The sequence below is a fragment of the Hypomesus transpacificus genome, unplaced genomic scaffold (assembly GCF_021917145.1).
Source record: "Hypomesus transpacificus isolate Combined female unplaced genomic scaffold, fHypTra1 scaffold_155, whole genome shotgun sequence".
In the NCBI taxonomy this organism is placed as follows: Eukaryota; Metazoa; Chordata; class Actinopteri; order Osmeriformes; family Osmeridae; genus Hypomesus; species Hypomesus transpacificus.
The window spans coordinates 110261-232867 of record NW_025813722.1 but is presented as its reverse complement, the minus strand read 5'-3'; the positions used below and the strand labels follow the sequence as shown (position 1 = coordinate 232867).

The window sequence follows — 122607 nt, the reverse complement described above, 5'->3', positions numbered from 1 at the left end:
ATATCTATGGCTCAAATGCTCTGAAAATCGTCTCCTTGTGGCGTCACAAGGAGCCAGGCTACTGCCCTTCTCTCTGCTTTCCCCGCCCAGATAATCTGGCCCGGCCATGAAAAACTGAGCTACGATCGTGCAAAGGCAAGTGCGATATCCGTTTTTCCTGGAGCGACATCATGGCTAGCAAACGAACGAAGCATAACAGTTGCTCAGTGTTTGGATGTACAAATCAAAACAAAAGGTTTTTTTAGTTCCTTCATCCAAGCCTCTGCACAACCAGTATCTTAATTTTATTTTCGCTGGAAATGCGCCGACACAACTTCCCAAAGTTTTGTATGTCTGCGCCAAACATTTCAGCCACTACTGTCTGTTCAACTTGAGCCAATACAAAGCTGGCCCTGTTGAAATTACATTCTGGATCATTACTAACTCTCCTTGGTTAAGCTACAAACCTTGGACAAGTAAGTTAACTACAGGGGTAACACAGCAAACTCGTCACCTTTTGACGAATATTGCAGTTTTTTAATCAAAATAGGTCATTTGTGTGATTAGTGTATATCTGGGGCCGGTTGCACAAAACACCTTAAGTTTTTTCCTTAAGTATGACACTTGAAGCCCAATTTATACTTAGGTCGCAGACACTTTTGAAAAGGTCGCCGACAGAAATGGCGTCACGGTCGACACTTTTAATCGTTGCTTGAAAGTGTCGCCTACCAGGAGACATTTCTACTGGCGCTGATATCAAAATTAGCTACAGCCATTTTCTCCGATCGATCACCTAGGCTACAAAGTAGGGCTGTCCCCACTTTGTCGACTAGTCGATTTTCTGGTCGATATGCTCTTGGTCGACTTAGATTGTTTTAGTCGAGCTGCCATATGGCAGTGTGAGATCTGATTCCCGCTTGTGTCATCATTGCTGAATTAACGAAATGTTCAACAGAAATTGTAGATTATATTATTTAAGACAAATAAACCAACTCTAAAAATACATAATTTTAAAGAAAAGGTGTTACTGTTTTCCCTTTCGTTAATCTGCGCTTTGTTTTGGTTTGGTATTTTGCACACGGCACGAGCACAATTGGCTGCAGAACTACAAACTCTGCTATAGCCTATTTTGTCGGTGTTATTAGTCAAAATGGCAAAGACATCTGTGGTATGGCGGCATTTCATTTAAGTACATTTACTTTTACAAAGTACCGGGTGACTCGAAAAACGTTGGATGCAAACTCTGCCAACAACGGTTTATTTTTCATAGTTCGACGTCGAAAATGATGTAGCCTACCATCTGAAAAACGTAAGTTGGTCCAGCCCCTACTTCACTCATGCTAGTGCGCTGGGTTGTAAAAGGAAATGCCTACTATAAGCAGTGGCGGTTCTAGACAGATTTTACTGGGGGGGCCAAGGGGGGGCCAGTGTTTAATCAGCGGGGCACATTACAAACAAACACATGATATTTAAACATTAAATAATTTAATTTTGCTTTACATTAAAATCATACAAACGGCTCTTGCTCTCCCTCTTCCAGCTCTTCAGTTCTCTCAATACCTTGATATGTTTCTCTAACCTTTGTATTTACTGGGGGAAAAAAGGCTGCAATGTCCCTTCCTCATTTCATGATGACTACTAGAAGAAGTTTTTTTTTTCCCTTTTGTTTTTTACATTTTGTTTTGATTTTTCAGCTCAGGGGGGCCACAGGGGGGGCCAGGGACATGTAGGCCCCTGTGTAGAACCGCCCCGGACTATAAGAATCACATCCAAATCGAATGACATTATCTTCTTCGGCCAAGACAAAATCTTTCTCTGTTGCAACGTTCCCCGCTCAGCTTCTACGTAAGTTCGCATGCTGCAAGTTTTCATGCAGTGATAAGCGCGCTCTGATGATTTGCATGTTAAATAAACAATATTTGAAATTTGTAGTACATTGTAAGAGATACTAAATACCATCGGCACTCGGTTACAACAGGACTGGTGATATGAGTCTTATTATTAGTAGGCTATTAGTGGCTGAATCTGCAATGTCCAGAAGCCATTGAGTCAGATCGCGAAAATGTTTGTACGTTTATTTTTATTTTTTTAAGCGTTTCAAAGTTCGATTAGTCGATTTTCAGACGTTTTAGTCGAGTTTTGGTCGACCAAAGAAAATCTTAGTCGGGGACAGCCCTACTTCAAAGCGTTAACAATGTAACCGTGGCTATGAATGTAACGGTAAAATGATTCTGTTTCTGTCTCGCGAACCTTGAGCACAGGCGACTGTTTGCCGAAGTATAAATGCAGCAGCCTGAGCGACACTTTTTTCCCCGTTGGCAACCATTTTAAAAGTGTCGGCGACATAAGTATAAATTTGGCTTAAGGGTAAATTTCTCCTTAGCTAAGGGATTTACTTAAGGGGGTTGCACAGAATCCCTTAAATGATTTCCTTACCTAAGGTGAAACGTTCAGGGATTTACAACATTGAACGTGATTTCACAGCAGTAAAATTCGACTGTTTCCACGGAGACAGTGTTGTTTAGTTGTATCGCTAGTGCATCACCTTCGTAGCTAGAGCTAGCTAGTAGCTAGCTTAGATACCTACGAAAAGAAGGCAAGAAAACCAAATTGGTCAGAGGAGGAAAATATTGTGCTTCTACAGGAATACAAAAAAGAAAGCACATACTAAAACGTAAATTTGATCCACAAATAACTGCAAACAAAAAACAACGAATGTAGGACGAAATTGCATAAAAAATAAACCTCAGGAAATTTGGTGAAGCGGTCAATTCAAGAAATAAAAAATATATGCCAGAGCTAGCTATGATGACTTGACTGTTATGTCCAAATAAGAGATAAACAATTTCAGGAGGGAGTCCAATAAAACTGGTGATATCAACTTTAGTCATAGGTCTTGTTGCTACTCAGTACGTTTTATTTGTTGTAAATCCCTGAGCGCTAGCCTAGGCCTACTTCTTAGGTAACTAGGGGAGTCAGGTGGCTGAGCGGTGAGGGAATCGGGCTAGTAATCCGAAGGTTGCTGGATCGATTCCCCGCCGTGCAAAATGATGTTGTGTCCTTGGGCAAGGCACTTCACCCTACTTGCTCGGGGGGGAATGTCCCTGTATTTACTGTAAGTCGCTCTGGATAAGAGCGTCTGCTAAATGACTGAATGTAAATATAATGTAACTAGAACAAAATGAGATCAACAGTTAGGCTACACTGCATTTACCGGCGTGAGTCTAGGCTATATTATAGCTACTTTATTTACAGCAGTAGCCGACGCATTCATAGTATTCATGCAGCACAGTAACTTTACAGACGTAACTTTACTAGACGTAAACAGAATCAGTTTACTGTTAAATTCATAGCCGTGGTTACATTGTTAACGCTTTGTAGCCTAGGTGATCGATTGGAGATAATGGCTGTAGCTAATTTTGAGAGGCATTATAAAGTTGTGGATATGTTCTAACTTGCTCTGCCAATCTCTCCTTTATTCCTTCCATCTTAAACAGCTGTTGAGCGTTCACTGAAAATTCAAAACAATGCAGTCAACGACGTGTGCCGTCTATCTAGCCAATCACACTTGTGCGACACTATGTGACGACATCAGCGCCAGTAGAAATTTCTCCTGGTAGGCGACACTTTCAAGCAACGGTTAAAAGTGTCGACCGTGACGCCATTTCTGTCGGCCACCTTTTCAAAAGTGGATTGTAGGCCCGCCTGGTCTACAATCTACCCAGACGCTCCCATGTTACCCCGCTCCTCATCTCTCTCCACTGGCTACCCATCAACGCCCGTATCAGATTCAAGACCCTGGTACTGACCTTCCGAGCAATGAACGGGACTGCACCCACCTACATCAAGTCTCTCCTGCAACCTTACACCCCCACCCGTCACCTACGGTCTTCCTCAGACAACCGCCTGGTGGTCCCACCGCTCAAGACTGCCAGGTCCCAACACAAGCTCTTCTCCTGCCTGGCCCCCCAATGGTGGAACCAGCCCCCCACCTCCATCAGGGACACCGACTGTCTCCCCACCTTCAAGAAAAGGCTCAAGACACACTTGTTCCGGGAGTACAACGGCACTTAGGAATGCTTGGCTAGACCTGTTGCTAGTTTCCTCCAGGATCACAATGACTCTTATTGAGTGACTTGTTGCTCTTGTAGGTTAGTTATAACGAAGTTAAGTCTTGTACTCGCTGTGAAATATTTTACTATTGATTGTTCTTCCACAGGTACAGTCCTGCACTTTTTTGTGGTTCATGTTGTTTTAATTTGTAAACTTGTATAACTGCATGCTCTTACGGGTCTTCCCTTTTGGCACTTGTTTAGTTTTTCACAATGTATGCTTCATGTTTTGGCTGCTTGCAATGTTTGGGACTACCTCGTTGATAACTGCATGCTCTTACGGGTCTTCCCTTTTGGCACTTGTTTAGTTTTTCACAATGTATGCTTCATGTTTTGGCTGCTTGCAATGTTTGGGACTACCTCGTTGTTATGATCATTGACCTATGCTCTTCTGTAAAGCTCTCTCTTGGAAGTCGCTTTGGATAAAAGCGTCTGCTAAATGCATGAATGTAAATGTAAGTATAAATTGGGCTTAAAGTATACCAACATAAGGAGAGAACCTTAAATACTTAAGGGAACATTTAAGGAAACCTTAAGGAAAATACTTAAGGGTGCTTTGTGCAACCAATTATATTTTGAGGGAAACCTTCACTCTGACCTTAAGGAAAAAAAGGGGGGGGGGGGGGTCGTGGGTCCTCCAAGTAATCTGCAAACGCAAGCTGTCATTAATATTTTTTCACGCTTGTTCGTTTGGCCAACCAATTTCATAATGACACGCACACTTTTTATTTTGAGTCTCTGGGACTGTTACTTCCGTACAGACAGGTGGGACGCTGCAAGACCGTTGGCCTATCTAACGGATGACGTGCTAATGTCAAACTGTTGTCTGACAGACGCCTCGCTAATCACATCAACCATTTTTGCTGGTTACAATTCGCTAGGTCCAAGACTCTACTTCCGTTCTACTTCCGCTCCCTCGAGTGTGTGTATCTATACTTCTGGCAATATGGCAATGTTTTACACCACATGTCTTCAAGACCTGCCCAAGCTGACAATATCAGACGTCCATAGACTCGTCCGTAAGGTCCTTACTCCCCGGAGTAAGCGGGAAAAGGGGCACAAGATGTATCTTTCTAGTTTTATTGACAACTATGAAGGTAAGTTTGAAATTGACAGCAAAACACATTCACATTGAGGGATCGCTAATTAGCTAGCAGTAGCTATGTAGCTAACATTTAGATCAGTTGTTCTTTAGAGATTTTAGATTTGTAGAATTATTGATTGTTTTTAAACGCTAACTTTTCAGAACCAGATGAAACTATTCAATCGGGCGCAGCTGTCAAACGTTTTGAGACAGATGTCAATTTAGGATTAGTATGATATGTTGGAGGTGGGCCCACCGAATAGTGGTGTTTTGTCTAACGTTACATGAATGATGTTGAATTCCCAAAGTGTCAAACAAAGACCCTGCAGGGAGGGTGACCGTCAGAGCTGTATGTTATAGGTCCATGAGGAAGCATGAGAAGCCTCACGACCTCAGAGTAGGGGAGAAAACGTGTTTCACCAGTTCAAGTCAGATTCTGGGGTATTTGTGTGGCTATAGTTGGTGATGTGGATGTAGAATAACAATAAAACTGAAGTATAAGTTTATTTGACTTAAACCTGAACTATACTTTCATGGACACCCCAGAAACTAGTTGTTACTGCTCACATTCTTTGGAGCAGAAGTTAAAGTAGGCCTGTTCATGATGGGTACATTAGTCAGTGTGAGGTAAGACCTGATTTTGTACCCTCAATCTAGGCTATACTAACCTGTTAAACACTTTACTAACACTGTTCTTCTCACTGTATTATAATACCAAGAAAATCTAATGACTTGGTATATTGTAATACTAAAATCATGTTTTATTCATAGATTACTTTTGAGGACAGCTCGCCGATTCAAATTGCTGTGGCTGAGTGCTCCTGTGTGGCTGGAACTGCTCTTTGCAACCAAAGTGTTGCACTACTGTATCAGACTATGAAGTACTCTACGTTGCAACTGTACAATTGACTTGAGACCATACCTTTTCTACAGATTGAAATGATAGCCTGAGTGTAAATAGTGTGGATATTGGATCATTGAGTAAGTGTTCAATATTTCCTTATTAAATTCTACATGTTTAAATGTAATCTCTGATGCATTTTAATTTCAAGTAAGTAAAAAACCAAAGCTAATGTAATGATGATAATGACACAAATATTAGTTTTTAAGAAACAAGATAATGTTTAATTCATTGCTGAGTTGCCCATGCCTTCACTAACGGCCCATTCTGATAATTGACCAGGAAGCAGGCCACACTGAACAATTCATCAATGTTCCCGCATGTAGACAGTGGTATGTCCTTGTCGAACAGTTTGTTCTCTTTCACTCTCCTTATGCACCTTTCCACATGCACTCTCAGACGTGCAATTGACTGTGTCTGTATGACATCCTTTCGGCTCAATTGTCGTTTATTGCTGAGAAAGGCAGGCCGGTACACCTTACAAGGAGCAAGGTTGTCCACAACAAACCCTTTGTCCACCATGATCGCCATACCTGGCTTCAGCAGCTTGACAATCCCAGACAGCTTGAAGATCTCGCAATCACTCATAGAGCCTGCATATACAGTCCAGACACAAAGGTGACCCCACCGTGGGGTGCCATGACAATCATGGCCTTAAATGTAGTGTGCGATTTGTAGGTAGAGAAAACCTCACTCTGAAGGAGCAGAGAGGAAGGCGTCTGACAGAATATCTCTGTACAATCTGAGCTCTCACTATCTATGGAGGAATCCAAAGGCGCTGGTTTTCTAGCAGGCAGTACAGGAAATGAGTCCATGTGGAGATGATCTGACTTGTAGTAGTGCGGTGAATGCTGAACCTCTCTGCAAGGTCCCTGAGAGGAAAACCCACTGACAGGTACATCAGGAACCACAGAAACTCGTCAATGGGTCTCAGTTTTTGTTGAGATATAAAAACAAAAGCTTCTGTTTAGTTACATTGACATTGATATTACATAGTATACATTTAGGAAATAATGCCAACATCAGCTGGTTGGCTTTTACTTTTTAGTTAGATGTAGTAAACTCCACAAACCAACAGGGGCAATTACGAAATAAAACATTTTGTTTCTAATTTCAGATTTACATTAGGCCTACAACTCTATGCACGTCATGTTACTTACCGTTGTTTGGTGATGGACTGTGTTGATGCTGGCAGAGGCTGTCTTGGTGCTGGCTAGGGGCACCATCTTGTGGATCACAGCAGGTTCGATTAATCTCCAAAATGCCATGAAACTCCTGTAGGACGCAAACCTAGTATAAAAGCGCACGTCCTCGTCTGATGCAGACAGGCGCTCTATCCCAAAGCGCTGGCGAAGTTTGAGGACTTCCAACTGCTGCTGTAGCTCCCTAATCTGCCAACGTAGAGCTTCGTTCTCGTCAGCCAAATTACTAGCCCTCGCTCCTGTTTTAGAGACTACACAGTAGTCGTAATCTGGAGCCATTTGGGTCTCCGAGTCTGACTCTGGTGCGGGACTCTCGTCCCGCTGACACCGTTCCCAGACGCTCCGTCTGGGGGTAGGTAGTTTGTACCCATTCCATGAAAAGAAAACTGGTACGGCTCCCTTCTTCAGCCTCCTCAACCCCGCGGAAGACACGTTTATATCAGTCTGCTTAAAATGCCAACTACAGACCCGGGTGTTTTTGGTCGGGTTGAAGTCATCCCTCCGGATATTCTGCATCCACTTAGCCCGTACCGCTAGCCTGATGTTGTCATACTCATAATTCTAGTCAGAATATGAGTCTGAAAACTCTCCGTTGGGCTGTGACTACGGGGCGTGTTTCAACCGAACTCCCAAAACAAATGCCTCTTCGCTCAATTGGATAGACCTACAACCAATCAGAGCAACGTAATATGTTGTTTGTTGAAAACGAATTCAACCCAAGCGCTCTTTCGTGACGTTGTTGATTACGTTACTGTTGATCATCTGTCCATCATCGTATAAAGCCCGCCCTGGCACTTTCATTGGTCCGTCCCGATTCTGGTTTTCTGTAGTTGTCCCCAATACGAGACCCTCCAGAACCAACTTCCCGAACTAATTTTTTTGTGCGCGGGGAGAAGTTGGGCTGGCAGCCAGGCTACCGTACCGCAGCATCAATGGGGAATGCATGAAAGCTGACTACTTTGTTGAAACGAGACGAAACGGTACATAATGGCACACAGCAATGAAGTACTGAGGATGTCACTCTCTGAAAGGCAAGTCGCTTTTCTTTAATCTTAAAAACACTCATTGTGAAATAATGATCTCTGGTAATTTAACGTGTTCGCTGTTTCACACATTCAAGTTTGAACGTCAACCCGCCGCCATATTGTGCACGGAGCCTATAACGGTGGTCCCCGACAGGGCAAACAGCACCCTGACGCGCGTCGGGGTGCTGTTCGCCCTGTCGGGGCTTATTTTCCCGATATTTACATTATCCCTTACTTATTACACGGCTGTTCTTAATGCTGTAGAATGCTCCATTCACTTGAATGGGGCTTCCCAACGTTCTGTAGTCAATAACTTTTCGATATTTGACCGTTGCTATGTTTAATTGACCGCTGTCAAAGGAAGTGGCCTTTTTGCCTTGGATTCACATCTTTCGTATCACTCCACAAGTACTCCGGTAACTTTTCAACCCCCTCGTTGCTTAGCGAGGTCAGCTGATTTGACACTTCAGGGTGCTACACTCGTTATACGGTAAGCAATCTGTTTCTGAAGTAATTATGCAGGTGTTAAGGTTAACTTGTCAAGTTAGTTTTTTCTTTTAGCTTGCCAAGGTTGTTAGCTAGCCAAGTTTTTAAATGCCTTTTTACACCTTTACTGTTTTATAATATGCCTTTTTATTGCAACGTAAAGCACTTTTGCGTTGTCCCAAGAATGAAAGCCTAGCTAGCAAACTTACCACTCTCCCTCTTCAGTTTGTTTTCAGAATGAGAAATTTTGAGGAGGAGGATGCCATTACTGTGGCTCAAGTAGAGGCAGGAGTCAAGTGCAAATGGTCCTGGTCCTGGCTGAGGCTAGACTCTAAGAGCAATGTGAAGCGAGAAGAACATGTGTTCCCGCTGTCACAGTTTTTCCAAAAAATTGAGAAACCAGGCCATGCCCGATGCTGTCTCTGCTGCAAAGAGATCAATTATTCTAACAAGGGCTCCCATGCCCTTTTGGCACACTGTAAAACGGAAAAACATTCCCAAAAGGTGGTGGGTATAATGACCATACAGCACACAACAACTCAGAGCCAGTCACAGCAGGGACCATCAACTCATGGCCTATCACAGCAGAGCCCATCAATGCTTGGGCCTGAGCAGATGAGGGAAAGAGTGAAGGTGCCAGTACTACTCTTTGAAAGGGTAGCAAATGCAGAAGTGAGTGTTCAGCCAGTATGTGGTAGTTGTTATCATAGATCATTAAAGTATTAAGCCTAGATAAGCAGACAAGGAAATCTCAAGGAAATCGTTTTTTTTAAATAATTAAGTTTTAAATAAAATAAAACTAATACTTTTCAGGCACTTGTTCTTGGAACCATTGCAGAACGTTCCCTCCCCCTATCTGTAGCTCCTGTCATCATTGAGCTTGCCCAGACACTGGCTCGGGATAAACCAGCTTTGACGGGCATGAAGCTGTCCCGGACTGCTGCCTCATACAAGATGGTCTAGGGCCTGGGTTACACCTTCTCAGAGATGACGTTTGAGAGCATCAGGTCAACACCATTCTCAATGAACTTGGATGAGAACACATCAAACGCCAATAAGAAGGTGTTGTCCATTCTAGTAAGCTACTTCAATCAGGAGCTGAAGCATGTAGTAGTCGAACACCTTGGCTCCATTGAAGTCCTAAAGGGGACTCAATATTTGGAAACGGCCTTGATGACCTTTTTCGATGACCACAAAATTCCTTTTGCCACCATGATCAGTATGATGATGGACTCCTGTAATGTAATGCGTGGGAGCAAGTCTGGTATGGAGACCAGAATCAGAGGGACGCACTGCCAGAATCTCTTGGATGTTGATGGAGATTCTTCCCACCACATTCATAATGCCGCCAAACAGTTTGCTGCCACCTTCGGCCACTACCTCGAGCAGCTCTTCACTGACCTTCACACAGACCACCAGTGGGCTTCAGACCAGTTGAAATACCTGATGGAGATCTGTGAGTTTAGGGGCATTCAGGGAACAAACCCACAACGGTGGCTTTCGGCTTATGATTTGGGGATCAGCACTTGCCGAATGTTGCCTGCATACAAGGTGCTGTACTTTGGATTCCTCAGTCAGGCAGACCAGACCCTTTACGAAGACGTCCTACAGGAGATCTACAAGGACCATAGTGTTGGTGAGTGGGCAAAGGCCAGGATCCAGTATTTCCACCAGGACCTCTGCAAAAAAGGAATGACACAAGTTGGTAAGGACAGAAAAGAGAGGGTGGTGAAGAAACTCTGGTTCAAGAGTCGCAACACAAACCTCCAGCTGAGCGTTTACCTAGGCGTCCTTCCCATCCTCAAGGAGTATGTGATGGTGTTCCAGGGTAGCCAAACCCTTGTCCACAAACTGCATGACAAGCAGCTTGGAGTGGTCACCAATTTCATGGCATGCTTTATCAAGGTTGAGCATCTTCACACCACACCAAAGAAGCTCATGGAGATGGAGTTCAGGGACAAAATGCTGCCTCTCAGGGAGATTTATGTCGGACCGGTGGCTGAGAAACTGAGGGCAGAAAATTCAAGTCATCCGATTGTGCTGCAGTTTCTCGACACAGTGAAGACTGCATACATGTCAACAGCAGCCTACATGAAGAAAAAGCTGCCACTGAACAGCAAGACCCTACAAGCACTGCTGAATACTGCTGAAGCGGCTGTCAGGGCCAGGGATGATGGGCCACTTGTGCCACCCCAGTGTGACGTGCCACTGGAAGTGGTGAAGTTCAATGTGGATTCCACCCTTCCCCTCTACATCGATGGTGACAACATGGTTAACTAGTGGGCAAATGTGATGGACACTGGCAGATACCCAGGCCTAAACCATGTGGTTCGAGGGGCTCTCTCCATTTACTACGGACCCATGGTAGAGTCATCATTCAGTGCCATGGGAGACATCATTACCAACAAAAGCACTAAAATGAGCATGGCAACCTACAATGCTATCCAGACAACCAAATATGCCCTTAGGTCCAGGAGTCATACAGCCATCCAGATGTTCAAGAGAGATGATGTGAAGCTCTCCAGAGTCGATAAGGTCACATAAAACACACATAAAACGGTGGGACTCTAACCCTTTTTGTGGACTTTCACCTCAAGGACTCAAAACCCTTATGTTCAGAATATTGTTTGCTGTCAAGCCGATCAGAACAACTGCTAAAAGAGCAGGGCTCCTTGAGGCAGGAACTTAATTATTCGAATGCCAAGTCATTACAATCATCATCGACCGTGCTACACATGGGACTATCTTATTTTGATTATCGGAATGACAGGCAGTCACTGATCTACTGGTTTTACTATATTATTTCTCATGTAGGAGCATGTGAAAACATAACGTAAGCATTAGAGTAAGTTTAGCACGAAAATACGGGACAAATTGTATTGTTCAATACGGGACGGTCCCGTATTATACGGGACGGGTGGCAACTCCACTCAGGGGATTATTTTTCACAAGTAATATTTAACATTACAGAACTATTGGTTGCATTTAATGAATAGAATCTTACCAGTGTTGAGAAATTAGGAGCAAGAACCTTTGACATTAGTGTACTGAAATTGTAGCTAGCAAGCTAGCCTAGCCCGTTTACTGCACCGGCCGGTGTACACCCGGCTATGAACTGAGACTTGATTAGTCATATTCCATAACACTGACACGACAGACACAAGAATGCTTTTGTAGAAATAAAAATAATATTACTGGTATACATGGGCGTCGCCGCAATGTAACTTGGGGGGGTCACGTCCCCCTCACTTAGAAAAAAAAGTGGTTTGGACCCCCCCACATTTGCGATCAAAATATTAGTGCATGACTGGTCTACTAGTCCAGCGATCTTTCCATTGCTTCACAATCAAATCCGTTCCACTTTATCAGTAAGGAGAATATCCATAGCAATAATATTCCACTTCACGTTTTCTAGACAAACAGCATCATGCACGCAGATTCAACTCCCATACTCTTTGATCGACGAATGATAAGGCGTGTTCGCTGTGCTTTCTAATTGACATTGAGTGCGTGGGATGAGAGCTTGGAGTTCTGAAAGGCTAGCAACAAGTTCTTCTATTGTCTCCATCGATAATGCCTTTGAGTCTTCTTAAATTCACCAGTGATGAATCAATAGGCATCAATTGTGCGTGGCGTATGTTGCCTTGTTGGAAAGCTCTTTCTAATTCTTTACATTTTCGTTGAATTTTTCAATAATACGTGTGTGCCATTTCTGAAATCGGTTCACGTCGATATGTTCTCTGTAGTGCTGTCTTCTGTGAGGTGTGGTCTTTTTTTTTTGGTCAGTTAATTTGCATGTTAACTAGATATCTTCAGAAGCTAATTTGCATGTTAACTAGATATCTTCAGAAGCTAATTTGCATGTTAACTACATATCTTGTGGACAATAGTTACTAGTACTTAATGGTTTTGGGATATGTCGGAATAGTTACTAGTAATTAAAGAATAGTTACTAGCAAGGGCGTAGGTTTGGTCTCAGGCTTGGTGGGGACATCCACCCATCAACCCCCCCCCCCCCCCCCTCCCGGAGCGCAAATCGAGATGCCATTCTGTACTATCTCTAAAGAGCTAGTATAACTGTATAATCTAAAAAAGGCTCTCTCAGAAAAAAGATACTGTGATGATGAGACTGTAATGCAGAACAACAAAATGTTTTATTATCATAAACCTCACCTGAAGCCCTGATGCTGTTTCCTCAGCCTGCTCTACATTTGAAGTGTTTTCATGCTGTCTTTCCTGCATACAAAATGGTCATTCATTTTGTAGCCTATCTTTTGGCTTGCAAGTTTAACCCTCCTGCCATATTGTATAGTGTTATTTGGACATTAATAATCAAATAATGATACATTATATTTGAATAACCAACAGTGTTAACTTATTCAAATTGCCAACTGTTTTTTCCAGCACCTGTCTAGCAATGCAGTGACAGTCCATCAACTGTGAATTTGTCCTAGGCTAGACTCCTAACCTTGGTTGAAAGATTAGCTACAGAAGCTAGGTTTAGCTATAACAATATCCTGGATAACATATAATATCACCAGTTAATACTTTTTCCACTGTAGAATCTGCATTTGAAAGCCTGGTCACTACCACTGCTAGTGTGGATAGTTATTTAGCCTGACTTACACTGCTTTTTGAAAAAGCTTCGTATGTCCCCTTTCTTCTTCTTGGGTGGAGGCATATCTGATCTACAAAGCACAAAAAGGGGCTAACATGTACATGCTGAAGGGCAAAGGGATTATTAAAATGTGTTACTCTGGCCTTTTATGTATGTATTGTTGGCAGACAGCCCTGGTAATTTAGCTGTACCGTTGTTGCCGACACACCTGCTAGCTTGTCTGCGACTGCCAGTGCAAGCAAGCAAAGTAGCATGTGCTTCTTCCGTGCGTGTGGCGTGTCAGATAACCCTCCCCCTTTGGGTTTTCAGCCAATCAAATTATGGCGTTTCTTGTACTGTCGCGTCCTGGCCGTCGGAGTCGATCCAAATAGCAGCACAATTCGCTAAAATATTGGTGGGGACAATTTTGTAATTTTCAAATGTTGGTGGGGACAAGCACCTAGCGTCCACCCCTAAATCTACGCCCATGGTTACTAGTATCAAATGAAAAGTTACTAGTAAAACGGGAATAGATACTAGTAACTATTGGATTAGTTACTAGTAACTAAAGAATATTTACTAGTATCTAATGAAAGTTACTAGTAAAATGGGAATAGATACTATTAACTATTGGATTAGTTACTAGTAATTAAAGAATAGTTACCAGTATCTAATGAAAGTTACTAGTAAAACAGGAATAGATACTAGTAACTATTGGATTAGTTACTAGTAACTAAATAATAAATACTACTAACTTTAAAATAGTGACTAGTATGTTTATAGAAATAAATGTTAAAACGGCTTACCATACATGGTGTCATGTCTAGTGTATTTTTGTGTTGTGACAATTAGTTTTTGAGTTAAGTTTACAATGTGTGATTTTGAGCATGAAATTAACAGTTTTGCCATTTGTGTGTGGTAGGTGTGTTGGTGCGTTAAGAGTTTAGAAAACTTGTTTAAGGTATTGAAAAAACTGTCATAGCGATTGTAAAAAATTGTAATTTAAGAACTCGGAAATCTAAACAAACATCCATGCACTAAAACCTTATAAAGAATATAATTTCTGAAGAGGGGTTATTTCAGGTTTCAAATAAATTGTATTTGTAAAGAAATGACGCTGTGTAAAATGAAAATATAAACAGAATGCAATGATTTGATTGATCCCATAAACTCATAAGTCATTCACAATAGATAATTTAAAACATATCAAATGTTTAAACTTAGGAACTGTACAGTTTTAAGAAAAAAATAAAGTAATTTGGAATTTGATGGCTGCAACGTCTCAAAAAAGTTGAGATGGGGAATACAAATTTGGAAAAAGAAACATACTCAGCTGGAGGACTTTGCAACAAACTAAGTAAAATACAAACAGGTCAGTAACATGATTGGGTATAAAAAGAATATCTTAGAGAGTCTCGGAAAAGTAAAGATAAGCAGATGTTCACCAATCTGCGAAAACTTGCATCTACATATTGTGGAACCATTTCAGAATAATGTTACTCAACGTAAAATTGTAAAGTCTTTGAATATCTCATCATCTACAGTACATAATGTAAAATAATCCAGAGAATCTGGAGAAATCTCTATGTAAGGGACAAGGGGGAAAATAAATACTGCATTCCTGTTATCTTCAGGCACTGCATAAAAAACAGGCATGATTCTGTAATGGAAATCATTGCATGGGCTCAGAAACACCTCCAGAACTCATTGTCTGCGCTTGCACATCTGGAAAGGCACAATCGATGCTGAAATGTATATTTTTAGGTTTTAGAGCAACATTTGCTTGCATCCAGGCAACATGTTTTTCAGGGAAGGCCTTGCATATTTTAGGAAGACAAAGTTAAACCACATCCTGTATCTGTTATTACTGCATGGCTTCGTAGTAGAAGAGTCCGGGTGCTAAACTGGCCTACCTGCAGTCCAGACCTTTCACCAGTAAAAACATTTGGTGGATCATGAAACAAAATATAACAAAGAAGACCCAGAACCGTTGAGCACCAAGAATACTGTATCAGACACAAAAGGGACAACATTCTTCTCCCACAACTCCAGCAACTGGTCTCCTCAGTTCCCAGACAGATACAGACTGTATCTGAGGGGAAAAGAAGAGGGGACGCTACACAGTGGTGAACATAACCTTGTCCTAACCTTTTTGAGATGTGTTGCTGCCATCAAATTCAAAACTACCTTATTTTTTTCTTAAAATGGTACATTTCATCTGTTTAAACATTTTACATGTTTTATATGTTCTATTGTGAATAACATAATGGGTTTACGAGATTTGTAAATCATTGTATTCAGTATTTTATTTTATTTCAGACAACGTCCCAACATCTTTGGAATTGGGGTTGTAGATCAGCTGGGTGACTAGTGAACCTGAGATGGGAAAGAGAAGGCAGAAGGCAGGTCTGTGGATGAACATGTGAATTTGATGAAAGTACATTTGAATACAGTGAACATTATATTATGTACAATTGAGAAATGCATTAAAAGACAGTTTGAAATTGATGTGGTTGCAAGTGAAGATCTTCTCAGAACAACACTGTGTGACTACCAGTTCTATGCAGTTGGAGTCAAATGGTTTGGATCCTAGTCATTCCAAAATGGCTGTAACCCCACCAACTCCAACACTACTGTTTTGTCTTTGAAAGTAATGGTGTCCCAATACTCTTTGGAGCTAGGGGAAGGGCTAAGACTAAGGGGTATACACCCCTTAAAACCAAGTACGATCGGGAGCTTACTTGAAACCTAGGGCTATGTATGCAACAATGGCAACCAAATCATCCAGAGAGTCCGATAAATGTAATATTTTCGGCTTAATTAATTGATAAAAAAATTATGACAGTCTTGTTTTGTGTTACATACAGTCATGAACATATATATTTGTAACCATTTTCCTAATTAAAACGTTTCTAAAAATCGCTAGTTTGGTACACTAATGTTACAGTTCTGAATTGCACAACAGTCCCGCATTTCTTTGACTAGCATGTCTACAGTTCTAAGTAAACTCCATTAGTAACGAATTTCGTTTAATATCAGTGCATAACACTACTTGCTTTGGAGATATCTATTCGTGCTAGATGACGTACCTGTAACCAAGTGGCGTCCCATTTCCTAGGGCTATGTAGCCCTTACCCCTTACTTTCGAGGGCCAAGGGCTAGGGGTAAGTTAAGGGGTAAGAGGGAGTATTGGGATTCGGCCTTAGCCCTTCTTAATTATACAGTCTCATTAGTTGGTGTATAGCAGAGAGGCTAGAGTGACTGACTTGTTACCTTATGCTCATGAGTTCAAATCCCCGTTCAGCCTATTGCCTATGGCCAAACATTAAGTCGTTTTGCTCTCTTGTTGTCCTAGTCTCGATCTTCTACAGCAGGGGTGTCGAACTCCGGTCCTCGAGGGCCGCTGTCCTGCATGTTTTAGATGTTTCCCTGATCCAGCTCACCTGATTTGAATGAAGGGTCGTTATAACAAACCATTTAATTGAATCAGGTGTGTTGGAGCAGGGAAAAATCTAAAACATGCAGGACAGCGGCCCTCGAGGACCGGAGTTTGACACCCCTGTTCTACAGTGTACATGTTTATAATATCACTACCCATAGTTCGTGACCATAGGTGAGGGTAGGAACGTAGATGACTGGTAAATAGAGAGCTTCGCCTTTAGACTCAGCTCCTTCTTCACCACGACGGACCGATGCAGAGCCCGCATCACTGCGGACGCCGCACCGATCCGCCTGTCGACCTCGCGCTCCATTCTTCCCTCACTCGTGAACAAGACCCCGAGATACTTGAACTCCTTGGTTCAGGATCTCCTCCCCGACCCGGAGATGGCACTCCACCCTTTTCCGGTCGATTACCATGGCCTCAGATTTGGAGGCGCTGATTCGCATCCCAGCCGCTTCACATTCGGTTGCAAACCGCTCCAGTGAGAGCTGAAGGTCACGGCCCGATGAAGCCAACAGGACCACATCATCCGCAAAAAGCAGCGACCCGATCCTGAGGTCACCAAACCGGACCCCCTCAACACCCTGGCTGCGCCTAGAAATTCTGTCCATATAGGTAATGAACAGAATTGGTGACATAGGGCAGCCCTGGCGGAGTCCAACCCTCACCGGAAACAAGTTTGACTTACTACCGGCAATGCGGACCAAACTCTGGCACCGGTCGTACAGGGACCGGACAGCCCCGATCAGGAAATCCGGTACCCCGTACTCTCGGAGCACCCCCCACATGAGCCCCCGAGGGACAAGGTCGAACGCCTTTTCCAAATCCACAAAACATGTGTAGACTGGTTGGGCGAACTCCCATGTACCCTCCAGGACTCCGCGGAGGGTATAAAGCTGGTCCACTGTTCAGGACGAAAACCACATTGCTCCTCCTGAATCCGAGGTTCGACAATCCAACGGACCCTCCTCTCCAGGACCCCTGAATAGACTTTCCCAGGGAGGCTGAGGAGTGTGATCCCCCTAAAGTTGGAGCACACCCTCCGGTCCCCCTTTTTAAAGAGGGGAACCACCACCCCGGTCTGCCAGTCCAGAGGCACTGTCCCCGATGTCCACGCGATGTTGCAGAGTCGTGTCAACCAAGACAGTCCTACAACATCCAGAGCCTTAAGGAACTCCGGGCGGACCTCATCCACCCCAGGGGCCCTGCCACTGCGGAGCTTTTCAACCACCTCGGCGACCTCAGCCCCAGAGATAGAAGGGCCCCCCCCGATGTCCCCAGACTCTGCCTCCACGTCGGAAAGCGTGTTGGTGGAATTAAGGAGGTCTTCGAAGTATTCCTTCCAGTCTTTGTGGTTTCTCAATTAAAATAAAATAAAAAACTAAAATAAAGTAAAATTATAATAATAATAATAAAAACTACAGAATAACAAAATACAATAACTCAACAGAATTGATCAAATGTAACACATAAGCAATAGTGCAAGTCAAACACAAGCCGCAATCTTTGCGGGAATACAAAGCAAATCTATAAAAACAATAATATAACTACTACCAGTTGTTAGGCCCTTCTGAGATAAAAATGTGTTAAATGCTTTGGTAAAAAGGTAGGTTTTAAGCTGTCTTTTAAAAATGTCTTGTGTATTTGCTTCTCTGATATTTATGGGTAATTTGTTCCATAGTTTTGGGGCGTAATTGGCAAAGGCAGCATCACCAATCTTCTTATGGCTGCTTCCGGCGACCTCTAATAGGCCTGCATTTGATGATCGCAGTGTTCTAGCTGGTGTGTAGTTTATAAGAGAGTTAGCAATGTAGCTAGGTCCTTGTCCGTGTAGAGCTTTGTATGTGAGGAATAGGACCTTAAAGTCAATTCTGAAGGTAACAGAGAGCCAGTGTAAAGTAGCTAGGACAGGACTAATGTGTTCTCTCTTAATAATCTAGCTGCAGAATTTTGAATGAGCTGTAGTCTTTCAGGTTTTTTTTGGGAAGACCAGCGAAAAGTGCGTTACAGTAGTCCAGCTGGCTGGATATAAAAGCATGAATTAACTTCTCTGCATCATTTTGGTTTATGAATGGTCGTACCTTTGCTATATTCCTCAGGTGAAAGAAAGCAGTTTTGGTCACTTTATTAATGTGGGAGTTGAAATTCAAATCTGAGTCCAGGATTACACCGAGACTTGTCACCTCTGGTTTAAGCCAGGGGGTTAAACTTCCTAGATTCTTAGTAAGCATCTCTCTTTTGGATTCGGGGCCACATAGTAGGACTTCAATTTTGTCTTCATTTAATTTAAAAAAGTTATCATTCATCCATTTGTTTATTGCCAACAGGCAGCTGGTAATGGAATTGATGGCCGTTGCATCGTTGGGTTCAGTGGATATATATAGTTGTGTGTCGCCCGCATAGCTATGGAAATTCATGTTATGTTCTCTGATTATGTCACCGAGTGGTAACATATAAGGAGAAAAAAGTTATGGACCTAGGCAGCTTCCTTGAGACTTGAAAGAAGACTTACAATATCCTATAAAAAGATAATACTCTGCCCTTTCTATTCATAACATTTCAACAGTTGGTGTGTAGCAGAGAAGATAGAAAGACTGACTTGTAACCTTATACTCGTGAGTTCAAATCCCCATTCAGCCTATTGTTGTTGGCCAAACATTAAGTAGTTTTGCTCTCTTGTTGTCCAACTCTTGACCTTCAACAATGGACATTTTTATAATATTTTGCCATTTTGCGGAGGAGCCCGCATCGCTGCTTGCAGCTATATTTACATATTGGAATAGACACAGGTAAAAAGTCATTCAGTAAACTGGCTATGTGTCTCTGAAACAACAAAATAAAGAAACTGCACATTGCCATTTTGACATCGCCATGTAGAGGGCACCATTTAGTAAGCATCATCAATAAAATGCAGTATGTTTTTTACTGTTTTCAGTTTTAACTAATGTTCCTCAACCCTTCACACTCAGAGTATGATGTCTTTCCTACAACTTATCTCAAATTGATGGCTAAATCCCTGCACTTGCCCAACAAATGTATAGACCTTACAGAGAACTACGAACTTTAGGTATATAGGGTGGGCTCTTAATGTTCTCTTAAGGGCAGGACATCAATACATCAATTTCATGTACTTCATGAGACTTCATTTTCCAAATCTCATCAATTTTCTACCGCTGTATTTTACGTGAGTGTTACGAGCAATAGATGAGAGTCATACAATGTAGTATTAGATTACACATGCAAATGTAAACACATCAAAAGATTACATTTCATTTAGGACTTTGGCCGGTTAATTAAGGCAGAGGACGTTCTCAAAATGTCCTTTTTATGATTTACATATCCTGTATTCGTCTAACAATAACTAGCTACTTGCATTCGCCAACAGAAGTTAGCATGTTGGACTGACTGGCTTCTAATGACACTTTAAGCGCGCACAAGGTTTATTTACATCCAAAGCTCGCAGTAATAAAATGTGTCTTTACCATGGGGGTATTCCAGGTAGCGGGTTTAACAAACTCTGAGATTAACCCTGAACTATGAGTTGAGTTACTCTAACATGGGAAACTCCAAAAATTCGGTTCCACAAAAGCTGATATGAATTTGTTAACTCAACTCGGAGTACGGCAACTCCGAATTAAGCGCGTGCATGAATACTACCAAAAGTAGGGTGACCAGACGTCCTCTTTTACCCGGACATGTCCTCTTTTTGAGACCTAAAAAATGCGTCAGGCAGGGATTCAAAAATCGTCCGGGATTTTGCCTCGTCGGATATTTGTGTTTCTCTGGGTCTTTCACAAACTAATTATTACGCCCGGCCTATACATTTTGGAAGTGTATCTCCCTTACGTTCCACCTTCTTGCGCGAGCTCTGACCGTAGAGAGAACAGTCATTGTTCAACCGCCTTTTCAGTGTTGCCAGATGCACGATAATTATCCTCCAAATACGATGATTTTGAGCCTTTGGTATGATACCATTTCCAATCTGGCAACGATGTGAGCACCGCCTTTGTTGAATATATGAGGAGTACTGAACAGTGTCTTATATTTCTTATGTTAATATGTGACCATAAACAATTTATTATTTAGAATGTTGTATTTGTTATCATTATTGCTTTAATATATGGATAAGACACATTAAAGACAATTAACAACCACTGAAAGCCACAGAAGCACTGGACTGAATGCCCCCAAAATTGCCCCCCCCCCCACCCCACCGCCGCGCGCGACGAAGTGTCCTCTTTTTCACAAACTCTCTGGTCACCCTACCAAAAGCGAACATCTATGGAGCTCCGATACTAGGATTCACCATGGCAACCGACGACAAAAAACGTTGTCATACTTCACCACACTTTAGATATACGTTTTATTTCGTGTTCAGGGTCAATCTGAGCACATATTCCGGAAAAAAAGCAACACGGCTGTAGCAGCGTAGCCTTTAGCTACAATTGGCGTGGGAAACAGTTGCTGCCGACTGCCGAGTCAATGCATTTACTATTTGAATGCAATAGCCAGTCCATACATTGAACATTTAACCCCACTGTCTGTTAATATTACAGGACAAAAAGTGTTGGACTTAATAAAATAGCATCTTCAATGTTATATTAGGCTACATATAAAAACATACTACGAACAGGTAATGCATATTTTGCTTATAGGCTACGCTTGTAATTGTAGCCTCGACGTCACCATGGTTTTAATCATATTCGACATGATACAAAGTTTAAATATCAATTGGTGCCTATTTCAACTTGTAGTAGCAGTTTCCCTCAACAGAATGCTTTTTATCAAAGGATGATGATGATGATTAAGATGACGAAGAGACCTAATGACTGCTGCCGCAGAAATGGATGCAGAGAATTACTATGTATGGTAGCTACTGGTCGTTCTCTCGCCATGTACTTTTATTTACATTCTTTTTTTGTAATTGTCAGTTACACTGACATTATGAGAATAATGAATATAAAAACGATTTGCACATTCTCCCAACAGGGCATGCTGTAAACAGTGAGATGTTCATTTAATGGCAGGTGAATTTTGCATGTGGAACAGTGAAATGTAGCTAATGTAATCTCATGTTAGAAGTAAATTAGTTGTACAAACTGCACCTCGTGAAGAAAGTGCTAAAAACTGACCAAGAGATGGTGTAGGCCTACTTATGATAGAATAATAAAGGCTAATCTCGAAAAAGATTTACTGGAACACCAGTTACGAGAGGATGCATGGTCACAGGTGATGTTAGTAGTAGGAACAATAACCTATATGAATATTAATAGTTGCATTTTCTGAATTTCCATTTTGACCAAGAAATGGTGTACTTAAGGCAGAAGAATAAAGGCTGATCTTGTAAGGCTATCCACCTGCCCCCACCTCTCATATGGTAAAATATGGAGTTACTGGATGGAGTCTCAACTTGATGGCTCTCACATCTCATTGTGTAACTTACTGTAGCATTGCTAGTCATGTTGATAAGTAAGGGTCAAGATTCTGGGGTGATTGTAGTTGTTCTTAAGGAATTGTGAAGCATTGTTCTGTGGATTATTGATCTCCTGAGACGTTCTCCTCAGCTCTAGCTGGTCCTACTCCTTCTTCCTCACTCTTGCTTTCTATCTCTGGTTTACAATAATCATGGTAGAGTAGGCATAAGAGTTAACCTTCATTGATATCATTCATTTGCAATATGATAACAATTATTCAACCTTAATTTGACGATTCTTGCTCTGATTTAACTCAAAAATCAAAATAGTTAAATAACTGTAATTCCATTGGTATTGGCATAATTTGGTTAATGCTAATACACTGTTCAGTTTCCCATCTTCCTTCAAACCATAGGGGAATTACTTTCGGTTGTTTGGCCAATATTAACCACCTACAATGTTGAAATAGATTTGCTGAAACACCAGTTTCAGGATGGTACATCATGTAAATTGTAGGAATTATATGAATCATGTAAATTGTAGGAACAATAGCCGATAGAAATAGGTTGGGCTACTCATTGTGATTTCTATTTGTAGGCAATGAAGAAGACCAAATACAATTTCAATTATTTGTATTTATTTCAGTGCCCAAAAGCATTTGGTCAATTCTGAGTGCATGTCCACGGCATGTAACACTAGCTATGAAGGCCCAAGGGCTGAGAATGTTGCTAAGATAAATTACAGATTGTGACGGGAAACGGTAACGTTAACTTAGGTATTCATCAGGGAATTAAAGCACGTCAAATCGCAATCTTAAAATCGTCTCCCAGCGTATAATTAAGCAAATTACATTTAGTTCGAGATTGCTCGGCTGAACCAGGAAATGATATGCCGTGTCTGCCAAAGTTATCGGGCTCATAAAGTGGGAGGGGATCGGTAGAAACGCAGAGTTTGGCATGGAAAACCTGCTAGCGAGCAGATTAGTTTCACGGAGTAAGTTACCATGGAAACTTACCAAAAGGTTTCGTTACCTCTCCTTCTGGAACGTGGAACTCGGAGTATGCCTCTTTTCAGGGTTAAACAACTCAAAGTTTTCACTAAACCCGCTACCTGGAATACCCCCCTGGCCCCCTTTTATATTCATTCTTTGTGTTTGTTATGGGAGATACTGATACATTTTGGGTGTTTTACCTTACCTTAGTTGTATATTGTCAGTATTAGGTTGCTAGTTTGATTTTTGTTACATTTGAATAAAAGGACATAACTTGAACATAAGTATTTATATAAATGTACATTTGAGTCACCAGTTGCCACTGGTATCTACTGTTGTCTAGTCACATCATCACAACCAAGTGTCATGTCTTCATATCAGCAGTCAAATCTTTGAATATAAAGAATCACCAAGAAGTTGTGTTGTTTTTTTGCAGTCCGTACTGACGCCTCAGAGGATTTGCAGCGGAGGTTGAGGGCGGTGTCACAAACCACATCCTGCCCTTACCAGCCAACTGTGTCACGTTGCAGTCAAACTTCTTCCTCATCCGAACCGTGATATGCGGCTGGTTGTTCAAGATATTCCATGAAGCAAGAGGGGGTTGTGCCAATAACATTAAAGAGGAAATCAATTGGGAAAGAAGAATACGCAGTGAGATGACAATATTGGGCCAATAGGTATGTTTTTTATTTTGTTTATTGTGAAGATTTGTTATCAGTGTAGTGTTCTTTTGTAATGTTATGGATACATTCTTACAACAATACAAACAGTCAAACAGTAAATGCTTGACTTCTAAATGGACAATTGTACATTTGACATTATCAGTAAAAACATTTTTTTGAGGATTTAGATAATGTCCGTTTGTTTTGTGTTCTAACTTTTGATTTCTCTCTTCCTCTGCCTTTCCATTTCCCTTTAAAAGACAGATAATGAGAATGTTTCAGAATGTTCTGCTGCTGTGCCTTCCACACCTCCTTGCCACTCTTAATCTCTTCTCGGAAACCCCCAATAAGACAGAAGCCACACAATCATCAGAACTTGGGAGCTATGCTTACACAGAACAACATCAGCCCTCATCCCAGTCAACTGCTGACTACTTAAATAACCAGAGGGACATGTTCAGTACTCAAGAGAGGTTTACCATCAGTTTAGCAACTGACAAAAATGTAGACGACACAACTCATGAAGACATTGGAGGAACCGAAACCAATGCTTCTTCAACTGTTCTAGCAAGCAATGAACGCACACCTTTAAAGGAAAATAAATCAGATGTTGAAACAAACTTTTTTCCAACAGGAGTAGCCCATCACACCCCTGCAGACTTAGGAAGTATGCCTGTGGTGGATAGTATCCCAGAGGATACCAACTGGACACAGATCAAGACAAAAACTTCAACAAACATAGAGACAGGTCCGAACAAAGACACAGATATTGGGTTAAGCAACAATATGGAGGGGGTCTCACCCTCCAGTATAGTGACAGTTACAGACACTTTAGATGTAATGACAGGAGCAGAAAGAACAACTATCAAATTACAATACCCCAAGGACCATGTTAAAGTAAGTGCTCATGTGAATGGGTTACGGTTAGATGGTGCAGTAAAGCACCTAAACAAAGATAATGACCCTGACACCCATACAGATGCACTGCTACATAGCAGAATTGTCACACATTCTAATCAGGATTCATTTAATTTAAGTAACCATCCTCAGCCACGCTCACAAATAAAATGCACATTTCTGGACATATTGTCGAGAACACACACACGGAAACACTTAGTAGGGGTTTCAGATGAGAACAGAAGAGCTGACAACATGACTTTGCTTCTGATAGCCAAAAATGCAATGGGCATCCTACCCCCTCAAAGTACTGTACCTCATTGCAAAGATGTAAACAGGACATCCTCACCTCTTCGATCCTCTAGGCTGATCTGTTTTATTGTTCTGTGGGCCCTCGGAGTGACCGCTGCTGTCTTTCTCGGTCTGACTATCTTTCTGCGGGTGTGCTTGTCTGTCCAGAAGGAGAGGGGTCGGAGGGGAAGTGGTAGACTAAGAGAAACTGCTAAAGGTTTGGATATGCAGAGTTTGTGGGTGGCCCAGAAGTCATCGGTGGAGGAGAGAGTGGAATTTTGGTATGCCAATGGAGCAACAATGGAATTTGACAACAGGGGGAAAGATAGTGAGAAGGGAAGACTAAAATGGGAGAGGGGGGAGGGCTTTTGGGCTCAGCCTAAAGTGACACTGGATGACATTACAGAATTTTGGTATGTGAATGGGAGAGCATTAACTGAGACACAGATATAGACTCACTGTGAAAATGAAGAAGACTGCATTACTGTGCTGTGTCTGCACGGACAATGAAAGAGTAGAGTTCAGATTTCTTGTGAATTCTTGTGGTATGCTACTTCATTGAAACCAGATATTACCAAAGGCATCTTGTAAATATTATTCGAAGTTTTATTTTTGGATGTTTTGTACTGGAACACCATGTGAGGAGTACTGTTTGATATTCAGCTGGGAATAAACTAATCTAACTCCAACTGTGAAATGTGTATTTACAAGTACCTGTAATAAAGTATACAAAACTGACCCCCAGATGCTAGGCATAGAGTGGCATGCCCATTGCATTGCAAGTAGTGACTCAGAGACTTGGATGATGATCAGTTGATAGCCCAGTTTATTTTTGCTCATTGTATCATTACCAAAGTGTGTGTAAAACACGTACAAAGAGAACCAGTAACGTGTAACCATCTAATCGTAAAATAACCAATTTGTAATAAGAATTAAATACAAATCATTGCAAAACATAACTTATTTTTAGCCAAACATAAAGGCAGTCGCAGTCAAATTAAATGGCATACGTATGGTGTTCATGGGAGCTTGTATAGTGAACATAACGCCAAAGTCCAGATGCGTAGACAGTCTATGTCTAGACTGCAGGAGTAAAGTCTAGTGTTTGCTCTATGAAACTTTGAAAGTGCCATCTTAGTCTTAATTTAAACATAGTTCTTTCAATACCATTCAATTTTTGGCATCTAGCTATTAAATGTCATTAAGCTGATAAAGCTGAAATAATGTCAAGATCTCTTAAGACATACTGCTATACATGTTAGGCTTAACATAACATTTTAAAGTCAATTCAACTGGATAACAAACTCGTGTGAGTTTTTAAAATTGTTCTGTACTTTGCTGAAGCAAATCCAGACACAACCTAACAAACCTATGCTTAGAAATTGTGGCTGAGGAATTATATTGATCTCCAGTCAAAGTTTACCTACTAAACCATGAAGTAGTTTCTATTAAACACGTTATTTCTTGCAATTATGATTTGTCTGAACTAGGCATTTATGGATATGCCATTGATCCTGAATGTTTATTTTTACAATTTTCCATTGTCATAGGTTTGCTGCTACAAAGTGCACCTATGGTCTTGACTTGGAGTAGAAATCGATCAGAAATTAGATGTACAGTGCGGATTAGTGCCGTAAAGGCACATTGGATGTGACAAGTATAACATTCTGACTAACTGGTGACTGGCTACAAACGCATTGGCAAAGTGTGATGGATAATAAACTGCCATGTGACATTTAAGGACTTCCTTCTCACTCTCTCATTCTCACACTTTCAAATGGCCTCCGCCCTTTGTAGCAATAACAGACACACAAACACACACACACACACAGATACATACAAGTACAGACAAACACATTTAGAAAAGCACACATACTCATACAACGTATATTCATGTGCTTAGCTTGCATGAAACATGCATCCCACTAATTCAATTTGACAGCTTCCCACAAAAAATTATATCTTCTCCTTTTCTTGAGAAATAAGCACAAACGTATTTAGGCACACAGTTACTTGGCACCTCTCCAACCACACCTATCTTGGTATTGCAGTTACAAAAACAGGACTGAGAAGATAGACGACTTACAAAAAACGGGGACAGATACCGAGAAGAGAGACAAAAAAGTGATATATTTTTAAAAAAAAAATGGGCATAACATGCCCATAAGGTTATCGTGGCTTTTCAGCACGTTTGCAACTTTAACTGTTCGTCTTTTGAAGACACTGGTAAGTGAATTGTGTGAACAGTCTTTCAGCTTTGCAGAGACTATAAATAATTGAATATGAATGCTTATGGCTTTGATGGATGGATGTGGATATTCAATATCATAGTAAGAAAAGTGAAGAAAGCTGGATTGCTGTTTTAAAACATTTGGGTAGCGCCATGAGTACGATTTTCACTTCACGTGGTCTTCCACTGCCTTCATTCTTAAATAATCAGTATGTTAAGGCCATACCTTAAGACTTAAGTAATTGAAGGTTTTGTGTTCCATTTTAATGTTTCTAGTAAACATCTAAGGTAATTGTAAGTAATAGGCACTAGTAGTGACTTCCTTAAATTTGTGGTGAAAATGAGCATTTAGCATCTGTACAACAACACAGATAGTTTAAAGAGGCCAGCCAGTGACAAAGGTGAGATGATTGATTAACCTTTCATGTCTCCCTCTCCTCTTCATCCTGTTCTCTTTCAGTCATGAAACACATTCCTGTTTGAACAACTTATACTGCAATCACTTGCTCGGCACAGTGTGGGATGACAACAGAACAAGGGTGGGTAAAGAGGAAGCAAAGGGTTGCAGTTTTCTAGCCTAAAGAATCTGCTCACAAATACATCACAACTTGAACGAAACTGAGCTGAGAAGAAAATAAGGGGTTTACACTGAAGTTCCCTTGTGTTCAGGCACAGTGAAAACATATTTTCACCAACAATACCTCTCTTATACTTCCTAAAGGAAGAGAGGGAGAGTTTTGTATTCTGAGAATACGAAAGAAAAAATCATAACTTCAAAGGAACTTTATGCACTCTGACCTTTTGTGAACCCTTCCTGTCCTGGTGCATTATGGCATTGATGAAGAAAGATGAGTTCATTCTTTTCCCAGTCATTATTTTCCTCATTTTACCTGGTCACCCTGCCCAAGACATTGAAAGCACCACAGTTGTGGGTGCCACCATGACAGCTCCCATAACTGTAGACTCTTCGGTCAAGATCATCAGGAAAACATTTACACCGTTAGATGTTACCTCAGCAATGGTACCTACTGAACCCCCTCTGATGACATCACCTGCATCTACAATATCAACTACAGCAGCATCTACTCCTGAGAAGACCACCACAGTGCCAACTGAGAAAATTGACAAAACTAATTGGGAAGCAACCACCACCCATGTGTTTATCCCAGTGAGCTCAATTGATGCTAAAAGCACCACAATTTTGCTGCCAGTCTCTAAAGTGTCCACAACCTTTTCAGTGAAAATTACAACGGAAGTTTCCCACATTGCAACAGAGGGCCCTGCATTGGACACAACCACTCCACTTGAACCCACTACGCTCCAAGACGTTTTGCCAACTGTGGTTTCCCTACTGCCAAACACTTATCAGAAGCTGTTGACTAATGACCTCACTGCATGGTCTTTTCAAACCACCACTCCTTCCACAGAGGGCTCCCCCACACTGTTAACAGAATCAACTACCCCCATTGTGATGCGTATGCATACAGGCAGGTTCTCTAACCCCAGCACCACAGACACCTCTAGATCATCGCTGGATTCAGTCCTAATTGAAGATCCCTTAAAACCAAGCTTATTATGGTCAATTATTGTCACCACTCTGGTTGGTGTGATAGTTGTGGCTGGAGTTATGTGTCTCTACTTGTTTGTTAACTTAAAAAGACCCAAACGGACCAAGCACTTTGGCTCCAACCTACGGAATGGGCATGGGTCCAAGCGCAAGAAAATGGCAGAGGAGGATGCATGGGCAGGACCAGTGAACCTGGGGAACGGAGAAGGAGAGGAATGCGATGGTGTGGAGGAGGGGGGAACCTGGAGGACAATCACAAGGAGGCCAACGGGACAGAGGTGGTTCTCAGCACGTTTATCGCTAATGAGACTGACGGAGGGAGGGGAGGGCCTGATAGTGGGGTAGGAGGACCTGGGTCAGTAGAGGCCCAACGATGGGAGGAGGAGGCACCACTTTTGTACATCGATGAAAATGTGAAGAGGGAGACAGGGGCTACTCAGAAAGAGGAGGCTGCTCTCTTGCCCTCTAAAACTAACTCTGAATATGAGAAAGAACAGAACAATGGTGAAGACATGAAGGTGGGCGGGACAGAGAAAGTAACTGAGGATGGAAAGAGTGAGAGAGAAGGGTTGAATGGAGGAGCAGCATTCTGCATAACCACCGCAGTTTAACAAACCTAACAGTTTGTATATAAAACATTTAAAATGAAGGTTGTATTGTACATTCATTGTTATTCTTTACAAATGTATTGACATTTGTAAAAAAAAAAAAAGAGTTTTTTTTATATATAATTAAACTGCCTATGTTATGGTTTAGTCAATTTCTCCTGTTGGAGAGCATTCTTTCACATGGGACAGAGGAGGCTTTCTTGCACAAACACTTCAGTGCCAGCTGGTACTGTATAAGTGGGGGTACACAGATTTGGTTTGAGCCAATAGTGAAGTGGATTTTCCCATTTCACTTCACACAGGTGTCCTGTCACCATACAGGAGGGTAACTTTATAAACATAGACTCAAACCTTTATATTTGCCTAATATTTAGCCTTTTGTTGCAATTTTGTTTTAGATATGTTTTAGCTATTTATGCCACTGCAGCTGTTGCTTGTGTAGTTACTGGACGGAGGACAGAGAGAGGAGAGCAGGAATTAGAGAATGCAAGGAGAACAAACAGTTACAATGATATTAAGAATGAGGTCCCCACCGGTCAAGTGTGGACTAGTGCAGCAATTTAGCAGACCAAAAAGGGTATTTGATGCAGCCCTAGACACTAAGACAGCTCCAGCCCCCCTCGGTTGAAACATGAAATAACCCGAAGAATAACCCGTCCCCCGCCCGTCCCCCGTCGTCTCCAACTAGAAACTGGTTAACTTTTTTTTATAAATTCAAGTAATATGATACCTATATCATATTATAGACATATAGACAGGGGCGGTTTTAGTCACGGGCAGACGGGTTGCCATGAGGAGAGGGGTGGCATTTTTCTTTTTTTTGTGTGTTTGGCGCCCTCTGCAGACATAAAAAAGTAGTGCGTTTGCGGTATTGCACAACCATTGTCGTTCGCTTGTTTGGGGCGGCGGCCGGGGGGCGGGTTCAGGGGAAAACCTGCACCCGGGGTGCCAAATGTGCTAGGACAGCCACTGCATATTGATTCTTTATTTGTAATTTAAAAGTTAGATATGATACATATACACAGATACATACATATACTCGCTCTGATACATATACCCGCTCTGGATAAGAGCATTTGCTAAATGACTAAATATACAGACAAACACACACTCCAGGTTTGCAGTAAAAGTACACACACACTTTGGCAGCCGTAGAACTGACTAAACAAAAAGGTTTTTAACCTAACTTTGAATGTCCAAACGGTATCAGCCTCCTTAATTGAGACAGGTAATCTGTTCCAGAGAAGGGGTGCTCTATATGAGAACGCCCTGCCTCCAGCAGTTTTTTTAAATACATTTTGGGAACCACCAGATAGCTGGCATCTTGGGATCTTAGTGTCCTTATGAGGTGATAGGGTGCAAGGATACCAGAGAGGTATGGTGGTGCTAATCCATGGAGAGATTAAATCATCTTCTACTGCTCTCCTCATACTTTCTCTCTCTGATTTACAATAATCATGGCAGAGTAGGTACGATTTAAAAACTTCATGTTTGCCTTGTACACATGGAGTGAAATACAGTGAACACTCACTGCCAGTGAAACAGAGGAAAAAGCTAGAGCTTTTTTTTCACATGGTTCCGGTAGTTTGCTGTAGTTCCTAAAACCCCACTGCTGTCCCCTGTTTGAATGGTTTTTGACAGGACAGACAGCAGCACCATCTTGATTCACTGAAATTGTTGGTACATTACAGTTTTTGGGGTGTGCTTGCCTTCGGCGAGCACAAACCATTGTTATCTCACATATTTATTAATATTATTATTATTATTTTTTTTGCCCCCCTAAAACGTTGTCAATATTTGGACTACATAGACAACCTAGGTGTCAAACGTTTCGTCTTGGTAGCGATTGAGTTGCTTGTATTTGGATTTACGTTCTGTTGCACAGTTTAGGAGGTTGCAACGTTTTTGTGGGGACAAAGTGCCTTTTGTCGACGAAGGGTAATCTGTGCTAGCCACGTCAACACACGTTAGCAACGACGCATGGATACAACGTGATAGAAATTCTAGCTCGCAAATTGGAGCTTGGATTACGAGTGAAAAATACCACCCCCAAAAAATCACAACCATTTGGCTTTTTAGAGAAAGCGATTTCGAGTGGAACTGCAATCTCGCATTTTTTATTTAGGTTGTGACAGTCTTTCAAATTTGAGCTAGTGCAGGTCGCCCGTGAGACCGCCTCTTGCAACGACGCATGGATACAACGTGATAGACTTTCTAGCTCGCAAATTGGAGCTTGGTTTGCGAGTGAAAAATACCACCCCCAAAAAATCACAACCATTTGGCTTTGTAGAGAAAGCGATTTCGAGTGGAACTGCAATCTTGCATTTTTGATTTAGGTCGTGACAGTCTTTGGAATTTTAGCGAGTGCAGGTCGCCCGTGAGACCGCCTCGTCTTTTAGGCAGCAGCCATGCTAGAAAGCGTCATAGTAGTATTTTTTGTAGCTAATTTTATAGTTCAATTTTACACGAAAAAACAAAGAGGGAAATTTCTATGACGATATGACTATTGTGAAAACAGCCAGGTGGTGAGATTTTAATATAGGTTGCTGTAAAAACGTTGATTTGTTTGCTTAGTGAGAGCCATAAATGGAGCCTGTCAGCCTCCATTTATGATTGCGGAAGCAATGTTGTCAACAGTGTTGACACTCAGTCAACTGTCGATCTGCGTCTGGTGAGTACTTTCTTAATTTCGTACCAGGGTCAATTCTACATATAAATGGACAGCAGTGTTTTAAAGATATGGCGATTGCGAAGACAACCAGCGGGTCAGCATAGTTTGTTATTTGTGTAAAACTTGGAATTTGAGTGAGACTGCGTCTTGTTTTGACGTTAGCCACAGTCACAGACTCGGCTCGCCCACTGGCAGTGTAGTAGGATACAGTGCTGTCTTCAATGCCACAGCTATGGCTAAACTTTATTGTCTTATTACACGGCTGTTCTTATTACTGTAGAATGCTCCATTCACTTGAATGGGGCTTCCCAACGTTCTGCGGTGAACAATTTTCTCATATTTGACCGTTGCTATGCACAGGGCTGCCAACTTTTCCAAAAACCTTGGCGTGAGATTTGGTAGCCCCCCCCGGGTGAGCTTTTGCGAGCTTCACTCCCCACAAAGGCGAGTTTACATGGCTGCATAGCCGCGGGAACATATTTTATCAGGGAGGTGCTGGCGGAGGCTTAATGTTGCGGGGCGGCAGGGAGGAACTGAGAGTAAAAATCGGCCCTGGACTTTGATCCAGATCGGCCCACCAGAACTGGCCCCCATATACGCCACCACAGCTGCCCTGCTAATACAAGCATAGTCTGTGTTCAATGGGATGCGAGTTAGGGAGTTCAATCCTTAAAGCGAGCGCGCACAGCGCGCAAGCCGAACATTTGGGCCTTTATTTGAGCGCAAAATAGTTGAGCTTCATGTAAAATAAACAGCCGTTTTTCAATTGGTAAAACCTTGTCTAGTGAAGATGATTTCTTTGTCTCTTAATTTTTCAGCCCCACCCTACGTTTCTTACCCTGGTTTTCCATAGTTATTCTTTTCCCGGTGCTCCCGAATGCCAGTCCGCTTCTGCGGAGCTGTGCCACGGTGGTGGATTTTTAAGTCATATAATTTTAAATTCTCATAATGTCAGGGGGTGCTGCAGCACCCTTGAGCACCCCTAGCACTCGGTTAACCTGCTCGTCGTCCGTTAATGTTTACAACAGTTTGGCTACGTTGATACATTAAGATGCTTTTATGAATCAATATGTCCTACCAATTGAGAAACACTGTCCTACACATAATTAGACAAATGCAATATTAGACGTCCCATAGCCTACAACCTCTTAACCAGGTGCAACAGGTGTCTCGAGGATTAAGGAGTTGAAGAAGCAGATGCTGTGTCTTCCTCTTGTTGAACAACCAACAAGTTGTTTATATCTGAATACAATTTACTAAGTTACCTACTGAGCGATACCATCTGAGTGATACATGTCATTTTTACAAAATTAATATCAAGGGAACACAATGGTCAGAACTGCAGTCATACACTTAAATGCTTTTTAAAATATGTAAACACCAGGAGACTATGGGTAGCTGGGGCAGCCGCAAGCACACCCTCACAATTTCCCCAGAAATTGTACCCTCTCTAGTTCTCCATTGGTTTTGCATTTCATTTCATCTTGAAACAGAAATTACATTCTGAAAACATGGACAAACCTCCAAACCACTTGGCAATTGCTCACAACAGAATAGAATTTCTCATTCATTTCATCAAAATTGCAAATAATTAGTACAGTTAACCTACATTTAGCACAATTTCCAAGTGAATAGATCTTGTTGATCTAAACTGATTGTTGATTAATTGTTAACGAAAGAGGAGTTTCACACAACTCAGATGACCAATCAAACAGTATGTTTAGTTCCCCAACAGGTGCTGTCCATGACTGTAAATGCTGCCAACATGTATTTAAAGAGCTTGACCATACAGCACCAGTACAATTTCTGAACATGGAGGCACTTGGCCAAATAAATCAACAAAGGCAACTGCCTGCTTGAGGAAGAAGAGGAGGAGTAATAGTAAGGGAGTGTGGTGGTGGAATAGGGGGAAGAGGCTGAGGAGCACGAAGACACCAGGCTGTCCCGGATGAAATTCGGGCCACAATTATAGACCATATAACTATCCATGGTCTCACAATGGCGGAGGCAGGTCGCCGAGTGCAGCCCAATGTGCTTCGCTCTCGGTCTCCTCCATCATCCAAACCTTTCACAGGGAAAACAGGTATGTAGTCAGTCAATGATGAAATTATATGTAGTAGGACAGGACACTGTGCATAGCGCAATAAATATATTTACTTACACATTTACCTCTTCATTTAGTGTTTGTGTGTGTGTGTGTGTGATAGGCCTACAGTAATATCTTACCTCAATGGGATGTTATGATACCAAAAAATTTACAGAAAAACATTGTAGAAAATAAACTATGGAAGTATGGCAGTAGCATTTCAGTCACTGTGCAGTGATGCATTAGAATTGTGATAAAGTTACTATAGGTAAAACAACAATACAATTACATAGGTTACTCATTCTGGTATACAGAAGGTATATATTACGAATTGAGTGTTTCCTTTGAATTATATGTCTAGGATTGAACGACAACCTTGCAGGGGTGGCAGAGGAAAACGTCTGAATGAGCAACAAGAGATCTGTAACATGGTGATGGCAAATAATGCCATCACATTGAGACAGATCCGCGCTGCAATCTTAGAAGACAATGTCATATTCCAAAGTGTCAACTCTATATGCATCTCTACAATAGACCAGACATTGTAGAAGCATCAGATGACAATCAAGCCAATTAACAGGGTATCACTCTAATAGAGTGAAAGAGCTGCGGTACCAGTATGTACATGTAAGTCAGTTACTGGTTGTCCATCATTATAACCTTTTTACAATCAAGCATAGGGTACCAACGTTTTTGGCTTCAGTACCCACTTTAGCTGATTTGTGTATCCAGGTAATCCAGGTATGAAAGTATTTAATTTATCTGACTTCAACATTTCACTTAAAAACTGCAGCATACTGCATGATGCAATTATCATTATAATCCTTATTTTACAAAGAATATAACATACAATAAGAAAATGGGTCAAAGAGCTACAGTTAGTGCCTCCCATGTAAATGTATCTGATACTGTGGGGTTAATTGTAACATTTCAGTAAATCTTGTAATTGATGATATTCCCTTTCCCTTTTCTTCACATGTACCCCAGGTTTGGAACCAGGCAGGGCAATCGGGCAGCGCGCGTCAGTCATTGTGGATGTAAGGCGTCTTACTCCATCTTCCTTTCCTCCGCCCACTACCACACCCAGGTTAGCAGCGCATATCCATTGGGCCACGGCCAAGAAGGCGTCTTTAAAAGACGCGCGGATACGCACACACTCACCCCGGTTGTTGTATGATCAGTGCTGCTGCCACCCTCCACCTTCCCCTTCTCCCATGCTGTCTGTATGTTGTTTTCACCGGGGGGATTATATCTCTATTGCTCCCTGCCTCATATGTCAAGTATGGATGTGTTGCATCAAGGAGGCAGGAAGCGCTTCCTTTTGATCATCCACTCCGCCAAAGTTAAATCTACATGTCCATTTCATGTAACAATAAATGCTCAAATCTAATACGCGATTGTCTTGACTGAACTGGAATACTGGCCAGTAGTATATTGAACATGTGGAAAACATAGAACAGTCCTATGTAATTGTCTATAACTGTTTTATATTATGTGTATCTCTTTTGTATGACTGATTTGATGTTTCCTTGTTTACGCTATTGTAGAGAATAATGGCATTGGAAGGAAATGAGACCCATCAAATCCTTGTGTTTGTGGATGAAGCTGGCTTCAACCTGGGGTGCGTTTCCCGAAAGCATCGTAAGCCTAAGTTGATCGTAGAGTCCATCATACGATGGATCTTAGTTGTACGGGCCGTTTCCCGAAACCATCGTAGCTAAAGAGGCACTTGAAAATCGTCGTAGATCAACGAGAGCTCCAGACCAGTCGTAGATCGCTAAGTGCATCGTAGCACAGAGACTCAGTGGAGACACGCGTAGGCCGACCATGAAAACTACATTAAACTCATGCTGAAAGTTAATTCCGATGGAAAATAAGATTTTGTTGGTCCTCTTTTTACACCAGTTACGCTGGAACTGGGATATTTCTTAGTGAACCATACAAGTTTAACTGCCGAAAAAATATCAGAATCCGGTTTATCCTCAAGTAAATTTAGGTTACACAAAATAATTTGATTTAGTGGGTTTGGCGCATGCAATGAAGGTATTTAAAAAACAAATGTCAGTCTTATTCAAAATACTATAACATTGAAATATGGCTGTTGTAATGTGCAATAGAAACTAGAAATGCATTAACGTAACGCTTTTACGAGTACAATAACACAACAACAATTGAACATTGAAGATGTTTATTAGAATTATAGGGCTGGTAGCACGTCAAGCCCGGCGGATGAAGAGGCTGGTGGCAGAGCCGAGCCTGATGTTAGGAGATGGTGGCGCCCAGGAAATGGAAAGACTCCACAGGGTTGACTAGGAAGTCACACAGGGTGAAGGGGCTGGGAGGGAGTGAAAACTCGTACGAAAATCATAAAAGCCATTGAAGATAGCCTAAGTCCTGCACTGCAGACTTGTCCCCTCTGATATGGGGAATTGGATGTGGTCTGAGATGTGGCAAAGTAATGCAGTTGTGACAGCCTGCACAGATCTTGACACTGAGGCCTTGGCGAGCCCATGTCCATCTCCAATAACCTCCAGAAAACTGCCAATGGCATAGAACCTTAACACTGCCAGTAGTTGGGTTACAGGGGTCAGTGCAAAGGACCTCCTTGTTAGCCTCTGCAGGTCTGCTTCTATGTGGTTCAGGAGCATCATGATATCATGATGTCATCTGACATATCTTACACTCATAATGAGTATAATTGATCAACCATCAATTAAAGTAGAGTTGATTATTCATGTCAGAAACAATGATTCCATGTTGAAGACATGGGGTATTCATTACTTATGTGTTTGTCATTTGTCACAATGTCATTTGTGGCCAATATGTGATAATTATGAGATTGCAAACATGGTCTTGGGGAGCTGTTGGCCTATGCAAGATTGTAGATATAGTCAGCACTAGAAAATAAGACAGTAAATATGTTGGATTGAGATGCTTGTATTTGTACATTGAATTGTTTAGAATGCTAGCTGGGACATGCCATGTGTGATACAATTCATATGCATGGTTTTTAACCTTGTAGTTCAATCAAGTAGTAAATATAGGACTCATATATATATGCCTATGGAAAGTGCAGTACCAAGAAGAGTTAAAAACCAAGGCACAAGTAATTTGAGAAATAGTTGTTTTATGGGAGTTTGTTCTCCCTGCTCCTGCTCCTCACATGGATCTATAAGGTAAACATGTAAGGATTGGACAGGCAACACTGAATATATGATACAATACACAATTCAGCCTTTACTTAATTTAAATAAACATTGTATACTTTAGGCTATAAGGTAACCTAAATGTAACACTACCTTGTTGATTGGGCAGAAGAATAGGCACAGAAATGGAGGGCCTTGTGAACTTCATCTCTTCAAACAAAAGCTTCCTCACCTCAATTTGGAGACGAGCCCACTTAATTTCCAAGACCTCCTATTGGTATTTAGCATCCTGTGTCGCTGATTGCAAGGTCCTAACACCGGTGTAAAACTCAGATGCAGCATAGTTTGCACGTTCACCTTATTGTCTTTACCTTCATGTAGCATCACATTGAAAAGTACTCAAATAAGTAGCCTGTAATAAATGTAAAGTTTTCTGTAGCTACAGAAAATAGTTTTTTGTGTACCGTAATTCGTCAAATATTTTGGTTAACGTTTTAACTTTAAAGTCTTCAAGTTGCGTCAGAAGAATCACATTTCAGTACAATGGACAGCGTCTTGTTAAGTGCAACTTAAGAGATACGTACGATGGTTCTCCTTACGAGCATGTTCGGGAAACGCACGTAAGAAATAACGATGGATCGTTATTTTCATCGTAGAGAACCCTCGTAACAGCTACGATCCATCGTTATCGGGAAACGCACCCCTGGCCAATAACAAGACGTGGCCGTAATGTTATTGGCCACAGGGCAACGGTGGATGTCCCAGGCTAGCGAGGGGGATGAGGAGAAGCTCCTCATCTTCTTGGACCACCTTCATTTAGATTTGCTACCTGAAAATGAGAGAGGTCTTGTAGAGCCTTACCTACCCCAATACGTAATTGTATGGGACAATGTGAATTTCCACCGTGGCCCGCTCATAAGGGCATGGTTCACTACCCACCCAAGGATGGTCATGGTGTTCCCTATACCTTACTCTCCTTTCCTTTATCCAATTGAGGAGTTTTTCTCCGCTTGTAGGTTGAGAGTACATGAGGATTGGTCCCTGCTCCATGCAATGGATGCTGCATGTGAGGACATAACTTGAGATCAGTGTAGGGGATGGTTGCGACATGCACGCGCCGTTTCTTCCCTCGTCGTATCGCGAGGGAGAATATACGGTGTGATGTGGACAAGAACCTATGGCCTGACAGGCACCAGCATGTGAATGGCCAGGAGGGTGAGGACGGTGGCCACGAGAGGGAGGGTGAAAACAGCAACCAGTAAAGAATTGTTAGCACTATTTACAGCACTGTAGGCTGCATATCATTTTCATAGTTTTTTATATGTGCGTTTATATTGTGCTGTATACATTTTATTTTTACTCTGATGAATGGAAGTTACTTTATGTGTGTGAATAAAAACTGTTACAATTTCCTTGGCAGTTAAGTGCAATGTGTGATGTCAAACCTTGGAGGACACTCTACCCTAAAATCCTATTTCTTTATTTCAGTTTTATACACAACTTTATTATTTTTGTCTGCTCGACAAAAACAGTACAGTAACCATTGTCAATGAAGAACTGGGCTAAGACTGAAAGGTGGACAAGCGGGATATTTCAACAGTCCTCTGCCATAGTGACAAAACATCTAAACATTTTGATGTTTTGATGCTTAAACAATGCCAAAGGGACGGGTATTTTGGGGGCACTGACTGTTTTAATGAGAAGGAAATTAATAAACTGTTTTGGGAGAGGTATAAGCTTTTGCAGGTGAACCATGGTGCTGTGTAGCCTGGCTCTGCCCTCCTACGTACTTCCGCTAAATTTGGTTTTGCTTCTGTACTAGGTCTGGGAGTTTGTCTTTGAAGTCGGTTTTCCCCCCCCAAAAAATTGTAGGTCTAATCAGTGAACAGAGGGAGTGGCTGAGATGACGCTAATGTTGTGCACTAGTTTGAGTTGTAGTTCAGTAATGGCGGCGGAGAAAGATGCAAGCTAAGCTATTCTGCGGTTGTGGCAACGCTGCCAAATATCCATAAGTTAAAGGAGACATGAAATGCTGTTTTTGGATGCTTTTATATATGCCTTAGTGGTCCCCTAATACTGTATCTGAAGTCTCTTTCCCGAATTTCAGCCATGGTGCAGAATTATAGCCACTACGAGCCAGATGATCTGGGCGGGAAAAGCAGAGAGAGGGGAGGTAACCTTGCTCCTATCTATGTCACTAGGAGGAGATTTTCAAACAGAGCAATTGAGCCTTCATTTTGTCAAAGGCGGAGAAGAACACGCAGGGCTTGGTTTACACTTATCGAAATTTCTAGTCACTGGGGGACCAAAGGCAGGCTAGGGGAACTCATATTGATGTTAAATAACCTCATAAATGAAGTTTTCATGTCATGTCTCCTTTAAGGCCGGAGAAAGAACATTCCTTGCTAAGTATGTTGGTGGCCATGATGTCTTGGCCCTCCACCCCACGGGGTTCGGGAAAAGTTTGATTTTCTAGCTACGGCATCTAGCTCCGTTACAGTAGTGGTGAAGGGGTTGGCTAAGGCGAACGCTAGCGATTGGTTATGGCAGATCAGAGTGGCTCTGGACAGATCCAATAGTTTTAAACTTCAACAGAGTACCCGCCTGCAAGGAAGTTAACGCTTGTCAATGCAGCGATCCCAGACCCTCTGTACAAATGAAATGTACGAGGGTCTGGTTAGGACCAGGCTAGGTGCTGTGCCCAACCATCCACGTTATTTTGGCAAAAGCACCAAGAGTGTTAAGAATGTATGGTTTGTTTCGAGAAATGAGCCAAGGCAGTTGAGAAGGATCTTTGCCGTTTTTCGGGCACTGACTCTTTATATGGGAAGGGAATTTATTTTTGAAGGATGAGTGAACAGTTTTGGGAGAGTTATCATCTTTTTGCTGGTGAGCTATAGTGCTGAACTATAAGACAAATGATCTTACAGTTTTGAGAATGTAATTTTTGTTTCAAGAAATGAGCCAAACCAATGGAGAAAAACTGTAACACATAATATCAATTGGTTACTGGTGTGTTGTATCACGTATATGTCTAAAACTTTACTAACATTTATGTATATTACATTAACTTATAATACATAACGCAATATTGTGAAGCAGAGCTAAAAATGGCTATGCTAGCTACCTACTGTACCAACTGTACATACCAAACATTAGCCTAATGAGGACTATTGTTCCACTTACTGTTTAACCTTTGACTGTTGAAGCAAATGGGACTTATTAAACGTTTTTTATTCATCAGCCCACTTACAATTTACCACATTAACAACACTTATATTTGTAGTAATTGATGCAAGTTGAATCTAACTATTATCCAGGGCTGCCAACTTTTTCCAAAACCTTGGCGTGAGATATGGTGCGAGGGGCGAGCTTCACCACAACCCCTTACCCCTTCCCCTTAGTTTTGAGCATTCCCGTGAAAGCTAGTGGTGTCCCAATACTCTTTTTGAGCTAGGGGTAAGGCTAAGACTAAGGGGTATACACCCCTTAAAACCAAGTAAGATCAGGAGCTTACTTGAAACCTAAGGCTAAGGCGGCCAGATCATCCAGAGAGTCCGATAAATGTAATATTTTCGGCTTAATTTATTTATTTAAAAATTATGACAGTCTTGTTTTGTGTTATATACAGTCATGAACATATATATTTGCAACCATTTTCCTAATTGAAACGTTTCTAAAAATCGCTAGTTTGGTATGCTAATGTTACAGTGCTGAATTGCACAACAGTCCCGCATTTCTTTGACTAGCATGTCTACAGTTTTAAGTAAACTCCATTAGCAGTCTTTAATACAGTGTTTCTCCTACGTTGATTTTGTCGTGGCGGCCCGCCACGGCTAAATTTCTGCCACCACGGTATCAGAAATAGGGCTGTACAAGATTATAGGCCGTTGATCAGCAGTGATTGTTAGAGTGCATGTCGGAGAATAGCACGGAATTGCGCTTCACAGCGCGTGTGTGCGTCCTTGAGAACTGTAAGTCGTATAACTTATGTTTTCAGTTCATTAAAGCCTGTTATTGTATTAGTCTACAGTTATTGCAAATTTAAGTTAACTGGTGATTTTCGTTGTTTGTAGCCTATTCTTAGCTTGGTCCTAACCAGACCTTTGTACATTTCATTTGTACAGAGGGTCTGGGATGTCTCGATTGACAAACGTTAACTTCCTTGAAGGCGGGTCCTCTGTTGAAGTTTAAAACTATTGGATCCGCCCAGAGCCACTCTGATTTGCCATAACCAATCGCAAGCGTTCGCCTTAGACAACTCCTTCACCACTACTGTAACGGAGCTAGCTGCCGTAGCTGGAAAATCAAACTTTTCCCGAACCCCGTGGGGAGGAGGGCCACAACATCATGGCCACCAACAAAACTCAGCAAGGAATGTTCTTGCTCCGGCTTTAACCTATATTCGGCAGCGTTGCCACAACCGCCGAATAGTTTCGCTCGCATCTTTCTCGCCGCCGTTACTGAACTACTCAAACAAGTGCACGACATTAACGTCATCGTTCTCAGCCACTTCCTCTGTTCGCTGATTGGACCTACAAAAAATTTGTTTCTGGAAATCGACATCAGAACCGACATCCCAGACCTAGTACAGAAGCAAAATCCAAATTGAGCGGAAGTACGTAGGAGGGCAGAGCCAGGCTAGCCTGTTCTTCCCCTGCTAGCATAATTGCATGTCTGTTGATTCGATAGCGATTGCTGCGCTTGCTCACGTTTGTATTTTAGGTGCATTATTATGCTGAAGTAGTTTTTATTAATAGTAGGTATATTGTTATTATTTGCTACAGAATGCTTAGCCTATCAAGATCAAATGAAGTCGACAGTGTAGGCTACATGCTTTCGAGTACCTTGATCGATAGGCTAGGCTAGGGGAGAGCGGGGGCGAAAGTAACACGGGACGAAAGTAACAAAGCGATTTTCTCAGAGCCCTGACTTCATTTGCTTTCCAAGTTATGACAGCACCTTCAGCATGCAACCATTGATGGAACTGCCCAATTTCACGTGATGTCGTCATCGTTTGCCGCGGTTAGGTGCGGAAAGCACTTTTCGAGTGCGCAAAGTAAATTACTGAGGTGGTCCTTTTTTGCTAATTAGGATTCCTCCGTGAGGAGGAAACCTATTGTTATTGGTGGTTTTATTATTGTTATTGGTGGTTTTATTGGTGGCCAAGCCGCGAAGCGGCGAAGCCACATAAGTGATTCTACCTTTTCTTATTATTATTATTGGTGGCCAAGCCGCGAAGCGGCGAAGCCACATAAGTGATTCTACCTTTTCTTATTATTATTATTGGTGGCCAAGCCGCGAAGCGGCGAAGCCACATAAGTGATTCTACCTTTTCTTATTATTATTGGTGGCCAAGCTGCGAAGCGGCGAAGCCACATAAGTGATTCTACCTTTTCTTATTGGTGGCCAAGCCGCGAGGCGGCGAAGCCACATAAATGATTCTACCTTTTCTTATTATTATTATTATTACACTTCTTCTGTCATTGGAGTCTATGGCAGCCCCTAGAACCGTATGGTAAAAAGTTGTGAAATTTGGCACACTCATTAAGCACAGTCCCCTCTTTATATTCACCAAGTTTCATGTCTCCCATTGGAGCACTCTAGCGCCACCAACTGGTCAAAGTTGGACTTGTGTTTACACACGTAACTTTTGAACCGTATGACCGATTTTCAAAAATGAGGTACCGTTGGATTCCCTGGATTGAGACGAGTTCAACGCACACCGTGGCGTCAATTTCCGGTTATATAGATTTACTGCCATTTTGAATTTTGTAAAAAAACGTTTTTTTGCTTCTCCTCCCTCAATTTTGGTCAAATCTTCCCCAGATTTGGCACACATCATCATCAGACCAACCCTCACAGAAGTTGTCAAAGGATATTTGATTTTCAAACCGTTTGTCTGGCAACAAAGCAACCAAACAGGAAGTTGGATCATATCTCAGCTAATCTTTAAGAAATCAACCCCAAACCTGGTGTGATGACTCGGAACCCTCTTCTGAGGCTGTCCAATGAATTTGGTGTCATGTCATTACTGGGCGTGGCCGCAGGAACCAAAAATGTGTTTTGGCCAATAACTGTTGATTTGTTTGCCTTTATTAAGTGATTCCTTTGTTTCATGATATCTTGGGACGTCCCGTGTGTGACCCATCATCATTTGTGATAATAGCCGAATTGATGCGGCCGCCATTTTGAATTCATTGAAAAATGTTTTTTCTCTACTCCTCCTACACATGTTGTCCAATCTTCACCAAATTTCACAGAGATTATCTTCAGACCAAGCCTCACAAAGGCCAACACATGATTGTTTGATTTTCACAACCGTTTGCCCGGTACAGGCAATCAAAATGTGCAATTAAGCCATCAAACAGGAATTTGGGTCGTATCTCAGCAAATCTTTGATGGATTCACACCAAACTTGCTGCATGCACTCAAAACCCTGTTTTGAGGATTTCTTGTGTTTTATGGGTCATTTGACTGCTTGGCCACCTCATTGCTGCTTGCTGCTATATTTATTTGTAATTCTTGTACCATGGGAGTCTATGGCAGCCCCTAGACCCCATCGACAACTTTTTGTGAAATTTGGCACACTCATTAAGGACAGTCCCCTGGTCCAACTTACCAAGTTTCATGTGTCCCATTACACCACTCTAGGGCCACCAACGGGTCAAAGTTGGACTTGTGTTTACACATGTAACTTTTGAACCGTATGACCAATTTACAAAAATGAGGTACCATTGGATTCCCTGGATCAAGCCGAGTTCAACGCACACCATGGCGTCAATTTCGGTTATATAGATTTTCCGCTATTTCCGGTTTTATCAAAAACCTTTGAAAGCCTACCTACTCCTCCTACAATTTTTTTCCAATCTTCCCCAGAATTGGCACACATCATCGTCAGAGCAACCCTCACAGAAGTTATCAAAGGATATTTGATTTTCAGAACCGTTTGTTCGATAGAGCTAATCAAAATCGGCAACAAAGCAACCAAACAGGAAATTGGATCAAATCTCAGCAAATCTCGGAGATATCAACACCAAACTTGGTATATCGGTGGAAGACACTAAAACATGTCACCGTGTGCAAAGGCAAGTTCATATCTCCAAAAATGATTGATATAAAGCAAATCTAATTTATCGCTAACGCTAAAATAATGCTTTACACATCAGCCAGTCAAAAACTGATACTCTGATTCAATCACAAGTTCACATGAAGACCCTGGAGAATGTTTAGTATACAAATCTGTGAAAAAGTTTACTGTAAGATGAAAAGTAGATTTTTGGTGAATATTTGAAACATGCTAGTTGGACTAATTTCACGTATTGAATTTCAGACACACCTTCTGTTTGGAAACATTCTGCACATTTCATTATCACTCAACTGTTGTTCTGATGACTAATTGCAGCGGAATAATATAGCCTAACAAATATGCTCGTTCAAGTTTAATGTTGCAATGCTTCTTTACAGAACACCTTAATTATCCAATTGTTTGACTTGTTTTTATGGTCAGTCACCGACAGTATTACCGGCTCACCAAAATGCCCATGTGAATGTTTACTTCTTACTTGACCAACTTGAATATCGGGGTACACGATTGGTAGATGTTATGAAGGTGTCATGTATATGAGCTCTGATTGGATCCACCTTAAAGACCCAGACAAGACTACCATTTTCTTTCATTGTTGAACATGACGATTCACTTCTACTGCAGCCCTTTGAACTTTTCATCGTTTCGCTATTTGACCGTGAGTAATCAAAGGTTACAAGTAACATACAAAACATGTATTTGAGCGTTGTTATTTGTATGATAACTTGAAGACTATTTGAGACTGTTTTAAGGCGTGTGTTATACAACATATTTAGAAACTTTTAGCTAGGCTAGCTGAGCTAAGGATTTCTCTTTTTACAGTATGTATTGAACGTTTGCAAGCTATAAAACTTTGAACATTATTTGTGATGTTAGCAGTGGGACCCACATTCGAAAGATCACATATATGTGACGCAACTCGTTAACGGGTTACGTTCTACAGTAGGTTTGTAACTTGTTTGATAAGATAGCTGTAGTGCTAGCCGTAGCCTAGTGCTAATTGTTTTGAGAAACAACGATGTTAGAACGTGTCCGGACAATTTAAATCCAAATTTGTGACCAAGGCTAGTGCTAACCAAGTGTTAAATAACTCGATGTTGTGGAAACGAGGAAACATATTAAAGCGAACAATCGAAGTCGGTCTGTTAAGTCTAAGTAACAGCAGAAATTCCAAGAATTATCTATTGTCTGTTCTCCATAGCTATAGTAGCAAAATGTTTATCATCTGTCCAAAAAAAAGTCAAGGACTCATACCAATGTAACAATTTATCTATATTTATAAATGTGTTTTTATAGTCTAGAATCTGCTTTGTTATGTGTTAAATTCGAATGTACACAGTAGAACTAGAATATAGGGAAATATTGGATGTGTCAAGTAAAAAAAGGTTGGTGTTTTGAGAATCTTAGCCTAACCATCTGCATATGTTCTTAAAGGTCTATTCTAGAACTGTTACAATCATATAAGATTATGAAATAGTTGGGCAGTAGTATAGTATCTGACATTTAATAGTTTTGATGCTTTCTCTGTGTTTTTTAGATGCCACGTTCCACGAAACGATCTATGGCCACCTCATTGCTGCTTGCAGCCATATTTGGATTTGGTCAGATTTGGTATCCCATTGGTAAGTCTGCAGCATTGGTTTTTCTATACAGTTACAATTTTTCAAGAATATACATTTTTCAATGGTTCGCAATGTTTGGAGGAATCCGCCATTACTGCTTGCGGTTATATTTACAAGTTGTGTTTCCCGTTTCATGTGTCACAGTCACGATCAATCTACAGGTTATTTAGTGCTGTAACACATTCTGAAGGTTGAGTAACACTTGTTACTTTTGTCCCGCTGCTAATGCGTATGCGTTGTATGTGGTGAATTTCTGTTTGTGGAAAGCATTTATTAAAACATGTTTATGTCATATATCAAAAGAATATGCCAACAGTGAGGGTCAGAAAGACAGACAGAGGTCTGATTCATAAAAAAATTATAATAAATATTTGATGCAACTGAAATGTAAAATTCATTGTTTTTTTGCTAAACTAATGGACTAAATATGTTTGCAGTTACATTTTAACAAGGTCATAGTCAGGTATATTTAATAAAAACCAGAGTAACACAAAAAATCTAGCTTATATCGTTTTGTTAGCTACTTTTGACCCATTCCTGTGTTACTTTCGTCCCAACTGATGAGGTCCAAAGTAACAATGTGCAACGTGTGTTCAAATTGAAATTATACATAAGTAGTTCGACATTTGTACAAAATACCACCTGGTATTGATAGACCACACTTATAAGTTATGGACCCAAGTAAAAATATATCTATGTCTAAAACACTCTCACAGACCTGCCCCCACTGCTAAAAAAAATCTTAGGGGAAACACTGTAATATCAGTGCATAACACTACTTGTTTCGGAGATATCGATACGTGCTAGATGACGTACCTGTAACCATTTCTTAGGGATATGTAGCCCTTACCCCTCAGTTTTGAGGGCCAAGGGCTAGGGGTAAACTAAGGGCTAGGGGTAAGGGGGAGTATTGGGATTTGGCCCTACAGTCTAGCTCTAACTGCATTTAGAATCTAACAAGCTATATCTTACGATAAACTTAAACTAAAGCTGTCTATATAAAATACTACTAACAACAATTGATATGTGGTGGTTGAAATATGAAAAAATGCAGGATTGTCATAAATTTACCAGCTAATTTACTTCGGACACCTTAATCTGCAATTCATACTTGCTAGCTCTACTAACTAGGCTAATAAGAGAAGACTTACTTTGTATGCCAACGAACACCAATAACTAAAACTAATTTGACAGACTATAAACCAACTGACTTCTGGTTATGATACACATGCTTTCTCGCTAGCTTCAGTAAAAGTGTTAATTACGTTAGATACTAGACCTACAGTCTAGCTTTAACAGCATTTAGAATTTAACAAGCTATAATCTTACGATAAACTTTATCTAAAGCTAGCTATATCATATGAAAAACAACTAATAAAAATTGATATGTGGTGGTAGAAATATAAAAACTGGCCGGATTTTTTATCAATTTACCATCTAACTTGCTTTGGAGACACTGAAAATGAATGGGGTTGAACGGTGGAAAATACAATGTTTGGAATTCAAGGTCGCATGTGACACGCTTTACTTCCGCATTCCTCAATAACAATGGGAGTCTATGGCTCTGGTGCTGTCATGCCAAAAATGGTCCGGCTGCCAAAAATATTCTGGTCTGATGTCCTAATGCCGTTCGAATGCCCGGACGGGTCCATTGTTATCATGGCTGTATTCACCTTGAGGACAAAGAGGCCTGGACCTATTTATCATTATGAAATGTTTATATAACTTCTTTTTTATAAAGCTTTGTAATATGGCTCACTCCTTTGTCTACATCATAGTCAAAATAAAAAATGTTTGGATGCATCGCTAAACATCTACACGCTTGCACTGCTAGAGACAAGAAAAGAAAACATGAATGTACTTTTGTTGTAATAATTTCACCCACAGGCATGTAATGTTACATTTAATTAAAACAATTGACAATTTTACATATTTGACTTTTCATTGAAAGACCCAAAAACTTTGAGGCATCCAGATGCTTTTGTAAGTCATAACAAACGGACACTAGGTTGTGTCTTTTCACCATCTGTATCATGAGGTACGTTTAAAAACATCTGATTAACAGCAAAGGAAACTTTTTAGTGAAATCGAAGTCCAAGTCCTGCTTGGAAATTCCGCAGCACTCACAGCTCTGGAAACACTTTTTATCACATTCTTTAAAAAGTCAGTAACCTTACACATTTGTAAATAAGCTATGTAAGTGTTCAGGAAGAATTCGAGTGGCACTGTGTAGATCTGAATAGTCAAGGGATATGGTTTTAATACAATTTATTAGACTATACAATTACATAAACAAAGCTTTGCTGATCAGTCTCAGCGAAGGAGGTGCCATCCACACAGGTCGTTCGCAGGAGTGATGGTCAGCCATCACACATGCACTGCCTTATATAAACTTAAGATCAAATGGCATTCCATAAGGTCAATCAATCAATGAAGCAAACTCTGTGATTGGCTAACTCAACTTAGTGACAGCTTGAAACAATACCAAGTGTCCAGTGTGTCCCAAAGTTCTTTGATGTCACAGCTCTCTCCAGAGTAGGGATGGGCATTCGACTAAATTGTCTTAATCGATCGTCGGGAGAATTAACGATCGATTTTCGATTAATCATTAACATTTTTATATTAAGAATTCACAATTTATAGGCTATAGTAAAATGCAGTGAAAATAGAAAAAACACAGCGTGTTTCAGCATTGAGATCTGTAGTGTAAAGGGCCCTATTATCGTCCACTCTAAATCTCCAACGTTCGGGGCCCCATTATCGTCCACAACCGTTTCTTCCGTTAATTTCTTAAAGAAAATATGCAGCAGCAACGAAAGAAAGTAACTCATCGATATGTAAACACAGCATGTTTCCGCATTGAGATCTGTAGTGTAAAGGGCCCTATTATCGTCCACTCTAAATCTCCAACGTTCGGGGCCCCATTATCGTCCACAACCGTTTCTTCCGTTAATTTCTTAAAGAAAATATGCAGCAGCAACGAAAGAAAGTAACTCATCGATATGTACACATCTTATTATGCTGCACACCAAATTACAGCTTCTTACTTCGAGATTTGAGTGTGTAATTACGCTCTCAAACCGTATGTGTTGCATCTGCCTTCCGCAGCGTCAAACTGACAATTCTCCATTGAAAGTGGTTGGGTGGATGATAATGGGACCCCCTAGCTAACTGCTAAAATCAGGAAAGTAACATTTCTAGGCATATCCTGATTGGATTTCAAGACCGGAATGTTATAATATAGGTGTGTATCTATATATTAAAGTATAATGCTGTGACATAGGCCTAACGTTTTTAATTTGTATTATAAGACATTTTGGTAACATTGCTAACGAGCGTCGAGAACTAGGTGGACGATAATGGGACCCTTACTAGGTATTACAAGAAAAACAACTATCTCTGTAACTCCTAGAAGCGGAGCCGACAGCTAGAAGCCTGTGTTCAAACACAACTGACCCTCGTTTTTTTCCGGCTAATTAACAAAGCTTCATAAAAACCTTCGCCCTCAACAATACTTAAGGGTAGCATATCCATCTCGATGGACTTACAGATCCGTTGGGTAATTTTCTTAGCTTGTTGTGCATCGCAGCTCCTCCGTGCTATACTAGCACCAAGAGCAGCATGCACCGCCACTAACCAGGGTCGGATGTACGTTCTTCAAGTGGTACATCATTTGAGTCGTGGAGGAGTTGTATTTATACTAAGCTTTGCAGTGTTGGCAGTGAACAAAGGAATTTTTTAGTCAATATGGTCTCACGCTACACTTCGCCGTGACCTCTTCATATTTACTTTTGAAATAGCTATGGAAACTCGCTGGTAATTGAGTAGGCCTGTGGCGTTTTTTTCCAAACATTGGCTTCATTTGGTAAAATGTTTAGCTAATTGCTGCCACATAGCGAAATCCATTGCAATCCTTCAAGACTCACACTACGCAACAGAACACGCATTAGTTTTATCGATGAACAAATAATGTTATCGACTAAATTCTTAATGATCGATAATCGATCGTCGATTAATTATGCCCATCCTTACTCCAGAGCAGTAGATAATAAAGCCACAGGGGTTGACCAGTCAAATGGTCAACTGTCCTTTGTGTGACCATCTTCAAACAATACTTTTAATTAACACAAACAATGAAACAGGACACAGTCCTTCTAGCCAAAGTTCAGAGCAACTGTCTCATTGACCCCTTACAGTAACCAGAGGACAAAAGGCCATATAAAATGCTTCACCCATCCCCCAGGGCAAGCTGCCCACAGAGCCATCAGCACCTCACATTCCTTTGAACTCAACTTAATTATCTTCCCTTCCTGTCTCTTACCAATGAACATATAAGATTATAGATTTCATAAACATACATCTATGCATATGACCAAAATTTCCATTACAGTAAGCTATATGTACTCTAGTGAAAACTGAAATGTTTATAACACAAATGTTCCATGTCACCCGACCAACCACCAACCTCCCACCCCTCTTCGAACATTTGGCCAGGAAGGGAAGGAAGTATGTTATAGGGTGGGGCTAGGTCACAATATAGAAAGGGAAAATCTCTCTACTGTGCAGAACACAAACATCTCACAGTGATAGAACATTTATTGTGAAAAAGAGAAATAAAGGGGAAATTACACAATAATACAGAGAAAGACGGATGGCTTTAAGACCAGAGGCTTTGTAGGAGGAACCACTAAAATAACAAGTTGAAAGAATTGGATCAAGTAGGAGGGGGGAGTAACCACAGAAAAACAGACCAAAAGGGAGGTGGGGTAGCAACAGACACATCTGGAAGTTATTGAGAAGTAAGCAAGGGAGGGAGAAAGAAATAGACAGCAAGAGAGATATAGGAAGAGGGAGAAAGAGGGGAATATGTTCTGTTGTTAGTAAAGAAAAGAAAGGAAGGAGACACTTAGGTGAAGGGATAGATTAAAAGACCTATTTCTTTTATCAATTGGAGTTTTGGAAATAGTTGGTGTTTTGGAAATACGGACCGTGTCTGGAACAGAGACACACACAGAGAAAGAGAAAAACGGGGACAAAAATAAAATTATGTTCTTCTACAGGCTAAGAACAACACAGACATAGGTAGAGAAAAGCAAGGAGAAAGGCTGTGGAATACCCCAAATTGTCAACTGTGGATGTTATTTCTTTGTGAAGTGATTTAGGGTTCTAAAGGGAGAAAATTATAAATAATCAAAACTCCAGGGACCAACCAAAGAACAAGAACAAAACAGAAGACCTTTTCTCACTCTCACTCATCAGTTAAGTCTTTGGAATCCATTCCCTCAGGTACTTGTATATGCATGCATTTCACTTTTTGTAAAAATAAATAAGGAAGCACAATTTTCTTTTATCTTTTCATTGTAAGAAGTTTATTCAGTACTTCCAACAAAGTGGAGATTTTTTTTTAACTTCAGTGTTTCCCACTGGCATTGCAAAGAAAGAAAGAATTGAGCCATGTCTTAAGCTTTGTAACAAATCATAATCCATCAGTCTTCAGTCATGGTTAACTGCCCCAAATAATCATCTATAAGAGTTACCAAAAGGAAAAGGCAGTTTCTTTCCTTCCTGTCCGGCCTCACTTCCTGTGGGAGGAACAGGTCATTTAATTTAACCACACTGAGTAAAAGGCTTATCAGCAGGAAAGAGCAATACCATGCAGAACGTTACCCTGGATGACATCAGCTATAAGAAATACAAAGATTAAGAAATACTAATATGTGCACACATTGTATCCATGTATGCTCTCATGTATGACCAAGCACACACAAGACCCACATAACAAAGTAGAGGCTTAACATAAGCCACAAAAAAGCAGGAAAACATCAACAGCACTACAACCCCTCCCCCATACCATACACACCACATCAAGCCGATGAAGACACCCCTGCAAGTCAATTAATGTGACCACACTCACAAACACGTAACCACAAATAAAGTACATGCCATACATTTTAGCTCGAAGGACAGTAATGTATGTCAATTAGTATACAAATACACCCACTAACTGTATTAAAATGAAATACTAAAATCCTGCTTTTTGGTCAGTCACTCTCTCAGTCTTTCTAGGTAAAATATGTAGCTAATCAAATCTCTCAATTATTCTGTGTCTCTTTCTCTCTTCAGGATGTCAGCCTCACAAAGGTGGCTGTGCTGTGTCAAATATCTCATGTTTGTCTTCAACCTCATCTTCTGGGTCAGTGTCTACTATACTATATGCTGCAGTCCTGTTTTTTAATTCAGGGTATGTTGATGCCTGTATAGCACAGTACCTATAACCATATTGTATTTGTTCATTTTGGGAGGCTTTGAAAAAACAGGATTGCAAGAACATACAGGGAGGGAATTTTTTGATCCCCTGCTGATTTTGTACGTTTGCCCACTCTCAAAGAAATGATCAGTATATAATTTTTTTTGGTAGGTTTATTTGAACAGTGAGAGACAGATTAACAACAACAAAATCCAGAAAAAACACGTCAAATTGTTATAAATTGATTTGCATTTTATTGAGTGAAATACGTGTTTGACCCAAACATTACTTAGTACTTGGTGGCAAAACCCTTTTTGGCAATCACAGAGGTCAGACGTTTCTTGTAGTTGGCCATTAGGTTCGCGAACATTTCTCGAAAGGGATTTTGTCCCACTCCTCTTTGCAGATCTTCTCCAAGTCATTAAGGTTTCCAGGCTGACTTTGGCAACTCGAACCTTCAGCTCCCTCCATAAATCTTCTATGGGATTACGGTCTGGATACTGGCAAGGCCACTCCAGGACCTTAATGTGCAACCACTCCTTTGTTGCCTTGGCCATGTGTTTTGGGTCATTATCATGCTGGAATAACCATCAACGACCCATTTTCCATGTCCTGGCTGAGGGAAGGAGGTTCTCACCCAAGATTCGACGGTATATGGCCCCGTCCATCGTCCCTTTTATGCAGTGAAGTTGTCCGGTCCCCTTAGCAGAAAAACAACCCCAAAGCATTGTTTCCATCTCTGTGTTTGACGGTGGGGATGGTGTTCTTGGGGTCATAGGCAGCATTCCTCCTCCTCCAAACACGGCGAGTTGAGATGATGCCAAAGTTCTCGATTTTGGTCTCATCTGACCACAACACCACCCAGTTCTTTTCTGAATCATTCAGATGTTCATTGGAAAACTTTAGACAGGCCCTGTACATGTGCTTTATTGAGCAGGGGGACTTTGCAGGCGCTGCAAGATTTCAGTCCTTCACGGCGTAGTGTGTTACCAATTGTTTTCTTGGTCCGAGCTGCCCTGAGATCATTGACAAGATCCTCCCGTGTAGTTCTGGGCTAATTCCTCACCGTTCTCATGATCATTGCAACTCCACAAGGACTGAAACAAGACTCCAATAACTGGATATCTGCTTGTTGGAAAGTGTAGGAAACCTGCTGATAAGAATGGAAATCAGTTCCATGGTTGACTTTTGCCAAATATGTAAAGTATTGCAGGTGAAGTAGCACTTGATTATGCACTCAGATTTGAGCTCAGAGTAGATTGTATCACATAACAAGTGGGTGAACCTCCAGAGATGCTTGATTACTCTCCAACTATTTCAAGTACTGTCATTGAGCCATTGTCATTGAACAGCAACTACTTTCTTATATTGTTGCCACTTCTGCAGATTTTTTATAGGTAAATTTATATCAGTTGGTGTGCTCGACTTCATGCAGCGCCGACAGCCGCCTGCAGCTGGCTGACTTGAAACAGTGAATTCTGGTTAGACTTTTTGTCCTTCTTGAGACGGCACCAAGGCTAGGTCACTGTGACGTATGCCATCAAATTACCGTGAGATCAACTCAAGAACTGCCGGCTGTGAGGCCGAGCAAATTTTCTCGAGAGCAACTGCACGGGTTCTAATGACAACACAGCTATTTCCTGACTGGCCAGACACGGGAACTTTGACGTGTGCTATGTATTTATTATGAAATCTTCAGTTTCGCCAATGCTCAAATCCGGACCAAACTGTACAATTGAATTGAATATTTGTCTTTATTGACAGACTGCAATAGCCTAAGTTGTTGAAGAACGTTTTTTAGTCCGCCTCTTTACTAACGAAAAGACTAAGTTTAGTTTTGAGTTCTAGTTGTAGGCCTATTATCGATCTGCAGATTTAAGAGAGTTTCACATAGCCCAATACATAAAATGAAATTTCCGTGCACTGGTTCGTGCAAGTCCGAAAGCGAAAACAATTAAATTAGCGACCATGCAGTCCGTCAGCGATAAAGTAAGCAAACAGCACTTGATCAGCCATGACTGATGTCAACGCAGCAAACCACGAGAAGCAGCAATGTCAGTCTTTACAAAGCCGTTTTTCAACTGTTCCCCGACTGCAAACGGCAACTCTCACTGGTCGTTTCATGCAGCCGCAGCCAATGTCGAACACGCCATCTGTCTCCATTCCCAGCTAGGAGGGTGTGGTTTGTTTGGCGTAGGGGTGTGGCTCTCCTTCACCCAGGCGGAGTTCTCCTCCCTGCCAGTGTCCTTCCCCTCCCTCTCCGCTGCCAATCTATTACTGGTTGCCGGGGGCGTCACTATGGTAACAGGCTTCCTGGGTTGCCTTGGTGCCCTGAAAGAGCAACGCTGTCTATTGATGACGGTAAGAAGTCAGTATGTGGATAAAAAAAAGATGACTTCCCAAAATAGCATATTACTGAGAGTTTAGTTTGGATACAATTAAATGTATTTCCCAACCCATATTCTTTCATTCCCCTTTCTTTTGCACTTTTTACTCATAGTTCTTTGTCATCCTCTTGCTCCTGGTGCTGACGGAGGTGACTCTGACGCTAGTCCTGCACATATTTCGCAAAGAGGTGAGTTGGCCATTTAATCTACAGCCTCCTCTGCGCACTCTCAAAAATACAGCTCACCCACGAACATTTGACAACCCTGACATTAAGATTCTGAAGATGTTTAAAATCAAGCACCTGTGTTAATAAACAAATATAGTAGTTAAGGTTAATTGTGTGTGCTCTCCTTTGGCAAGGCACAACCTATATTCTCTCTCATATATTACATTACATTTAGTCATTTATATATATATATATATATTTATTATGATTAATTTCTCACCCTAATGCGTCCCTCAATTTTTGCACTTCATAGACAATGTTGGTTTCAAAATGTGCATCTTGTTCCCGATTACGTTGCTTGTCATAATTTAGGTTTTTTAAATTTACGTCCAGTTGGCTCAGCTGTACAAGTTACTTACTGGTAACTTACTTACTAGAAGCAAAATGTAACAGCCGGCTTCTCTCCAGTCCAGGTTAGCAAAATGGTACATTATGGAGGACAAACATTTTGCGTAAACGATTCATTGGTGAAATTATTATTATTAAATTTAATTTTAACCAGTATAGCTCACTGTAACACTGTATGCGACACGGGTGGGAAAAACTGAATTCCACCGCTGTTCAGGAAGCCAAACAGATTTGGCGTTCTTGGTGACAAATTTTGCGATAAATTCGCGATGTGACAAAACAAGATTTTGAAATCACACGCTGAGATTTTACTTAGATCACATGACACGCTAGAGTAACGCAGTTTGCAGGACCAACTTTGCACGTTACACTTTACCTTGACCTGTACGATGGCCTCAAGCTCGACAGAACCTGACACTACAGACACTTTGCCAATTTTGTCTTTCAAAAAGATCCTGCACAGTGTCAAGTATTGTGCAAAACCTGCCTGGTTAACGCTGCTACCTCACGGGGCAACAACACCGACCTAATACGACCCCCAAAAAAACACGAAATAAATGTCAAATAAGCCGAATAACATCCAACATGATCACTGATCAAAATGTTTCAAAGCCTAACTTAATATTCATGTACAAAATTACTCAAGCAGTAACAGCGTTCATCACGAAAGATGCCCCTCGGTGATACACAAACAGTAGGATCACTATGGCTGTCAGTGCCATACTGTTTCTTTTAGGCTACTGACTGGATCAGATTTAACCACTGATAAGATTTAACCATTAGATGCTTGAGTTCAAAATATTTCTGACGAAAAAAAAAAAAAGTGGCGTTAACGCAGGTTTCTTTTTGACCCTGGGAATAACCTGTTGTCACATGAGTTCGACTACCGACGGTCGCTGAATGAAGGAGAGAGGGCTTTTAGATGGTAAGTTCTATTTCAAGAAGTTGCGAGACGGCTCGGTTGACAAAACTAAGGCTGTGTGTACTGGTTGTCAGGCTGAGGTTAGTTATCACCGGAGTACTTCCAGCCTAAACTATCGGATGCAAGTAAAGCACACAGCTAGCAACAGCAGTGTTAGCACTGTAGCAGTAGCAGCAGCAGCGTTTGCTCCTGTAACAAATGGCAGACAACACTCGCAAAAGAAGCGAGCAGCTGACTGGGTTCAACAAAAAACAAACTGTCTTGTTTAATATTAAGGTCAATCTGTGGTTGCTTAAGTATCTGAAGTATGTTTGAGTGAGATTTGAATATTATGGAGCAGGATATCATAGTAGACTATGAGACAACATGTCTTAAATGTATTTTATTTTCCAGAAGTAAAATGTTGTGGATGTTCATTATAGCTACAGCAGTATAGTTTGTGAGTGAATTAAACTCCTTCACAATTTAAGTCATGTTCCATCTGAACTTTTTATATAGACATTATCACCCAGTTAGGCGTATTTAAAGTTTTTAAGTACACCGTTAATGTTTTTTTGTTTTTTTCATTTATTGGAGTAAAATTTTAACAGATTAAATAGTATGCGATTAATTGTGATTAATCGCGATTAATCATGTGAAATAAGTAGCAGTAATAAAATAAGAATCCTTTATTTGTCCCACAAATAATAAATCATGGGGTTGAATTTAACCAATAAAAAAAAAAAAATCAGATTTTTATAATGCAGCGTTTATTCGAGGGCGCCGTTTATTACACAACGTTCATTTTTGGTGCGGCGTTTACTCAAAGAAATACGGTATATATTTATTAATAATAAATCATACAATAATCGCATATTGAATCGCAATTGCAATATTTGTCAAAATAATCGCAATTGGCTTATTTTCCAAAATCGTTCATCTCTTCAATAATTGTTGTTCTTTTCTCGAACCTGGCTCATACTACTAGCTTTTACATAGAATCATTTTATTATAAAGTTTAAAACCAATCCAAAATGGGTAAATTAGCACTCCATTTATTTGCTTACGTCAAGAAAAGTTGCCTGGAACTGTGCTCGCAGGCTAACTCCATATTCACAGGGCATGAGCACAAAAGGGAACATTAGCCGATCACTGATTTACCTGAAGCTGAATGAGTACAAGGAGAAATGGCTTGATCAGCTACAGTTGCCTGTAGTGATGGGAAGTTCGGTTCTTTTTGCTGATTCGGTTCTTTGAATCTCGTTCAGTAAAATGAACAAATCTTTTTTCGAGTCATTTGTTCATTTCAGGGGGGGGGGGGGGGGGTTGGGGGCTATACGTCCACTGCAAAGGACGTATAGCCCCTATACGTCCACTGTAGGTTAGTGCATGACATGTGCACCAGCAAATACTATTTCAAAATAAATTCCTGCATTAAAATAATGTATCATGAGGTTGTATGATTTGGTCATGTATTATCACACTAGCATTTAATTATCACGTCAAACAATTACACTGCACTAAACTGTAAGTGTAAATGTAAAGTGAAAATAACAAAACCAGTCAGTATGATGACTTGAGCGAATATCATTCATTCACGTCTTACTAAAACAGCGGCCACGCGAAAGGGAATAAGGAAACTGTTTCCTCTACTAAAAAATACAATGCGGGTCACGTGAAAAAAGGATCCAAAGACTCGTAGAAAGACCGAGTCGGGGAAGGAACTAATCATTCGTTTCCTCTAGCTACAGAGCCTATGCAGGTCACGTGAAAAATGATCCAAAGACTCGTAGAAAGACCGAGTCGGGAAAGGAACGAATCGTTTGTTTCCTCTAGCTACAGAGCCTATGCAGGTCACGTGAAAAATGATCCAAAGACTCGTAGAAAGACCGAGTCGGGAAAGGAACGAATCGTTCGTTTCCTCTAGCTACAGAGCCTATGCAGGTCACGTGAAAAATGATCCAAAGACTCGTAGAAAGACCGAGTCGGGAAATGAACGAATCACTCGTTGAGAGGACTCGTTACTCCCGAGTCCTTATAAGGATTCGTTCAAAATGAACGAATCGTTCACGAACGACACATCACTAGTTGCCTGTGTAGCCAGTTTTACAAATGGTTGCACACATACATGACTGTTGTTATAGAGTTTATTTCCATTATTGTAAAGCTGATTTTTGCAATTTTGTAATGAACGTTATGGTCAGGGCATGACAAACGTAATTATAGCCTAATATAATAAGTGATATTGTGGCATGTGAAGGCGTCCTTAAAGAGTGTTGACATGTTCTTCTGGAGCAAAGACAAAGGTGAATAAATCATGTTTGATAACCACAATATTGTTCTGCAACCTTATGTCAGTTAACACCACAATGATGGCATTAACAATAACAGTAATCTAGTAATAGTAAAGCAACACTCATCATCATCATAATAGTAACATATATATTAGGGCTGTCAAAGTTAATAACGTGTTAATGCTAATCTCATTTTAACGCAACAAAAAGAAATTGTGCCGTTAACGCATGTTTCTTTTTGACCCTTTCAATCACCTGTTGTCACATGATTTCGACTGCCGACGGTAGCTGAATGATGGAGAGAGGGATTTTAGGTGGGAAGTTCCTTTTCTAAAAGTTCTGAGACGGCTCGGTTGAGAAAACTAAGGCCGTGTGTACTGATTGTCAGGCTGAGTTTAGTTATCACCGGAGTACTTCCAGACTAAACTATCACATGCAAGCAAAGCACACAGCTAGCAGCAGCATTAGCGGTAGCAGCAGCTGCACCGTTTGCTCCGGTAATATATGGCAGACAACACTTGTAAAAGAAGCGAGCAGCTGACTGGGTTCAACAAGATAGAAACTGCATTGTTCGATATTAAGGTAAATCTGTGGTTGCTTAAGTATACGAAGTGGGTTTGAGTGAGATTTGAATATTATGGAGCAGGATATTGTAATAGGCTAAGAGACAACATAAATGTATTTTATATTCCAGAATAAGTCTAATTTTATGGATGTTTATTATACAGCAGTATAGTCTGTGAGTGAATACAACTCTATCACAATTTAAGTTGTGTTCCATCTGAACTTGTTATATGGACATTATCATCCAGTTAGGCCTATCTGAAGTCAAGTACACCCGTTTAATGTTACTTCTACCAAAAAATAATTTATTGGGGTAACATTTTAACAGAATAAATAGATGGAAAAATGTTTGCGGTTAATTTACATTTATTTACATTTATTCATTTAGCAGACGCTTTTATCCAAAGCGACTTCCAAGAGAGAGCTTTACAAAGTGCATAGGTCACTGATAATAACAACAAGACAGCCCCAAAGCATTGCGGGTAGCCAAAACAAGAATCACACATTGAGAACAACCAAAAGATAAGTGCCAAAGGGATGAACCATGAGCATGTAGTTAAGCAAGTTATAATTAAACAACATGAATCTCTACGTGCAAGTGTACCTGTGGAAAAAGCAAGCAACAGTAAAAATAAAAATAAGATTAACTAAAATAGAATATTTCGCAGCGAATACAACAGTTTAAATTAGTTACCACTAACCAACAAGAGCAACAAGTCTCTAAGCAACAGTCATTGTGATCCTTGAGGAAAATAGCATTGGGTTCTACAAACCCTTCCTAAGTACCGTAGTACTCCCGGAACAAGTGCGTCTTGAGCCTTCTTTTGAAGGTGGAGAGACAGTCTGTGTCTCTGATGGAGGTGGGGAGTTGATTCCACAACTGGGGGGCCAGGCAGGAGAAGAGCTTGGCTGTTTATCAATCCGAAGAACGCTGAGAACGCAAGTACATTCTTTTGAAGAACGTTCTGGCAAGCCTCCTTGCTAGAATGGTCTTGCAAGTACGCAAGGACGGAGAATGAATTGAGATGGTTAAGGTTTTCCTGGACTCGCAGCATTATGATAACATTGACTAACTACAAAAACTAGATAATAAAGCTAAAAAATGGTCCGTCTACCTGTAATTTTACGTTTTTTACGTTTTCTGTAGCCCTTGCTAACTTACAGTACCTGTTAACTAGTGTCTGCACTGCACTGAGATGCTACTAGCTAGGTTATCGACAAGTCGGAGCAAATTTACATATTAGCCATTTCATTAATAAAATAAGAACATTTTCAGCGACTGAACTGCCTATTTCTCGTCACATTTTTATTCAGATGCTGATTTACATGTACCGTTAAGCTGAAATATGAAAAGTAAAAAATTGCAGTTGTGAGGTTTGTCCGCCTCGCTTGACATCTTGCAATGACTTCAGGGAAATTAGAAGCGTTCTCGCTGGTCAAGTCACCATCCGATGCATCCTCGATAAAAGGGGCGGATCAGGAACATTTCCGGGTATTTTTGGCGTTCTTGGTGACTTGTGTTCTTTGGATTGGAACCGTACTTGGGCAATAAAAGATGACGTCAAACGAGTTCGCAAGAACACAAGAACGGAAAAAAACGTGGATTGATAAACAGCCCTTGTGTTGGGACCGGGTGGTCTCCGCTCAGGTGGGACCACCAGGCGGTTGTCTGAAGGAGACCGTAGGTGGCGAGTGGGGGTGTAAGGCTGCAGGAGAGACTTGATGTAGTCGGGTGCAGTCCCGTTCACTGCTCGGAAGGTCAGTACCAGGGTCTTGAATCTGATGCGGGCCGTGATGGGTAGCCAGTGGAGGGAAATTGCGATTAATCGCGATTTATCATATGAAATAATGCGATTAATCGCGATTAAATATTTTAATTGCTTGACAGCCCTAATATATATATTTATATAGGCCTATTTAACTTAGCTTGTTTTGCCGAGCTAGAACAACGACGGAGCCAGATATTCAAGTTAACAGTTTCTTTAATCCGACAAAATACTTATGCAGTCATACTAAAAACACACAGCAAAAATAATAACGTTGATTTGGTGAGTCTGAGTCATATGTGGAACGTATGTTTCATCTAGAATAGGCAAACATTTCTAAAAAACTAGTGAAAGGAATACTATGCAGTACTAATGGCATTGATTTTCGTAAAGTTCACATGATGTATCTGCTTCTTGATCAGACTTGTACCCCATGATGTATCTGCTTCTTGATCAGACTTGTACCCCATTCTGCCAGTTTTCTAACTGTACTGCAATGCCTTAGTTCATAGGCTCGTGACTGGATGTCGCAAAGTATGATGTGTACAGCTAGTTGCAAGCATGCACAAGTCTCCGATTTGAAACAAGGCGAGCCACTGTTTTGCGCAAGACCGGACAAGCCGAAACTGGAAAGATGGCGCGGTCCATTTTGCGCTCTCACTTGCCTCACAGCGCCACTGAGCTCTTTCCTTTTAAATGAATGGGGACGCCATCTTTAAAGAGCAGGATTGCTGTGTCTACTGTATATAAGTCTATGAAGCCAAACATCGTCAGTACATTTTTGGCAGTCCCTTACTGGTCCCAGATTCGTTTTTCAATAGGTGAAACAATCTGTCACTCAAATTAGGGCCAATACTTGAATGAATACCATCCCAAATGTGGCACTGGGGCTTTCCCATTTTACATTTAGTCATTTAGCAGACGCTCTTACAGTAAGTACAGGGACATTCTCCAAGTAGGGTGAAGTGCCTTGCCCAAGGACACAACGTCATTTGGCACGGCCAGGAATTTAACCAATAACCCTCTGATTAATAGCCACTAACCTCTCAGCCATCTGACCCCCATTTTAAGACGTCTGTAATTGGCTGAGAGTCCTTTGTTCCATTGGCAGTGGCAGTCCTAGCACATTTGGCACCCCAGGCAAGTTTTTCACCTGCCGCCCCCCAAACCCCACCCAACCAAGTAAACGGTACGCCAATGGGTGCAAGAGTATATGGCTGCAGCTTGCAGCATCCTGCCTCATGCCCTCCCATCTCATGCCCTCCCGTCTCATGCTTCTACTTTTCAAAATAAAAGCTTGTCTGGTCCGCTATTTCTCCTTCCTACTTTGGTGTACGTGTTTTTTTTTGCTAGACTACAAATTAAAAATCCATTCTACAGCTGCAGCTTGGGAAGCCCTGTTGAGTTTAGGCATCACAACAACGGTTGAGGTTAGGATTAGTTTAAGGCCAGGAGTCGTAGCAGAGGTCGGGGTTAAGGTCAGGCACAAGCACGACGGTTGGGGGACAATGATGGTCGGTACAGCACACCATGCATTTTGTCACCTGCGGTCTTTAAAGACACTGATGTGTACCTTAAGGAAAATCACAAAAAGAAACCATCAAAGTCTGCAACCATAAATTGCTCTAGGTAACGTTAGCTAATATTCGCTAACAAATGTTAACATAAAACGCTGATGCAGTTTTAAATGAAGGTCATCGCAGGTTTCATCAAATATAAATTAACATCAGGGACAGAACAATAACATCCAGAAATCAGCAAACTATATGGATAAAAAACAAACAAACGTGCTCACGAACTTACCCTTAACTCCATCCGTATTTTTTTTTGCTATTTAGTATTTTTACCTTCTGAATTTACCGTTGGACAGCTTGGGCATGAGACGGGAGGGCATGAGACGGGAGGCTGCAGGCTGCAGCCATACCCATCTCAACGGGTGTGAACACACACGCACTACCTTTTTTATGCCAGCAGAGGGCACCTAACAAAGAAATGACGGAAAATGCCGCCCCTCTCTTCATGCCGCCCCAGGCGGCAGCCCGGTTCACCTGTGCCTAGAACCGCTACTGTCCATTGGCTACTAACCTGAAATTCAATGCCACAGCCTAACATTTGTCAATCTGTTCACAAAGATCTCCTCTATATGCCTGTGAAAACTGAACACTGAATATGAGACAAAGGTGCTACAAGGGCCTCAGTGATAACGATTTAGGATTAACAGCATTTATTATAGCTAAAGTATTTTTAAAGTTTTACATGGGCCACTAGGGATTATTAAGAGAAGCAGAACGAAATAATTTCAATGTACCTATAGTTGTTACAAATAAACCTGAACTTTAAACTTGTCCTGACAGGACAAGTTTGTGGGGAACACTTAATCCCCTATGATTAATATAATGCCAATGATAATTAAATAAATGAAATATCCACTTTATATTGTCTTGGTAGTTGAAATCCTACCTTGGAAAACTAGTTAGCATAACTAGTTTGCTGGAATTTTATTTTGACGAATTACCCATTGAAATAGTTGTTGTTTTGTCTTGCAAGTAGTGAAAACATAAATAACATTAAAATACCTTTCCCTTAGAATTTTGGTTACTATGGGATAGCTTTCTGTCGCTATGGATTAGTACATAGTATATATGGGTCATCTATCAATTGGAAGAAATGTTTTGGGTAATTTTCACAAAAGTTTAATTTTAAATGCAAGTCAACTAATGGAGGATATTGCTTGCTCTCCAGAAATTATAATACTACTAACCACATAACAATTAAAAGGGACTAGTTTTGATAAGCTTAATCAATTTTCTTTATTCTAAAACCGAAGTCAAAACATTTGATATTAGTAAACAGCAAGAGATTATGGGCAGCTGGGGCAGCCGCAAGCACACCTTCACAATTTCCCTGTGTATGTATTGAAATACATACAATACCATTGCAAACATGTTCTGTCCTCGATTGTTGTTACATTTAACCCCCTTTTAGCTGGACACCCATGCCCAGGATGAGTTAAAGAAGGGAATGTTTGATGAAGGACTGAGGAAGTCATGGGACAATGTACAAAAAATGGTGAGGATCAACCGGACTGAATGTGGTGCTGGTCCCTGTTTGTCTGATAAATGCAGATTCCACAAGCATTAAATCACTTGCATTTCTTGACAACAAATTTAATTCCTGCATATTCAATATGTAATTAAAATGGTTTGTTTAGATTGGGTATGAGAAGTATGCTAAATAATCTTATTATCTCAATGTTTTTCTTGCAGTTCAAGTGCTGTGGCGTGACAAACAAGACAGATTGGTACTTGGTGACAAACGGAACCCTCCCCTCATCTTGTTGCTCCGTTAGGACAGAGCAATGTGATGACGGATGGAGTGAGGTTAGACCCTTAAAAACAGAGGAGTAGCATGTTGGTTGAGGTCAAGGTTCCACTATTTATCCTTTAAGATGCTTTCCTGACGCCCAGATGTGTCTTAAAAATCCAGATTTTGTCCAGATGTGTGTGTGTTCGTGTCCACATTCAAAATCATTTTTAAAATAACCCTCTTGGGACAATGTTGTTTTTTTGACTCAACTACATTTCACCCTCTCCCGTTACCACCCTATCTCTATAGTAAAATATAATTTAATTCTTTGCTACACCTTATTCTGTCCTCATAACACAATTTTTCTGCGACCCTGACTTTTTTTTACAACTTCACTCCCATCCCCATCCTCTCTACATATTCCCATATGCTTTCCTTCCTCCTCTCTGTTCCTCATACTCACAGTTTTGACCCCTATTCTGCCTTTTAGTCTTTCTCCAAATATAAGATCCCTTTCTCCATTTGTCTTTGTTTCTGTATTTCCTACCTCAAATTAAATTTCCTAATCTTTGCCTGATGCCAACTCTAAGATGTTATGTCCCCTCCTCTTAGCCGTGTTATCAGAAGGCCAGACAGTGGCTCTTGGACAACATCCCCTCCGTTCTAATGTTTGGAGTCTGCATCAGCATCATTCAGGTAATCTCACTAAGGACCTCACGGAGAATATACCTTGTCATAAATTGTTAGCATATCAGAAGATTAGGTTAAAATTTAGTTTAATTGACCTCATGGGCGTATCTAGCCCTATTTTGGGGGGGATGGAAAAGTTTCACTAGCCCCCCCAAAAAATATTTTTATAAAAAATAAAATAAAAAATATTTTATTTTGTATTTTTCTTTCATATTTTAAATCTAAATGTGTTAATTGATCTGCCTAAAACCCAGTACAGGACACTATTTAAAAGTATATTTAAAATAAAAAAATCGGGGGGGAACATGCCCCTAGACCGCCCTAGTTTTGCTGGGTCACAGGAAAAATAATAGCTTTCATCTAGGGGATTAGCCCCCCCAAAAGCAGGAACCTAGATTCGCCCCTTATTAACCTAGACAGGGGCATCATGACTGATTTGAGTTTCTTAGTGTACTCGACATGTAAAGAATTTGGTAAAATTATATCAATAGATTTTCTGCTGTTACTTGAATAAAGTAACAGCAGCACAGTTATTAAAATGTAAGTATTTTATGTGTTGTAAATCCAATTCAAGTTTGTTTATAAATAATGTCATAAATGCACAAAGGGTGACAGCGGGAGTACCAACTAAGGGGCAGGATAGGACCAGTGCATAGTTAGCTGTGATTTTTTCAAATTTTACATTTCAAACCCACTCAGGAGACTCTCCAGACTGACACCCATGTGAAACCCTTTTTCTGCTCTGTAGATCCTGGCCTTGGTCTTTTCCTTACTTATGTACTGTCAAATCATGCGTGCTGAGAAGTACTTGGACTGAGCTGGATCTGCATCCTGCAGACATAACAATGAGAAATTCCTTTTCAGGAAGGCAAACGATGAACTCACCAGGGAACAAAAAATGGTAGTTAAGGTGATAAGGGGATGGATGTGGGAGATTGATACAGGGTCTATCAGTGCACTAAAACCATGCATTTACCCAATTCCAAATCAACTTCCCACCCTTGGAACTGATGTGCTATTGTAATGAAGGATCCTGTTTATTTTATAACACCTATGTACTCCTGGATAGGTTCTGTACGTACCAGTCAATGGTCAACGGGCAGGTACCATCACTGTTATAGTCCAAAATGAAGAAAGTTGTAAAATAACCATTTTGGTGAACTTCACATGAAAATAAAGTTGTTTTGTGCTTAGTAGAATTTATTTTTATTTGAAAGGGTAAACTGCTCGCTAAACATGAGCCTTAACACATTTTTAGCGATTTCTCTGAATACATTTGGAGTGGTTGTTGTAAACTTGCACATATTGTAAAATACATACAATCAAATGAATCAAATGTCATTATGATGTAGTATCCAATAAACTGCTAATCCAGACTGTGTATGAAAGTAATTTCTTACAACAATTATCTGCCCTTGAATCTACAGTTCTTTAGGGAAGTGGACAAGTGTACACTTGAAAGAGAGAAAGTATGTGAGAAGTAAACAGTATTTTCAAGCTGGTGTGGTAGAGTTGTCGATCTCACTCTGAAAATAACCTGAGGACATTGGGCTTCATTGACCAATATCTTCCAAAGTTATTTCTTACATTTGTTCTTAAGAAGGTTCATAAGAAAAGTCTACGTGTGATTCATGACGTGTTCCTAAACAGCGGAATTGTTCGCAGGTGCGGTCTTAGAATGATGAATCCCAATATGTCGTAAATTGAAAGCTTGTGCCCGTTGCATTGGTCAACGCCCTGTTAATATCCATAAAAGGGCATGAGATGGCAGGGCCGTGTGCACACTCAGAGAAATGTCAAAAAGACGTGGGAAAGACGGTGGAGGCCTCGACTCCAAAAGAAAGAAATACTGACTAATTCTGAAGTGGAAATATTGCTGCAAGACGTAAGCTCAAAACACAACATCATATTTAGTACCATCAGCAGTGGCCACAAAGCGGTAAATAAAACCGATACATGGAATGCATTACCCATGCAGTGAACGCTGTATCCGGAGAAGGGCGCAGACCCGATGAAGTAAAAAATAAATGGTTTGATTTGAAATCAAAGGCAAAAAAACACCTCAAACATAGAAGACAGACGCTGGCCACTGGATGGTGGAAGGCTGGCCCAGAGCTACCTGAGCTGGACCAGCGCATTGGGGCCTTAATTGGACAGACATCCCTCACGGGTGTGCCATCGGCCGAGGATTTAGATACAGACCTCGGCCCTGTGTCGGCAGTTTCATCTCCTACCCCAGAATTGGAAGGTAAGCGTTGTTTTTGTTTTTCCAGAATTGATACATGTTGATACATGTTGGAAGAGTCATTCAAGACACCGGTGTATTTTTGAGTGTGAAGTGTTCTCCTCAACAGCTTCAAACAGTCACTTATTTCATTTATGTAGATGAAGTCCTGCCAAGGCAACAGCAACCACCCTCTGGAGCTGAAACTGAAGCTTCCACCAGTACATCCACACGTGCCCCACGATCCCGTTCAACTTCTCCATGTTTGATCACCGATGCGGTCCTGGGGGGTATTCCAAGTAGCGGGTTTAATGAAAACTTTGAGTTGTTTAACCCTGAAAAGAGGCATACTCCGAGTTCCGTGTCCAGAAAGAGAGGTAACGAAACCTTTTGGTAAGTTTCCATGGTAACTTACTCCTTGAAACTAACCTGCTCGATAGCAGGTTTTCCATGCCGAACTCTGCTTTCAACCGATCCGCCCCCACTTTCTTATAGCCTGATAGCGTTGGCAGACACGGCGTATCATTTCCTGGTTCAGCCGAGCGATCTCAAACAAAATTTAATTCGCTTAGTTATACGCCGGGAGACTATTTTAAGACTGCGGTTTGATGTACTTTAATTCCCTGATAAATACCTAAGTTAACGTCACCGTTTCCTGTCACAATCTATAATTTATTTTAGCAACATTCTCAGCCCTTGGGTCTTCATCGATAGTGTTACTCGCCGTGGATTTGCACTTAGAATTGACCAAATACCTTTTGCCACTGAAATAAAGAAAAATAATTGACATTATATTTGGTCTTCTTTATTGCCTACAAATAGAAATCCAAAAATGAGTAGCCTATTTCTATCGGCTATTGTTCATACAATTTACATGATTCCTATGATTCCTACAATATACATGATGTAGGCTACCGTCCTGTAACTGTTATTTCAGCAAATCTATTTCAACATTGTTGGGGGTCAATATATTGGCCAAACAACCGAAACTAATTCCCCTATGGTTTGAAGGAAGATGGGAAATTGAACAGTCTATTAACATTAACCAAGTAATGCCAATACCAATGGAATTACGGTTATTTGACTCTTTGGGTTAAATCAGAGCAAGAATGGTCAAATTAAGGTTAAATAATATTATCATTTTATCATATTGCAAATGAATGCAATCAATTAAGTTAACTCTTATGCCTACTCTACCATGATTATTGTAAACCAGAGATAGAAAGCATGAGGTGAGGAAGAAGGAGTAGGCCTAGGCCAAGCCAGAGCTGAGGAGAAGGTCTCAGGAGATCAAGAATCCACAGAACAATGCTTCACATTTCCTTTTATACCCAAGAACAACTACAATCACACCAGAATCTTGACCCTTACATATCAACATGTCTAGCAATGCTACAGTAAGTTACAAAGATGTGAGAGCCATCAAGTTGAGACTCCATCCAGTAACTCCATATTTTACCATATGAGAGGTGGGGGCAGGTGGATAGCCTTACAAGATCAGCATTTATTCTTCTGCCCTATGTACAACATCTCTTGGTCAAAATAGAAATTCAGCAAATTCAACCATTAACATTAATGTAGGTTATTGTTCCTACAATTAATATCACCTGTGACCATGCATCCTCCCGTAACTGGTGTTCCAGTAAATCTTTTTGGAGATTAGCCTTTATTCTTCTACTTTAAGTAGGCCTACACCATCTCTTGGTCAGTTTTTGGCACTTTCTTCACGAGGTGCAATTTGTACAACTCATTTACTTGTAACTGGGTATACATGAGATTACATTAGCTACGTTTCACAGTTCCACATGCAAAATTCACTTGCCATTAAATGAACATCTCACTGTATACAGCATCCATGCTCTGTTCAACAGGATCAGAATGTGCAAATCGTTTTTTTAATATTAATTATTCTCACAATGTCAGTGTAACTGACAATTCCGTACAAGCCTGTAAATAAAAGTAGATGTTGAGAGAACTACCAGTAGCTACATACATAATTCTCTGCATCCATTTCTGCAGCAGCAGTCAATGTCTCTTCGTCATCTTAATCATCATCATCATCATCATCATCTTTTGATGAAAAACATTCTGTTGGGGGAAACTGCTACTACAAATTGAAATAGGCACCAATTGATATTTACTTAGTTTCATGTCGAATATGATTAAAACTAAGGTGACGTCGAGGCTACAATCACAAGAGTATAGCCTAAGCAAAATATGCGTTACCGGTTCGTAGTATGTTTTTACATTTAATAAAACATTGAACACTTTTTCTCCTGTAATATTAACAAACAGTGGGGTTAAATGTTCAATTTATGGACTGGCTATTGCCTTCAAATGTATGCATTGACTCGGCAGCAATTGTCTCTCACGCCACTTGTATATGCTGCTACAGCTGTGTTGCTTTTTTCCTGGAATATGTGCTCGACCATAAACACGAAATAAAACTTGTATCTGAAGTTTGGTGGAGTATGCAACGTTTTTTCGCCGTGTGCCATGGTGGATCCTAGAATCGGAGCTCCACTGATGTTTGCTTTCAATAGTTCTCATGCCCGCGCTTAACTCTGAGTTGACGTACTCAGAGTTGAGGTAACAAATTCATATCAGCTTTTCTGGAACCGAATTTTCAGAGTTTCCCATGTTAGAGTAACTCAACTCAGAGTTCAGGGTTAATCTCAGAGTTTGTTAAACCCGCTACCTGGAATACCCCCCTGGACAACCAAGAGAGAATAGGCCAAGCACTTGTGTAATAGACGTGGTATTGCAAGTTCCATCAGAGGTATACGGGCCACTGTCTGCTACGACCGGGAGTCGAACCGACCACCTCTGACTTCCCAAGCGCCACCACCAACTACGCCAACAAAAAGCTAGCAATTTGCTGACGCGGGTGGCCTGTTACATACTTGAGGAGTGAGTTTCACCACACACCGGCTACAATTGCGCAGATAGCCTCAACACTGACCACCATCTCCCAGACACTTATAGAAATTAAAGAACACTTTAAAAAAATAAAATGCCTGCACTGAAACCTGTGACTCAATTTATTTCTTGACATTATAGCGAACAACAAATCACTCATCAGCACCTCATGCTCCAATGAGAGCGTAGAGGACTAAACTTGGAACAGAATCCCACGGTAAAACAAAATTATCTATGAAGCCTTTATTTACAAACAAGGAATTAATTGCTCTCAAACTTGGACAGCAACTCTGTTGTCCGGTCCCAGGAGTTGGTCAGGACGCTCATGCTCTTGTGGTGGCTGAGGGGAAAGTGCTACACCACGTTTCATGGCAATGTTGTGCAAGACACAGCAGGCCATGATTATCTTACACGCCTAAAACAATGAATATGCTGTAATTTCAAATGCAGAAAGCATTTGGTAGAACTTGGCCATACAGCCAATTTTGCCAGATTCAAAGCGATTTCTCAACTGGTCTATGTAGACGGTCCGGGCCCGAAACGCTGCCCCCTCCTCCCCCAGTTACTACGCACTAAATCTTAACAAATATATGTTTTAGACTGCTACACGTTATACATCATTGGAAAGCTAAGATTATTGTGCTTCCATTGAAATAAATTAATTCAAGATCAAGTCGCAACAGCAAGTACACTCAACGTCTTTGTCCGGTGACCGTTCCTTCAACAAAGCCAGAGACAAAGGTTTTACTTACCTACCATTACTCCAGAATGTTCCAGGTATGCGCACAACCCATCAAACCCTAATCTGCTTACATTCCTGATAAGGAGGTTATTTTGAAGAAGGTAGGCCGGAAGGAGTCACAACAAAGGAAAGGATTTTGACTTTGGTTTATTAGTCGAGCGCCCAGATCAAAAAATCAGTTCAAGACAAACTGATGGCATGAGTGAAAACTATGTCTCTCAGCCATGCTTAAATACATGAGTTGGACAGTACAGATATAGAATGCACAGAATTACTTCTTCAGTGGTTAGTGCACTTCACTTTCAGCAGCTGAAGTGGTCGTTAATTACATTCAAGTCCCAGTTCGTACATGTTTTGCCTCACAGTCTCTTAACTGTCTGGGCTGTGTGCTCTATTCTGCTCAGTGGAGGCCTCGCTGCAGGACCTCTTGACCTTACAGATACTCAGGCTGTACATGTACACAGAAAATCTGCCTTACAGTTCCTTCCTCTTTCTATATTTTTAAATCAATTTTAAGTGATTAGCATCATGTGAAATCTCTATACAAATGTCTAATATGCCTGCACCCTCTGAATCACTATTACATTTAGTCATTCAGCAGACGCTCTTATCCAGAGCGACTTACAGTAAGTAGAGCCCCCGTGGCTAGTAGGGTGAAATGCCTTGCCCAAGGACACAACGTCATTTTCCACGGCCGGGAATCGATCTGGCAACCTTCAGACTACTAGCCCGATTCCCTAACAGCTTAGCTATCTGACTCCCCAATTATAAATGGTGCATGAGTTGTCAGCCACTTGTAGCCTATATTCGCATAACCAAAACCCCACTCCACACTTGACAAAGAGTGAGTTAAAGATCATGCTAATATACTTTACTCTTCACACTTAGACAATCACTTGGTCAAAACTCCTTTCCAGGTAAGGATAAAATCACCAAATGTCATCCAGTGTGAAAAAATTCTATTTTTCTTTGCTTAAATTGGGGTATATAAACTCAAAATAAAGTACACGTGAAACTGACTGCAGGACGATGATCTTTTGGTCTCCCACAAACCGTAACGTGATCTTATACTTGAAGAGCCAAGAGTAGCTCGAGAGTTTGGACATAGGTGCTGCCCGTCATCAACAACACGCACTGTCGCTATGGTAACCACCACACACAAGTCGGACGCTGATGTTGTTACTTACCGCCATAGACATACCGCTAGTGTTAGTGAGTCAGTTAGTCACAGTCACTGGAAGAGGAGCGCATCAAACTAAACATGTAGGTTGAGAGAAGTTGAAGTGGCAGATGACTGTGAGAAGAAAATTCATTTTCATGTGGAAATATTTTTATTGCAGCCCAGCGTACTACTTAGATAAGGAAACATCGAATCGAAGTTTGGTTAACTCCGTCAGTACCGGTCGTCAATCAATTTCCACCGGTTGAATGAACATTCATTTTGCGATTGATATGTCATTGATGTGATTGATTGAAAATGAAACGTTTATTCAGTGTTGATTTCTCAATGTCGGATGTTGAACCTTATATATCGTTATTAGGGATGGGCATTCGACTAAATTGTCTTAATCGATCGTCGGGAGAATTAACGATCGATTTTCAATTAATCATTAACATTTTTATATTAAAATTCACAATTTATAGGCTATAGTAAAATGCAGTGAAAATAGAAAAAACACAGCGTGTTTCCGCATTGAGATCTGTAGTGTAAAGGGCCCTATTATCGTCCACTCTAAATCTCCAACGTTCGGGGCCCCATTATCGTCCACAACGGTTTCTTCCGTTAATTTCTTAAAGAAAATATGCAGCAGCAACGAAAGAAAGGAACTCATCGATATGTACACATCTTATTGCACATCTTATGCTGCACACCAAATTACAGCTTCTTACTTCGAGATTTGAGTGTGTAATTACGCTCTCAAACCGTATGTGTTGCATCTGCCTTCCGCAGCGTCAAACTGACAATTCTCCATTGAAAGTGGTTGGGTGGATGATAATGGGACCCCCTAGCTAACTGCTAAAATCAGGAAAGTAACATTTCTAGGCATATCCTGATTGGATTTCAAGACCGGAATGTTATAATATAGGTGTGTATCTATATATTAAAGTATAATGCTGTGACATAGGCCTAACGTTTTTAATTTGTATTATAACAACATTTTGGTAACATTGCTAACAAGCGTCGAGAACTAGGTGGACGATAATGGGACCCCTTACTAGGTATTACAAGAAAAACAACTATTTCTGTAACTCCTAGAAGCGGAGCCGACAGCTAGAAGCCTGAGTTCAAACACAACTGACCCTCGTTTTTTTCCGGCTAATTAACAAAGCTTCATAAAAACCTTCGCCCTCAACAATACTTAAGGGTAGCATATCCATCTCGATGGACTTACAGATCCGTTGGGTAATTTTCTTAGCTCGTTGTGCATCGCAGCTCCTCCGTGCTATACTAGCACCAAGAGCAGGATGCACTGCCACTAACCAGGGTCGGATGTACGTTCTTCAAGTGGTACATCATTTGAGTCGTGGAGGAGTTGTATTTATACTAAGCTTTGCAGTGTTGGCAGTGAACAAAGGATTTTTTTAGTCAATATGGTCTCACGCTACACTTCGCCGTGACCTCTTCATATTTACTTTTGAAATAGCTATGGAAACTCGCTGGTAATTGAGTAGGCCTGTGGCGTTTTTTTCCAAACATTGGCTTCATTTGGTAAAATGTTTAGCTAATTGCTGCCACATAGCGAAATCCATTGCAATCCTTCAAGACTCACACTACGCAACAGAACACGCATTCGTTTTAGCGATGAACAAATAATGTTATCGACTAAATTCTTAATGATCGATAATCGATCGTCGATTAATTATGCCCATCCCTAATCGTTATATATTTCTTCCGGATGCCGGAGCACAACGCAGCAACACGGCAGATACAAAATAAAACATCCGGTTAATTTTCAAAATAATAATAATAAATATTTTTTTGTGGTAACTTGCCCTTACTTCATGAGTCACCATAATGGTCCTTCAAAAAGCCTCAGGGTGCCCCATTTTTACCTAAATTTCAAAAGGTCCGCACCGCTCTCAAGGTTTTTTAAGATTTCTGACACATCTGAATACATGATGTTGAAATGGCATATTGTTTTCATTTCTATCCGTTTAGGATTTGACTGTGTTTATATTCTTCACTAAAGGGAAAACAGGATAGGGAGGAAAAGTTTGTGTCAAACCAAGCTCATCTTTGGGCCAAGCAGCAAGAAGAGGAGTAGTGAAGAGAGAGTTGGAGGGAGAGCAGGTACTATAAAAAGAAGAAGAGACTATACCAGAACTGTATACGTTTTAACCGTCAGATATTTAATGCATGATAATTGAAGTATTGTGTAAGATTATAATAGAAATGTGTTCAAAAGCTGGCTTTCCTTAACAAGAGTGAACAGATTAGGCACTATCATCATCAACATAAGTGTAATAGGGCTTGGGTGGACTTTAAATACTGAAGGAAATATGAAGCAACTGATTTCAATTATATGGAAATGTCTTTTGTGACACATTTCTACATTTCATTTAAGTTACACCTTAAAATGTAGGACAAATTGTCCTCTTTCAGCCAATGTAACTACTAAAGAGCTCACATTTACAGATTTTCAGCCATGAGCCTTGAAGCGAGAGCAGCCTTTCAAATTCTCTCACTAACTTCAATGGAGAGGTGGGTAAAATTCGTCAGAGAAATTCGAAAGTAGACGCTTTTTTAAACTGCCGGTAGAGTAAATAAAATATTAAGGTTTTTGTGCAAATTATTCTCCCTTTAAAAGTAATGGTTAATCCTTTCAAATCATTAAAAAAACTTCCTCATCTTTCAAACTTAACTACTTCAGCATACTTTCAGCTAGAGACACCAGTCAACCTTTAAAATGTTCAGAAGACATTCAGCTTATAACTTTCTACTAAATGTTCACTATTTCCAGCTTTTTTAGCATGGTCAGCTATCCCCATTCAGGTTTTCAGCATTCTCACTGCTGTTTCGCAGGAACAGCCTTTTCTAGTTATTGTTTATTTTCCCACCCCTAAGGATCAGTAAATATTTGGACTACATAGACTACGTAGGTGTCAAAAGTTTTGTCTTGCTAGCGATTGAGTATTGTGATTTACGTTCCGTTGCACAGTTTAGGAGGTTACAACGTTTTTGTGGCAAAAAGTGTCTTCTGTCAACGAAGGGTCCTCTGCTAGCCTACGTCACTACGTCAGCACAGGTTAGCAATGACGCATGGATACAATGTGATAGAGACGTTCTAGCACGCAAGTTGGAGCTTGGATTATGAGTGAAAAACACAAAAAAAATTCAACCATTGGATTTTGTTGAGAAAGCGATTTAGAGTGGAACTGAAATCTCGGATTTTTGATTTAGGTCGTGAAAGTCTTTGTAATTTGAGCGAGTGCGGGTCGCCCATGAGACCGCCTAGTCTTTAGGTGGCAGTCATGCTAGAAAGCGTCTCATAGTAGTATTTTCTTAATTTTATAGTTAAATTTTACACGAAAACCCAGAAAGAGTAAAATGTTATGACGATATGACTATTGTGAAGACAGCCAGGTGGTGAGGTTTAAATGTAGGTTGCTGTAAAAACGTTGATTTGTTTGCTACGTGAGAGCCCCGTCAGCCTCCATGGACGATTGCGGCAGCTGTTGTCGATCTGCGTCTGATGAGTATTTTCTTAATTTCGTACCAGGGTCAATTCTACATCAAAAGGGAGAGCAGTGTTTTAAAGATATGGCGAATGCGAAGACAGCCAGCGGGTCAGCATATTTTTGTGATTTGTGAAAAACTTGGAATTTGAGTGAGACCGTGTCTTGTTTTGACGTTAGCCTCAGAGTCATAGACTCGGCTCGCCCTGGCAGTGTGTAGTAGCTAGCTAGTAGGCTACAGCTACACTTCAAAACCTTGGCGTGAGATTTGTAGCCCCCCCAAAAAAATGTGTTTTGATTACATCGGACTCACTGAAGCATGGTTCCAGAGTCTCATCAGACACCTCACAAAAAAAGAAGGTTCTACAACAAATTTGAAAGTCAGTGACCGGGTCTTTTATTTTAAAGTGTGGACAATGCAACCATATTCGGAACCTGTACACAAAATGCTCTGTAATCAAAAACATATTTAGATTTCAAAGCATCACTAATATATGTATTATTACATTTACTGTTAAATAAAGTACAATCATTAATAACAACATTTAGTGAAGTTGGTAAGGGTCTTATTCTTGCATAAAACAATGTGCTTTGAACTAACTGTAATAATGGTTTAGGTATTGCTTTACAAATCTTGTTGTATTCTCTATAAGTGCAGTTTAAATTATATTTGTCTAAGAAAGCTTTATATTCCAAAAGGTTACCATAATCATCTAAAACATCATTCACAAACACAATTTTGTTTACATTGATATATATATTCATGCGGTGTTGTTTAAATTTCAATATTAAGTATTCAATGCCTTTTAAATTCAAAACATGTCACTGATTTGCTTCCATACAAATGGCAGCGCGCCCCTCTACTGACATCCTGAATATGTGGACCAGAGTGACTGTCAAGCTCGTGGGAGCAACTTCCGGGTCACAACACTAAAACCTATGGTTTGAGAAAGAAGATTTCCAGACACTATACAAAATAAGATACAAAATAAAACATCCGGTTAATTTTCAAAATAATAATAATAAATATTTTTTTGTGGTAACTTGCCCTTACTTCATGAGTCACCATAATGGTCCTTCAAAAAGCCTCAGGGTGCCCCATTTTTACCTAAATTTCACAAAGTCCGCACCGCTCTCAAGGTTTTTTAAGATTTCTGACACATCTGAATACATGATGTTGAAATGGCATATTGTTTTCATTTCTATCGGTTTAGGATTTGACTGTGTTTATATTCTTCACTAAAGGGAAAACAGGATAGGGAGGAAAAGTTTGTGTCAAACCAAGCTCATCTTTGGGCCAAGCAGCAAGAAGAGAAGCAGTGAAGAGAGAGTTGGAGGGAGAGCAGGTACTATAAAAAGAAGTGACTATACCAGAACTGTATGTGCTTTGAACTAACTGTAATAATGGTTTAGGTATTGCTTTACAAATCTTGTTGTGTTCTCTATAAGTGCAGTTTAAATTATATTTGTCTAAGAAAGCTTTATATTCCAAAAGGTTACCATAATCATCTAAAACATCATTCACAAACACAATTTTGTTTACATTGATATATATATTCATGCGGTGTTGTTTAAATTTCAATATTAAGTATTCAATGCCTTTTAAATTCCAAACATGTCACTGATTTGCTTCCATACAAATGGCAGCGCGCCCCTCTACTGACATCCTGAATATGTGGACCAGAGTGACTGTCAAGCTCGTGGGAGCAACTTTGTGAAATGGCTAAACTCACTCCTCAAGTATACCTAGCCAAAAGTATGAGCATTTGTCATGTCAGACATTGATGTTAGATGAGAGGGCCTGACTCGCAATCTGTATGGATTTCCGCTTTGTTCATTGGGTTAAAATCAAGCCAAATGGAATGGAGGCGTTTTTTCCCTGTTTTGGGCTGGAACCTTAGGTCTACTGAGGAATTAATTTATGCTTGAGTGTAAAATGTTACTATAAGACAATTCTGTGCTTCGAACTTTGTGGCAACATTTTTGGGGAAGGCCCTTTCCTGTTTTGGATTGATTATCCATAGATCCATCTGCACCGTAGTGATCTGGGGCCTCATGTATAAAGGATTGCGCAGCTTTCATACCAGAAGATGGCGTACTGCCAAAACTCGAAAAGTACCTACGCACAGAAATATTCACATGTATAAAACAGGTCGTACGCCAGGTCCTGCGCACCTTTCCTTTATCAATCACAATCAACGTGAGATTGACTGCACATGAACAAGCCACTGACCCTACCTTGCCTCCTACCATAAATGAATATGCAGATGGTCTATAAATGCACTCCTGAGGTCATTTATTTGTCTGAATTACCATATTTCTTTGAATAAACACCAACCTCGAATAAACACCGCACCAAAAATGAACGTTATGTAATAAACGCTGCTGCGGTTATTCGAAGAAATACGGTGACTGTGAGATCGAGGTTCTGACAACAGAGGTAGAGGCGAGAAAATGTGTCCTGTTTGGCGGCCTGTCGTCAGGTATTTGCGACAAAAGAAAGTTGGCGAAATGGAAAACTGTCACTATTTGTGCCCTTTCTTGTTTTAACCTGTAGAACTTTGAGATTTAGCTAAATGTAAAGTGCATTACAAATAAAATCATTGGGCCTCATTCCCAAACACAGTTAAGAAGAATTTAAGAAGGAATTTCTTCTGAATTGGATTTAGGAAAAACTTTGGCATTCATTAAAGTTTTCTCATCTGGGATTTGTTCTGAACTTCAGAAGACTTTCCGAACTCGAAATAGCAGTCGTAAATCGTCCAGAGTTTTCTCAAATGCGATTCCTTAAAAAACTACAAGGATGAAAGGAATCGCATTTAAGAAAACTCTCCGTGTTTGAAGTGTTAATGAAGTTATGAAAAATCGTTGGTGATTGCGTTCACATCAACTCTACAGACTATGGGTCCGTGTATTTTGTGGCCAATGGATTTTCGTTTTAAAATTAGAAAACCAAAATCGGGAAACGAGCTGAATCCGTTTACCCTTCGTTCTTTCATTTTTCCGTTTCAAAACCAAATAGGAAAAAACGAAAAACAAACTTGTTTTTTGGTTCGATGTAAAACTTTAAATGAAGAAACGAGTGGTGGCGTATCGTAACAACATGGCAGCTATAGGGTTAGCGTGACATGCATTTCCTGAGTGATTTTGTCGTTCGATGACACCCTCAAGTTTAACAGAAGTTATTAAGTGGTGGCGAATTAAACAGAAGGCTATATAGCTTTTCCCGTTTTGGGTTTTGGCATTTTGATGTGATCATCCACATTAATGATCAAACTTTCATTTGTATGTTTTTTGAATAGTCAACGTCATAAACGTAGTAGTGGAAACTTTATGTTGTAATGTTTGGTGAGTTTCGGCACTTTTCAGTTAGAATTCGCCATGTTACAGAGCCAGACAAGACTTTGAGGGACGGTCCGCACATTCTCACGTCTGCTCAAAACTTTCCGTGACGGCCCGCACATTCTCACGTCAAGTAAATCTTTATACATCACAAAGTGTGCGCGAAAACCAGCATACGCAAGCTTTTTGTGCGTACACAACGTTTATACATGAACGCCCTGGTGTTGGAGCTGTTATATCGAGGTCCCACCCATACACTCGCCCAACCCAATTGCAAGCACACAGTAACCCATTTTTATATCGTCAAATAACGAATTGAAAACAAACTGATGAGAAAAAATTAGCACTTGAACAGACATCAGCGGGAAGAGAACTACCTTAAATGACAGAAACCATTTATGGGAAAAAATAATTTGACATGATTTTCTTTGTTTGGCTCATGTCCCATCCGCTAACATGGAGACATGGAGGGGGCGGGACTTGGCCCAAATGGAATGCGCAGATTTTTTTACATTTTCTGCGGTTATTCAGACTGAAAATCTGCGGAAATCCGCTAGCCTTCCTGTTCTTATGTCGGAGCGACCGAAGATGTTCCACAACAGTTTGAGGGCAAATATGGTCGATTGAATGTTGACAGACTTTGCAAAAAAGTATTTATCCATCCTCATAAAGATTGGCTGAAAACTCCCTGGCCCTGTCTCTTGCTGTAATTTGGGTCGATAAATGTTTCCTTTTCAATTCTTAGCATTTCTGGCTAACGTTGTAATAATAGAGACATAATACGAGTTGAAAAGTGTATTCACATTTTGTCTCAGACCAATGCGTTCTACTTGAAAATCTGCAGGTTTTTGTCGGAATTCTGCGCCCGCGTATTCCGTTTGGGCCTGCTTATGACCTATACTGCAGTCAGCCTTTAGAGGGCCTCACTTTTCAGAGCTACCTTCCAGTGTTTTACAGTCTGGCGCAAACGTGTAGCGCACTAAGCCAATCTTCAGGCTACAGCACTTCCTTTGAAATATGTTTAATAGTGGCCCCTCCTTTCACCCCCCCCCCCCCCCCGCCCTCACGTATCATCTGTCTCCCCTTTGCCAATTTTGTGATGGGAATTGGCGAACGAAAACACTTGTAGGTGTGTCTCGCGAATTACCAAGCGTCAATTGGTAGCGCAGGGCTCAAATATATAGCTTGTCAATTGCGAAATGTGATGGAAAAACGATCGGCCACAATATACCCTGACCTAGCTGGCGTCAGTTACTTGTAAAATGCATAGATAATGTTTAGCAGTAAAATCTCAATTTAGCTTGCACCTAACATATTTGAGTATGCTAACATTAGCAATAACGTCAGCTAGTTTGAAGTCTATGCATAGGCTAACGATTAAATTACAAGCACATTTCCCATATTTAACAATGATTAAACACGGACTTACCTGAAAGTGATGCACGGGCATAATCTCGCAGTTTCTTTCTCTTTCTTTTTCTGCCCCTGACTCCTCATGTCTTTTTGAGGCCCTTTTCGAAAACTTGACCTAGCCTACTTTCAAAGTTCTTCAGGCCACTGAGATAGGAAAGGGCACCCACGGCGTATGGAACACCGAGTTAGTCAAAAATAAATAAATGGGTAAATGAATAGATAAATACATAAATAAGGCTTTGAAATAAACTCTGAAATAAAAAGATGGCAATAAATATATAAATATAGTAGGGGTGGAACGTACACTGAAGTCACGGTTCGGTTCGTACCGCGGTTCAGACATCACGGTTCGGTACGAGTTCGGTACAATGGGGGGAAAAGCAAAACAAAAATGCAGAAGCAGGGCTCCAGACTAACTACTGTACATGCAAGTCTTAGCTAAATGTATAATGCGCTTGTCGATCAGTCCTCCTAAACCACGACACGATAGGCTACTAGCTGAGCAACAGCGCAAACACAGGCAGGGATACAGTAGCAGCAACGCCGGCCCTGGTCCCTTACATATACAACAAAACACGGACTTTGATGGAGCGCGAGTTGTCAGCTGCACCCTCCGTTTCACGACTGAGATTTATTGAGCGTATACAACGTCAGTACACGTTAGCAACAACTCATAGATACTACGGTCTGGATAAAAGCGTCTGCTAGACTAAATGCACGTTCTAGTAAGACAGCAATATCAGCGAGCCCTCAGCATTAGTACCGCAGCTAAAAGTCTAGGAAAGTTTAGGCTATTTTTCGCTATACTTACACTACGAACATTCATATTTAGCACTAGCGTTGCATAGGCTACGTCTTTAGTGCTGCTGCTGCTGCTAGCTATCTCTGACTCACTCAGGCACAGCTCGGCTACACAGGTGGCGGCGCCAATCAGTTTCAGAGCTAAGGCGGGGCTAAGATTGTCCCTAAAGAACACGAATATCTTACAGTAGTTCCGCATTACATTAATTAATTTGCACGCGAGTTTCATAAATTTTTATACCGTGTATTCTCCGTGTAATTTCACGAGCCGAACCGTGATGCCCGTACGGTTCGGTACCGTTCCACCCCTAAAATATAGCATTATATAATTATTTAGCTGAATCCATTACCGACATCAATAAATAAATACATTTATTTATTTCAAAATGACGTTTTTGTAAAGACGAAAGAGATGTAAAGATTTATTTATTTAATGGGACTTTTATTTCCTAATGCCACACGTACTGGAGTTCTTGTTCGAACTCGGAACCGGTGCTTCAAACCTGCTTTTCCAACCATCTCACTTGCTAACGATCAGTCTATCGACAACAAATGGATGAACTTAACGCTCGTGTCAAATTCCTTCGGGACATCAGGAACTGCTGTGTATTGGCGTTCGTTCGAGACCTGGCTGTCTCCGGAGATCTCCGTTACACCGTTGGGATTCACCATATACTGCCAGGAAAGAACATCTGATTCAGGGAAGTGCAGGGGCGGAGGTGTCTGTGTTATGGTCAACTCTGTCTGGGCTACGGATGTAGCGGTACTAGCATCTCACTGCTCTCCGGTCCTTGAGCTGCTAACTGTAAAAATCAGACCCTATCTGCCTCGGGAATTCACTGCGGTCGTCATGAGTGCAGTCTACACCCCCCCACAGGCAGACAAGGCAGCTGCTTTGGATGAATTGTATGGGATTATCAATGGTCTGGAAAATGTGCACCCAGAGGCAGCCTTCATTGTTGTTGGTGATTTCAACATAGCCAACATGAAGAAAGTCCTGCCCAAGTACTATCAGCACATTGACTTCTTCACACGTGGAGACCAGATCCGTGACCATTGTTTACACAGGGGCGGACTTACCCATTAGGCAAGGTAGGCAACCGCCTGGGGCCCCAAGCTGCTGGGGGGCCCCCAGCTGCCAGGGGTGCCCTTGAAAGACTACATACAATTACTATATGATCAATAATAACTATAATAATAATACAAATCGTTTAAAGGTATAACCTTCCACAAAAGTATTAACAAAGATACCAACAGAGCGTTTATTCTATTTGTGTCAACGCAGGCTTCCCCTCCCACCCGATACTACTGTGGACTATTCCATCGATTGCAGCAACTGCGCAGCAAAGCACGTCATATCAGTTGGTTAATGTGAGACAGTAGAAGAGTAAAGTGAATGCAAAAACCAATTTGCTAAATGTAACGAAACTCCCCGAGCGGAGCACAAAAGAGAAAGACAAAAGAGGAAAGTAAACAAGAAATTGCCAAACTGAAACTACAGAAGGAAACTTAATTTTTCTCCACAGGCATCCAATGATGCGGCAGCTAGCACAAGTGCTGCTCGGTTTAGCTTGCATCAGCAGCTAGGCTAGCTTGCTCGTAGCACAATTTACAGGGGTCAGCTTCCCCATGCAGGGCTCTAGACTGAGACCAGATTTCGCATTGTTACTGACAATGATCGCCTCCACCTTTTTTGAATTAGCCATTTTCCCCCTAAATAATTGTGACGCTTATTTACGTTTTTGGGGGCATATTTTAAGTTAACAGATGGTACTGTACAGTTTGAATTGCGATTGCATCTGAAATACTGCCGGTGACTGCCGGCTATGTTGTTAGCTTGTTTCAAAGGGGGGTTCTTAATGAATTATTGCAATATGAGTAGGCTGAATGCTTGAAAATATCACTAGAAGGGAAAAAGGTGACAAAGTCATAGAGGTTAGGACCGTTTTCACCGGATTGCCCAATATCTTCATTTGATCCAACTTTTCAACTGAGGCTGCTATAGCTTATCAATACTATATATATATGAATAATTATTATATGGATTGAAAAGTGTAAGAATAGGAGTTAAGGGGGCCCCATGCCTGTCTTCGCCTGGGGCCCCCAAATCACTAAATCCGCCACTGGTTATACAGCATTCAAGGGCAGTTACAAACCCCTCCCCCGCCCTGCTTTTGGGAAGGCTGGTCACACCTCCATTCTTCTCCTCCCCGCATATGAACAAAAACAGGTCAGACCGGTTGAGAGGTCAGTTCACCTATGGAGTGACGAGAGTGTGGCGACCCTCCAGGACTGCTTTGACACCACTGACTGGCTAATGTTTAAGGAGGCAGCAGATGGGGAAATTAACAAATACTCAGAAACTGTTTCCAGCTACATCCAACACTGCATTGATGACGTTGTCCCCAAGAAGGTTGTCCGGTCTTTCCCAAATCAGAAGCCCTGGGTTGATGCCGAGGTCGGGGCCAAGCTGAGAGCCAGTACTGTCACCTTTAACTCTGGGGACCCTGATGAGTACAGGAAGGCCAGATACGACCTCCTGAAGGCCATCAAAGCAGCGAAAAGGGCTTATAGGACCACGGTGGAGTCCAGCTACCATGGCTCTGACCCCAGGCGCATGTGGAGTGGATTTTACTGACTACAAAGGGAGAGGCTACAACGAGACCCAGTCCTCTGTCCTACTTCCAGACGAGCTGAATTCCTTCTACACTCGCTTCGGGAGGGACAGTGACCCCCCTGCAGTGGAACTACCTGAAGGCCAAGCCAGTAGTGTGCCTACACTAACTGTAGCCGAGTTGAGGCTGTGCTTTAAGAAGATCAACCCTCGCAAGGCACCTGGCCCAGACGGCATATCAGGTAGGGCCCTCAGGGGCTGCGCTGACCAGCTGGCAGGGGTCTTCAGTGACATCTTCAACCTCTCCCTTCACCTGTCTGTACTCCCCACCTGCTTCAAGAGGACCACCATAATCCCTGTGCCCAAGAACACCAAGGTCACATGTTTGAACGACTATCGCCCGATAGCACTGACCTCTAGCATCATGAAGTGCTTAGAGCGGCTAGTCAAATCATTCATCTGCTCCTCGCTGCCCACCACCCTGGACCCTATGCAGTTTGCATACCGGTCCAACAGGTCTACAGACGATGCCATCGCTCTAACTATGCACACCGCTCTCTCCCACCTGGACAAGGGGAATACGTATGTGAGGATGCTGTTCATTGACTACAGCTCATCATTCAACACCATCATCCCCTCCAGACTGGTCTCCAAGCTTGTGGACCTGGGACTAAGCACCTCCCTCTGCAAGTGGATCTTCCACTTCCTGACGGGGAGGCCTCATGTGGTGAGAATCGGTGACCGCACCTCATCCGTACTGATCACCAACAGAGGCACCCCCCAGGGCTGTGTGCTCAGCCCTGCCCTGTTCTCCTTGTTCAACGCACAGCTCCAACCTCCTTGTTAAGTTTGCTGACGACCCAACCATCGTGGGCCTCATCTCTCACAGTGACGAGTCAGCCTACAGAGAGGAGGTTGACACCCTGACATCGTGGTGTCAGGACAATAACCTCTCTCTCAACATCAGCAAGACCAAGGAGATGATTGTGGACTATAGGAGGCGGCAAGAGGAGGAGCATGCACCCCTACTCATTAATGGATCTGAAGTGGAGACGGTCAGCTGCTGCAAGTTCCTCGGGGTGAACATCAGCAACGACCATACCTGGTCTGTTCACACGGACAAGGTGGTCAAAGCGGCCCATAAGCGCCTCTTCTTCCTGAGGAGACTGAAGAAGTTTGGTATGGACTCAGTCATCCTTAGTAACTTTTACAGATGCACTATAGAGAGCATTCTGACTGGTTGTATTACAGTGTGTATGGGAGTGTATGGGAGCTGCACAGACAGGGACCGCAAGGCCCTACGAAGTGTGGTCCATTCTGCTGAGTTCATCATCGGCAGGAAGCTCCCATCCCTATAGGACACCTACCACACACGTTGCCTCAGGAAAGCTGGCAGGATTCTAAGAGACTGTTACCACCCATCCTTCAGTCTCTTTACCGCGTTGCCTTCTGGCAGGCGTTACCGCAGCATCCGCTCGCGCACACGCAGACTGGACAACAGTTTCTACCCAAGGGCCATCAGGCTTCTGAATGGACACTGATATGGACATTCTCTACACTAGTCACTTATACACTGTCACTTTCAGCTACTGGTTGCACTATCAGTAACATTGCACTGCTGTACCTCACTGTACTTCGCCATCAGGCTCTTGTATGGTCATTGACTTAGTCACTAATCTGCAATTTTTGCACTATTGTACTGTACTCCACCCAGGTTAGAATAGGATATTGAGTTGTAATAGGTTTTATGTGCATTTAGGGTTAGTATAGTGTATTATTTATTGTTACCTGTATATTTAGGAAGTTTTAGTATTAGGGTTAGTATAGTCGATTATTTATTGCTATCTGTATATTTAGGAAGTTTCACTTATTTAAGCTCAGCATGGATATTATGTTCTGTGTACTTATATGTTATGTTATGCCAGGTGCTTGCGTTGTCTTGTCTTAAGAATTTCAGTGCCCAGTCTGACCCTGTGTTGTTCTGTGCACCTGACAAATAAAAGACTTGAATTTATTTATTTTTGGAGACTTTTACACACCACATTTATTTCCACACCACATTTATTTCTGTGCTGTATTTATTTCCGATATCACATGCAAACGAGAGGGGCGTGGTTATCTTCTGACCAACGCAGCTGCACACAAGATCGAAGGCAGATAGGGACACCTAGTAGGGATAGGCGATACTGCAAAATTTGGTATTGATCCGATACCAAGTAAATACAGGGCCAGTATTGCCAATACCGATACCGATACTTTTTACTTTGAAAAGCAGCTGATCTACTTTTATGTAGGGGAAAGCAATGCCTCATACTTTATGAAGTCAAGGCATCATCAATATGCACATTTGAATGAAAATAGAAAATTAGTATGTAAATATAGCTGCAAGCAGCGATGCGGGTTCCTCTGCAAAATGGCAAAATATTATAAAAATGTACATTGTAGAAGGTCAAGAGTTGGACAACAAGAGAGCAAAACGACTTTATGTTGGGCCATCTACAATAGGCTGAATGGGGATTTGAACTCATGAGCATAAGGTTACAAGGCAGCCTCTCTATCCTCTCTGCTACACACCAACTGTTGAGAATGGATGAGTAGAAAGGGCCTAGTATTAGCTTTGGTCAACTTTGGGACAAAGGTTAAGAAAAGGTTAAGAAACTTTGACATTTCAAAGTGGAATTGCTTGAAATTGCGCATGGTATTTCATAATGATGTCATCCTGTTTAACTAAACAGATGTTCAAATTTAAGACAGGCCTAAAGACTGCAGCTGGATTCAAACCTACAACCTTATACTTTGCAGGTCACTGTCCTAGTCCATTGAGCTATTCTCAGTGTTGAATATTGTCATGTTCAGTTACTGTATAAAAAAGTAAGCTGTTTGTTCTGTGGTAAGAATTGTTAGATTCAGCCAAAGTTTAAACTACTCAAATTCAATCATATTTTTAATTGTTGATGGTACTTCAGAGTGATGTCATCTTGAACCCTATTAGGTTTGAAAAACAATCAGTCAAAATTATATTTGATTTATTAACACAAAGATATTGAGGCAATGTGTACATTTACATAAATACACTTCTTTCAGCCATTTTGTATTGCATTTCTTATTCCATGTCACCTGATGTAAAGACATGTATTCTACACATCTGTAACTTATTTCAAATCGATTGGGTCCATGGTTTATGAGTAGAAGGGTTTTGAAGGTTGTACCAAATTTGGACTGTACAGCAAAATCTATCATGGCAGAGCTTATGGGTCCTTGAGGCTTTTTTGTTCCCCATGAGAAATAAGGCATGTATACCAATTTTCAGGCATTTTGGAGTAATGGGGCGCTGGGGAAATTACGTAGACTTTGGGCGTGTTTTATAGCGCCACCTATGGGCGTACATGGGCCACTAGCCGTCTGGGAGTAATGAGTGACCTGATGAATCATTGGGCCAAATTGGAAAAAATCGGGTCCAGGACTTTTTGAGCTATTGGGCCATTTAGCGGAGAAATATAATAATAAGAATACTAACAAAAACAATCCTACCGGAGGAATCCTAATTATTATAACACTTATGTTTTGTTTATTGTAGGCCCACCTGCCCACCAAGGTTAATTCCTTGTTCGTGTACACTTGGCGATTGAACACATTTCTGATTCTTCTGATTTGCATTTTCATGATTATTGAATGCTTTAATGATTTTTTCCTTTAATTAGTTGAGAAGCTGAGCTTCTCTTTCTCTCTGCCATTGTGCAGCCATCAGTGTGCTGCTGACTGAGTCATGTACTGCACGTGCACGCCGGCAACAACTCACAGCATTGCAGGGTAGGCGGGGGAGGGGCAAAGTGAGTTTGAGCGAAGTAAGAGAAGCGGTGTTTGCACTGATGTAAAGGGAGTTGTGTACTTTATGTAGAGAAGATACATTTAAACTTGAGTATCGATCTTTTCACGGGAGTATCGATTAATACTGATACCAATGTTGGTATCGATACTATCGATACTTTAGATCGATCCGCCCACCCCTAACACCTAGATTCGGTAGATAATGGAAGACATTAGCCGTGTCAGAGATCGCATGCTGGCCTTATAGACCAATTATTACCCTACGGCACACGACTGTAGCAGGCTCAACTGCGCATGTCGGTTGCAAAAGACGAACTTCTCCCGGGTCTATTACACTTGGAATGTCGATCAGGTCATCATATATTTCTGGCCACTGGATTGCAGGGCTTGACATTACATTTTGAGGCACTTGTCCTTTGGACAAGTACATTTACGTTTCACTTGTCTATGCACAAAAGTCACTTGACCCCGATACCTTTAAATAGCCTGACCAAGTGATCGGGCAAAACTAGCCTGGTTAACGGAGGTCGCTTTCTCAGGCAAATGACGAATGAAACAGGCTCGGTTAAAGAAATCCAAGCTGGCTATCTTCAGCAGGCTCGTATCTACAACAGGCAGTCCTTTCTGATGTTTTGGGGTAGAATGGAGTGAACGGTCAAAACTAGGCTGGCTCGGGCAAAACTAGCCTGGCTAATGGAGGTCACTTTCTCAGGCAAATGATAAATGAAACAGGTTTAAATTTGGTTAAAAAGATCCGAGATGCTAGCTAGCATGCTCGTATCTCCAATAGGCAGTCCTCCCCAGACGTTTCTGGTGTTGAATGGAGGGAAATACAACATTGTGCACACTGCCAGTGAGCGACCCGAGTCTGACTGATGTTAACGTCAAAACGGGGACGCAGTCTCACTCAGATTGCCAGTTTTAAACAAATCACAAAAATAATCAGACCAGCTGGCTAAAAGCAGAATTCCCATATCTCTTGAAAGCTGCCTTGCTTGACTTTTGACTGTAAAACTGTACAATTATGAACTTTGTGACATGACGTGAAGACATGGCTGCCGCCCGACTATGCTGTCTACCGGGCGACATTCTCACTCAAAGTTCAAGACTTTCGTGATCCAAATCAAAATTCTGATGTGTGTGGAAATAAATATGGTGCGTAAAAGTCTCAATAAATGAATAAATGTGGCATTAGGAAATAAAAGTCCCATGAAATAAATAAATGTTGTCTTTACAAAATAATATAAAATATAGCAATTTAATTATATAATGCTACATTTTATATATTTTTTAGTTTATTTCATAGCCATGTTTATGTATGTATTTATCTATTTATTTACCTATTTAATTTTGACTAACTCGGCATTCCATAACAGCGAGCTTGGGAAGTTGAGTGTGCATTTGTTCTGGGGGTGGTGGGGCACCATCTTAACTTTTTTTGAGCGATTAAATATATCTCTGTTGTTCTGCCTGTTTTGTGATATACATGCCTAAAAGGTGCGTAATATTTCTATACTGAAATAATATCGGTATTACAATTACTATACCTATGATGATTTTTCAGTTGGCAATTTTTGTGCCCCCTCAGGACTTTGGGCCCTACGCAGGGCGCGCAGTTCGCGTTATGGGAGCGGCGGCACTGACTACACCACTGGGTGTGGTCCGCTGTCCGTGCCGACGATTGCTTCCTTGAGTGGGAGCCTTCTATGGTCAGTTCGCGCCTTCCTTGTGTTCAAATTATATCATTTCTCTTCACAGTCCATATCAGGAAATGTCTAGGGAGGTTCTGATAGTTGCTTTGAATTCTCTCATGCACTTGTATAGTTTCGGTACTTGTTAGTTTAGTTGGGATAGTTTTGGCAAACAGTTATTTAAAACAACATGTTCAAACCGGTAATAATATTGTTGTTGTTTTATTTTTTATTTCTACAGAATAAAAAAATCATTATACGATAGTCTTAATCTATCAAATAGTGTGCAGGTATTGCTTTTCAGTAGTCCAAGTTACTGAAATGTGAGAAGGTTGCATTCAGTAGGCGCAAATGTGAAAACAAAACATGCTACATGACAAATTCTGTAAAAAGAATTGCTGAACATTTTCTGATTATCAACCTTTCAACTAGAAAATAACTACCGGTAGTTAATTTTACGCCAATTAACATTTCCAACAACGACATGTTGAGTAGACCAGTCTTGTTTCTAAGACATGCAGTAGTGCAGTGTATTGATCAGCATTTGGGTTTTATTTGTTAACTCTATACATTTCATCTGCAACAGTCTACTGTTTACCCTTTGATATAACCCTGCGCTCAGCTCATCACACCTGGGCAAAGTAAAAATCACACAATGACTTTGAACTGGATTGTGTTTTGTTTTCCATTGCCCAGGCATGACGACTAAATCAGTGAAGAAGTCAAGCTCATTTCAACTCTACTTTGGCCAGGTGTGGTGTGGCGTCTGAAGTTCAACTGAGTGGTCTCTTCGTGATGTCCTGCTCCATCAGGTAGAAGTTGAGGTACCCTCCCAGTGCACTCACCGCCACACCAGTCATGTGACTCGAGCAGCCTTCTGCAGGGGGATAGAGGAGGCCTCAAATAACTATTACTCTGAATACTGATAAGTAGTATTGTGGAGGTAACTGGGATTTCCTGTGTATTTATGAATTTCTCTAATCAATAGAACTAGTCATTGGATACTAGTTACTATGTTCTCAAGTGAGATTGCTATTGATAATTGATGATATTTGTCAGGTTGAATAGATGTTCAGGGTCAGAAGAAAGTACCGGGTAAACGTCTCTTGTGATGACAACAGGGAGAGCTCCACCTATGATTTCTTTCTGCTCTGAGAGTGGTCATGTCCTGGGAGCTGTGAATCTATTTCTCTGTGACTCTTGTAACACCATTACTGCCTGACTGTCACTATCTATGTTTACTTTCTTGTGCCCTATAATAGATGGTCCTCCGGCCTTTAGAGCAGAGAGACATGATTGACACCTAAGGCTGGTGTTGTGTTGCCATTTATTGTCAGAGGTCTGTTTTCTCTTTAAATCTGCAGATTGATAATAATTATAAAAATCCAGAACTCAACTGAACTTAGTCACTCCGTTAATAAAGAGACGGACAAAACACTTTCTTCATCAGTAGTTTCTATGTGAAAGTTTTAAGATCTTCATTCAACACGCACCTCTCAGTGTTTTCTCTCTCCTCTTCACTCTTCGTTGTGGTTGCAATGCCTCCAGCAGCTCCTCTCCAATTATCTGGGAGATCACTCTTTCTGGAGAGCAAGCCATAGGAAGACTTCACAAAACACTGTCACTTGACAGTTTACCTCACACACACATCTGAAACCTATGCAATATTTGTCTTTCGCTTGAACACTTATTTTAGATGTCTGTTGGATATTATGTAAAAGTATTTACATGGCTTTTGACACAATTTCCCCTACCACACGCACCAATATGATACTATGGCACAAGGACTGTTGATGGCTGTTAATTATGAAGGCAATATGGTCCCCTAACCCAATCAGAAGGCAAGCTAAAGTCTAGGTACAATATTGTGCTAAATACATCAATCAAATCTATACAAAGCAGAACTAACAATTAAATTACAATTACATTTCACAGTTGTCAAGCTGCATTTACCATCTCTCCCAAAACATCCAGTTTCCTGGTCTTGTAAACTCAGAATATGCTTCAGCCAATCAGGTTTGTAGAAATCAGAGAAGCCAGCCAATCCACACAGAAGTACTAGGAATAAAGATAACAACACACTTTTAAGCATGGGAAATACACATGCAACACAACTATTTACGCAGAATAGGTTCTCTTCCTGATAAGAAGTAGAACCAGTTTTTCCTTCGCTGCTAATTTTTCTGCTTGCCAAGATTTAAAATCTTAGTTCTGGAAATATAATATTTATTATCTTGTTTCAAAAATGATTTACTAGTTTCTATCTTTTAATTTGTGGTATATTCTTAAGCGTACTTATTTCTAGCCTGGAACCAACTTATTTAAAGATATCTTGTGGTTTAAAATTATCTGTCCATGTAGCAAGATAATTTCACGAGTAATTTTCTCCTCAATTTTTGTGTTCATTTTGTGTATTTTAGCAGACCTTTTTTGCAGTGTTGGCATTTAAACACAAACTATTCTCTTCCCTTTTCAGCATTTTCAAAATGCTAAAAAAATGCACTCACTGTTTTCGATAAAGATGTCCTGGCTTTGACCGGTGAAGCCATTCTTGATAATGTCCTGATTGCTCTTCATCATGTTGGAGCAGAAGATCCTCTGGTAGTCTTGCTCTGTCAGGTTGGCACGTGACGCCCGCATATCTCCCTTCAATATGTTTGAGCAGCCTTTCTGAGGGAGCGATAAGGGAGGGAGTTCAAATAAAACAGGTAGCTGGAACAAGTCCTTCAGCCGGACTACTGAAGTTGAATAACTTGATATGGGCTGGGCAAAATGTATCATCTTAACACCATCATCATTCTAAAGCATCTCACCATGGACCCAATCATGAAATAGAGGAGCTGGTGGGAGAGGGAGTAGTGAGGGCAACCAAAGTGTGTCATTGTATCTCGGCAAGACTTTGTCACAATGCAGGGAGTCCCGTTGTTTTTCCTGTCCACAAAAAAGAAGATGCAAATCAGTCTGAGATAAGTCTTCTTGGGATAATATTCCACTCTTTCTTGGCCCCTGTGAAAGTCGATGGCATTCGATGACATATAGCTGTCTGAAGCTCCATCTGTACAATGTTCTTGGCATGAAGCAACATGTCGAACTTAGTCAGTTGATGCTGTGTGTGTGGCTTGTGTGTGTAAGTGTGTGTTTGTAAATGTGTAAGAGAGAAGTGTTTAACTGTAAGAGGGAAGTGCAAGACATATATGGGAGTGCAGTCTATGTGTGTTTACCATGTGCCAAGGAGCAGTGTCATGCATTTGTCGCTGAGCTGCTCATCATAACACTCCATGGTACTGGTGGAGTAGTAGGCCAGGGACGCGTCTGTGGAGCTCCACTCATGTGGCACTACCCAGAAGGTCCAGGTCAACAAGGGCTGAAACTCTGCATGGGGAACCAAGGGAAAGGACAACTATAACCTAGCCCAGTGTTTCTCAACTGGTCTAACCTCAGGACCCACTTTTGAATCGGAAATTCTGTAACTTATAAAAATAAAAGTTGGTCGCAACCCTCTCCACACCAGCTCACGACCTACTTTTTGGTCGCGACCCACCAGTTGAGAAACACTACTAGCCAAATTAAATAACTATTGAATATTCAGTGTGAGAGAAATTACGTAGTTTATGATACATTTATCTGAAAAGTTGACAAAAACAGTGCCAGCTCCCTGAAATAAAAGTCAAAACCTATTTCAGCATAATCTAAGAAGAAGGTTGTCATGTGTAGGCCTATTATTACCTCGGTAGTATTTTGGATCGTTTTCTGCTAGTGCCGAGACTGCCTTCTCGAGACTCTGATCCAGCCGCCTAACCAGTGCTACCGCTGAGGTGCGCTGAGCCCAGCTGACCGGGTCTGTGTGCGGCCATGTCCTGATTGCCTCCTTAAATTCAGCTACAGCGGGACAAGACAACATGGATTTACCGTAAAAGAGAAGGGAGTATCACCAAAATATGCAACACTGTAAAAAATAGACTGTGAAATTCATATAATAATAGGGCCTATAGCCTATTGATATAATGTATATCATACAAATTATGTAATATTATCCTACTTTTTTTCCTGCATATTTTTGTTATATGGACAAGTTGTCGTAACATTAAAATAAACAAAACTGTTGCTTCTAATTAATTAACATAGCCATTAAGGTAAACATCTGTAAATCGGACAAGATACAAGCAAATATGCGTCGTTGGCTAGCGCAGAGCCAACAATAGTCAAGCAATCCCATAATGAAATGAGAGAGATAGGCGTATGTTTTAATACGATTGAGTAAGCATTATACCTTCTCAACTATATTTAACTTACCCTGTAATATCAAATAGCCAACCACTCCGTCGAGATTTATATTTTGGTGCTCTATCTCCAGGAACAATGCGCCCTTGGCTAGACTGCTGAGGATGTCATCAATGACCTCTTCATGCGAAGCAGTGACTGAAATAATAGCAAAGAGACCTACTGCAATTAGGTAGAACCTTGTCATCTTTTAACAAAATTATATAATCGATATGAGAGAGTATTTCCACTTCGAGAAATGGGGTTGAAAATGAGACTTCTACAAGCCAAATGTATGTCTGTGTGGGTTGGAATAAACCGTAGCCTGTCACGTGAGCACGCATACACTGACGGGATGAATAACAGTCTGCAGGTGTTATAAATTAAAAATATCTTTGTGGGCTATATTGTAAAAGTATTGTGAATCTGGATTGATTCATTCATTGACTTCACACACGCGGTTCATGAAATTCGTGATGGTTGACAATAGTTTTAGGTAATTTATGCTAGGCTATGGCAAGATCGATATTTAAGAAAACTGACATTGATCTGTGAAATTAACGTTGTTGTTTTTTTTTGAATATTATTTATTGATAGCCTACATGCAGCAGATGTTTTCTTTAGGCTACAATCTCCTACCCACTTGCAAAAAAAACGTAGGCTGACAGTTATGACCAGGAAATTCTGCCATCACCCCATTTCGACGAGAGGCAGCTAAATCCCTCAGAGCGTCATGGAAGTCCATATAGACGTCGTCGCTAGGGGGAGTATTCGCATGGACGGACGGCGATGGCAGCTCTCTCGCATGGACGGACCATAGAGTTAATATAACTAGAGTAGAGCAGAGCCATAGAAAAAGAGAGTTGCGACACTTCCATAGACTCCCATTGTTATCGAGGAATGCGGAAGTTAAGCGTGTCTCATGCAACCTATAGTTCCAAACATTGTATTTTCCACCGTTGAACCCCATTCATTTTCAGTGTCTACGAAGTAAGTTAGATGGTAAATTGATGAAAATCATGCATTTTTTCATATTTCAACCACCACATATCAATTGTTATGAGTAGTATTTCATATGGCCAACTTAAGATAAACATTTTCGTAAGATTATAGCTTGTTAGATTCTAAATGCAGTTAGAGCTGTTAGAGACATATATGGCTTATGGGGTCCGAAGCAAGTGAGCTGGTAAATAGATGAAAATCATGCATTTTTTCATATTTCAACCACCACATATCAATTGTTATTAGTAGTATTTCATATAGCCAGCTGTAGAGAAAATGTATTGTAAGATTATGGCTTGTTAGATTATAGCTTGTTAGATTCTAAATGCAGTTTGCGCTAGACTATAGTAGAGCTATGCAACACTTTCACGTGTAGCTAGCTAAAGAGCATGTGTATCAACCAAAAGTTCGTTGGTTTATAGTCTGTCAAATTAGTTCTAATTATTGGTGTTCTTTGGCATACGCAGTTTACAGAATCTGCTATTATTAGCCTATAGTACATCTGATTATAGCTAGCAACAATGAATTGCAGATTAAAGCCTTGGGTCCCCTATCGTCCAGCAACGCTCAGCAGGAATTTCAGGTCCACTCAATAGCTAGCTAGTTAGTTAGCTCAACTAGATGCATCTACTACTGCGGTCTAAGTTTTGTGAAAAGCAGACATTAAGATCACCTGCTCACTACAAACAAAAGGGAGTGGAAGAACACTGGACATATTGTACAATAAAATGTTTTATTGAATTGCAGTTGGTTGCCTTGTATATTCTGTTCAATTTTTTTCTATTGAACAGTTGCCGGTGATAATGGTTAGATTCAACTTGCATCAAGTACAAACGTGTTGTTAATGTGGTAAATTGTAAGTGGGCTGATGAAGAAAAAAAAAGTTGAACAAATCCCATTTACTTCAACAGTCGAAGGTTAAACGTTAAGTGGAACAATATAGGCTAGCATAGCCATTTCCAGCTCTGCTTCACAATATTGCGTTATGCATTATAAGTTAATGTTATACATACATGTTAATAAAGTAGCATACATACATGATACAACACACCAGTAACCAATTGATATTGTATTAATATACCGAAAATATCCGTGAATCGAGATGGTGCTGCTGTCGGTCCAGCCGAAAACCATTCAAACACGTTGACAGCAGTAGGTTTTCATTTAACTACAGCGAGCTACCGGAACCACGTGACAAAAAAGCTCTAGCTTTTTTCCTGCGTTTCACTGGCAGTGAGTGTTCACAATGTTGTAGTTCACTCCATTGTTCACCAAAAACGTCAGCGAGGATTGCCTAATGTAGATAAGAGTCAGCTGAAGATAGCCAGAATATCGGATTTCTTCAACTGAGCCTGTTTCATTCGTAATTTGCCTGAGAAAGCGACTTCCGTTGGCCAGCTCCATTGAAAACCATTCAAAAAAGTTGACAGCAGTGGGGCTTTTTGGAACTACAGCGAGCTACATGAACCACGTGATCACGTGTCGGCGAGATCAAAGCGTGTCGCAACTCTCTTTTTCTATGGCTCTGGTAGAGGTATAACGTGGTCCCGGTTCTTGGGACACCACCGGATAGAAAATCAGGAAATGACGTACTCGAATGAAGAGAGTTCGTGTAACTTCGGTTCTTTATCAGGAAATGACGTTCCCATATGAAGAGAGTTTGTGTAACTTCGGCTCTTTAAATCGATTTTCATTGGTTTGAGTGTTTCCATGGCATTCAGAAATACAACCGCGCAAATCGAAATATTTCTGAAATGCAGGAGCCGGCATCAAACAAAACAGGTACTTTAAGTAGCAACTTTTGTCAAAATATGTGTATTTTATTACTAGAATTTGGTCGCTTTTGAAGTCAGAAGTTGTTTGCAAAGTAATTTGTTTGCGAGTTTTTAATTAATGACTGATAAGGCCGTCAGAGTTCTCCTTGATGCTAGCTAACGTTGTTAGTTATTGGGTTGATGCTAACGTTGTTAGTCACTTCTTTGCATTCAGATACATGTAGGAACATCTATCTGTATTACATGCTCAGACATATCCAATGTTTATCAGTGTTTATTATGACCAGACCATCCTCAAATCTCAAAGCAGAACAACTATTTATCAGCTTGCCTTTCAGGTCCACAACCCCTGGTACCCTGAGTGTGCTTTCTGCCTACCAACCAGTACCCAGTATAGTAACTAGGGATGGGCATTCGACTAAATTGTCATAATCGATCGTCGGGAGAATTAACGATCGATTTTCGATTAATCATTAACATTTTTATATTAAAATTCACAATTTATAGGCTATAGTAAAATGCAGTGAAAATAGAAAAAACAGTTAGTTGTTTCCGCATTGAGATCTGTAGTGTAAAGGGCCCTATTATCGTCCACTCTAAATCTCCAACGACGTTCGGGGCCCCATTATCGTCCACAACCGTTTCTTCCGTTAATTTCTTAAAGAAAATATGCAGCAGCAACGAAAGAAATTAACTCATCGATATGTACACATTTTATTATGCTGCACACCAAATTACAGCTTCTTACTTCGAGATTTGAGTGTGTAATTACGCTCTCAAACCGTATGTGTTGCATCTGCCTTCCGCAGCGTCAAACTGACAATTCTCCATTGAAAGTGGTTGGGTGGATGATAATGGGACCCCTAGCTAACTGCTAAAATCAGGAAAGTAACATTTCTAGGCATATCCTGATTGGATTTCAAGACCGGAATGTTATAATATAGGTGTGTATCTATATATTAAAGTATAATGCTGTGACATAGGCCTAACGTTTTTAATTTGTATTATAACGACATTTTGGTAACATTGCTAACGAGCGTCGAGAACTAGGTGGACGATAATGGGACCCCTTACTAGGTATTACAAGAAAAACAACTATTTCTGTAACTCCTAGAAGCGGAGCCGACAGCTAGAAGCCTGTGTTCAAACACAACTGACCCTCGTTTTTTTCCGGCTAATTAACAAAGCTTCATAAAAACCTTCGCCCTCAACAATACTTAAGGGTAGCATATCCATCTCGATGGACTTACAGATCCGTTGGGTAATTTTCTTAGCTCGTTGTGCATCGCAGCTCCTCCGTGCTATACTAGCACCAAGAGCAGCATGCACCGCCACTAACCAGGGTCGGATGTACGTTCTTCAAGTGGTACATCATTTGAGTCGTGGAGGAGTTGTATTTATACTAAGCTTTGCAGTGTTGGCAGTGAACAAAGGAATTTTTTAGTCAATATGGTCTCACGCTACACTTCGCCGTGACCTCTTCATATTTACTTTTGAAATAGCTATGGAAACTCGCTGGTAATTGAGTAGGCCTGTGGCGTTTTTTTCCAAACATCTCAGCTAACACATGACGTTGCGGCAACGTTGCCAGTAAGTGCTCAGTTGGTAACCCGCGACGTTACCTTCTGGCAACGTCGTGGCAACGTCGTAGCAACGTTATAAAGGGAATGTTGCCAGTTGGTCCCATGGGCAACGTTGCCACGACGTCGTTCCTTGGTCGGCTGGTTACGTTATTTTTAGACCAGTGGGCAACGTTGCCGCGACGTCGTACCTTGGTCCGCTGGTTACGTTATTTTTAGACCAGTGGGCGACGTTGCCGCGACGTCATACCTTGGTCCGCTGGTAACGTCATTTCTAGGTCCGTGGGCAACGTTGCCGCGACGTTGTACCTTGGTCGGCTGGTTACGTTATTTTTTGGTCCCATGGACAACGTTGCCGCGACGTCGTACCTTGGTCGGCTGGTAACGTCATTTTTAGGTCCGTGGGCAACGTTGCCGCGACGTTGTACCTTGGTCAGCTGGTTACGTTATTTTTTGGTCCCATGGACAACGTTGCCGCGACGTTGTACCTTGGTCGGCTGGTTACCTTATTTTTTGGTCCCATGGACAACGTTGCCGCGACGTTGTACCTTGGTCGGCTGGTTACGTTAATTTTGGTCCCGTGGACAACGTTGCCGCGACGTTGTACCTTGGTCGGCTGGTTACCTTATTTTTAGACCCGTGGACAACGTTGCCGCGACGTCGTCCCTTGGTCGGCTGGTTACCTTATTTTTGTCGCAGGACAACGGATCTTGAGTGCAATATAGTGGTTTATATATATAAATGTAGACACTGCATGTAATTCATGTGCTGCTCAGCCCCAGCAGGTCATTGGTCATCAATGTTCTCATATGCAGACACATCGTAAATTAAAAAAGACAGAATGTGGAATATAATTTAGTCTTTCATTCTTTACTATAAACATGTACAAAAGCAATCAATGTGTGATGAGTAACATGATTAAGCAAACATTATTTGTAGGCTATAGCACACCAAAGCTGTATGACATGCAAATTTGTGCTCCAATAGTTTTGTAATAGGCCTTCAAAATTGTTAAATGTGACCAAAAGGTAGGCGACTCTTAAGAGTTTCATTTTCAAAGACAAGTCATCACAGAATATTACAATTCTTCCTTAGCAAACCTGCCCCTCAGTCTGCCCCTGAGCAACAACTTTGCGCATGCCCATTTCAAGGCATAGCTGAAACTGGGCTTCCTAAACAGTTTTTGCCGGGGTCCTACCGTCTTTCACACAATGGATTTTACCTGGAAATAAGTTACTTCAAAGGTGAGTTTCTTTACAGACATAGTTTTAAATATATAAACATATTTTTAGAAATTGGATGGGGCAAATAGGTTTGAAATTGAGTTGTTTACAGCGTTATATCAGATTCACATTGTTTACTAGTACGTTAGAATTTCGCTAGCTAGGTTAAAACCCTTTCCTGCCGGACCATTCAAATATGGGTCGAAAAAGACCCATAGATCCCGCCTTAATAACTTTGCCATCCAATCACCGATTTTATTTCTGAAAACTGCCAGATACTCATGACAACTTAAGCTCAAAGCACATATCATTGGTTAAGGGGTTAGTGGGAGGGGGAAATAAATCTATCGTCTGCAACGGCAGCCATTGTTTTCTGAGGCGGAGCCAGAGCGGAGACCATGGGAGATTGCCTACAGTGTTAGATTTACAGCTTCGAATTGAAATCGGAGACGATATTATGAGTAAAGACAAGTTCCTTAATATGTGTTGTCAATATTGTCAATTAAAAGTCTCAACTTTTTACTTACGAAGAATTTGTTTGTGGGAGTGAAGCGAGTGTTTTCAGGAAAGAATGACGTGTCCGGCTTGGCCGTTTGTGACAGGCAGCAATGACGGTAGTAGCACTGTTTAGCTTCGATTTGAGCAGATTTCTAAAAAACTTCGAAAAACAACATTAACTAGGTAGATTATGTATACTGTAAGCTAAATGTACATGCCTTGTTTGGCCAATTCGGTCGATTGTGGAAGAAACTCGAACGTTTTTTAGTTATCGAGAGGAGTATCCAGCCATAGCGCTAGCCACTTTTGGGACAGGATAATTCCGGTTTCCCCTATGTCTCCACTAGTCACTAGAATGGTCATAACTTTTAATCAAAATATGGTATTTCTAATCTGTCTTCTGTTCTACATTGCCCACAGACTTGTGGATATTCCACCTACTCAAAGTATTTCTCCATCTTGTAATTAAATCGGTGAAAAGTGCAGTTGTCTGATGAGGTATGGTGGATGGAGAAGTTTTTGTAAAGAATGGCTGCCTGAAACCACTTTGATAAAATATGATTTGCCTCAAGTGATCATATATTTATTGACATGATAAAAATCCCCTAGTTCTCCTCTTCAAGATGGTATAAACAGTTAAGGTGTATGATTTAATATGAAAATTCATAAAATATGAATATTAATATGAATATCATATTTCCACAGCTTATGGAATGTTTGGAATGTTGGCTTAGGCAGTAAGGGGTTAAACCCTCCAGAAAGTTGTTTTGAAATACTGAAAATGCATACATGTTATCAAAGTTTAGAGTCTCAAAAATCACCCTCAAAAGAATCAGTGAAAATAAAAGTTCAGAACTGTTAGAAAACCTTGTCCCAAAATAGTTTATTTAGTTAGCTAGCCCTGAATTTTCAAAGACGCTAGCGCGTGGCTGATCACGTTCACAGTCGGTCATGGCATGCACAGCAATGGCGTCTGTAAAAGTATCATGTCACTAATTCTTCCAATTTGTACATGACATTTGTTTTTGGATAAGTTTATTCGTTTTAACCTTTAGATGCGTGAGTTCTAAATATTTCAGACACTTTCACCAGAGTACGTGAGTTATTTTTCCAAAACGGAAGGTATGTAGCTTTAATTAGCTTCCGTTACCTAGCAACCTAAGATAATACTCGTACCAATGCTACTACTTGCTAGTGTTACTTGTTAGCCTACTAATTGTACATTTTGAAGCCATACTGTAGTGTTTATCATATAGTTTCTGCCCATCGGAAAATAGTTGGTTGGAATGTTCAGAATCACACATGTGCGATGCTACGCTGTGGGGCCCTGCTTTCGAACGATCACATATGTGCGATGCTTCTTCAATATCAATATACTAATAGGCTACTATGTACGTAAACTACATTCCACTTTCATTTCTGTACAGGTGATCCGACCACCATCACAAGTACTGTGTCCCTTGGAAATTATGGTAAAGTAATGAATGACCGTTTATAACAGTGACAATAATTGTATGAGCCATGGCAACCCTAAAGGCTATGCTTTGAAGCAAAAGTATGACTTAAAACGTTTGCATCACCAGATGCCATACCTCTAGGTGTCAACTCTGGTCTGGTGGAGGAGAACCCATAGGGTGCCCCGGAAAACAGCTGGCAGCCAGGCAAGTGCAAATATAAGACACTCAAAAAAATACTCATACCATTGCCATTGTAAGGCATACCTAATTGTAAGGCATACTTAAGTTGTTCTGATCGTGGGGGAAACATATTTGTCAAAACAACAAATGTTGTCTTACTAATGCTTTGTATACCCCATTCAGCTGTACCATCTTGGGCAAAGACCAATCAAGGTAACATTTGTTATGTACATCAATGTTACAGCTAATCTAGAAGAACCACAGTGTATGCCAATCATGCAAACTCTTGTAAACTTGTTTTACTTGTCTTTAATTACAGACACATTACAGGTTATGCTCCGGAAGATGGAGACATTGGAAGAGAACCAGCGAGAGGCTCTCCTGTTCAGGCGACCACAGGGCAGACACACTGAAGAGGTGCCAGTGATGGACCTACAGGTGGCCCAAACACAGGCTGAACTTCAAGACCTTGAGGAGCGCCTTAAGGTGCTGGAGTTGCGAAAGAGAGCGGTAAGTGTTTGGAGATCCCACAAACTATGGCTTACACGCATTCAACGTTCACATTGGTGCTGACAATAAGTTCATGACTTCTAATTCCAGACGCTGTGATGAAGTAGAAAACGGGACTGGGAGAGAAAGCTGTGGAGCTCCGCATAGAGGAAACACTCAAACACACCCCGGCAGCCCATTCAAAACCAGCCAGGTGAATGAATCATGTTTGCAACTTCCATATCCAATCTTTCACATGGCTATGACACAAATCTAGAATCACATAATAATTTAATTGATGACGTATATTATTTTAGATGTGATTTTTTTAATGACTTGTATAGCCCCTTTTCACACGTGCGATTATGTTAATCGAACACTAACTTATTTTGTGCTTTCTTGTCAGGGCCAACAGACAGAACTCATAGCGGGGACTGGAAGAAGATTTTAATTCATTTTTTGCACTTTGTTTGTTTGGCACTTTTGTTTTGCAGTGTTTGTTTTGCAGTGTTTTTTTCTTTGCAGTGTTTGTTTTGCAGTGTTTGTTTTGCAGTGGCACTTTTTATCACGTATGTATATATTTTGGCCATTTTAGTTTTTTAATTGTAAATGTTACATGCAAACTTTGTGCATTGTCATTTTAGCAGATGCTCTTATTTACAGTAAGTACAGGGATATTCCCTGGAGGAAAGTAAGGTGAAGTGCCTTGCCCAAGGACACATCATTTGGCAACCTTCTGATTTAATAGCCTGATTTCCCAACCGATCAGCCATCTGACTCCCCTTTAGTATAGGTAGACCACATATTTAGGATTCCTATATGGTGAATGTATATACCTTCCTGCCAAAGTAAATTCCTTGTCTGTGCAAACTTTCATGGCGATTAAAACACTTTATGATTCTGAAATGCTGCCTCGTTTATGATTTAGCTTGAGTCAGGCTACACATCACACAAACATATTCCTCCTAACGTTGGCTATCTATTATACCAAAACAAGTAGCCTTCTGGGCAAATGAGGTCTGCATATGAAATATAGGTTACTTCATAATTAAGTAAATTGTTGACGTTGCAGTTACGGACTAGCAACGTCACAAAATTACGTTGCTAGGAGGTCGCCGTTACGGACTGGCAACGTCACAAAACAACGTTGCTAGGAGGTCGCGGTTACCGACTGGCAACGTCGGAAAATAACGTTGCCACGACGTCGCGGTTACGGATTGGCAACGTCCCAAAACAACGTTGCTAGGAGGTTGCGGTTACCGACTGGCAACGTCGGAAAATAACGTTGCCACAACGTCGCGGTTACGGACTGGCAACGTCAGAAAATTACGTTGCTAGGAGGTTGCGGTTACGGACTGGCAACGTCGGAAAATAACGTTGCCACGACGTTGCGGTTACGGACTGGCAACGTCGGAAAATTAACGTTGCCACGACGTCGCGGTTACGGACTGGCAACGTCACAAGATGACGTTGCGGCAACCTACTGGCGCCCCACAGATGCACGGTCCCGCAACGTCGCTAAAGACGTTGCGGCAACGTATGTTTGGTCATCGTGTGACGTTGCGACAACGTCAGGGCAACGTAAATGTGTTAGCTGGGATTGGCTTCATTTGGTAAAATGTTTAGCTAATTGCTGCCACATAGCGAAATCCATTGCAATCCTTCAAGACTCACACTACGCAACAGAACACGCATTAGTTTTATCGATGAACAAATAATGTTATCGACTAAATTCTTAATGATCGATAATCGATCGTCGATTAATTATGCCCATCCCTACTAGTAACCCCTACCTCCTGCTCTGCATCCAGCGCTGGGCCCAGCCTCCTGCTCTGTATCCAGCGCTGGTCCCAGCCTCCTACCCCTACCCCCTGCTCTGTATCCAGCACTGGTCCAGCCTCCTAGCCCTACCCCCCGCTCTGCATCCAGCGCTGGGCCCAGCCTCCTGCTCTGTATCCAGCACTGGTCCCAGCCTCCTACCCCTACCCCCTGCTCTGTATCCAGCACTGGTCCAGCCTCCTAGCCCTACCCCCTGCTCTACATCCAGCACTGGTCCCACCCTCCTGCTCTACATCCAGTGCTGGTCCCAGCTTCCTACCCCCTGCTTTGCATCATGCGGTGGTCCCAACCCCCTTGCTCTGTATCCAGCGCTGGTCCCAGCCTCCTACCCCTACCCCCTGCTCTGTATCCAGCGCTGGTCCCAGCCTTCTACCCCTACCCCCTGCTCTGTATCCAGCACTGGTCCAGCCTCTTAGCCCTACCCCCTGCTCTGCATCCAGCACTGGGCCCAGCCTCCTACCCCTACCCCCTGCTCTGTATCCAGCACTGGTCCAGCCTCTTAGCCCTACCCCCTGCTCTGCATCCAGCACTGGGCCCAGCCTCCTACCCCTACCCCCTGCTCTGCATCCAGCCGTCCCATCTCATCTCGTCTCATTATATGTTGTTATTATTATCGTGAAATGTTTGTGTATGTTTGTGTAAGTAACTGATTATTGTTTGTTTTGTACTTAAGGACCATCTAAAAAAAGACGGGCCTTCGAGGCCCTAAGTCAGGATCTCCCTGGGCAAGTTTCCAACGTCAAGTATGATGTTAAACGTATCCCTGGACTACTGAGACGTAAATCTGTAAATACCAATCTTTTGTTAGTTTAGTAATGTTTTACAGTTTGACTTCAGAAAGAAGGATCGCTTATCCACGTTGTCCTATTTGTGTTGCTTTAAGGACCACAAGAAGAAATCCGTGAATACCGGTGTTGGTGTTGATGCTGGTGCGGGCATTGATGCTGGTGCTGGTATTGGTGCTGGTGTTGATGCTGGTGCTGGTATTGGTGCTGGTATAGATGCTGGTGCTGGTGTTGATGCTGGTGTTGGTGCTGGTATAGATGCTGGTGCTGGTGTTGGTGTTGATGCTGGTATATATGCTGGTGTTGGTGCTGATGCTGGTGCTGGTATAAATGCTGGTGTTGGTGCTGATGCTGGTGCTGGTATAGATGCTGGTGCTGGTGTTGATGCCAATTCCACCATTCATGAGAACAGGGTAAGACAGTTATTTGTGAAAATATTGACAATTTCATAGGATTCAATGTTTACCTTTTGGCCAGTGGATAATTGTGAATTAAAGATTCGGTATCTCTGTTTACCTACCTGTAGAGGATTGAAGCATATCTATGTATTCCATCCCAGGTACCACTGTCTAGCGATCTAGACAAATACATCTGCCTTCTGTTGGAAACAGAAAACGTTATGTTGGTAGATGAGGAGGTTAAAGTGTTCATCATCAACACATTCAACCATTCCACCAAGCGTCTTTTTTTGCCCACTTTATACTTTATAATCTATTTGACGGCAAGTGTCTTTGAATGTCTGTGATGAAGCATGTGATTATATTCTTATCTTTTCTTGAATTGGCAGAATGATGATTTTGCCATAATCACTAGAAGAGCAATGCAGTTTCCAGAGGGCTGCAGGTGGATATACAGTGCCCTCCAAAAGTATTGGAACAGTGAGGCGAATTCCTTTATTTTTGCTGTAGACTGAAAACATTTGGGCTTGACATCAAATAATGAACGTGAGACCAGAGATCAACGTTTCAGCTTTTATTTCCAGGTATTTACATCAGGATCTGATGCACAACTAAGAAAATATCACATTTTGTTTGAATCCACCCATTTGTCATGTGAGCAAAAGTATTGGAACAGATATACTTAAAACATATTTAAGTGAATAAGACTTAATATTTAGTTGCAAATCCTTTGCTTTCAATAACTGCAGCAAGTCTGTGACCCATTGACGTCACCAAACTTTTGCATTCTTCCTTTTTGATGCTTTCCCAGGCTTTCACTGCAGCCTCTTTCAGTTGTTGTTTGTTTTGTGGGGTTCCTCCCTTCAGTCTCCTCTTAAGCAGGTAAAATGCATGCTCTATAGGGTTTAAGTCTGGAGATTGACTTGGCCAGTCTAATACCTTCCATTTCTTGCCCCTGATGAACTCCTTTGTTGTTTTGGCAGTGTGTTTTGGGTCGTTATCTTGCTGCATGATGAAGGCTCTGCCAATCAGTTTGGTTGCATCTTTCCTTAAATTGGCAGACAAAATGTTTCTGTAGACTTCCGAGTTCATTTTGCTGCTGCCATCATGTGTTACATCCTCAATGAAGATTAATGAGCCCGTCCTAGAAGAAGCCATGCAAGCCCAAGCCATGACATTACCTCCACCGTGTTTCACAGATGAGCTTGTGTGTTTGGGATCATGAGCAGTTCCTTTCTTTCTCCAAACTTTAGCCTTTCCATCACTTTGGTAAAAGTTAATCTTTGTCTCATCAGTCCATAAAACTTTGTCCCAGAATTTTTGAGGTTCATCTCTGTACTTTTTGGCAAATTCCAGCCTGGCCTTCCTATTCTTCTTGCTAATGAGTGGTTTGCATCTTCTGGTGTAGCCCTTGTACTTTTGTTCATGAAGTCTTCTGCGAACAGTAGATAGTGATACCTTCACTCCTGCCATCTGGAGGTTGTTGCTGATCTCACTAACAGTTGTTTTAGGGTCTTTCTTTACAGCTCTCACAATGTTTCTGTCATCAACTGCTGATGTTTTCCTTGGTCTACCTGTTCGACGTCTGTTACTTAGTACACCAGTAGTTTTCTTCTTCTTCAGGACATTCCAAATGGTTGTACTGGCTATGGCCAATGTTTCTGCAATGGCTCTGATTGATTTTCCATCTTCTCTAAGACTCACAATTGCTTGTTTTTCACCCAAAGACAGCGCTCCGGTTTTCATGTTGTTTTCACCTCTGAATACAGTCTGCATAGACAAAACCTATCTTACCCAATCTGAACCTGAGTGTAGACATTCAGTGGTATTTATTGATTGAATAATGTATGTAATAGGACACACCTGGGCAACAAAACACACCCGTCAGTCATATGTTCCAATACTTTTGCTCACGTGACAAATGGGTGGGTTCGAACAAAAAGGTGATATTTTCTAATTTGTGCATCAGATCCTGATGTAAATACCTGGAAATAAAAGCTGAAACGTTGATCTCTGGTTTCACATTCATCGTTTGATGTCAAGCCCAAATGTTTTCAGTCTACAGCAAAAATAAAGGAATTGGCCTCACTGTTCCAATACTTTTGGAGGGCACTGTATATGTGTTCATGCAATGACCACCATGCCAGGCACATCTTGGGACTGTCTACACACGTGGACACATCCTTTGATGGTATTACGTTTATATTGTACTTAATATGTTAATGAATGTCCAGTATGTAAACCCTTTTACAAATATATCTTTTATCTCGACCATGACAGAGTTGGCCTGGGTGGACTGTCTCCACATCAAGGCATTTAATGGGGTTTTGCCCAGTATTGAGGATGTCCCGGATAGTCCCAGTGAAATGTGTAAGTATTCACTTCTCTACTCCATGCCTCTAAATTATAGCCAAAGCATCACAACATTTTGTTTAAACAGCTGCATTATTTGGACCAATGTTGTTACGGAGGCAACAGTGGTTGATTACTGTACTATTTATTTTCTTCTCAGAGCACAGTTATGCCACTAATGGAACAACAGAGGTAATGGTGACAGTAATTGGTAATAGTCGTGCCATACAGTAGGTAACTTCATGTCACTAATTGTTCTTTCTCACTGTAGAACAGCAATGTCAAACGTATTCTGTTTGCCGGCAGTTACTTTGTTGTTGAAAAAGATGGATATGCAATCATCAAAGTGAGTGCTGGCGCAATGAGGTGTCAGACGTGCCGTTTGCACCAGAGGAACTGCTGCCACGTGCAAATCCTGCAGGACATCCTCAACGATGAAGCACACCTTTTATCGTTAGGGATTAAGGAGGCAATGAAAGAGGGGTCTGTATACCCTGACACTGTGAAAGAGGCTGTTTCCACAGAACCAGTCCTCTTTCACATTCCTTTACCAGATAGGGTATGTGTTTGTTGACCATGTAGTTTTGTAAAAGGTCTAGGTATTTTTCCCCTCTGTATATGATCCGATTCTGACTCAATTTCTGTTCCAGGTTCGTTATGGGACTGCTGTTCCTAATCTTCACAAAGAGAAGGATGGAGTGTTCCTCCTGTATCCCACCCCCAAGGAACAATGTGACTGTGGCAGGCCATTATCATTGACCCCTCAGAAAGATACACATTTGTACACCAGATGCCATGTGTACAAAGTGAAAGGTATTCACTGAGAATTTTCTAGAACTATTAAGATTTTCCAAAGGTTTATTTCTGACATGATGATTGGTTTTGTACATGGAATGCAATTACAATTTGTTTGTTTTTTCCAAAGGCCACCAACTCACATGCACAATGTGTCCCAAAACTCATAACTATGATGGTGGATGTGATTTCATTCTAAACATGGGCACATACATGGTGCACCATGAAGTCCTCAGGGACTATGTTTATCATTTCCTAAATTCAAGGCAAGTTAACCAAATATGATATGTAATCATGTGTGGAAACACAAATTATTATCAAACCTTTGGTGGTCAACATGTTTGTTCTTTATCTGTTGCAGCACAACAATGTACAACTTCTTAGAAGTGTACAACACTCATCTGCGAGATGCAGGGACACAGGACTCTCTCCAGATGTCTTACCGCAAGTTGAGGGATGCAGTCATAGCCTTTTTGCAGCTTCTGTCTGCAGACTTTAGCTGGGGATTCAAATGTCCCATCTGCCAAGATAACTTCAAGTAAGTTCTGTAACAAAGTTGCAAATGGTCTGGATATACAGCCATGAAAATAATTAAGAGACCACTTAACATTGATTGCGGACTTTGGAGTGGTCTTTTAATTTTTTCCATGGCTGAATATCACAACAATGTTTGGAGCTTGTAATTAAGTATGTGATGCATGTGTACATTGTCTCAATAGTGAGGTTGTTATGGATGGCACCTCTTTGGGGTATCAGCAGCGGTATGGCCTCAAAGAAAGGCTTGTTCCTGGCCAAACTGTAATGAACAGTGGAAGATAAGTCTATGATTTTCTTGTTTTAATCATTGTGTGTCTCAGTGTGTGTTCACGCTAATGTTACCCCTATAATTTTTACATTTAAATGATTAAGGTCTTATGTTATTATGACCTTTCTAAATTTGTTTCTCCTTCATTCAATTTACCAGTCACAGAACGAGAACTTTGATCCCTGAGCCAGACCTCCGTAAGCTGCTGCAGCGCTACAGTGCAGACGGGCTCCTCCCTGGAGAACACAGGGAAATGATGTCACAGAGTGCCAAAAGCGCCCCATTCCTCCTGCCCCTTTTGCAGAAGCTGGCCCTGACTTCACCCACACACGCAAGTGAGCCCTACCGCCCTCTCTTAACACAAGTCAGCAAGAACTCCCCTGCCTGTGCTCTGCTACATCCCAGTAAAGAACTCGGGGTGTTGATGTAAGAGATGGAGGGATTGAAGTACTGCCAGATCGAGCGGCAACCAGCACTTTTAGGGAAACTTGCCAAGAAATGCCCATTGTTTTTTAGCTTGGTTGGGATGGAAGGGACTTTTCCTCAGGAGGTGGTACCCATCTTTCAGTGCCTCTATAAAAAGGCACTGGAAACAGTGTCCACACCTCCGGTCTCGACACCCCTAACTTAATTACTTCCCCAATCTGCCTCCTGTGAGAGACAGAGGCTTGTACACTACAGACACGTGTAAAAAGGAGGCCAGTGACTGTAGGAAGACAGCAGGCAGACACCCTAACCTGATCCCTGGCATATTCACCCTGTTCTGCACACATGGTGAGGTTACTTTACTTGAACATTGACATTACACTATTGAAATTAATGAATATTGCTGGTAAGGTTATTGAGGTTTTGTTTTGCTGTTTTGTTACACAATGGAATGTTTTTTGTACTTTAGGTGTTTGTCTTGGGTTTTCAATAATGGAGCAAGTGGAGTCGGTGAACGTGCCGTTTACCATACTCCGGACACGTTTTCGACAATGTAAGTTCAGGTTTTGCTTAGCATTGGTGTGACTAATTATCTGTGAATTTGTTGTCCGTAATCATCTGTGTGCACCCCATTTAGGCCCCAAGACAGTCATATATGACAACGCCTGTCAGCTACTGCTTGCGAAGGGACCCAGGTTTTTTTAGAGAGACTTGGTTTCTTGTGGATCGTTTGCACTGGCGCAACCACTCAGGTGATTTGCAGTGCTTTTTATACCGGGTACTTGCCTTTTTATATTGCGAATGCGAGTCAATAAAACTGTTGTGTTTTTTAATTATTTAAGGGTGTAACATTGGATACAATCTGGACAGCTATCCTCAGTTCCAGAAAATAAATTCTCAGGTGGCAGAGCAGAATAACTCGCTCTTGAAGAAGATGAAAGGACAACTGTCCTACATGAACAGGGAGAACTTCATCAGGCATCTGATGCTCTTCCTGTGGCACAGATCATGCAAAGTCATACAAAACTTTGAGGTAAACATGTATTATGCAACGTGTTTGTGGAGATGAATGACTGCAAGCATGCGCCCATTCAGACTACAATTCAATGACATGTAGTTTTATACTTTTATCTTCTTTTTATTAATTTGTTATCTACTTTTATTATCTCTTCACTTTAAAGGTATGTAATGACTTGGAGCAATACACCCAAGACCATCAACCAAAAGATATCGGCAGCCAACTCAACCACAATATGTCAAGTCATTTTTCCATCTGTATTGTTTATTTTCCCATTTTAAGTGTTTGTTTAATCAACTTGTTTCATTGGCCCTGTTACATAAACAAATTAAACAAATGTATCTGTGTTTCCTATAAACCCCCCTATCAATCTGGAAGGATATATCATTTTAAAATCCTTTCCCATATTATAAGCCAATAATCTTTATGGCGTTCAAATACAGATAGCCTATGCATAAGTACACTGCGCACATATATATATATATAGGCTTAGAAATAGGTGAGACATGGATGCATTTCATTAAAGACACGTAGGCCTATTAGATTTGAGCGTTTATTGATACCATGACATGGAAATGGTTTGACTTTGGCAGAATGCATGATCTAAGGCAGTGGTTTTCAACAGGGGGGCGCGGAGAGATCATTACGGCGGCGCCATTGGTTTACTTTACAAGAAAAGAATACAATCATATTTTATGTAGGCTACTCGGTGTTGTTCAGGAAAATACATTTAAGTTGCCATGGAGGAGCAGTTATTTAAATTAAAGAGTGACACCAGATTGCGATACCTCTTTAGCTCTTGCTCTTCGTTTTGGTTGAGTGTGATTACTGAATATCCTCAGTTGACTGATGCCGCCTTGACACATGATGTGGAAGACTTGGGGGGGCTTTAGTTCCAAAACGTTGAGAACCCATGATCTAAGGGAATGACTCCTCGATGCTACCATGCATACACGACATATGAGGCACGGAGCAATATCCCCCTGATGGATATAACATACAAACAGCAAGGGGGAGAAGGGGATGGTGCAGGGCGGCAGCAGCACTGATCATACAACAATTGGGGTGAGTGTGCGTATCTGCGCGTCTTTTTAAGGCCGTTTTATCGGTTGTGGCACAGGTGTAATGATGAGCGGGTGACGCGCGCTACCCGATTGCCACAGAAAGGTTCACTGCAGTGACAGTGGTATCGAACTTTATGTCAATGTGTTTTTGTGGATTGACTAGTAATTACTAGCCTGGCTGCCAGCCCAACTTCTCCCCGCCCAAAAGAAAATTTTGTCGGGAAGTTGGGTCTGGAGGGTCTCGTATTGGGGACCAACTACAGAAAACCAGAATCTGGGCGAACCAATGAAATTGCCAGGGCGGGCTTTATACGATGATGGACAGATGATCAACAGTAACGTAATCACCCACGTCACAAAACAGCGCTTAAGTTGAATTCGTTTTGTATAAACATGGCTACCGCTGGAGATCTGGAATGTTATGTCTGCCATCGAGTCTGTTTTAGAAGACATCGACAGCGCATTAATTTTGAAAGAGGAACAGAGAGACGCAATCAAGGCATTTGTCGATGGAAAATATGTTTCTGCCGTCCTTCCTACGGATTCGGTAAAAGTTTAATTTATCAGCTGGCCCTGATGGTCGCGAAGAAGATGGGACACAATGAAAACCTAGTGGCCATTGTTGTTTCTCCTTTTCTTTTGTGGAGTTGTAATCCTAAACGGAGAACTTGTTCGTATATGCATTGCCCTTTATTGTTTCACTCAAAAAGGTTGACTGTGTGAACAAGTAGTCCCCTTACCCTTAAATTAATTTTACAACACCGGCAAAAATCGTTTGTATTCATTCTTCAAGCATACTTCAAGTCTACTTGTAGTTTAGTTCTGTTGACAACAACTATGCGGTGCTTAACATACGTCACATACTCTGTTGCTCTGATTGGTTGTAGATCTATCCAATTGAGCAAAGAGGCATTTGTTTTCCAGGCTCGTTTGAAACACGCCCTGTAGTCAAAGCCCAACGGAGAGTTCTCAGACTCATATTCTGACTAGAATTATGAGTATGACAACGTCAGGCTAAGTAATTACATCCATTATCCATTTTCACTGTCATAAACCCACCCTTGCCTGCTTAGCCGAGATTACAGCACTCATACCCTATGTTCAAATGATTGAATGAATCTATTTTGTGTCATCATGTTATCATCACAGATATGAATTGTTATATCGTATTGTAATATTCTACTGACACTGACAGATTTCCTCCTGCAAATGTGTCTAATACCCACACTCAAGCATGCCATTTTGGCCAAAAATTAGGGTTAGGGTTAAGAGTTCCTTTCAAGGTGCAGAGTCATGTCTTTGTACAGTAAAAAACAGGGGTTAGTTAAACTCTCTCTTTCAATATCAAACCCCTAGCCTGAATTGGGACTCAATAGCGCCACCTAGAAGTGGTATTGTTTTTAACTGAAAACCTGCTTTGTAGTCACATATAAGCTCTTATCTTTTTGAAATTCTGATAGAAGATCCATTATCACACCCTTAATGCATTTGGTTGGAAACACATGATAAACATTAACAGAAATTGAGTTTTTAAAGATAATGTAAACATATAAATACAATGTACGTAGAAGTTGCATTGGTGAGTGCTGACTAGAAGTGTGACATTTATTGGTGTCTAATTAACCTAAACGTTCCTTTACAAGTCCGATTTGATGAGGATATGGAAAAATATAGCTTTAAAAAAAAGAACTACAAGTCCCATCATGACCGCAATACAATTGCATCGTGAATACCCCATATTTGTAGTCCAATTAAGGTCCGGAAACTCACTTTGGGTAGTTCTCAATTGTAATGGTGTTTTGATCGAGATTAAAGGTTGTATTTTTATTGGCTCTGCTGCAAATGTAATTTAGGGTTTATTTGGGTTAATTTTATGTGTACAGATTTAAAATTTGGATCTGATGTGTCTGTGATGTACCTATGAGGATGTTTAGCATTTTATTTTGTCTGATGTCTCATATTGTCTCATATGTTATATACAGGTATGTACTTGTTCTCGAATGAGATCGCGTATACAAGCGGCCGAAATGAGTTTTCTCCGCAGGGTGTCCGGGCTTTCCCATAGAGAGCTCAATCATCTGGGAAGAGCCCAGAGTAGAACCGCTTCTCCTCCGCGTCGAGAGGAACCAGTTGAGGTGGCTCGGGCATCTGATGAGGATGCCTACTGGACGCCTTCCTGGTGAGGTGTTCTGGGCATGTCCAACTGGTAAGAGGCCCCGGGGAAGACCCAGGACACGCTGGAGGGACTATGTCTCTCGGCTGGACTGAGAACGCCTCGGGACAAGCGTAAATGACGGACGGACTTGTTCTTGTATCTATTATTTAAATTTGATATGCTTTGCTATGTATTAGTTTGTAGAGTATCATTAATGATTCCTACCGGCGATTGTACACTGCAGGAATTCTTCTAAATAAAGTTCATAAAAATGAAGACATTTGTCTACATTACACTGATAACACTGTGGGCCTCATGTACGTACATTCGCAGACGTAGCGTTATTAGCGCCATGGCCAACCCGCATTGCGCACGCTGTGAAACTTTAGTTTACGTCGTATTTACGAAACTTGCAGGTCATCAGGTAATCAGCGCTTTTCTCCGCCCACTTTACCGTAGCCTACATTGCGAGCATTTAAAAGCGCAATTGAATGGGCGTCCTTCTGTCTTTCTATCATGGATCAGCCACCAAAGTCAAAACAGCGATGACAGTTTGACATGATCCTGATGCCAATATTTGTAATGTAGCGAGGAGTTTAACAACTGCTGGAATGGAATGTGAACACTGAGCCGGAGATTCGATGTATTCTTCCAGTATCTGTGCTATTGTGTGGCTGCTTAATCTGTAACGTGTAATGATTTCGTGTTCACTCAACTCAAAAAGTGTGATCCTTGTGGCAAAAATCATTTGGCCTATGTCCTCGTCTTGCTCGGGTTACGGCTGCCATTTCACCAGGAGGCATTTGCGCATCCTGGTTTACGCCTGCTTTTAAAAGGCGGATAATTTTCAACGCAAAATAGAGGTGCACTTTCACAGGCGGTTTTTGTACATACCGCCGAATACACAATTAGGCGCACTTTGCGCATCCCCTCCCATATCTTTATGGGAAACTCCCACTTTTCCCTGACCCTATATGCATGACACGGACAAGCGCAATTTGCCATTTTCAGTTCCCGCGACAGGCAGTCTGCGTTTTTACCTCATTGCTGCATGTTTGTACATACCTCGCCATGCTTTTACACGCTGTAGTAACTCCCGGAGGCTTCTTGTTACACATTTAAGGAACTTTATTTCTTTATTGGCGAACACAGTATGCCGCACACTCAACATGGCCAACCGAGACACATTCCCGCCTGAACTTGTTCTGAGCTTAGTATAGTTGAACTCAACCATAACAACAGAGGGTTTCTGCCACCTAGTGGACCAGCGGATTAACATGTTTTAATTGCTCTGCCCAGTTATCACATCCCTCCCTCCTTAAGCAGGTTACACAAACATTTATTTTTAGGAACATTCTAACAACACAAACATCAGGCTATTGTCCTGTTTGATTAGGTGTCCATATTAAGGCCACTTATCAACGAGTCTCGTTCTCTCAGTTCAATTTGAAGTCTTTAAGATAACTGGGCAACTTAGTCTCCCTTTTTGCCAGTCTCCTCACTGGAGGTTGGTTTGCCACAGCACTTTGGTCTGAACTTCCTACAACTGCTGATGCTGCTGGCTCTTCCAACTGGTCACCCCTGAGCGCAACCTCCTCAGTATCCAGCCATTCTTCATCATTTGTGTTGGGCTGAGTTGACACAGTTTGTTGTTTTTCATTTCCACTTCCTGGTCTCTGGTGGTGAGCATGGATCTGATCCACATGTCTCCTCACTATTCTCCCATCACCCAACATCACCTTGTATGACACTGGTCCCGTCACTGACTCAATGATTCCTGGTATCCACCTGGGTCCAAAACTGAAGTTCTGGGTCAGCACTGAATCACCTGTTTTAAACCAGCGTTCTTTTGCCTTTTTGTCATGATCTTTCATTTGTCTTTCCTGTTTCTTCTGCACTCTATTGTTTAGGTCTGGGTGTATGGAATCCAAAGTGCAACGTAGTTTCCTCCCGAGAAGCAACTCTGCTGGAGAAAGGCCTGTTGTAGTGTGAGGTGTCACTCTGTAGCTGAATAACACTCTGGCTACTTTAGCTGTCAGCGGGCCTTCTGGACATTTTTTCATCATTCTCTTAAATGTTTGTACCCCTCTCTCTGCTAACCCGTTACTGGAGGCATGGTAGGGTGCAGAGGTCACATGACGGATTCCATTTTTACTTAAAAACACGTTGAACTCTGCGCTGATGAAACAAGTGCCATTATCAGACACCAACAACTCAGGCAGTCCATGGTTACTGAAACTGGTTCGCAGGCACTCAATTGTGGTGGCTGAAGTGGCAGAGTTCACTGGATACACGTCCATCCATTTTGAATGTGCATCTATGAGCACAAAAAACATTTTCCCCATGAACGGTCCGGCATAATCCACGTGAATACGACTCCAGGGCTTGTCAGGCCAATCCCAGGGGTGTAACGGAGCTGGTGCCGGGACGTTGCGATGTTCCTGACATGTTGTACAGGCCTTTACCGTATCCTCCACCTCTTTGTCCAGCTTCGGCCACCATACGTAACTCCTAGCCAATGCTTTCATCCTGGACACTCCCGGGTGGCATTGATGAAGTTGTCTCATGACGCTTCCTTGGCCTGGTTTTGGCACAACCACTCTCGACCCCCACATCACACAACCATTTTGAATACTAAGTTCAAGTTTCCTCACCTCATAAGGGGCAAACTCCTCCCCTCTATCTTTTGCTGACCAGCCGTTGTGAACCATTTCTCGCACCCTCGACAGTACTGGATCTTTGTCTGTCCATGCTTTCACTTGATCAGCTGTCACCAGCGTGATGTCAGAGCTCTCCAGCATGAGAACCCTCTCTTCCGACGTCTCCACTTTAGGTGTATCTGGCAAAGGAAGGCGGCTGAGAGCGTCAGCATTGCTGTGATGTTTCCCTTCCTTATAAACTATTGTGTATTCGTAGGCCCTCAGTGTTACAGCCCACCTTTGGATCCTGGACGAGGCCATTTGTGGCACTGCTTTCATCTCATTGAAAAGTGACAACAGCGGCTTGTGATCTGTCACTATAGTGAATCTCCGTCCATAAATGTACTTGTGGAAGCGCTGTATTCCAAACATCACTGACAGACCTTCCTTATCCAGTTGTGAGTAGTTCCTCTCTGCCGTGTTTAGTGTACGTGAGGTAAAACCAATGGGTCTTTCAGTTCCATCTGGCATGTGGTGTGACAGAACGGCACCTACCCCGTATGGTGACGCGTCACATGACAGCACAATGTCCTTTTCTGGATCGTAATGCACAAGCACCTGAGCTGACTGCATGAGGTCTTTTGATGTGTTAAAGGCTGCTTGTTGTGCATCTCCCCACTGCCACTTTGTGTCTTTTTGTAACAGTTTGTGCACCGGAGCAAGGACGGTAGACAGATTTGGTAGGAACTTGTTGTAATAGTTCACAGTGTTTCCCACAGATTAGAAATCTAATTGTGGCGGGGAGGGGTGGGGGTTGTCAGACGGGGGGGGGGGGTCGTAAAATTTCCTTCGTTAATAATTCGTTACACAGTTAATTTGTTAATAATTTGTTACATTAAATATTAATCCAAAATGATTCACACCTTCACAAATTAACAACAACTAACATATCATTTCTGCATTATGCATGTAGAAAACGCTAGTGCTAAACAACTATTTAACTGGTCGGCTCCATGACGCCAAGTAAGTGGCTAGCTCTTGAGACTTCTCACCAAAAGAACGAAGGGGAAACTTCGAGTACTGTAAGTCGCTCTGGATAAGAGCGTCTGCTAAATGACTAAATGTAAATGTGAGTAAGGTACCTAGCGAAAAGTAGCCTCAACTTTCCTCGACTTTTAGCTACGGCGCTAATGATGAAGGCTCGCTGATATAGCTGTCGGTCTTACTAGAACGGTATATGTACTGTATGCATTGTTGCTAACGGGTGCTGATGTTGTGACTGTGTGCATATGTGGGAAAGACGCATCAGTAACAGAGAGACGGAGGGAGAGCTGGGGAAAAGAAATGCAGCTGAACGAATACTCTGCGTGTTTTCACCTAAATAGCGATTAAAAAAAAAGTTTTACGAAACGCAATGTGTGGCGGCCGGTGTTGATTCTGTGGCGCACCGCCACAAATTAGTCTATGTGTGGGAAACACTGGTTCAATAGTCCCAGATATGCCTTTAACTCTGTCACATTTGAAGGTGAGGGTGCCTCTTTGATTGCTTCCACCTTCTCATGCATTGGGTGCAGTCCTGTTGCATCCACTCTGTGACCCAAAAATATCACTTCCTCACTCATGAACACACACTTGGTCCTCTTAAGCCTTAGACCAGCCTCCTGTAGCCGTTTCAGCACCATGGTCAGAGTCTGCAGGTGCTCTTTGTCGTCTTTTCCCGTCAGCAGGATGTCATCCAGGAAGATTGCCACACGAGGGATGCCCTGCAGTAGTCCCTCCATGGTACGTTGGAAAATAGCCGGACATGATGAAACTCCAAAAGGTAACACTTTGTATGTGAACAAGCCTTTGTGTGTATTTATAGTTACATACTTTTTTGCTTCCTCATCCAATGGAATCTGGTGGTAGGCGTGACTCAGATCTAACTTTGTGAATTTCTTTCCACCTGAAAGGATGGCAAACAAGTCCTCAATTCTGGGAATTGGATACTGCTCCAGTTTTGAGATCTGGTTCACTGTCAGTTTGTAGTCTCCGCATAGTCTTGCTGTGTCATCTGGTTTCAACACAGGGACCACTGGCGCTGCCCACTCAGCATATTTTACTGGTTCAATTATCTTCTCTGTAAGGAGACGGTCGAGTTCAGCCTCAACTCTCCCTTTCATGGCGTATGGGACGGGTCTGGCTTTAAAAAACCTGGGGGCTGCTTCCTTGTCCACGTATATTTTTGCTGGGGGGCCTCTGAATCTCCCTAGTTCGTCTTTGAAAACCTCCCCAAATTCCCCCAGTACCTCCTCCAAGGTCTCCGCTTTAACCTGGAGTATCTGTGGCTCTGGTCTCCACTGTGCCTTCTCTGGGGTCTCTGTCTGAACATGGTGGATCTGGGGTTCTGGTCTCCACTGTAACCCTAGCCTCCTAATCCAGTACCTGCCTACTAGACTGGGGCCTGAACCTGCCACCACTACCAATGGTAAGTTCTCTACTAGCTGTTTATGCTGTACTTTAACCACTGCTGCCCCCACAACATTTACCTTATGTCCTGTGTATGTTTTTAGCCTCACTCTACATGAGCGTAGCTCTGGCACCTCCTTCCCCCATAAGGTTTTGTACACCGAGTGGTTCACTACTGTTACCCCACACCCAGAGTCCATTTCAAATTTCTGTTTATCCCCATTAACAGTCAATGTCTGTATAAACGGCTCCTCTGCTGGTACGTCTAGGTCATCTAGTTTGTACAGTGTGAACATGACTTCATCGTCGTCTATGTCGCCCTCCCCCTGGCTGACATAATGTGTTCCCTGGGCTATCCCATACTTCCCTGTTGGTACTCCACCCCCACTAGCCTGTGAAGCGCTAACTGAGCCTCCCGACCTACACACTTTTTGAATGTGGCCAATTTTACCACACTTATGACAGGTTTCCTTAATAAACCTACATTCCCCAGCCCTGTGCTGCTCACCTCCACATCTGTAACAAGCGTTATACTGGTGCTGCTGCTTAGTGGGGAACTTCTTTGTAGACATTTTGTGCACTGCTAGAGGTGCCCTCATGTGTGAGGGTGTAGACTCCAGCAACTGTAAATCCTTAACATCCCTGCTGGCTGTCTCAATGGCTTGTGCCAGCTTCAGTGCTTTCTCAAACGTCAAATCCGGTTCTGACAACAGTCGGCGCTGAATGCGGTCATCTCCAATCCCACAAACCAGTCTGTCGCGTAGCATCTCCGACAACTTGTCTCCATAGCTGCAGTCCAGTGCTAACTTCCTTAACACGGCGATGTATTCCATTACTGTTTCCTCAAGCTTCCTCTGTCTGGAATTAAACTTGAACCGCTGCACAATCTCGCTGGGTTTGGGGTTGAAATGTTCCTTTAAAATCTTGACCAGGTCGGCAAACGTCTTGTCTCCCGGTTTGGCGGGACTGACAAGGTTCCTCACGAGGCTGTACGTTCGACTTCCCACCGAACTGAGAAATATAGCTTTCTGCCGACTTGCATCTGTGATTTCGTTAGCTTCAAAAAAATGGTGAAGAACCTCACAATATTCTTCCCACGTCTGTGTCTCACTGTCGAACGGAGCGGTGCTCCCTACCAAGGCCGCCGCCATGATTATTCTCGGGGTAACGTCTGACTCGGAGTCGGAACCGCTCATGCTAACGTAGCAACTTTACAGAGTCTTACTGTTTCGCTTGCATCCGTTGCATCCCCACGAGGCATCGGCTTCAGTTTATCCTCGTCGCCATTTATGTAGTAACTCCCGGAGGCTTCTTGTTACACATTTAAGGAACTTTATTTCTTTATTGGCGAACACAGTATGCCGCACACTCAACATGGCCAACCGAGACACATTCCCGCCTGAACTTGTTCTGAGCTTAGTATAGTTGAACTCAACCATAACAACAGAGGGTTTCTGCCACCTAGTGGACCAGCGGATTAACATGTTTTAATTGCTCTGCCCAGTTATCACACACGCAAATTACGAAACAAATACGCCTGAAGTGGGCGCAAAAGTGTTAGGCCCTGTGTATCGTAACTAATGGAATGACCCTGTCCAATCCAATTACTAGATTGGAACTAAGTGTCAATAACTGTTGTATTAACTACTCAAAAACCAAAGACTAAGTATGAGTCAAGTTCATTTTATACAATATTTATTCAAATTTATTTACATGTTAATTTACAGTGGCTGAACTCCCTCAGAGCTATTTGGATAGCTGGCAACCTCCATTTCTACATTGTCAACCTGAAAAAACCCACACAAATAGTGTAAAAACACTGCAGGGGCTTGCACCCCTGCTTCATAATGTTAAAGCCTGTACACCGATGTATCTATAGGAATGCTAGAACCTAAATTACAGTTAACCTTTAACTTCAGGTTTGTACAATGAGCTGTGTGTGTGTGATATAATATGTGGTTCAAGACTCAAAGTGGGGGTAAGATAAAAAAGTACTTTTCTGAGGGCAGGTATGATGCGTTAGTGTTTGGGCGCAGGTGGAGTGAATTTAAGGTACAAAGGTGTATTTTTTTCAAGAGAGATGAGTGTCTTAACTCTCAATGGCTTACTGATGAAATTGAGCATAGATACACAAATATTTTGGTTATTGAATACTAACATCTGGAATCAAGCCGTACGAATTGTTGTATGTGGAGATGATTTTTCGTAGTATGGATGCTGTAAACATGCCCCTGTTTTCCCCTAGAAATGTGGGGGGGGAAAGTAGTAAGTCATGAGTGATATGGTGAGTACATGATGCTGGACATTGGATTTGTAGTTAGCTTGAAGCAGCAAAACCTCAGTTGTGATCTACACACACACCACTGTTTGGAGAGGAAAAGGGCAAGTCCTCTGGCCACCACGGTGGCGGGCAACCGGCCATGTAAGGACCTCCATGGATATTGTTTTCTTTGGCTAACAAAAAGTCACATGAATTTGAATTATTTATATCATCACATACAACAGTTAAGTTTAATCAGGTATCGGGTACATACACAAATTTAAAATTTAAATAATAATAGTAGGAAATCACCATGTTGTCTGACAAGCTGCCCCACAAGGCAGCGCAAGAAACTTATTTCAATATCTGGGTTAATATAAACCCTTTCCTTGTTGATGGAACGTCCACCTGAAATACAAAATACAACAAATACCTCACATTATTAAAACAGATGACCTTTTGCATTCTAGTAGGCCCATTGTCTGTGTATCTATTCTTTGGTCTCATAAATTAACATTTACCAGCCACACGTATCCTTTTCGAGTTCCTGAACACCATAACCAGTTCACTCTTCCTTTCACAGGTCCAAAATGATTTCAGGCACTCAGCACCTAATGAAATAATTTAGCAGGTTTTGCATATATTCAAACATACCTTATATCACCTTTTATGAAACCTTCTACATATTGTTAGAACAATAAGCATATACAACATGTGCAAAAGTAAAATGCATTATAATGCAGCTGTGTCAGGATACAAAAAAAAACCATGAGGTCACACTCTGACATATACAGTGAGGGAAAAAATGATTTGATCCCCTGCTGATTTTGTACGTTTTGCCACAATGCTAACCATTTTTTTTAAATTTTGACATTCGTTTTTCTTGATGTTTTTGTTATTCTGTCTATCGCTGTTCAAATACATGTAAAATATACCATAACAATTTTTGACTAATTACAGACTAATTTCTTTGTCAGTGGGCAAATTTACAAAATCAGCAGGGGATCAAATCTCTCACTGTATTATTGATCATATGATAAATTATTATTACTTTTTTTAATACCTAAACTATAGTAACAAAACTGTAAAGCGATCAAATTACGGCCAAATAAATGTAATGCCCTTTGTGTTGATAAGTGAAGCTGAAAACACTGAAACTGCTTATATTCTCCAGCATCACAGGTATTTAACACCCAGTCAATGAATTGCTTATGCTCAGAACAACACTTCAATAAACTCCTCAAAAAAAGTTCTGAAACGTTATTTCGGTCGATTATTCCTACCCTTCAATTAAAACCAATTGGTATTGTGTTTCATATCGTTGGAACGCTGTACGTGCCAGAGTGACCAACGCAAACATGTTGGCTGACTTGCGACAAATCCTGGTGGAGGGATGGGATGCCATCCCACAGTAGTGTGTGACCATGCTGGTGACCAGCATGAGGAGGAGGTGCCAAGCTGTTGTGGCTGTGTATGGATCTTCCACACGCTACTGAGGTCCCTGACAGTGTCAAATTAATAAAGTGTAATAAAATTGCCAATATGTGTTGTTTTTTTCTTTTATTATTCCTGTGGGAGAGTGCAATCATCCAATCCACCAAGCAACTCAAAATGAGAGTGAATACCAACAGAATAATATTGCAGGGGATTTTGGCAAAGAAAATTGGTCCGCTACCCACACGGTTAGCTGTGTTGCTCATTCCACAAATGCACGATCCTTACAAGTTGTAACTAATTGGTAAGGTGACTAATCAGGCTTTCCAACAATTTAAAATACAATACCAATTGGTATTATTGAAGGGGAGGAATAATCGACCAAAATAACGTTTCAGAACTTTTTTTGAGGAGTTTATATGGAACATTGCAGTATGAACATCTGCAAAAGATAGTAAGGCCATGTTCCCTTTCATGTAAATTGTTTCTTATTTTCTACCAAAATACCTGAATGCCTCCATATGGGTTCAATTCCCTTAGAGGGGAAATTAACCCAAGTGGCATTCACCAGAGGTGAATGCCCGAAACGCTCCTCACTCTCCCTACACCATGCATTTATCTGTTCAGAAGATCATTAGATAATT

General features: G+C 41.4%; 5 protein-coding genes and 1 long non-coding RNA gene across 10 annotated transcripts; 4 read left to right on the top strand and 2 right to left on the bottom strand.

Moving 5' to 3' along the window:
• Positions 1 to 23674: 23674 nt before the first annotated feature.
• LOC124488906 (zonadhesin-like) lies at positions 23675 to 31152 on the top strand. 2 transcript variants are annotated; one of them, XM_047051447.1, is made up of 3 exons: positions 23675 to 23910; positions 24156 to 27309; positions 27774 to 31152. In XM_047051447.1, the coding sequence occupies exon 3, from the start codon at positions 28143 to 28145 to the stop codon at positions 29223 to 29225; it is 1083 nt and encodes a 360-aa protein (XP_046907403.1). In that variant the 5' UTR covers positions 23675 to 23910; positions 24156 to 27309; positions 27774 to 28142; the 3' UTR covers positions 29226 to 31152. The 2 variants fall into 2 exon arrangements, with proteins under 2 accessions (XP_046907403.1, XP_046907402.1); XM_047051446.1 differs by lacking the exon at positions 27774 to 31152 and having other exon boundaries at positions 23688 to 23910; positions 24156 to 25827.
• Positions 31153 to 46046: 14894 nt separating this feature from the next.
• On the top strand, positions 46047 to 66206 carry tspan4b (tetraspanin 4b). Of its 2 annotated transcripts, XM_047051449.1 has the most exons (9): positions 46047 to 46100; positions 51255 to 51386; positions 52224 to 52293; positions 54517 to 54708; positions 54848 to 54922; positions 63820 to 63903; positions 64101 to 64214; positions 64753 to 64836; positions 65579 to 66206. In XM_047051449.1, the coding sequence occupies exons 3-9, from the start codon at positions 52225 to 52227 to the stop codon at positions 65645 to 65647; spliced, it is 687 nt and encodes a 228-aa protein (XP_046907405.1). In that variant the 5' UTR covers positions 46047 to 46100; positions 51255 to 51386; position 52224; the 3' UTR covers positions 65648 to 66206. The 2 variants fall into 2 exon arrangements, with proteins under 2 accessions (XP_046907405.1, XP_046907404.1); XM_047051448.1 differs by lacking the exons at positions 46047 to 46100; positions 51255 to 51386; positions 52224 to 52293 and having other exon boundaries at positions 52300 to 54708.
• A 22497-nt stretch (positions 66207 to 88703) lies between these two features.
• LOC124488915 lies at positions 88704 to 100888 on the top strand. The gene is made up of 3 exons (XR_006958741.1): positions 88704 to 89099; positions 89778 to 89905; positions 100847 to 100888. It is a non-coding gene; the product is annotated as an uncharacterized LOC124488915 (long non-coding RNA).
• cunh16orf89 (chromosome unknown C16orf89 homolog) lies at positions 89289 to 94209 on the bottom strand. Its single transcript, XM_047051457.1, has 8 exons — positions 93375 to 94209; positions 92808 to 92960; positions 92303 to 92453; positions 91895 to 92012; positions 91589 to 91751; positions 91035 to 91139; positions 90575 to 90664; positions 89289 to 89958 (listed from the first exon to the last, which is right to left on the bottom strand). The coding sequence occupies exons 1-8, from the start codon at positions 93547 to 93549 to the stop codon at positions 89855 to 89857; spliced, it is 1059 nt and encodes a 352-aa protein (XP_046907413.1). The 5' UTR covers positions 93550 to 94209; the 3' UTR covers positions 89289 to 89854.
• Positions 100889 to 104605: 3717 nt separating the features above from the next.
• LOC124488914 (uncharacterized protein K02A2.6-like) lies at positions 104606 to 119770 on the bottom strand. The gene is made up of 3 exons (XM_047051458.1): positions 117310 to 119770; positions 114248 to 116587; positions 104606 to 104767 (listed from the first exon to the last, which is right to left on the bottom strand). Exons 1-2 carry the CDS (start codon positions 119463 to 119465, stop codon positions 114619 to 114621), a joined length of 4125 nt encoding a protein of 1374 aa, XP_046907414.1. The 5' UTR covers positions 119466 to 119770; the 3' UTR covers positions 104606 to 104767; positions 114248 to 114618.
• Positions 106653 to 110295, top strand: LOC124488912. 3 transcript variants are annotated; one of them, XM_047051454.1, is made up of 14 exons: positions 106653 to 106758; positions 106848 to 106937; positions 107080 to 107111; positions 107191 to 107478; positions 107570 to 107732; positions 107845 to 107980; positions 108076 to 108252; positions 108434 to 108529; positions 108676 to 108854; positions 109180 to 109293; positions 109415 to 109498; positions 109583 to 109697; positions 109788 to 109978; positions 110127 to 110295. In XM_047051454.1, exons 4-12 carry the CDS (start codon positions 107281 to 107283, stop codon positions 109648 to 109650), a joined length of 1215 nt encoding a protein of 404 aa, XP_046907410.1. In that variant the 5' UTR covers positions 106653 to 106758; positions 106848 to 106937; positions 107080 to 107111; positions 107191 to 107280; the 3' UTR covers positions 109651 to 109697; positions 109788 to 109978; positions 110127 to 110295. The 3 variants fall into 3 exon arrangements, with proteins under 3 accessions (XP_046907410.1, XP_046907411.1, XP_046907412.1); XM_047051455.1 differs by lacking the exon at positions 109415 to 109498 and having other exon boundaries at positions 107080 to 107478; XM_047051456.1 differs by lacking the exons at positions 109415 to 109498; positions 109583 to 109697; positions 109788 to 109978; positions 110127 to 110295 and having other exon boundaries at positions 107080 to 107478; positions 109184 to 109266.
• Positions 119771 to 122607: the final 2837 nt, after the last annotated feature.

What these genes read in the sequence shown, in the direction of transcription:
- LOC124488906 (XM_047051446.1), top strand. Translation starts at nt 24,163, where the DNA reads ATGAGAATGTTTCAGAATGTTCTGCTGCTGTGCCTTCCACACCTCCTT.
- tspan4b (XM_047051448.1), top strand. Translation starts at nt 54,400, where the DNA reads ATGTCAGTCTTTACAAAGCCGTTTTTCAACTGTTCCCCGACTGCAAAC. An exon ending in TGCACATATTTCGCAAAGAG is followed by an intron (nt 54,923 to 63,819) that starts GTGAGTTGGCCA and finishes ACCCCCTTTTAG; the next exon opens with CTGGACACCCATGCCCAGGA. An exon ending in TCTGCATCAGCATCATTCAG is followed by an intron (nt 64,837 to 65,578) that starts GTAATCTCACTA and finishes TCTGCTCTGTAG; the next exon opens with ATCCTGGCCTTGGTCTTTTC.
- cunh16orf89 (XM_047051457.1), bottom strand. Translation starts at nt 93,549, where the DNA reads ATGACAAGGTTCTACCTAATTGCAGTAGGTCTCTTTGCTATTATTTCA. An exon ending in TGGCTATTTGATATTACAGG is followed by an intron (nt 92,961 to 93,374) that starts GTAAGTTAAATA and finishes GTCCCGCTGTAG; the next exon opens with CTGAATTTAAGGAGGCAATC. An exon ending in TGGATGTTTTGGGAGAGATG is followed by an intron (nt 90,665 to 91,034) that starts GTAAATGCAGCT and finishes CTTGCTCTCCAG; the next exon opens with AAAGAGTGATCTCCCAGATA.
- LOC124488912 (XM_047051454.1), top strand. Translation starts at nt 107,281, where the DNA reads ATGAGGTGTCAGACGTGCCGTTTGCACCAGAGGAACTGCTGCCACGTG. An exon ending in ATCTGCCAAGATAACTTCAA is followed by an intron (nt 108,253 to 108,433) that starts GTAAGTTCTGTA and finishes TTGTCTCAATAG; the next exon opens with TGAGGTTGTTATGGATGGCA. An exon ending in ACTGTAATGAACAGTGGAAG is followed by an intron (nt 108,530 to 108,675) that starts ATAAGTCTATGA and finishes CATTCAATTTAC; the next exon opens with CAGTCACAGAACGAGAACTT.
- LOC124488914 (XM_047051458.1), bottom strand. Translation starts at nt 119,465, where the DNA reads ATGAGCGGTTCCGACTCCGAGTCAGACGTTACCCCGAGAATAATCATG. An exon ending in TTAAAGGCATATCTGGGACT is followed by an intron (nt 116,588 to 117,309) that starts ATTGAACCAGTG and finishes TGTGGGAAACAC; the next exon opens with TGTGAACTATTACAACAAGT.